Raw genomic sequence first — 144,179 nt, forward strand, 5'->3', positions numbered from 1 at the left:
AAGACAGAGGAGGACAACAGCGGCTCGAACGGGCGAATGGGGAGCGAGCGGCGACTGGGAGAATTTTATAGAGAGGCGAGCGTGATGCAGCACACGTGATTGATGGCCGGAGATCACGGCGATATTGGCTGGATTGGGCGGTGGTTCCGTAGGGATTGGTGGTGGCGACGGCGCGAGGAATTGCGGCGACGATCACGTGACGGACGGGCGCGGCGGCGGAGGAGTCTCGCCTGGCCACGGTGGTGGCGCGGGCTGGCTCGGGCCTAGGAAATCAGATTCGGCCATTGCACCGGTGCGGGCGGCGAGATTGCAGGAGGCGGCGCGCATGGTGCGGGCAAGCGGGCGGGACGCAGTGATGGCGTGGTGGCAATGCAGGCGTGGGCGAGCAGGGGCGCTGACGCGGCGGCACTATGCGACATGGGGACTCGACGACGTGGCGGGCGCGAGGCAGGGCGGCGCGGGTGCGACGTGGCAACATGAGGAGGTGGCCACGGCGTGGCTACGCGAGCACTGGCGCAGCGCGGTGCGGGCGACGCGGCGCAGCAGCATCGGCGGAGGAGGACGACGGGCACGCGGCGACGCACGCGCAGCCAAGAGGGGTTGGAGAGGTGACCGGTGCACGACAATGCACGGCCGTGGCGGCAAGGCAAGGCTCGGCGCGACAAGTGCTGCAGTCGGTTGGAGGTGGAGGACGGGCCCGATAGGTGGGCCCCACCTGTCGGTGTCTCGAGCGGGAGGAGAGAGGCAGGATAGACTCCAAGGTGAGAAAGAAGACCGACTGGGCCTCGGATGGGCCGGCCTAGCGCGGGAGGGGGAGAGAAAAAGGGGAGAGGGAATGAGGCAGGCCGGCGGGGAGGGAAGAGGAGGACTGGTGGGCTGCTGGCCTACTCGGCTGGGAAAAAGGGGAAAGAAAAGGAAGGGGAAAGAGAAAAAAAGAAAGGAATGGAAAAAGAAAGAGAAGGATGGAAAAGGGAAACTAAAGGAAAAAGGAAGGAGAAAAAGGGAAAAAAGAAATTACCTCCAATTTTGTGAATTTTTATTTAAGTTTATTTAGGTAAATTTTATTTAAATCCTGTTAATTATTTAAGATGCTTTCGGACATTTTAGAATATCCAAAAGCTTCCAATTAATTAAATTAATTTATACACTTGATTTCTCTTGGACTTTAATTAACAAATTATTTTTAATGTATTATTTTATTATTTTTAGTTTGGGATAAAACTCTGGTCATGACAGTAATCTAGGCCAGATATTTTATAGATCTCTGCCATCTATAGCCGATGATTTCTGCCGATCTACATGCTTATCATATTTACAATAATAGAATAGCTGATCGGCTTACTGTGTTATTTTTATACCAATCGGCCTGATTTAGTTAGATCGGTAGTTATTTATGTTGCATCGGCTCGTGAGAATTACACGCAAATTGGTTTTAGCCGATCGCAGCAAAGCATTCATTGTTTATTTAATTATTCCAAGTAATTCATCGGTTTATTTATTAGCCTTATCAATCTTCATGTTTTCCATAATTATATCATGTTCAATTGCATACTGTCTTGGTTAAGTCCGATCTATGTATGATTGGTTCGATCTGGTTATAGGAGCTCGTCCGATCGACCAAGATTAATAAGTAACTTGGCGGATTACGTTGGTCTCATATTTACTAAAGTCTATTTCTATCAAGTTTCTAGCCGATCCAAGTTTTTTAGAGTCGATCGTTCATAATATCAGCTAGACGTCATAGCAATAATATTCGATCGACTGGATATTTAGTTACCTATCGGCTCGATAGCCGATCGGCTTGTTTTATTTTTCATCTTGTCAGTTGTAGGATCAAACTGACTGGCACGCTCGCGCATTCTAAGAATTTAGGTCCTGCACTGGAGCATTATGAAAAACGACTCCTAGGCCTTCGTGTGTGACACATCATCGGATCACATTTTGATGTCAACAGAGTCCGTCCTAGGCGGTGTCCACTTTGTGACTGACTCCACATTGCTGGGGTCCACTGCTACTCCCTGAGCATTGATAACATGACCTAGCACTATTCGTAGATGCTGTTCATGCTCTTCTTCTGACTTAGAGTAGATCAGAATGTCATCAATAAAGACAACCACAAACTTATCTAGGTATTCCATGAACACCTTATTCATGAGATTCATGAAGAAAGCTGGGGCATTAGTAAGTACAAACGACATTACTGTACATTCATACAAGCCATAGCGAGTAGTGAATGCAGTCTTTGGGATACCTTCTTCCCGAATCCTCAACTGGTGAAAACCTGACCTCAAATCAATCTTGGAGAAAACTTTAGCATCCTTCAACTGATCAAACAGATCATCGATCCTTGGCAGAGGGTACTTATTCTTGATGGTGACATCGTTTAAAACACGATAGTCCACACACATCCTCTTGGTTTTATCCTTCTTCTCAACAAAGATAACCGGAGCTCCCCAAGGTGAAGTACTCGTTCGAATGTAACTCTTCTGTAGCTGTTCATCTATTTGCTTCTTCACTTCTGCCATCTCATTGGCTTCCATTCTGTAGGGTCTTTTATAGATCAGTGCAGTTCCAGGTACCAAGTCAATATGGACACTACTATAGATCCCTACTAATATGACGGCCCAACTGTGACGGAGCCCAAGAGCCCATCACAGGCAAAGCCATCTATGACGGGCCGTAACAGGGCCCATCATAGATGGCTGCGTATGGTTTGGCCCGTCACCGCTAATAAGTAATACGTGACTGGCGTAAATTTTGGCCCGTCACCAAAAGTTATTGACGGGCCAGAAGTGTAGCCCGTTACAGGGCACGCTATCCGTGACGGGCACTAAGCATAGGCCCGTCACGGACGTAGCATCCCTAACGGGCTTTAACATTTGGCCCATCAGAGAAACCTTTTTTGTGACGGGCTGTTGACAAGGTCCCGTGAGAGATGAGTTGTCGGTGACGGGCATTAAAATAGGGCCCGTCAAAGATGTTTGTTCCATGACGGGCTTCAGAATATTGCCCGTCACCGATGGTTTGACCCGTGAAGGTTAGATATTTACGACCTGTCAAAGAAGTGCTGGACTAGTAAGGTGGTTCACTATATATATGTATGAATGTCGAACGCATTCCCTATCCCACTATTCAAATTTCTGGTGGGAGGTGGGAGTGGGTGAGTTGTTGATCCGAATTTAATTAATTCGGGAAAAACTGTGGTAATATAGTTAACGAGACATTACAATAAATATTAAATAATTTAAAAACAACTAGTATGTCTAAATTTCTATTTTTCATGAATTGCAGTGATCCATGCTCGTTGTTTTAAAGTTGAAGTGTGGAGAAGTATATATTTCGCAAAGGAAAGAGAAAATAAAATATAAATAAATGATATGCACTAGTAAATATATATTTATAACATTTTTTTGCAGGTTTGACCATGGATAGAAATTAGATGTATGGAGTCGACCGGCTGAGCCAAGCGTACAGAAGTGGAGTCCAAGAGTTCTTAAACCTTGCTGAGGAACACATGAAAGGAAAGAATAAAAAATATATGACATGTCCATGTGTTGATTGCAAAAACAAGAAGATGTTTGCCGATCGAGTACAAGTACACTCACATCTGATTCGTCGAGGATTCATTAACGGTTACACGTGTTGGACAAGTCATGGAGAGGAGGAGTCACTTAGTACTGTCGGACATGCAGATACGAGTGAACAAATCAAAGAACAAGAAGAAGATGACATGTTTGTTCCATGTCCTTTAGGCGGTGAAATGATCGATATGGAGAATGATAGTCTTAATGCAATGTTGCGGGATGCGAGGATGTCGATTATAACCAAAAAGACTGAGAAATTCACAAGATTGGTGAGCGGTTCGGAGACACCGCTATATGATGGATGCAAAAGCAAGCATACAAAACTATCTGCAACCTTAGATCATGATTGTCACGTACTAATCACACAGTTGCTTCTGGTCGCTATTCGTAATATTCTCCCGGTTGATGTCCGCCACACGATAATGAGTTTTGCGCCTTCTTCGATTCCATTGGATAGAAGGTTATCAATCTAGAAAGGCTTAATGATCTTCAGGCAGACATTGTGAAAACTCTGTGCCACATGGAGATGCAATTTCCACCCTCTTTCTTTGATATCATGGTTCATCTTCCTGTCCATCTTGTCAAGAAAACCAAAGCATGTGGTCCGTGTTTTCTACGGGAGATGTATCCGTTCAAAAGGTACATGGGCATTTTGAAGGCATACGTCCGTAACCGAGCTAAACCTGAAGGGAGCATCATTGAAGGGTACACTACTGAAGAAGTAATTGAGTTTTGTGTTGACTACATGTCGGAGACAGATACAATTGGTGTTCCGAGATCTCGTCACGAGGGGCGACTAGTAGGTGTTGGAACCGTAGGTCGAAAAAGACTCATCCTGGATCAACTCACTTACGGTTAGGCTCACTTTACGGTCCTGCAACACATGGTCGAAGCAGCGCCATACTTCGATGAACACGTAGCGAAGCTTCGAGAAGACCACATCGGATGTTTTGAAGAGTGGATTATCAGAACTCATAATGCTTGTTTTAATGAATGGTTTAAGAACCGCATCGAGCTTCAACAGATAGCCATAGCGAAACATTGCAAAGGCTAGCAGCTGGTCCCTCATGGGACCTGGACACATGGCAAGGTTACGACATCAATGGTTACACCTTCTACACCGTTCAGTAGGACGACAAAATAGTGTTGTCCGTATAGAGGCAATTCAAGATCAAGTTGGGTCAAACTCATACTATGGGCGCATAGAACACATTTGGGACTTGGATTATGTTAAATTTAAAGTGCCTCTGTTTCGGTGCTGATGGGTCAATCTACGTGGAGGAGTGAAGGTCGATAAGCAAGGTTTCAAACTGTTGATTTTAGCAAGGTCGGGTATGCTAATGAACCATTTGTTCTTGCAAAACAAGTTTTTTAGATATTCTACAATAATGACCCGACAAATCATAGGTTGCATGTTGTAAGAGACGGAAAGAGAAGAATCATTGGGGTCAAGAACGTCGTCGACGAGGAGGATTATAACCAACACCTACATGTAGATCAACACGTCGAACTTGATGATCAAGTTGGTGATGGGGTTGGATATGTACGTTCCGATCACCTGGAGGGAGAATACATGTAAAACATCATGTATTTTTTTGTTGTCAGTCATGTAAGCAATTGCAAATTAATGTTCCATTTGACGAATGAAGAGTGGAATTATAGTTTTATAAAGTACGTAGTTTTATAAAATTGTTTCATAAATTAATTTATTAAAATTGTCTTATACAATTATTTTATAAACTAATTTATAACAATTGTCTCATTTACAAAATTGTTTTCTAACAATTTCTTTGTCAAATTGTTTTACAATGGAAAAATAAAATTAAATTGAAAAACTAACATTAAATTGTTAACTAAACTTAAATTGTGTAATGAATTGTACAAATTTCATTCTAAAAATATAGCCAACTTATGCTCCGACGGGGGTTCTATGTTCTGTGTTTCGTGACATATGCACAAGCGAAGGGCTTATAAATATACCCTGGAAGACTTTGTCAATGCTACATCCATGACAGGCCGTAAAGTAGAGCCTGTCATAGATAACTCATCCGTGACGGGCGCTAACTTTCAGCCCATCAAAGATACCTTATCTGGTAGCCGCCTTCGTGCGGTTTGACGGGCATGTCTCAGGCTGAAGTTGACTGGCATGCTAAGCCCGAGAAAAATGCTCCCTTGCTTACTATTAATTTTAGTTCTATGAATTGCATGTGATGAATGGTGAGCAAATGGGGTTTCTGAGGGTTCAGCAACATTTGTCTAGTCTCCTGAGATGTGTAACACATCTGGTCGCCGCCTTCCTGCGGTTTGACGGGCATGTCTCAGGCTGAAGTTGACTGGCACGCTAATTAAGCCCGAGCAAAGTTTCCTCATGAAGTCATCAGTAATTACGTTGTAATTACTACCTTTACCAGTACTTAGGTTACATTAGAGGTGCTCGTTACATGTGAAGGTGATGTGTAGGGATCGTATTTGTGCTGAGCCATGGTCCTGAGCTATTCCTGTCATCGCCCGCGTACTTCGTAGTGGGATTTGACGATTTAGGTGACCTTTTTCGACAATGGGCAATCGACACAGGGTTGTTGAACTGCTACTCCTTCTAAGTACGGATTAATTCTACGACTACAACGCACCGTACAATGCTAATTGTAGCTTCTTCACTTACAGATTGTGTTGGAAAGAGGCCCGACGGATAAGACCCCAAGTTGGCTTTCTAGACCCTCAGCAGATTAATGACACGCAGCTGAATAATGCTTTGGAAGTGGTTGTCGAATATTTTAAAAACTGCTTGTGGTCACACCAAGACAAAGACTTCATGGTGTATGCACACAACCAACAGTAAGTAATCCATCCATACTTAGAAACTATTTCAAAACATAGATTCTTGGCTTCTAACAAAAAAATATGTTACGAATGCAGATATTATTGGATTTTTGTGTGCATTGTCCCCAAATGGAGTAGGCTTTACTACCTCAACTCTCAAATACGTGACAAGTACAACTTCTCCCCTCTAACCTTTGCCTTGGACTCTGCATGGGACCAGTACGTCCTAAAGGGGGGCAAGCATCAAGCAGGAAAAGCAAACCTACACCACCACCTTGACTTCGCTATCAAACAACAGGTTAGCGACACGTGTGGTTTCCACGTGTGCCACCACATGCGAAATCTTATTATGCAGGTGAAGAATTCATATCTTGAGATTTGTGTATTGTTCCATTACTACGGGTTTACTTATAGCATTCTAACCATGTTATGCAACTTTCTAATGTTTCTTCTCTATCTCTCTTACAGGCAAATATAAATAATATTTCCCCGCACAAGTTCAGCAATATTAGAGAAGAATTAGCTTCCTTCTTCCTTTCGGAAGTTATATCACCAGAAGGGACTTTTCATGCCACTTCGAAGTAGTGCTACTTCATTAAAGATTGCGACTAGTTGTGTGTGGTGTAAAGTAGAACAATTTTCCTAGCTTGTGGTGTAAAGCTAAACAATTTTTCCGTACCTTTTAGCTAACTATGTGCTTCACAAATATTTGCAATTAACATGTTGTACATGTGTTCTTGTATATATTTATAGATGATTTGTGAATTTTTTATTTGTGACATTATATTGCTCACCAAATACATCAGTTGTGACATTATACATAGATATGTTCTATTTTCTCTTTTCTGCGCATGGCTAGAATTCAGAGGCTACTCGAAAAACAAATTTTATTTTTTCCTGTATTTTCTTATCGGTGACGGGCCGTAACAAAAGCCCGTCACGAGTGCATTATCAGTGACGGGCTTAGAACCTATCGGTGACGGGCTGTAATTTCAGCCCGTCAAAGATAAGTTTATGTCTGTCCTACTAAATCGCCTGGATGCCTATCTTTGACGGGCTGTAAATTATGCCCATCACAGATGACTATTATCTTTGACGGGCTCCATTTTACGCCCGTCACTGACATGGTATCCGTGACGGGCTATAACGCCTTCTGTGACGGGTCTACTTTGAGGCCCGTCAAAGATGTCTACGACCCGTGACGGGATTTAGCCCGTCAGTAATTTATCAGCCTCATCACTGACCACTCAACACTGACTAGGCCAGCGTCCGTCACCAAAAGGCCTTTAGGCCCGTCATAGATGCCTACAGAAAAACCTCAATTTCTCTTTCCAGTGGCATCGTCGTGAGATCCTCTGGAAAAACCTCCAGATACCCACAGACCACTGGTTTGTCTTCCAACTTCTTCGGATCTTTGACTGCTTTCAACGGTTGCTCTTCTGCTTCCATCTGATTCAAACTTGTTCTCAATTTTTTGAACTATGGTGACTGATAAGTCACAACTTCACCATTCTCACTGGTAAAAGTGATGGTGCGATTGGCACAATCAATCACTCCTTGGTGTTTGATATGCCAGTCAATTCCCAAGATGACATCTATGTCTTTAGATTCTAGAAGGATGAGATTGGCTATAAACTGTGATCTTTCAATTTCTATAGGCACGACTGGGCTATAGCTGACCGAATTCACACTATTTTTTGGGGTACTAACCCGCATCGGGTTCTTAAGTTCTTCCTTCCTTAACCCATGCAACCCCGCAAATTTCTTTGAAATAAAAGAATGCGTAGCACCAGAATCGAGTCGTACTGTAGCTGGTATTGAGTTAACAGGGAACGTACCCAGTACAACTTCCAGTGCAGCTTGAGCCTCTTCCGCAGAAGTATGGTTGACTCACGCTTGAATAAACTTCTGGCCACTGCGCTTCGGCTTTGGGCATTTATCTGCAAACTGTCCTGGTACACCACAGTTGTAGCAAACTCTTGGCTTTTCTCCAGTATCCTTCTTTGTTGGTGCAGACTATGAGGGCGGCGCTGATCGATTCTGCTGGCGAGGAGCTTCAGCTTGGCGCTGAGCTGGTGCACGCTAAGGCTGGCTCCCACTATTGTTGAAGTTACTAGGGTTGTAGGGACGGTGCTGGTGGACTATCAGAGTCGACTGCCCTTGAGGTGGACCTGCCGAGGTTTGGTCGGTATGGAACCGGTGCTTCTGGTTACTTCCATGAGTAGGCCTAAACTGTGAAGCCTTCCTCTTCTTTCCGTCAACAGATGCTGACCTTCCTGGCGAATGGCCTTATCCACTAGTTTCTCAAAGTCAGCGTAGTCACCTGAAAGCAACTACTTCTTGAGTTCATCATCCAAACCTACAAGAAACTTTTCCTGCCTCTCGGCATCAGTGCGGACATCCTCTAGAGCATATCGTGCTTGGCGATTAAACTCATGCAGGTACTAAAAGAATGCGTAGCACCAGAATCGAGTCGTACTGTAGCTGGTATTGAGTTAACAGGGAACGTACCCAGTACAACTTCCAGTGCAGCTTGAGCCTCTTCCGCAGAAGTATGGTTGACTCACGCTTGAATAAACTTCTGGCCACTGCGCTTCGGCTTTGGGCATTTATCTGCAAACTGTCCTGGTACACCACAGTTGTAGCAAACTCTTGGCTTTTCTCCAGTATCCTTCTTTGTTGGTGCAGACTATGAGGGCGGCGCTGATCGATTCTGCTGGCGAGGAGCTTCAGCTTGGCGCTGAGCTGGTGCACGCTAAGGCTGGCTCCCACTATTGTTGAAGTTACTAGGGTTGTAGGGACGGTGCTGGTGGACTATCAGAGTCGACTGCCCTTGAGGTGGACCTGCCGAGGTTTGGTCGGTATGGAACCGGTGCTTCTGGTTACTTCCATGAGTAGGCCTAAACTGTGAAGCCTTCCTCTTCTTTCCGTCAACAGATGCTGACCTTCCTGGCGAATGGCCTTATCCACTAGTTTCTCAAAGTCAGCGTAGTCACCTGAAAGCAACTACTTCTTGAGTTCATCATCCAAACCTACAAGAAACTTTTCCTACCTCTCGGCATCAGTGCGGACATCCTCTAGAGCATATCGTGCTTGGCGATTAAACTCATGCAGGTACTAAAAGAATGCGTAGCACCAGAATCGAGTCGTACTGTAGCTGGTATTGAGTTAACAGGGAACGTACCCAGTACAACTTCCAGTGCAGCTTGAGCCTCTTCCGCAGAAGTATGGTTGACTCACGCTTGAATAAACTTCTGGCCACTGCGCTTCGGCTTTGGGCATTTATCTGCAAACTGTCCTGGTACACCACAGTTGTAGCAAACTCTTGGCTTTTCTCCAGTATCCTTCTTTGTTGGTGCAGACTATGAGGGCGGCGCTGATCGATTCTGCTGGCGAGGAGCTTCAGCTTGGCGCTGAGCTGGTGCACGCTAAGGCTGGCTCCCACTATTGTTGAAGTTACTAGGGTTGTAGGGACGGTGCTGGTGGACTATCAGAGTCGACTGCCCTTGAGGTGGACCTGCCGAGGTTTGGTCGGTATGGAACCGGTGCTTCTGGTTACTTCCATGAGTAGGCCTAAACTGTGAAGCCTTCCTCTTCTTTCCGTCAACAGATGCTGACCTTCCTGGCGAATGGCCTTATCCACTAGTTTCTCAAAGTCAGCGTAGTCACCTGAAAGCAACTACTTCTTGAGTTCATCATCCAAACCTACAAGAAACTTTTCCTGCCTCTCGGCATCAGTGCGGACATCCTCTAGAGCATATCGTGCTTGGCGATTAAACTCATGCAGGTACTCTGGCACTGTCCTGTTGCCTTGCTGCAACGCACGAAACTCGCGCTTCTTCTGAGTAACTATCTCATCGGGGATATGAGCCTTGCGGAAGTTAATACAAAACTCTGCCCAAGTGACTTTAGTGGTAGCAGTGCGGGTAGCCAAGAAATTATCCCACCAAGCAGAGGCGGGACCCATTAGTTGGTGTGTAGCAAAAGCGACCTTCTCTTGGTTGGTGCACTGCAGTAGGTTGAGCTTCTTCTCAATGGCATGGAGCCAATCATTAGCTTCCATGGGATTTGTAGTACTTGCGAACGTCAGTGGCCTGACTCAGAGAAACTCCGGCAACTTGGACTACACAGGGGGTTGTCCATTCTGCTGGTTCTGCTGCTACTGCTGCTACTGGTTGGCCATATGTTGCATCATCTGATTGTGCTGCTGCATTTGCTGCTCCATCAGGTTGATCATCTGAGTTTGGTTGGCCACAACTTGAGCGAGAGTGGGCTTCTCCGGTGACGGCGGTGGCGGTGGTGGTGTTGCTCCATGGTGACCTCCTTGAGTAGTCTTGCTTCCATCAGTGTCACAGTTGGCTTTGCGAGTGTTCACCAGCTGTTGCGACAATGAGAGCAATGAGAGAACAAAGGAGAAAAAGAAACAACTAAGAAGAGGGCTTTATTGAATTAATTAACGACAATTGTCTTACTTAGAAACTCACTTAAAAAGCACACAACTCATGGTAGCACGACCATAACTCCACTACTAGTCATAGTGCACAACTAACCCCAAATAAAGCAAACCTAAGTCACAAAAACTAGCACCAACTTCTAAAACGACTTCTAAGGGGAAAACGTTCACTGCTCCGTCAAACTACGGCGACCACCCGAGTTGAACGCTGGCTCTCCTTCATCTCCATCTTTATAACGGCTTCAGGAATTTTCGAGCTTGACTTCCTTGAGAACTCCTGCCCTGGGCGACGAAGACAAGACGGTGACCCAGTCGGTAACTCCTGCTCCATTGGCGTTTCGTGCGGCGTGAGGGGACGAAGCAACTCCAAACTGCGGACTTTGGGTTGGCGAAGAGGGGTTGATCAACATTGGGGGCAGAGGGTTCAGTGGACTGCTGTACGCTTCTTGAACACGCGGCTGCACACGAGTCCTTTTTCTTGCAGTGAGGCGAAGCCTGGCACCTCCTGGTTCTGGTTGACCTCGTAGTCTTGCAATCTCCTTCTCCAAACGAGCAACTTTACTCTAGAGATGGTCTATCTTCATGATCTTGCCATCGTTCAAGTCCTTAGCTACTTCGTGGAGATCATGGTGCATTCGGTTCAGTCCTTGGAGAATGGTGCTCATTTTGCCGAAGGTGGTGTCTTGCTCCGTTTCAGCAGTTCGAAACGAGCTTACCATGTCATGGGGACCACGGCCGGGATGGTATGGATATGTTGTATGGCGGAGATCCAGATCATGTCTGTCTCTAACTGCTGCCATCATGCTGTAAGCGGCTTCCTAGCATGCATGCTCATGCGTGCCCCCCGGACGCGTCTACTTCCGAGTTAGGAAGATAGTTTGGGATTCTGTGGGGTTGCAAGCTAACCCTGTGTGGAAATTCCCCGCTTATACGGTGAACTTCCGTGTACTCAGGTTCATACGGATACCCTACTGTGAAGGCCATCCGGCTCAATTCTGCCATGAAATGTCCCATCCCCTGACCACGATGTGTCTTCGGAAGTTCGACCATCTAAAGAATAGCAAGGATTTAGAATCAAATGATGCAAAATTTTGTTTCAAGACAAATAAATCATAAAAGAAACAAACTAAATAAAGTTTTACCCGTAAATCATTTTACTCACGCTTTTCAACCAAAGAGCTTTGACTTTTAAACAACTCTCTTTTTATAATGCACTCACCCGTTTTCAAAACCACTCTAATGTTTAAAACCAGATGCACAAACATGAAAAGCAGAGGGCTCTTAGGGTTTCCATTGGGCTGATCCTACGGTCAAAGGTGGCTCTGATACCAACTTGTCATGCCTAGAAATTCCTCACACGAATTTCTAACCTTAACTGTGTATTAAAATTCTCTGTCCAGGAGCAGCCAGGGTACACAAAAAATGTTGATTACATAACCATCGTTCTTAGAAACAACTGAAAATAACACTTAAACTAACGACAATGCAACGGAAAGATAACGCAGACTAGCTCCAGCATAGCACGGCTCCAGTCCACAGGCAACAACTTCGACGGCGGATAGCTTACTCCTGAGAGTTACCTCCATCAGATTCAACCTCTAGCTCTGAAGGGGGAAATTACGCAAGGCTGAGTATAAACCACCGTACTCAACAAGTAGCAAGGAATAGGAGTAATAAATGATGCAAAGGATCACAAGGGATAGGGTAAGTCAGTTGCAATAAAGCAACATTTAAATAAATAACAGAGATTTAAACAGAAAGGTAGTAAATAAGTAAATAAATAAGTAAATAACATTTGTAAAGTACCAACATCACTGTCCAACGTTACACCACGTTGCAACAGGCCCAAGCACTACTCAACATTACACCACGCTGCAATAGTCCCAAGTGAAAGCCTATTTACTCAAGTCATTAAAGCTTCGACTAATCATAGTGAATCTGGCAGTTTGCCCCATAACCGTGGGCTGTCTATTCGAATAGGTTTACTTTGATTGAAACAATGCATGTTTGAATAAATAAAGCATAGATTTTGCAATAGTAGGCTCAATAAATAAATATGAATGCCACATGCCTTGTTCTGGTCCTTGAGGTACTTCGGCAACGATTTTGAAGTAAATCGGCGCATCGACGGGCTCCGAATCTAAGCAACAAAGAATAAAAATAAGTAAAACAAGCACAAACTCTACTGAAACAGTACAAGAAAGTATTTTTAGTGGATTCTTGGCAATTTTATGAATTTAATGGAATTTGAATGGACTTAAACGGAGACCGGACGAATTAGTTATGAATTTTAGAAGTTTTTCGGGTTTTTTAGCTAAACAGAAAGTCCAAAATAGCATTTATTATGCAATAAAGCAAGGCTGCTGACATCAGCAAGGAGAGAGAGGGGCCTGATAGGTGGGGACCACCTGTCAGTCAGAGAGGGAGAGAGAGCAGAGATTGACAAGTGGCCCCGAGGGGGAGGAGAGAGAGGAAGGGGGCGGTGGCTGGCATGTGAGCCTGGGGAAGGAGGGAGGGGAGTGGCCGACTGGCAGAGGGCCCGCCTGGGGAGAGAGAGGGACTAGCTAGCGGGTGGGCCCCACCGGCCGGTGAGAGAGAATAGGGGAGGAGGGAGAGGCAACTCTCCGGCGTTCGGCCGGAGAAGGGCGGCAGCGCACCGCGGCGGAGGGCGATGGGCGGCGGCGATGACCGACGTCCAACGGGTGGCGATGGGGACGGTGGTGCTCGGCAGTAGTGACAATGGCCCAGCAGCGAAGGGGAACTGTTGCGGCTCGGGAGGTCGGTGTCATCGGGGCGGGGAGGGCGGAGGCGCTCGGACGTCGACGGCAACGGGGAGAGGACAACGAGGAACGGGCGAAGGCACTCGGAGGGGTGACGGCAGCGACGCACGGTGTATGACGCACGGCGACAGCACAGGCAGCCCGTCGGTGGCATCGGAGGAGAGGGAGAGAGGGAGGTGGAGCCTCTCACCAGCGGCGACGAACGCAGGGACAAACCGGCGAGGCGATGGGACACGAGGTGACGGCCAGCGGTGAGGGCGGCGAGGCGCGACTTGCGAGATCGATGCGGCGGCGACAGTATTGGGCGCAGCGGCGGTGAGAGCAGATGTAGAAAGAGGTGGCGGCGTGGGTGCGAGGGATTTATAGTGGGGGTGTGACCTGCTAGGGCGGACGGGTGGTTACGGACTCCGTGGCGCACATGACAGCGGTGGTTGTGGACAAGGAGGCCTATTTGGCCACGGTGGCGGTGGTGCGCGGCTCGGGCCGGGAGGGAGGCGGAGGAGGGACAGAGAAAGGACTTCAGCACGCACACGGCTGGCTAGGTCGGCTAACTGTTTGGGCCGAGGAGGAGGGCACACGGGAGAAGGAGAGGAGATGGGCCGCTGAGGCAGCGGCCGGCCCAGGAGAAGGAAGAGAGGGGAAAAAGGAGAAAGGAAAAGGAAGGGAGGGAAAAACAAAAGAAAAGAGAAAAAGGGAGGGAAAAAGAGAGGAAAAAAAAGGAAAGCTTCACTTTTTGCTGAGTTTTAGATTAATTTTTTAGCGAAATTTTATACTCTGTATTTTGAAATTAAATCCAGCTAATGATTTGTGAACTTCGATTTAATTAAATTAATCCTTTTTGAGGGGTTTTTCTTGAGTTAATTAACCCAATTATTAGTTAACAATTTCTTTTACAAATTTAGGCTTAGGACAAACTTCAGGGCTTTATACTTAACGTTTTTACCAGATGATGAGGAGGGATTGTGAAAATAGTTGAAAATCTCTTGGCGCCAATCATCGACTTCTATGTCTGCTATTTCAGCCTCAACTTCTTCAACACCCGCGATCTCAGCCTCGATGCCTAGAACCATCGGCTTGTACCCTGAAGCTCCTTGGGCCAGTGAATTGACCTCGATGTTTTGTTCCCTCGGGATATGTGTCTATACAACTGATTTGAAACTTACCGCTAACTCCTTGCACGCTTCAAAGTATGTCTTGAGTATATCGTCTCTGCACTCATATTCTCCTGATAGTTGCTTGATGACTAATTGAGAATCTCCTATGACTTCAACGACTTCTGCACCTATCTCTTTTAACAATTGGAGTCCTTTAATCAATGCTTCATACTCCGCATGATGGTTGGTCCGATATGGCTTGATCATGTAAGCAAACTCGAAGCATGCCCCCAAGGCGAAATTATCATTAAACCGATTCCACACCCATGCTTGCATGCTGATCCATCGAAAAAGACTATCCAATGTACAACTTACACGTAATCAGGTTCTTTGTGGTGTTGAAATATAAAATCGGCATGTTTACTGCCTTGGCCGATTCATACTTCAAATCATATTCTGTCAATGCTAGAATCCATTTACCCATTCTTCCTTTCAGAACTGGAGTCAATAGCATGTATCTGATTACATCAGCTTTGCATACCGTTCATTCTACTGCCAATAGGTAGTGCCTAGTACACGAAAAATATAGGCAGATCTGTTGGCTGCTACTACCTCCACTTGATCTCCTTGCCATTGTATTAGTCTTTGATGCATTGTTGAGGGTATGCAGCAGTTGGCATGTATCCAATATCTCCCCAGCAGCAGACTGTAGTTGGCAGAGTTTTACTCCTGACCATGAGTTCCATGTTTAGTCAACCTTTAGCCTCCGATGAGTTATCTCCGAAGTCTTTTAGCACCATGTTGGTCTTGACTAGGTCTTCGGTGGTTTTTCCCGGCTTCCTGTACATGGAATATGGCATCAAGTTCACTGCAGCTCCTCCATCAACCAGGATCTTGGCCATCGGCTTGCCATCCACATTGCCTTGAATGTACAACGGCTTTAGCTGCCGATGGTCCTTTTCTTTAGGTTTCTCAAAGACCGCTTGCCGGGGTGGCAATACCAATTTGGTCGTGGCCTACTGTGCTTCGTCATCGAACCAATCGGTCGATACTCTGCCGGTAGAACGATTACCATGTTAACATTCGACGTGACTTTGTGCACTTGGGATTTCACTCTCTACTCCTGGCGTGTTTTCTTTGGGGCTGACTCCTCTTGTTCTTCCATCTTCTGTTGCTAGAGCTCACGGTTGCGAAGCCTTTGTAGCCTTCTTTTTCTGGTTCTTGGTGAACAAGCCACTGAGGCAACACTGTTGTTGTCTTATTTCGAACTGGTGCCGTTCTAGCTTCTCATAGTACTGTGCGATGTCTTCCTCATCATCTTCTTCACGATTCATTGGTCCCAGCCTGTCATGCACCGACACCTGATGTCAATACTTACGTTTGGCTCTTAATGACTACTCCATTCATTGGGATTGCACTCCAAGCAGTCTTTGATGTAAGGCAGTCGAATTCCTTGTTCCCAGCAATACTAGAAGAACGGGAAGTCCTAGTGCTCATCATACCATGGACGCTCTTCCTGTTCCTTGCCCTTTCCCATCGACATTGGTACTTGCCTATCATGGAAGTAGAAGTTATGTGGTGCCTTCACGCCACCTTGATCGAGTTGGCTCTTCATAGCCGATCCTAGCATGCACCATGTTCACTGGAAATGGGTGCCCATCGATCTTCATTGGCTTCTTCACCTCCACAGCTGATTGGACCTATTGCTTGAAAATATGTCACTCATTCATATGGTGCGACACGGAGTTATGCCACTTGCAGTACCTTTTCTTTTTCAGTTCTTCGACTAATGGGATGACATGTGCAGCAGGCATTTGTATGTGTTTCTCTTGGAGTAGTAGATCGAATATTTTATTGGCTTTATCAATATCATGGTCAAACTTTTCCTCTTTCTTGCCTCCTTTCACGCACGGACACGTGATTGGCTTTTTGTTCCTAGTCCATTTAGCTAGGCCGATCTCCGCCTCATATTGGTCCGAGTTCGATGAATCCTCGGTGACATAAGCTATCTTTCTTTGAAACTTTTCTTTCATGGCTTCATGGTATCAGATCTCATGGGTCAATACCTTCTGTACCAGGTAAGATAAGCTCTCAAACTCTTGGGCCATGAACTTCTCTCTTATCTGGCCAAGCAGCACTTGAAAGGCTAACTTGGCTAGCTGTGGATCATTGAGGTTCAGGCTGTAGGATCTGCTTCGAATGTCACAGAACCTCTACCGAACCTATTCATCGACCCTCTGTCGAACCTTACTGAGATCGGTCAAGCTCATCTCATGGACTCTAGTGAAGAAGTTTTTATGGAACTATTTTTCTAGATCGGCCCAGCTTCTCACCAAGTTTGGAGGTAATGACAAGAACCAGGTAAAGGCCGATCCAGATAATGAGAGTGGGAAGAACCGAATCTTAAGTGCATCTTCAGCCGATGCCTCTCCACATTGAGCTAGAAATCGACTAAGATGTTTGATGGTTGATATCCCATGTTGGCCGGAGAATTTTGAGAAATCTGGCACCCTACAACGATGTGGTAGTGGCACTATTTTAAACCACTCTAGATACGGGCGCTGATACATGACAATAAATTCTTTTGGCCGCAAACCAAACTGGTCTCTCATCACTTCGGCGATCCGATCGGTCCAGTCTACATCTCTGAATTACCCCCAGTGCGCTTGAGGAGGCTGGTTGTAGTGTATCGGTTGCACTGGCTCATCCCTAGCGTCTGGCCATACCGGTGGAGCCTGGTATAGACTGATGCTCTGATACTAGGGCGGCTGCTAATACCTTGAAGGTGTCACCTCCTGATAGTGCTATCTTTAATGTTCTAGAGGTGCTTCATAGGTGCTGACCGGAATCCTAGGTATCGGCTCTTCCTCCCTGATTATTCTTCTAGGTTCTTCATTCCTTACCTACCGATAGTTCATCCGATCAACACCTTTACGTAGATATACTGGTCTTCTGGGTGGCTCTTGGTTAGCAATACCATTGGCCACTGTCACACCCGCAGTTTAATCCCAAGCCTAATTCGTAAAAGAAATTCATAAACAATAATTGGCTTAATTAATTCAGGAAAAATCCCGCTAAAGGAGTTAATTAAATTAAATCGAAGTTCGCAAATTATTAACAGGATTTAAACTCAAATTGCAGAATATAAAATTTTGCTCCAAAAACTAATTTAAAATTCAGCAAAAGTGGGGCCTTTTCTTTTCCCTCCTTGTTCTTTCTTTTTCCCTTCCTTCTCAAATTGGGCCAAAGTCAAATTTTCCTCCCTTTCTTTTTCTTTCTTTCTTTCCTCTCCCTCCTCCTCCTCCTAGACCGGCCTAGCCGAGCCGGCCCACTTCCCTCTCCTCCTTCTCCCGCGCGCCCTCCTCTCTCCCCACCTAGGCCAGCCGCCCCCTCGGCCCGCTAGCCGGCCCAGCTCGCCTCTTCGCCCGCGCGCGAGCTCCATCGCCCCTCCCTCCCGGCCGAACCGTGCACCACCCCGGACCTGACTCCTCCGCGCACCGCCGCTGTGGTCGCAACGACCGCCGCCGAACCCGCTGTCGTGGCCGACTCGGTCTCCAACCACCGCCCGCCCTACCGGGCCACCCTCCCCACGCTATAAAATCCCCGCGCCTGCCCGCCGCCGCCACTTTTCCCCTCTCCACTCGAGTCGTCGCCGCCGCAGCCCGACGCGTCGCTGCCTCCTCCCCGCATCCAATCTCGCCGCCGGACGCCAGCCATCGCCGCCCACCCGTGTCACCACCTCCGCCTCGACCTCGCCGACCCTCCGCTGCCTTTGTCGTCGCCGGTGAGCGCCTCCGCCGCCATCACCTCCTCTCCCTTGCCTTCGCCGCCACCGTCGGGCAACCCGCACCGTCGCCGAGTGCCGAGCTCACTGCCCGTCGCAGCCACGCCGCCGCTGGACTCCGCCATCGTCACGCCGTCATCACGCCACCCCCGCCTTCCCGCGCGAGCGCTTCCCGCCGTCGGACGCCGTCGCCGTGCCGTTCACCATCGCCTCCATGCGCCACGCTCGGTCGCCACCCCTCGCGCCGCCGATGCTCCCGCTCCACAGGTCGTCGTCGCCGTGCACCGCGTCCCCATCGTCGTCGCCGTCGGGCGCTGTCGCCGCCGGGCGCTGTCGCCGCCATGCTGGTCGCCGGCTCCGCCGCCGCCCATCTCGTTGTCGGCTGAGCCACCCTCCCCCTTCTCTGCTCTGGGCCGCTGACGAGCGGGCCCCACTTGTCAGCCACCGGCTGCCCTCTCTTCCCTCTCCTCCCCACGGGACCCACCCGTCAGCCGATCTCCCCCTCCCTTCCTCTCTCTCCTCCCCCGGGCGCGCGTGTCATCCTCCCCTCACCCCTCTCTCACTGCCCCTGGTCCTCCCCTTGTCCAACCGACAGGTGGTCCCCACCTGTCGGCGCCACCTCACCCCTCCGCTGACGTTAGCAGCCCGCTTTATTGCGCAATAATTCATTTAGGACTTTTTTGTTTAGTTAAAAACCCAATTAAACTTCTAAAATTTATAACTAATTTGTCCGGTCTCTGTTTAAGTCCATTCAAATCTTAGTATATTCATAAAATTTTCAATAATCTATTAAAAATACTTTCTTTACTGTTTCAATAGAGTTTGTGCCTGTTTTATTTATTTTTGTGCTTTGTCGCTTAGATTCGGACCCTGCCGAAGCGCCGGTTTATTTCAAGATCGTCGCCGAAGTTCCCAGGGATCAGAGCAAGGCAAGTGCCACTCATCTTGATCATATTGAACCCATTATTGCAAATTCTCTGCTTTATTTATTCAAACATGCATTGTTTTACTTAAAGTATTTATTGTATTTATTTAATGGGTAACCTATTATTATGCCATTGTTTATCCAACTTTATTCATGTTATACAGGGGTAACTCGAGTAGAGTTAGGCCTAGGTTAATGCTTAGCCGTGCTTAGAACAAGTAGCTCATGGGATCACACTTTAAACATTACTAGTTCTGAATAGCTGTTAATTATGATTCATTACCCGGATCGGGTTAATGTCAACTAAAATATTGATAATGGTGGGCTGTGGGTGCATGGTTTTGAGAGTTGCTCCCATGGGAATTAAGGACTGGTTCACGAGAAACCCTGGAAGTAATTTAGTGCTAACCACATGCCAAAATGGGTAAGGTGGGATTTGAAGCACGGCTTCAAACTATTTGACGTACCAAGGCAAGGGTGGGCGTGATGAAGTATGGACGGGCAATCGTGGTGTAACGAAAGCCGCTGCTGCTTCCGGATCTACCAAGGCACAAGAAGGGACTGCCCAACTTGGTGTAAACGAGGGGGTGAAACCTGAAGTGCGGTGCGATTAAATAGGGAGGGTTGTGTGATGGGTCCTATCACGGTCTCCTTTTCGGTATACCATGGTGGTATGTCGACGCACGTTCAAGTACAGTGGAGTCGTGTCTTGTGGGTACAGTAGTACACCTTTGATCAGAGTATAATCTATTCGAATAGCCGTGCCTCGGTTACGAGCGGACTCCTAGCTTCATTGTGATTACTGAACCTTTAATGACCTGAGTAAACTGGCTTTCTCTTGGGACTACTGCAACGTGGTGTAACGTTGAGTAGTGGTTGGGCCTGTTGCAGCGTGGTGTAACGTTGGATAGTGATGTGTTATTTTATAACTGTTATTTATTTATTCTTTAATTTACTTAATTACCTTTATTCGGTTTAATCTCTGTTATTTATTTAAATGTTTTTTTTTGCAACTAACCATAGCATGTCCTTGTTCATCCTTATGCATCATTTATTACTCTCTTTTCCGTGCTGCTTGTTGAGTATGGTGGTTTGTACTCAGCCTTGCCTAATTTTCCCCCTTTAGAGTTAGATGTGGAATCCGATGGAGGTGACTGGAGCCGTACCCACTGGGGCTAGTCTACGTTATCTTTTCTGCAGCATTTCTCAATTAGATTAATTGTAATTTTCAGATGTTTCTAAGAACGATGGTTATGTAATCAACATTGTCTTTTTGTCTACCCTGGCTGGTCCTGGACAGGGGTTTTAATACATAATTAAGTTCAGAAATTCGTGTGAGGAATTTCTGGGCGTGACAAGTTGGTATTAGAGCCACCTTTGACCGTAGGATCAGCCCAATGAAAGCCCTAAGAGCCCTCTGCTTTTCATGTTTGTGCATCTGTTTTAAAAGTTAGGGTTGTTGTGAAAACCGGTGTGTGCCTTTCAAAAGCGTGTGTGGTTTAAAAGTCAAAGCTATTGGGTTGAAATGTGTGTGTAAATGAATTTACGGGTAAAACTTTATTTACTTTGTTTCTTTTATGATTTATTTGTCCTGAAACAAAATTTTGCATCCATTGATTCTTAATCCTTGTTATTCTTTAGATGGTCGGTCACCTCGTATTCCACCGTGGACAAGGAATGGATGGATTGGTGGCAGAGCTGATAAGGGTGTCCTTCATGGCGGGCTACCCTTATGAACCGGAGTACACCACGATATCGCTGCTCCGTCGCGCTAGCGCCCACTTCGCGACGTTGCCTCGCCGCCGCTCGTCCTCGCCGCCGCTCGTCCGTGTCCGTCGCGTCCCCACCCGCGATCGTCGACGCAATTCCCACGCCGCGTCCGTGCTGCATGCGCGCAATCGCCAGCCATTCCCGTGACCACCGCTACGGATCTTGCGAGCTGCGTCACCATCGCAAATCCCGACCACCCGGATTCCACAAATCCCGCCCCTTTTCCCCTATAAAATCTCCCCCACCGCCGCTCGGCCGATGTTTGCCCGTTCGAGCCGCCGTCGTCACCTGTGCGCCGCCAGACGCCGATCCCCGCCGAGCGCCGTACTCCGTCGCTCCGCCCCATCCTCCCCGCCAACGTTATTTCCGGCGATGAGCTCCCAGTCTCCTTACCCACCCTCCTTTTCCTCTCCCTCTCGGCCACTGCCGCGCGCCGCTGCAAGCGGGCGCGCGTGCCGTCACCATTCCACCGCCAACCGCTGCTTGCCGAAGCTGTGCCATCGGTCTTCGGTCGTTGAAGATGCGCCGTCGTCGTCGCCAACCGTCGCCTCTGCCTCCACACCCTGATCCCGTCCCCTTCCTCTCCTTGCCGCCGCAGCACCACTCTTGGGCCGACGTCACCTTGTGGCACCGCCTCTGCCGTGCATCCGTGCCGCCCGCACCATTGTCCTGCGTTGTCACGCCCAGAAATTCCTCACATGAATTTCTGAACTTAATTGTGTATTAAAAATCCCTGTCCAGGACCAGCCAGGGTATACAAGAAGACAATGTTGATTACATAACCATCGTTCTTAGAAACAACTGAAAATAACACTTATTCTAACATAAATGCAGCAGAAAGAGAAGTAAACTAGCTCCAGCGGGTACGGCTCCAGTCCACAGGCAAAGCTTCGACGGTAGACCAGCTCACTCCTGAGAGTCACCTCCATCGGATTCCACTTCTAACTTTGGAGGGGGAAATTGGGCAAGGCAGAGTACAAACCACTGTACTCAACAAGTAGCACGGAAAAGAGAGTAATAAATGATGCATAAGGGTCATCAAGGATAGGCTAGGGTTAGTTGCAAAAAAACAGCATTTAAATAAATAACAGAGATTAAAATGAAAACAGATAATTAAATAACTTAAAGAATAAGTAAATAACAGTTGTAAAATACCACAATACTGCTCAACGTTACACCACGTTGCAACAGGCCCAACCACTACTCAACATTACACCACGTTGCAGTAGTCCCAAGCGAAAGCCAGTTTACCCAAGTCATTAAAGGTTCACTAATCACAGTGAAGCTAGGAGTCCGGCCGTAACCGTGGGCTACTGTACCCACAAGACACGACTCCACTACACTTGAACGTCCGCCGACATACCACCATGGCATACCGGAAAGGAGACCGTGATAGGACATATCACATAACCCTCCCTATTTTATCGCACCGCACTTCAGGTTTCACCCCCTCCTTTACACCAAGTCGGGCAGATCCGGAAGCAGCAGAGGCTTTCGTTACTCCACGATTGCCCGTCCATACTCCATCACGCCTACCCTTGCCTTGGTACGTCAAATAGTTCGCAATTACACTCCAAATCCCACCGTTGCCCATTCTGACTTGTGGTTAGCACGGAAATAACTTCCAGGGTTTCCTGCGAACCGGTTCTTAATTGTCATGGGTGCAACTCTCAAAACCAAACACCCCCGACCCACCATTAGCAATATTTTAGTTGGCATTAACCCGAACTGGGTAATGAATCATTATTACAACTATTCAGAGCTAATCATGAATATTAAATGATCCCATGAGCTACTTAATCTAAGCACGGCTAAGCATTAACCTAGGCCTAACTCTAGTCAAGTTACCCCTAGTCTAGCATGAATAAAGTTGGATAAACATCGGCATAATAAAAAGGATTACCCGAAAAATAAATACAGTAAATACTTTAATTAAAACAATGCATATTTGAATAAATAAAGCAGGGAATTTGCAATAATAGGTTCAATATGATCAAAGATGAGTGCCACTTGCCTTGCTCTGGCCCTTGGGGAACTTCGGCAACGATATCGAACTAAAACGGCGCTTTGGCGGGGTCTGAGTCTAAGCAACAAAGCACAAAAATAAATAAAACAGGCACAAACTCTACCGAAACAGTAAAAGAAAGTATTTTTAATGGATTCTTGGCAATTTTATGAATTTAATGAAATTTGAATGGACCTAAACAGAGACTAGATGAATTAGATATGAATTTTAGAAGTTTTGTGGGTTTTTAACTAAACAAAAAAGTCCTAAATCAATTATTCCGCAATTAATAGGGCTGCTGACATCAGCGGAGGAGGGAGGTGGCGCCGACAGGTGGGGGTCACCTGTCGGTGGGAGAGAGGGGAGGCGGCGGCTGACAGGCAGGCCCCGCGGGAAGGAGAGAGGGGCCGGTGGCTGGGCCCGCAAGACAGGAGGAGAGAGGGGGTGGGATCGGCTGGCAGGCGGGCCCCATCGGCCGGTGACACAGAACAGAGAGGAGTGGGAGACCGCTTTGGCCGGGCGGAGGAAGGCGGTGACACTCGGGTGCAGGGGACGACGACCGACGACGAGCGGCGCGAACCGGCGGGCGACGGCGAACGGCGACGACCCGACGGACGGCGACGCGGGAGCCGGCGGCGACGCTAGGAGCGGCGGTGCCAAAGAGAGGATGGCGGCGGCTCGGGGAGGACGACGTCAGCGGCGCGGCAGGAGGGAGGCGGCGCTCCGGTGTCGATGGGGTTGCGTCGACGACGGTGAGGCGAGGGTGTCGGCGAGCGGAGGGACGACGGCGAGGACCTAGGCGCACACGCGCGTGGCGGCAACGACGACCTCGGCGACGGCCCTCGGAGAGGAAAAGGAGGGAGAGGGAAAGCGGCGACGGCTCACCGGCGACGGGGACAGCGGCGGCAAGTCGGCGAGACGACGGGACACAGGGTGACGGTCGGCGGCGAGGGTGGTGAGGCGCAGGCCTGCGAGATCGACTACGGCGGCGGAGGAGGGCGCGGCGGCGGTTCGGGCGGACAGGGAAAGGGCGGCGGCGGCGCTCATGCGAGGGGGTTTGATAGGGGAGGAGGCGCCGGCTAGGGTGGGAAGGCGTTTGGAGACCGAGTCGGGCGGGCGGGGACACGGCGGCGGCCATTGCGGGTGACCGTTGCGGTGGCGCGACGAACTCGGTGGCGGCTCGGACTCGGCCGGCGTGGTGGGGAGGCGATGCGGACTTGGCGTGGCGCGGGCGCGAGCGCGGACGAGCTGGGCCGGCGGCCCAGGAGGAGAGAGGAGGGCACATGGGAGGGGTGGCCGGCTCGGCTGGGTCGGCCTGGGGGAAGGGAAGATGGGCCGGCTCGGCTGGGCCGGCCTGGGAAGGAGGAGGGGAAAAGAAAAAGGAAAAAGGAGGGAAAAAAGAAAGCTCCACTTTTGCCGAATTTTAAATAAATTTGTTTGGCCAAATTTTATACTTCTTCAATTTGAGTTTAAATCCAGTTAATCGATTTGGAACCTCGATTTAATTAAATTAATTTCTTTAGGGAGATTTTTCCTGAGTTAATTAAGGCAATTATTATTTACGAATTTATTTTACGAATTTAGGCTTGGGATAAAACTCCGGGTGTGACACTTAGCTCAACTAGCTAATGGGGAATTCATTAACTAATGACTATTTCTATTAGTAATTTTGATCGAGATTAATTATCCCGTAAGGATTAATACAACTAAAATTTGCTTAATGGAGTGTTGTGGGTTCATGGTTTTGATAGTCGCACCTATGAAATTAAGGACTAGTTCGCGGGAAACCCTGGAAGAATTATCGTGCTAATCACAAGCCAAAGTGGGCAACAGTGGGATTTATGGTATAGCTTCGACCTGCTCATCAAACCCAGGCAAGGGTGAGCATGATGGACTATTGATCGGCTTTGTGATGGCTCATGCTGTTTTTAGATTCGCCTAGGTACAAGAAGGCTACCTACCTTGGTGTAAAGGTAGGGGCACAACCTGAAGTGTGGTACGATTGAATGAGAAGGATTATGCGATAGGTCCTATCACAATTTCCTTTTAGAGGTGTCACGGTGACACATCGGCACACTGTAACGTGTTTTGGGACTGTCTCGTGGATACAATGGTATACCTCTGATCAGAATAAAACTATTTGAATAGCCATGCCCTTGGTTATGGGTGATCGACCATATTCAAAATGATTAGTCCCACCATTAGTAGTATGATATAATTGGAACTTGTGTAGTTCAGATGACAGGTTGAGCCTGATGCAACGTGGTTTATCGTTGGACAACGGTGAATTTAATTGTTTACTCTACATCTACTTCTTTCTTTTCAATATTTCCTCTTTATGCAAAATAACCCTTAGCTCCTTTGGTATCAAATTGCATTCATACTTTTCCCCTCGGGTGTGACTTGCTCACTACCTTGATAGTACCCAGTCTTCCTCAAATTTTCCCCACCAGAGTTGGAGTGGAGTGCAAGTTAGATGAAGGTAATTCAAACGAGTAGGCTTCATCCTACCATCGAGACTGCATGTGGATGGGAGTCATTGCTTCGCGGAACAAGACCAATCTGGTCCTGAACGGGGATTTAATACACATTTAGTCTGGAAATTCCAGTTCAGAATCTCTAGGCGTGACAAACAGTGTCTCTGCATCCAGTACTAATCGAGTGAATTGTTCACAGCCCCTCTAATTGTACTCTTTCTGCTCTACATATTGCAACATTGCATCAAGTGTGTTATGATCTACATTGAATATTTCACCCACCAAAGGTGAAGAAACATACATATCTTCATTTCCTTCTTGATACTATTGCTCCTCTTCATTAACTTCTATGGCATCGATGTTTGTTTGTCCATCCTCACCATGATAGATCCAACTCTCACAACCTGGCACGAACCCCCTTGTCGTCAAGTGACTTCGTATTTTCACTCCACTTCCCCCTGAATTCTCATTCCTATAGTCCGTGCATGGGAAGCGCATATACTCAGTATTTTTCTCACGTTTGTCATCCTAAGTGATCTTTAGAATCACCCCAAGTCATGTTGTGTACTCTTTGCTCAATTGATTCGTGTTGTACATCTAACTTCAATCCATATATGATCAATTCAAAACATTAGCATAGCTAACAGTTACTTATAAAATAATAAAAATTATGTCTAGATTCACCAATATCCATATGAATCTAGCAAATGCTATATAGTTTGATATTATTAAGTGAAGGAACCTTTGACATCAAAATTTATTTGGCAAAAATTTGCCCCTACCTCCCCACCAGAAATGCGAACAATCAAATGGGCTTGGATACTCAAAAGTTGGCTTGTTATTGGTATATATAAAGCCACTATATTGGTCACTGTTTTTAGTGATAAACCGTTAGAGATATCGGTAAAAATCTCTAGCGGCCTACTTTTCTAGAACAGTTACCAATATTACAATATTTGTCACGGTTTTTAAAGTAGGACTGTGATGGATATTGTGTAATATCGGTAACAATTGTATATACATGCCCAGTTATAGACATTATAATATCAGTAATGGTTGTTTGTTTCCACTCGTTACCGATGTATTGTCACGGCTACCATTTGCTGCCCGTGACAAATGATCCCCTATCAGTCACTGACCGAAAGATTTGGCCATATCTATACGAGGTTATGTTAGCCATGACGGGTCGCATTGACCCGTTATGGGAATGCTGTGCCCGATAGGTTGTTCTATAATAGTGATTTGAACACACTTTAATACAATTGGCCTTACTTTAACAAAACCTAATTTAATGATTGTTTAAAATTTAAAGTCTTTATGAGAGAAATAAAGCGACAAAAAATAAATCAATGTGAAACGACAGAGAGCAATAACTATGACATGTCATACTTTTTTTAATCCTTCTTAAAGCCAAAATTTCGCATAAGAGTGCTGTTTAATTTTGACTTAGGCAATCTGCGGTTTTGCCACCCTTTTAGGCATAGAATTGCGGCAAAAAAAAATGATATATTTCCAACCAAACAAGCCCCGTCTAGACTGTAGTGACGATACTGAAATAGTGGCCGATGAGATGGTTCCATCCCTTAGGGCTGTTACAGTCGACCGACATGTTAAGTAGCATCAGCCTATCATATAGGAAAAACAGCCCCACACCTGCGGCGTGCCTCGCGTCCGGCAGAGGGGACAAGTTCTTCATCAGATGATGGCACATTCGAAGAGGCTCGATGGTGAGGGCACGACATTGGGTCAGTTGTGGCCTTCGCAGCTCGTGGCTTGGCGGCATTGGGTGGGCCCTTTTGAGGGCACTTCGCATTGTGGCTGTCGTAGCTCTAGATGTGCTTTTGGGGCAAAAATTGGCTAGAGCTATGGGCCCGGTAATCTGTACTGGGCATGCACAGTGTGAGGACGTGGCGAGTGGTTCTATGCCGCCACGTCAGATACGCTCATCCATCTCGGCCTGGTGCCTAGCTCTGCAGAACCACTCGCATCATCTGTAAGGTCCAAGAGCCTCATCAAAGAGCGAGGAGCTTCGAGTATGGTCCCCTCCTTCCTTCCGTAGAGTTTTTGGAGTAGATGATGGAGGAGCATCGAGATGACCCCGCCGCCACCGGCCGTCGCGTCGTCGATCCGTGCTCCCCCGACCATCGCTGGTCGTCGCCTCGTCGATCCACTTCGCCCCGACCGGATGGAAACCGCCGTCGCTAGGCTCCATCCACCGCCGCTACGCCCCACTAGAAGCGCCGCCATTGCGCTCCAGTAGAATTGCCGTCACCGCGCCCATCCACGTCCATCGTCGCCGCGCCCATCCGCCGCCGTCGCGGTGCCCCGTCCTTCGTCGGCGCGCCGTGTCTGCTGCTGCATGTGCTAGATCTAGGGAGAACGCTCGATTTAGGAAAGGGGGAAGATGGGCAATAGTGTTATAACATTTAACTTTTGCAGTCTTCTACTGTATATATGTTGGTATTGTCCTATTTACAATGAAAGAAATGGTGTATTTATAAATATGAGGGACTAAAATATAAAATGATGAGGGTCCCACCACCAAGTGGTCTGGACTGTGAGTCTTGTGTTTTCGTCCTACGTGACACCCGAAACCCCTCCTAATGAGTTACTTGCATTGTGAATGCCCTTAAAGTTACCTCCTACAAACCACGAAGGGATCATATCTATCAAGACTTAAAGAGAGGTGAGCCCGGTGTTGGCCAGCTAGTCCAACCGTAAAGCATTGACCGTTGCACGTGATAAATCGCTCTGGAAAAAGAAAGGCCAGGATCAGATGCTTCAACCATGACGAACGGAAAATGACGTACGTTGATGAAGCCAGTGATCATAAGGAAAAAGACACAACGCTCCAAAAGACCAAAGCATGCGACAAGTAGCCGCGTTTTTTTCGGCCGATGATTTTGCTTGATTATCCACAGACAAATGAGAAACGTGCTTAGCATATAATTAATTAAATACGAATTATTAAAATTTAAAATTAGATAATTTTTATATAAAACGCACCATTTAATAGGGTAAAAAACATACTTAGGGAAACCGAGGAGTAACTAAGTTCAATTAGCTCTTTAGAACAGGTGAACACAAGACTAAACTCATTTTCCACCTGATCGTTTCACTTATACATCTTACGAGCTAAACAATTTTTTAGCAATTAAAAAGATAGTTTATTAGTAAAATTTTTATATACGTATTCTTCATAATTTTAAAAAATACTAAAAATAAACTACGATAGAAAACAAAAATCAAAATTTAAAAGTCCATTTTTTGCCAACACTTGTAAGCTGAAGGGGAGACAACGGGGGCGACGGGGACAGTGACGTAGGGTGCTCGGTAGTGGTGGCGAGAGCCCAGAGGTGCATCCACTGTAGTCCCCTGGCTTGGGCTCGAAGCTGATGAGACACTCGTGTCAGGGATCAAGGGATGGAGTTGCTGGATCTGTTCGACAGCCGAGTGGCTTGAGGAGGGCATGAACAGTGCGCCTACGCGGCGAGTGGCTCTAGCTCGTGACATAGGCACAATGCTACCGTGGCAGAAGTAGAAGTGGGGAGGGTGGTTTCATCAGAATCCTTGTATCCTCTGCAAGCCATTGTCTCCTTGTGAGAAAAAGAAGTATAGCAACCTGAACCCACTTGTGGCAACAAGCCTTAATAGCAGCTGACTCTGCCCCCACGAGCTCCGTCCACTGTGGCCCTCACCACCGACCCTCGCTCCGTCTGCCGCGCTAGTTTAGGGGAGAGGAGCACGGCGCTGGTGTCGAAGGGGAAGAAGAGGTTGGCGTCGGCGGGGCAAAGGAAGAGCACGGTGAGGAAGGTCTGATCGGGTGAGATGAAGAGTGTTATTTTATACTTCCTTTTAGGATTCTAAGGTGTTTAGGGTAAAAAACCAGACTTTTGTATAAATTTAAAAAAGTACAAGGACTTTTATGAAAAATAATAGGGGCTGATATACAACATTGAGGCTACTTGCAAAGCCACTTTGCATTGTGAGAAATATCATATAGCCTCAGCCTACATGGTTGCCATGTTGTATCTAAGACCACTAGGTCCGCGTTCGGCACTTCACCTTCTAATCCTAGATTCTTTTGTTTTTCGCGCGCACGCTTTCTGAACTGTTTATTTTTTGCAAAAAAAAATTCTATAGGAAAGTTTCTTTAAAAAATCATATTAATCTATCTTATATTTTTTTTAATAATTAACTAATCATGTACTAATCTATTACTGTATGTTTTATGCACGGGCTAACTAACCTCTCCTTTCCCATGTCGAACGAGGCCTAGGTCAAGATCCTTACATGCCTGAAGCGGCATTTATTAGGATTAATCTTGTTTTTTTCATATATTTGTGTGAGTTGTGTATGTGTATCTCACGTGGCTTAGTGGCCGAGTGAGGCAGCCATGTTGTGAGTGCGTGTGTGGCCAGTTGTTTGGTCAATTGAGTGAGTCATGGCACATGTTTAGGAGCAGGAAGAGGTCACAATCTGTTTTGCATGGACGCATGCAAAGGCAGAACGTCCAAGAGTGGTGCTCTATATGCATGGAGGTGTGGCCTGCATGTAGGGAAGTGATTAGTGGTTAAATCATGGAGTGTTTGGCTGGGTTGTGCGGCCAATGCATGGCTCAACGTGTGCTATTTAAGCAGAGTATCAGCTTGTGTTTTGAGATGAGAAAAACAGGAGTTGGTGAGTGTTTGTGTGGTGCTGGCGTGCAGCACTAAAAAGTTCTCTAGTCCAGTGCGTTTGTGCTTCTTCTGTGTGTGTGCTTGTGTGAGAGAAGGTGAGCTGGGCCATCAGCATTGTTGGGAGCGGCCTGGTCAGCGTTTTCCGTCGTATTGTGTCCTCAGAGCACGTACGTCGCACTGGTAAAAGTCCATAGAATGCCAGTTTTCACATTTTTTTTTTCTGCTGCGGCAGTATATATGGCAGTAGATATCAATTCTTGCAGGTAATCCGAAATGAGGTTGGCTGTTTTTTCTGAAATGAGGCTGGCGTGTAATAGAAGTAAAAAGGATTCGCTTGACAATAATGCTGGTCTACTCCAGCCCGGCGTGTTGTTCATGCACGTACTACTCGGTATTCACATCTCTGGTATGTTTCTCTCTCTACAATAATGCAACTTTTTAGTACCGCAAGAGTGCTACATGGTCACTGTATAAAGAGCTCCATTATGTGAGCGAGTGCACCTTCTACTCTCACACTATCCCGCAGCTAGCTCAGTACTTCTCGTTTTGCTTCGATGGACGATGGAGGTTCGCACTCTAGCTCTTTGCCTTTTCTTATATCCGTATCTCTAGCGTTTTCTACGAAGTAATCATTTGGTGCTCTATTAATAAGGCGATCCTTCCAAGGAGAAGATCCAAGTGTCTCCCGCAGATGATCAAGGTGAAAGCATTTCGTTCATTCTCATGTACATCTTCTACATGCTGGCGGAGGTTATTAGTGATTATTAATGCATAAAAAAGGATGTTCAGGTCAAGAAAAACCTCAGGGCAACAACAACAACGATGATGAGGTAGACATTCGTGGTGTAACATCGAGCAAAGAAAACACGGGTACCATTTTCTGGTTATTAAGATATTACCATAAATATCCCCTTTCGTTTTTATCCGCATATTTCGGTACAGGTAACAAGCTCCATATGCTATAATATAGCACTTTTATCTATTCTTTTACAGACTTTGTGCAACATTAGTACTTCTTAAATTCATGTGTACGTAGGATAGATACACAACCACACAAAGCTATCGTCGACAGTACTTAGCTTGTTGTAGCAACGTGGAATCTAACAGGGAAGCATGGTTCTGCAGGCACACCAAAGAAAAATGTAAAGAAAAGAGGATGCTGTGATTTTTTTGATTCTTCAACTTCGATTGAATCTGATGAAGGTACTATCATCTATCTTTCCAAAATAAATTCCTATGATTTTCACAAAAATTTCAATATTTCACTCTGCATGTTATAAATTTAGGCTTGTTAATTACTAACTCCTAGCAGCTGAAAACTCCTCGGCACCCCTCTTGTTTTCCTTTTGTCATGTTATATGCAATTTCTCAGTGGCAGATTTAGCACAGACCATTTCTTATATAACTTGCTCTTTTTGAAAAAGATATTTATTTTGGACATCATATAGCTAAGCTAAATCATGCATGTATTATTTTGAGTAGACGACATTGAGTTAAGAATTGAAATTAACAGAAGTACACTTTTCCCGTTGTTGCATTTGTATTTATCGACGAAATACAACCATTGACTACAACACTGCTTCTTGCAGAAGACACGACACATGCACCAACCAGAAGGGAGGAAGACAACCAGCGAAATAAGAATGTGATGGTGGACGAGCCTCAGAGAGACAAGAATGTGACTGTGAACAAGCCTTACTCAGATTCAGAAGAAGATGCTGAAGGTAGTGATCTCTAAACTCTCGTGTGGCCTTATTGCAAATTCTAACTCTTGTAATGGTCAAGAATGTTATCTCTTCTTATTGCAGATATTGTCGGAAGCATTACACTTAACATAGAAGACTGGAGACCAGAGGTCACAGTATACCCAAGCTCTCCTGAAACTGATTCCCCGTAAGTATTCAGGACTGGAGGCCAGAAGAATGTACCAAAGTTTGGTCTGCTGATTCCCACTTGTCAGCTGGATAATTTCGCAGTAAACATTGAATAAGTTGACTGTTATTTGCTTGTAGCCTTTATTACCCCGCAATCCCCTGTTGAACCACAAGTTCAGACTTGCGTATTTCTGCAGTATCTAGCAGTAATATATATTTCAATATTTGTCTGGCGAATGAACGGGATCCAACTCCTATGTCAATCTCGGTAAGTGAAAAATGAATTCCAAAACATAAGTATTAGACTAATTGATTAGGGCCATCTTCGGCCTTGCTGCGCCTGTCTATGCTATCAGAATATTTTCCGCTCCACGTTTCCGCTAAATTGCCATGACCACCGGCATGGACGAGGAAGCTCGGCATTGACAAGCGACCAAGCTCACCCACCGCACTGTGGCCGATATGAGGCTGTTGAAAGTCTAATCAATTCCGATTAATTTTATCCAGAAATTAACAAGAAAATAAGACATCATGAACATCATGGATATATATGATCACCTAGAACAGAACATGGCAGAATATGTTAATTATGTATGTTAATCACGTACCCCAAACCACAAGAAGTCGATCAGTGTTATCGTTGTTCCCACTGCCACCCGCACCGCCATTGATGTTCCCTCCAGCGCTACCGGTGCTGTCGCCACCATTCACATGAGTGCCGTTGTTGCCGTTAGTCGTCATCCACGTGGTAGTCGAAGTCAATACTGAGAGGAGCAGAACTTGTGCACGCGAGTGCTTGGGACAGGAGATGCAAAAGATGTACTACAACAGCAGAGGGATCAACCAGAAAAAGGAGTTCTCCCACATGGATTGCATCAAGGAGAGGAGAGTTAATTTGATTAACTCAGCCATAACATCTCAAGCACTACAAAGTTAACACGGCGTCGATCACGTTCTGCCCCTATAACATCTCAAACCGTACGGAGTTTTTTTTCTTGTGTCAATGTATTAGAAGAAATAGAGTGTTGCTACACAATACAACAAAGCTAGACCGACCTCGTGCTGGGACCCCCAAAGGAGCAAGCTAGAACTACTTAGAATAGAGACCAAGAAACTAACTTGACACCAAAAAAAGGGGCAGACAAACGCTACACACGCTCCTCTCCCAAAAAGCTGCCAAAGGCCACTACTCCGTACTCGGGCGGAGGACCATAGCTAACCCTCCAAGCATATGGTCTCGAGCACTCCTTGGGGCGAGGACAGAGCATGGTCGAAGACCCTACAGTTACACTCCTTCCAGAGCTGTTAGGAGATGAGGAGGATGAGGGAGTCAAAGTTGGCTTTCAAATGCTCCGGGAGGAGGGCTCTTGACGAGGGACACCAGTCCTAAAGGTGGACATCCCTTGGGGGAGAAAGGGGCTCTCAACCCATGGGCGCCAACACAAGATGCTAGACTTGTCTAGCAAACACACGGCTATGGAGAATGTGGTCCGCTGTCTCGGGCTCTTGAGGCACTTGTGGAGCAAGTTGGCTGTCTAGCACCGTCGCTAGAAGGCGAACCAAAGAAAGAATTTGCACTTTGTTGGGCCTTTCGCGCGCCAGAGTAGCCTAGCGCAAGGGAAGAGAAGCTGGCTGAGGAAGAAAGCCTGATAGGCCAAGCCCGCTGAGTAGCATTGACACAATGTTGGCTACATTTTGCAAAAGAAATGGTTGCGAGATCAGGAACGGGCTTGCCCACGACCTCCTGCTCAGGCTGAGCCATGGCCAAGTCGGATGCACTCAAATTACACCCCTTTTAAGTTGCATCATGTTTTCATTAGTTTTCCATGTGGTATTATTATTTAGCACTATTGGAGGTCTTTGGAGTTTAAAAGATTAAATGGCTCTCCCCAATTAAATCTAACAATCCTCACCAAACTTCATGGCTCTCAGTTCGGCTATTGTTTGATATATCAAAGTTTTGGTCCAGATCATTAAGTTGAACTTTTACCTAGGAACAAGTGTCACAACTGAACAATAAACTAAGCCTTGAATTTTCTATTTCTTGCCGTCAAGATTTGCACAAATTTATAAATAATAGCATGCATCGAATCTCAGTCTACGACTAGCTTGAGATATACACAATGACGAATTAATACAGATCGACCATCTTAATTAATCAAATAAAATAACATAGTCTTCTTGACAAAGGAGTGGAAAAATAAAACTCTTACGTAGCAACATAGAACCAACAGTAAAGGTATACCCCATACGTAGCAGTTAAGCATAGCAACTCACCTAATCTTTTTGTCAGACGCAACTTTGTCTATGGTAAAAGGCCAAAAGTGGAAGACTAAATCCAATTACCATACTCAACTTACTCAACAAGCCACACTGAAGAAATGCAAAATAATAGACGCATAGCGGTGTACAAAGGAAATAAAGTGCATTTACAAAGCAATTACTTTAGTAAAAGAAAAGCATTGAATAATTAAATAATGACATTAAACTAACCATTGGCCAGTGTTAAATCACACCAAACTACACCCTACCAACATTAATATTGTTCTAAATCATAAAATTCCAGGGCCAGTAATACCGTGCTAAACAATATAGTACTAGCTTAACGCATCTACCTTAACAATTTTTAACCAAATTGATTTAATTATGAAAACAGTGAAACTAATCACAACATGGCTATTTAAATAGTTTTACTCTAATAAAAAATGTAAACGTTTACCCACAAGACATAGAACCACGTATGTACCCATACGCCGGCATGTCACCATAACATCATGGGTTGTCACACGACCATTCACATAACCTACTACTAACCATTTACACCACACTAAGTTTGCATTGTCCATACCTTCACTCCGGCTGGGCAGGCTACCCCATTGTGCCACGATTGATATGGGAGCCGAACAATCCATCCCCATATTGACCCATCTTCATTACACATACCCTCGCCTAGGTGACTAGGATAGGAGAAAGCTATATGTCAAGCCCAGCCATTGTCGACGCTGGCTTGCGGTACGCATAAATAAGTTTCCCATGAACCGGTCCTTAATTGCCATAAACACTTCAATTAAAACCATCATACTCACCACCAACTATTAGTCATATTTTAGTTGTTTAGTGAAAAACCCTTACCCACAACTAGTATCATTCAGAGACAAAGTCTTGACTTATTAATGAGAATAAATATAGTGTTCCAACCCAAATTAAGTGAGGTAGAGAACTAAGCGTGGCTAAGCATATTAGCTTAAATAAAACTAAAACCAAGGTAACAAGCTAAACATGATAGATACAACATAAGGGCTTAAATAGAGAAGCATAGGTAATTCCCATGAGCATATAATTATGAGAACATGCATGTTTATAATTTGAAAATATGAAAATAATTCTAAAAATAGGGATCAATAAGCACAAGGATTAGCAATGTGACTTTCCTTGCATCTCATGAATGGCTTGGCTACCACCTCATAGTAGACCAGAACTTGGGTTTCATCGATATGTAAAGCAATCAATTAAAAACACACAGAACTGTTCAAAAGGCTACTAAAACAGTAAAATGAACTATTTTTAACAGATTCTTGATAAAATTACTGATCCACTGTTGTGGAATATATGAATGAATGCATAAAATATGTTTAAATAATACATGAATATACTTAATGTGGGGATATATAGACGAATACATATTAAACAAGTTAAAATAATGGATGAATATACATTCAAGTATTATGAAAAAAATATTATAAAAATAGTAAAGAGGATGATGATTTGATATTGTTGCATATTAATCTAATAAATTATATATGATGTAGCATGATTACATAAATTTTAAATATAACAGTTGCTAATCATTTGCATGTTGAGCTTATATAGCATATTTGCATAAGCTTTAAATATAATAGTTGCTAGTAGGTGTTGATATGACATATATGTATGTTGAGTTTATATAGTATGCTTGCGTGAGCTTTAAATATAATAGTTGATAGTCGGTGATGATATGATATGTCTGCATGTTGAGTTTTATAGCTAGTGGGTAAAAACTATATAGAAAGTATAGATTGTGGACGGGAATTATAGCCATCCGCTCATACCGACATATTGCAAATAGTGTGTGTTGGAGCGTGAGCTTCTCAAGCGGGGATCCGTGGGACCCCCTTTGGGACCCCCTTGTGAGTTCGGCCTAGGGGTGTAGAGTTGGGGCCGAAAGCCTCGATGCGAATGCAGAAGTAAATGCAAGGATCGGCTCTTCACGACGGGGGAAGAGTAGGGGAGAGGCGCATGTCTACCCCACATCTAATGTAGCGCAGACGCACACCCGCCCCCATCATGAGCATGGCGCAACGCACTAGGCACCCTTCAGTCGCAATAAATGCGATCGTAAGGTGTTGAGGCCACGCCCGACACGGGGTGGGCCTGGCGGTCCGCAATCCACGCGCACGAGGGGGTCGGGGTGGCCCCGACCCCCCGTTCTTGCTCATGGCCTTCCTTTTGGGCCCGACCCTGGGGGTGCGCGACCTTTACGGGGTCCAACCCCTTTCCCCTCTTTTTTTAGGGGCTTGGGTGTGCCCCAACCACGTGCAAGGGATACCCCCGGACCCACATCTCCGACGTTGTGCATGCTTTACATCTTGATCTGCCCATTCTTTCATCATTAAACATTAGTTTCTCATGCAATTAAAATTAGTCAACTCAACAGTCTAATATACACTACTGTTGAACTCAGTATAAAATCTACTCCTTTTTAATATTATAAGATGTGTCTAGATTTATTATTATTCATATGAATCTATCCATAAAATGGAGGCAATATCAAATCTATGTGTTAGAAGGAAGGTCTAGATGTTGGTGTGCGTTGGGTTGGGCCAAGAGAAACATAAATTGTTGTTCAATGGTTCATATCCGGAAGCTTACCTTCGAAATTGACGCATTGATGAATATGATGAACCTAAATCTCATGAAAATGCCTTTTCATCTTCCAAACCTCTACCAAGTAATTTGTTGGCTCCTTGTTTGTATATTGATATTCCTTATGCACTTAATTGGTTACTAGTTATGTGTCCACTCTCACAATCACTTGTTTAATTCGACTGTACTCCTAGAAGATTTGAAGTCAAGTTGTATTGCATACTTGAGCTTTTCTCCTATCGGTGATGTTAGTAAGACACATGTCCTCACACTTCCCATGTTTTGAAAAGCATATCGTCAATCTTAGTTTCTGCCACATCGGTTCATTCAACAATGATGTTAGTTAGAACTCATAACTATCAACATATAGATAGAATTGGTTGAGCCTTATAACCAATTTGGTAACTTTTCTTGCAATACCCTTCTTGAAGAAAAGAGCACTACTATTACCTTATAAGCTTGGAATAGTGGCACAACTTTCTTGATGTTAAGATGACTACACAGAACAATTTTTAAATCTAAGGATACTTTTTCTTTGCATTGCGGAGTACTTCGCTGATGTAGAAGATTGGTTGTTCCATGCCATTGTACGATTTAGCTGTAATGTATAGAAATAATTCTTCCCAAGGTCAGTAAGCAACAAGGCAGGGAAGTTTTGAGAGCTGCCTCTTGAGTTAGAGAAAAGCCTTCTCGGTGTCATGAGTCAACTAAAATTTATCAAGCTTCTTCAAAAGATTGAAGAAAGGCAGTCCTTTTCCACCCATTCGTGCGGCAAATCTACTGAAAGTATCTGTGCTCCTTGTGAGCTTCTACACCTTCTTGAGTCATGTCCATGACTTCATGTGTCAATTTTTTCAATCTTTTTTAAATTTGCATTAATTCCCCTACCTAAAGCAAGGAAGCAGAGTAGCTTGCCTGATGGTACTCTGAACATGCACTTATATAGATTTAGCTTCCATCTATGTTTTTCGAGATTGTTAAATATTTACTCGAGGTCTTCAATAAGTCGATCTTGGGTCTTGGTCCTAAAAACGATGTCATCTAGATAGGCTTCAACATTTCGTTTGAGTTGATGTTGAAAAGTTCTTTGAACTTCTTGTCGATAAGTAGCTCCAGCATTCTTCAACCCAAAAGATATCTTGACATTATAGAATATGTTGTATGGGGTTACAAAAGATGTCTTCTCCTCATTCACCCTAGCCATGCTAATTTGATGATAACCTGAGTAGTCATCAATAAAACTTAATAACTCACACCTGGTCATCAAATCAATTAGTTGTTGGTCTATTCTAGAGAATGCAAAGTGATCTTTTGGACACACCTTGTTGAGATCAATGAAGTCCACATTCATATGCCACTTCCATTCACCTTTTGTACCATGACTAGATTTGCTAGACACCCAGGATGTGGAACATCATGGATGAAACGTACCTTATGTTTGTCGATCTCCTCCTGAATAACTACATTCCTATTTCATGCAAATCTTTGTCGTTTTTGTTTGATTGGCTTTACTCCGGCCAAACCATGAACACGTGCTCAAACACTTCCATTGGATCTCGGGCATCGGATGATTAAAGATGTATGTGTTTGCTCAGAGGAAAACGATGAGCTTGAGTTCCTATTTCCCTTGAAACCCTACATCCATCATGATTATCTTGTCAGTGTTAGATTTGAAGAGTTTTATCACCTTGACTGCACCGTTAAGCTTCGCAGACACCTTTGATTTACTTATGCTTCCAAGTAGGTTATTCTGTAGCAGGCAGGCATGAAGTTTGGTGGAACATATCAAGATTCTTTTTGTCTCATTGCAATGCAACTCTAGTGTTCATGGTAGTAGAAATAACTCCCTTAGGCACTTGTATCTTGAAAAGTTGACACATGCTATAAGATATTGCCATGAATTTGGCAATGCAGTCCGTCTAAGTATCACATTGTATGTCGTATCGAAGTTGGCATCATCAAATGTTATTTTTGTGGCATATCTATGATTGAAATAGGTGGTTAAGATGTGTTTTATCTAGGGACATGGTCGTCAATCTAGTGTTAGGATTAATGGCCCGTAATACTTTCTTGTACTGCTTTTGTTATAATAGTAGGAGTGTGTGTGTTTCTCTGTTTGCATCTTAGTTATACAAAAACTGGAAATAATTACCTAAGTACGATACAACTTTCATTATCTAAACAACTAATTTGAGAAGTTCCACCACATGAGTAACAAAGATCACTGAAATTTAGCCACAATACATAATCATCCTTGTTATATTAAGACATATAAGCCTACTCTATTTTACCATATACCCATCGGACTAGTTGATATTTTACACTTTAGCCCTTATTGAAAACATATTTCACAAATAAATCCTCAAAAAACTTATCTCGGAAATAGACCCTTTATCTCGGCGCCAACATCATTGGTGCCCACGTCCAACATCTCAGTGTCAATGTTGCTTGGGCCAACACCCTCACCCCATGACTGCTAGTATGAAGGGCTCGATGCCAATCTCTTATTACACCAATGAACTATTTGTAAATAACTTATTTTACAATAGATCCCCATCACCAATATTTTCGGTGCCGAGGACCAATGTGATAAGTTATTTACATTTCAACCTTTTGAGGGCATATGCGTAACCTCTGTAGTGCCAACTCCTTGCATCTTAGCGCTTCGCGGCCATGAGAGCTGAGGGCATCATAACTAGCATATTGGCACCATGATATTAAACCTCGGTGCCAATTACCCTAACATTGAGAAAAGTGTCCATTCATGGACTAAGATTTTCTAGGGGTCTATCTTATGACATAAGTTTCAAAAGGATCACAATGTAAAAAATATTGCATCGGACTGTACAATATATATTGAAGGAGGATTTATTGGTGGCTGAAGGTTTCATAAATTCGAGTAAGGAACAAGGCATGGAGCTATGGAAGAAATAATCGGGAACTATTTTGATGAACTTGTAAATAAAAAATGATCCAACCAATGAATGTCAACTATGATGATGAGATATTGTCCTTAGATCTTATTGCATATATGTCCACATAGGTCAGCTTCGTTACGATATTAGACAATCTCACTTCATTATGGTATTAAATAATTCATGAAGATGTTCGTTGATTTGTTACTTCATTTTCGCGCCACAAGACATGCAAAAGACACTATAAAACATGCATCATCTTGTTGTTGGAATTGGATTGTGGGCCTTAGCCCGTTGGAAAAATAATTCCGAAGAAAATCTCAAAAGCCCGCATCATAAAAGGTATGCGTATGAACTTTAGTCTCACCTTGCTTATTTCATGAGATAGAGACCTACTTATAAGGGAGAGTAGTATCCCAACCATTTAAGCAAATGTGTGAGAGAGAAGTAGAAAATCACACATAGTGGTCCACCAAAATGAGTTCCTCGTGGTTGCGTAGATGTTGTTTCTTTTGCAGTTCTATTTTGCTGCAAATTTTACTAGATTTATTTACATTTTGTTCTAAGAATCTTGTTTATCTACTTCATGTGGAGTTCGGAAAGGTCACCTTGACTTATCCGGTTCAATTATGAGTTATTGAGATAATACATAGGTCCTTATCACTCGTCCTGATCTCTCTATAACTACCAAGTCGACGCCTCTACGCAGCATATACAAAAAACATCTCGGGTTTGGTACCTTCTTTTTCCTGTGCCATCGCAAGTCGTCAATTCTATCCCACTCCCCGGCATGCACTGGTAGATCGGGAGAACATGTCTCTAAAACCACCGCCTTCAATGTCATGCATCGGGAGGGCGGATAAGGTTTTCGGAAGCGCTACGCCCGACTATTAGCTGTTCGTCCACCACGGTGTGTCTTCCTTCGTCAACAACTGTTGCGAAAGCTCTAGTTCATATCCCAATTCTGAATCGGTGAGATGTTTCAGTGATATTTCAATCTATTCATGTGTACTGCCATAATTTACATGTGTAGATCACATCAGATGTTTCTATTACTTTTGCTGTTCAATGTCATGATTTATGTATGAAATAAATTAAATCTACATCTGGTTATATTTTCAACACTTATCACAAGTTGCTCCTATAAAAAGAAGCTCTATCACTTGCCTTTTTTGGACTTTTTAATTGTTTGCCATTGATTACAGACTCAGGTTATTTCAGTGATATTCATTTATCTTTGTGCCGATAAGTGTGGCACAATTAAAATTTAAATTTTGGCTTATAAGAATAAATATAAGATAAGAGATAAAGAACGATTTCAGTGAGTGGTGTTGTAAATAGACACCATAAATGGAAGCGAGAACAACTTGTTTTCCATTAGATATAGTAAGTGCTAACATATATATATGTATATTTGATTTTATACTGACTTTGAGCAATATATTCGGTGAGCTGATGAGATTTACTTTAGGAAAGATTACAATTCAGTGAAAAAAAAGGGCACTTGGAGATGAAAAGAATGCACTCTCCCAACAGCCCAACTCTGACACGAAGAACACAACCCCACTACGATATCGGCACATTAGGACTTTTGTTTGTACCTGATCATTGAAGCAGGTCCTCTGCAGTACTGCAGTGCTGCTAATTAACACGTGGATCCCACAAGCGGCGTATGTTTATTTGATGTCGGTGACTGGTACATGCGGTGCATCATGCATATGATGCTTAATTGCAGCATAACATTTACTAATCCTGCATAATAATATATTTATTGATTGATGCCATCTGAATGTGCTCTGATCAGTGTTCAGATGGATCCAAACATGTTAGTTTACTAGCAAATTGCCCATGCGTTGCAATGCGATTTTTTCTATTTTTAAATTTTCATTAATCTTTAAAAAAAGTACAAATAAAAATAGAAGGCATTATAAACTTTAAAACTAATATGGTCCAGTAAAAATAAAAGTCCATGTGACTAAAAAGGCCCAAAAGCCCATTTAGAAAAACCTAACCCTAACCCACCTCTCTCGCTCTCTCTCCCCACACCCACTCCCTCCCCCTCTCACGATCTGCTGGCGGTGGCGACGCGGCAGGCATGGGCGCACGCCTGTGGAGCGGCGGGCATGGGCGCGAGGAGGGATGGCTGGTGGCAGCGGCACGGCGACGAGGAGGGGCAGCCGGTGGCGGGGCGGGCTGGCGGCATCGGGATGGCGCGGTGACGCAACGGGACGGAGGGACACCGCGACGGCCGGCGGTGTTTCTTCCTCTTCGGTGACGGTGAGTCGTCCACCTCCCTCTCTCTTGCGGGACGCCGGGGCCCCGACCGGGACGGCGCAGCAGCGCCATGGCGGACGGCAAGATTGCCGGGTAAAGTGGAGTTGGTGAAGCTGACAAAGGAGACCCACATGTCATTTGACTCTTTTGGTGGTGGCAGATTCACTATCACCACCAGTAGAGTCTAGTATATGATTAATTAATTATTAGCACCAAATGTTTAAAAATATATTAATATGATATTGTAAAGCAACCTTTATATAGAAAATATTTATAAAAATGCATAAAATTTTTTGTAAACATGCACAGTGAAAAACGAAACATTCTCCACTTGTAATGGTTACAAACTAACCTGGCCTTAAGTATATATATAGGTTAGTACGGTGTACCGTAAAGGAGCTGTAGTCAAAAGAGGTCCAAAGTAAGCGCATGAAGAAACTAACACAAATATATTAATTGCATTATTCTGACTAACAGCCCAAATCCACCACACAATTGCTCCTATTTTTCAGGAACAAGCACATTATTTTGTCCAAAAACACAACACTAAATATGCATGGTACGTATTTACCACATCGATCGCCAACATGAGTTGTTCGAGTTAATTAGCTGCTGCCTTCGCCGCAGCATCTGCGGCAGCCTCCCTCATCTTCATGTACTCGACCATCCCGTCGACGTCCGGCAGCACCTCGCCGGCGGCGTCGAGCTGACCGAAACGATCCGCCCACGCGGCCAGGAGCGGGGTTCTGGCGGCGTCGAAGATGGCGGCGCCCGTGAGCACCTCGGTCGCCCTCACCAGCGGGATGAGGCCGCCTAGGACGACGTCGACGAGCCCGGCGGCGCGGCCGCCGAAGAAGGGATTCCCCCCCAGGGCTCCCTCCAGTGCCTCCGCCGCCGTGAGGATTTGCTTCATCCCCTCTGCCCTCTCCTCCTCCGTCTTCCCCCTCAGCGCCGGCATCCATGACGCTACGAACTGCAGTACATGTGTGTCCAGATCATCGTTTGCATGAGAAAAAATTGACCCAGAACATGACATCAAATACATAAATGATGGTCTCTGTGTCGGTTCATCTAAATATATTCTCGGCCGGACCAGGTATTTAAATTCCCACCCAAAAAGGTAGAGCTAATATACTTCCTACAGTTTGATAGTTGTTGTTGTTTTAAAAAATAAATGAAACAATCTTGTAAATCTATCTCTAATCATAATTTTCTATTAATGAAATATATACAATAAATAAATAAACGGTTACTTCTATTAAAGTAAATTTCACGAACCATCTATACATGTTCTACTCCTGATCCTAAATATGCATTGAAATTTCTATTTTAAAACTTCAAAAACTAGAAGATAAAGGTAAAATTATATAAATTCAACTAATGAAGCCCTATATTTGAAAAAATTCTGACTCCGCCGCTGCATGTTCTTCGACTAATTTCAAACTACGTATCTCAAAACTATGAATGCAAGGAACACGAGAGAAGTCACCCTACCTTATCGTCGATGTAGGCGGCCCAGAAGCGAGCGACGGCGCACCGGTAAGGGTCGGCGGGGAGGAGGGCGTCGCCGGCGTCGGGGAAGGCCTCGTCGATGTACTCCAAGATGACCCGGGACTCACATACAGCGTTGCCATTGTGGATAAGAACGGGGACCATCTGGTGCACCGGGTTGGAGGCGAGCAGGAGGCCGCTCTTGCTGGCGAGGTCCTCCTTCACGTACTCGTAGGTCAGCCCCTTGAGGACGAGGGCGAGCTCCACCCTCGCCACGAATGGGCTCGGCCATGTGCCCAGCAGCTTGAGCTCCTCCTCTCCTGATGATCCGGCCATCGATCTCAGCCAGGTACGTGCTGTTCAAAACTGGTCGTTTTGGATTGCGTTTTGTTTGATTTGCTGGGTGTTTGGGTTGGTTGATCCGTCACAGCAGGGGTGGGGTTCCATATATATACGTGATTTGGGATGGATGGATGCATCACCGGTGATGCCAGCGTGCCGATCCCCATCATCCGTGATGTCACGAGAGTCGCGACACAGACGGTATTTATGTCATAGTTCAGAATTAAAGGATCTAACTATTATGGTGGCTAATTGATGCCTCATCCAAGGGAGATTTACGAAAAAATCATCTTCACACCACGGTGTAAATTAAGAGGAGTTTTGACTATTAACATCGAGCGATGTTGGTTTATGTCTCTGATACCATACGGAATATATTAGATAGATAGAAATCGAAATATATTGGATAGATAGAAATTCTATATTATGTTGTGCATTGCAATAACTTTAAATTTAGAGTTCACTTTCGAGTCTTTTCATCATAGTTTATTTTTCAGTCGTTCCTTTTATATCATTATGAACATGTATATAAAAACTAAATATGTCGTTTGATTTTTTTCTTAAAAAAATAAAAAGACGAACCCTGATTTAATAGAAATATAGTAAGTCTAATGATAGCACATTGCGAAACAAATTAAATTAAGGATATCATTTTTCTTCGACTAAGTGTTTGAAAAAACTCATTTAGCTCAAAACTCTAAAATGCTGATAAAATCTTATCGTAAACATGAAATATTTATGATCTTATTTCATGATCGGAGGAGGTATGCCTCCAGCATACGTTATACTGAAGAGTGCAAAGGCAATTCGAAGGATGTTGCATGTACTAGGAGTGCTGCCAACCTTAACATCAACTGTGGAAAATTTGACCTTATGTAAACATTGCTCGATATCGACATTTCACTTGATGAGCATATTTGTTATATATTTGCTTACGAGTGATCTGATCAATGACGCTCGCCGACCGGTTCGTCGTTGACCAGTGGCAAAATGAGTATAACTAGTCCATGACAACCATTTATTATATTCAGACTGATTAATCGATCATTTAATGCATTAGGACAACCGCTATGTGTATAAGAATGAGCCATAAGTCTTTATGACTAGCAACATATAGTGTGTGAATCACTGAATCTTGACAATAATTGCAAAATGAAGTCTTAAGCTTAGAGCTTAACCTTAAAAAAATAAAATAACGGAGTAAACATATGCATATAACACCTAATTTATTTGCTAGAGGTGAAAGTAGGGTTCCGTACCTAGACGTGACACATCTTAATATCTTTTTATGCTTTAACCGTTGTACCAATAATCGTAGGGCATTGTAGTATCTTTTCACCAAGTTCATAAGCATTGATGATGCTCTAAGAAGCACGCACTGGCCCATGCTTGAGATCAGCACCTGCAACGGATCGACAGGGCCGTCAGGCCGTGCGAATTGAATAATTTAACGTACCAGATTTTTTATACGACTCTTCGTCTTATTTAAAAAAAATTTACGATTAATATTTTTATCCTTACTAGATGATAAAACATGAATATTACTTTATGCGTGATTATTTTTTAAATTTTTTGTACAAATTTTTTAAATAAGACAAATGGTCAGACGTTGGACAAGGAAAAAATGAAAAATAAAGTTATTATGGGACGCAGGTAGTAGTTGAAAAGCTAGTGGGTGATAGTCGACGAATGTCATCGTCAATTGTTCACTGCTACATTTGTTTTATAATATAAGACTTTCTAGTCATATATATGCATGCTAATGATTATAAATATATATATATATAATAAATTGATATCGGTTTGATGCTAGTTACAAATCGGCAATAATGGGAATCCGTGTAATAGTGGTGAAATAGTTAAATTAATACATTTGCAATGGAATTCCAGCAATACCCAATGCATTTTTATGAGTAACTATTTTGGACTTACCAAGCTCTTCTGTATGGCTCAAGTCTTCACTATATAAAAATTGATATGCCACTTGCAATTCCATTTAGTTTTACCTTTTATATGTAAAAAAATAGCATCTAATAAGTTTAAGCATACGACTGAACAGGTTTAGTTACTAATTAACACCCGATTCAAAGCTGCAATAATATATCTTTGTTTCACAAGAACAGGGATTGTTTCTATTAATTTGTTCTGAAAGAGAATTTAATTTCAGAAAGCAATGAAAAGTAGCGTACTCTGATTACGATTAAAAACACAATCCAAAGTAACAACGGATAATTAGTTTGTTTACATGGATCGATAAAACTCGATCGGAACATCCCCTGAAAACCGACAGGAAACAGAAGGGAGTTTGGGTGTTTATAAGGTGGTGTTTGTTTCTTTAGTTATAGGACTAAAAATTAGTCTCTGGACTAAAATCTTTAGTCCCTACTGTTTGATGAGACTAAAAATACATCATATATACAAATTTTTGTTAGGGGTTGGTGTGAAAGGGAGTTTTAGTCCCAATAAGTACCTATGGAATGGACTAATAGACTAATACAATTTTAGTCTCTTTTAGTCCATCCTATTTAGGTTTTAGGGACTAAAGGAGACTAAAATAAAGGGACTAATGGATTAGTCACCTAAACCAAACGGGGCCTAATTCTTCTAAGTTAGCTGTATGAAATACAAATGAGCCCTAATTAAGGTACCGTTTGGAGTGGTAGAACATTTTTCTCCACGGTTCCTGTGAAAACCTAATGATAATTTGTAATTATTGCATTCCAAGCAGGCCTCAAGGGCCTCTTTAACACAAGAATTGTATGAACTAGATTTTGATGGAAAATTAATTTAATTCATGTGAATTTCCTTCATTTCAAAGGAGGTACTTTGAGATAGACATTTCCAAAAATATGCATGTCTGTGCACATATATAGGATGTAATCAATTTTTTGCCACTAATTTTTGGATTATAGAAGATTGTATGTAACTGTATACAGCCTCTCCATCTGAAGATTCCATGACCACACCAGCAAAATCATGAGATATAAAATGCTCTTCTTGTGGCCACTTGATTCGGGACTTATATAACCATTAATGGTCATATGACTAAGGATGGCCATATGACTATATGTCGATTCAGTGGGTGTAGAGACCGAAATTTATATTTTTCTTTGTCCAAAAGTATATTCGCTTATGACACGGTTCAATTTGTACACGCTTAGTAGCATCTTCTTCCCCTTCCTCCTTTGGCAAGGTAGTGAAAGCTCATGGATGGATATATAGTTATCCGGTGGTACCATGTCTAACGACATGCACCATGCCTCCAAGCTTGAGTACTTTTTGAGTGAATAGATGGACTAAGCTCGTTCGTTTGCCACCAACAAGATAACTTACCTTCTCGTTTTTCACGCGCACGTTTCCCGAACTGTTAAACAGCGTATTTTTTAAAAATATATATATAGGAAAGTTGTTTTAAAAAATCATATTAATCTATTTTATATTTTTTTAATAATTAATAATTAATTAATCATGTACTAATCTATTACTATGTTTACCGTACCAAGGTAAGTTAACTTATCATCTCACGAACGAACGCGGCCTAAGAGCATAATACTAACTTCGTTTCACGATGTAAGATTTTCTATCATATTTTTAGATTTATATAAATACTAATGAATCTAGACTTATATACAACTAATTTATATTTATCACTAAATGAATCTAACCATAGCTAAAATATTTTAAAATATGGAACGGAGAAAGTACTAAAGTGCGATGGTATAGCGGCATTATTGTAGCCACATAATGGTTAAAAGGTGAAGGTGTTCCCACACCAGTGCAATGCTGCCCCGTTTAGTTCCCAAATTCTTTTTCTAAAAATATCACATCGAATCTTTCTCAGTTCTCACATTTTCATTTCTCAGTATTTTCATTAATCCTCTTTCTTAGTATTTACCAATTAGATAGCAGATAGTCAATAAAATTTTGGTTTGATTCTGTAGATGATGAGGAGCAGATCAGTAAAGTCATTCTATCAAGTCCAATCCTCAAATGAATCCACCCCAACTCCAAATACGATAGGAAGTTCCAATGAATCCACTCCGACACTCCGACTCCATATACAGTAAGTACAAATAAGCACTTTGTACTTTGATGTATGAATTATAATGGGTATTTTTTGCCTTAAATTTGAGCCCTAGGCGTCCAAAGATCTTGGTTCCGCCACTGCACGTACGTGCATGCAGATCAAAGTGCATATAGAATGGTACAACGCGCGCGTCAGGATCTTTCGTGAGGATGTAAAATCCACATGAATTAATCTCCGTTGTTATGTATTTATATGTATAGAGTACAAAACGTGCAAGACACGCACACCATGCGTGATAATTTTGCGCTAATTGATGAAGTACTCGTAGATACTAGACTTTACACTAAAAGTTTCGATTATATTTAGATACTATACCTAATAAAGACTAAACGTATCAAATTTTTACATAAAAAAATAACTCTTGATATCATCTTAAAAACTATAAAAATACTCCATATATAGATATAAATCAATTAGGTGATTAATTAACATAGTAGTACTTTTGTATCATCTTTTGCTATAGCTTGCCTACGGTACTCTCTATGATTAGTATTCTACTACCAGTATCGAGAGAGAAGAATTTTGATTATTAATTTAGAGCACTACTACCGGTAGGAAAAATATGCTACTACTAACAGTTGATGTGATACTATAAATAGATCCAGTTTATTATATTAGAAAAATAAATAGTCTTAAATCAATTCTATTATTGCAGAACACCTAGTTTTGCTATAATAAATTGACTCATGGATATACTGATGCTATTAGTTTAACTGCTTTTAGTGAGGCAAGGAATGTGCGGCTATTTTAAGTGTGTTAAAGTATGTACGCACTCACGGCTACGATTTGTGTGCGTGTGGATCTTAAAATGTACTCCCTCCATTTTGAAATGAAGCATTTCTAGCGTTATCTAAATTCATATGAATGCTAATAAATCTAAACATATATATAAATTATATATTCATCCATAAATAAATTTAGATAAGACTATACAATATAAAATGGGGTAGGAGCCGATTCTATTCTGGTACATTTTTCCCCGGTTACTGCTCATCGTTCTGTCATTCTAAAAGTGGGCTTCAGGACAGTCAAAATCTATGGTAATTTGTTCCAACTTTCAGAGCACTTTTTTGTGACTTTGCCAATCTAATTATAAGTTGCCATCCAAACGTTGGGTCTATTTCATAACTAGAGCATCAGAGCAAGAACAAACATTATAGTGTGCACCGAAACTAGCGCAAAGCAAAGCCACGACACAAGCAATATTAGAGCAAGGTCAATAGTAAAGCCAGCTACTGGCTCCAAAAACTTTTCATATCGTCAAGAGCTATCTTATAGTTAAGAACATACAATAAGCTGGTTATAAGCTATCATTGATTAAGGCCATGTTTGTTTCTACTTAGGATTATTGTAAGCTGGCTTATTAAGCTAGATTGCTATAAGCTGGATTATGATAAACTGGCGGAGAATAAGCTGTAATCTATTTGTTTATCAGATTATTAGATAGGCTAGATTACCAGGTTTGCATAGCTAAAGTCTGGAATGGCCTCAACTATTTTGGATGCAATATCTATTCTTGTGTCTGTATAACACAAATAAAAAGTTGAATTTAGCTAGATAAAAAATTGAATTGGCTAAATAAAAATTGCTACATATTTGTAATTAAAACATTCAGGCCATCACAGAAAACAAAACAAAATCAATGCCAACTAACAGATACCTATCTGGTGGTTTGTCATCCTTCTTCAGGCACATAGCTAATGAGCATCATTGTATTGACGTTGATTCACTAAACGACATCGATAATTAATCAAGGTTGCACTGCTGTTAATGGATCGATTTATCAGATCGGTTTTTGCAGAGTATTTCTCTGTCCCGTAAAACGACGCAGCACCTAACGATGGATCGACACCACCGTCGCGAGGGCGTCGCTGGCCCAGTCCGCAGCCGCCGCTTTTCGCCGCTACCGATGCCGCCGCCGCACTGGAGTCGATATCGTGGGGAGTGGAGATTTCTGAGATGAGTTAGGAGGAGGAGTTGGGGGATAAGCAAAGGTGGGTAATTACTTTAAAATATTAAAGGTCAAAGGATCTTTAGCCAATCAATAATCTGAAAAAATCATATTATAGTAATCTAGCTTATAGATTATAATAAGTTTTCACAATAATTCATCTGTGTCTTTTAGATTATTGCTAATAAGTAAGCTTACAATAATTCTAAGTGGAAACATACAGGGCCTAAAGCACTTGAATATTTAATACTTGCACAAAGAAATCAGTTATTGGGATCAATACTGTCCTCCATCTTTGTGGCCACTTTGTTGCCTACGGATGCACAACATGAGTGATTACAACTTAGCTTACCGATGCATGACAATGGAAATCTTGATCGAGTGATCGAGTTATTTTTTTTACATGTAATCTGAGATTTAGCATCTGCTGTAGTTAGCACTAAAATTAACAAGTAGCAAACTAGTTCAATTTATTTAGCTATCACTGTAGTAGCGTACTGTCTACCAGAGCAGCCAACAGAGGTTTGACGTCCTATTACAACAGAAAGTAGACGAATTTAAATCTAACTCATATGCTTTAGAAAACCAACAGATGTTTGAGTTCACATTATATATGTATATATGTATACACACAGACACAAATGCTTGTGCGGCACCGGGTAAGTTATTTTTTATTATACAAATTAAAATAAATTTTAAAAATAAATTACATGTTCAGTTAGGAAAAGTAAAGTGTATCAAAATTATACTGGCAAGCAAAATAAATAAACTTATACATAGCACATTTAGGTACTAAAATTTTAATGTAAAATTTGGCATCTCCTAATTAATACCTGGTACCTTTGCAATAACTGTAAAATTAATATATATATATATATATATATACACCAGGCAAGGAAAAAAAGGAAAGCGCGAATAAAACAAAGCGCGCGGGAGACAGAAATCGCATGGAAAAAGGAAAATTACGCGGGAGAGGAGATCGAGCTCCTGGCAGGAACAGGGATCCCGCACGCGCAGCTGATGGGAAATAGGAGATGAGATCGCACGGGATCTGATAGGGTTGTTGTGAGGCCCACAAAATAACACCGGCTACAAGGTAGCTATAGCACCTGAATAACTATGTTATCGGCGGGCGCAAGATTAGTCGCCCATTCTATTCTGTGTCCTCGTATCTCTCTCTACCACGCACGAATCTAAATGACGTATTATTTTTTACAGTCCGCTGAATCAGCCTATTGTACCTGCTCTTACAGTATAAGATGGGAGTTGGTTACCAAATCATACAGCAACAACTCAAAGAGTTAGAGCAAGTTTAATAGTATAGCCAACTACTGTTCTAATTCATTTATAGCTAATCTAATAGTCAATTCATACAATAACAACCTATAAAATATATATTACCATGTCTCACTTGTCATACACATATTATGTCTTGGATTACGTGCTGCAGCTAGCTATAAATGTGTAGCCCACTTTCATTCTCTCTCATATCTTATATTCTTAAAATATGTTTATATCTATCTTATAGTTTACTATTGTACCTGCTCTTAGAAGTGCATGCATGTCGCATGCTCAAAATGTATATTTCCTCTGGTTGTCCGTTGTAAAGGGATTTGTTATTTGTCTTCTTCAAGCTGTACACATGGCAACAAACAGAGTGATCAGTGGTAATTTGTCGAGATGAACAGGTAATAAAGGAACGAACTCGAAAGTGAGATTAGATGCAAAACAAGTCTTGTAGGAAATAGCTGAACAATCAATATAAGACGCGCGAGTGATCAGTACAAGACATTTTAGTTTACCTTCTAGTTTACATTTCAAAAGGTTAGGTACCCGAGAGATTTAAAGAATGAACATTACTAATTTCAAAAACAATAACAACAGCCTTCAGCGTCGACCCAACAAAATCGCGGTAGACTAGAGATAAAACCTAATCGAGAAAACAGTAGGCAGCTCTATAGCAATTCCCAATTAAAAACAAACAAACAAAAAAATAGTTTACATGAAAAATATGATATCTAAACAGAAAAAACTAGATAAAATTTACAGTTTTAATATACAGTCAAAGAGAGAAAAAATAAAAGAAAAATATTGGGTTCTGCAAGTTCTCATGTTGACTCCATCATCTTGGAGCAAGAGCCAAATTACCTTCTTGCAAATTAGGTAATCAAATTCCACCAACGAGGAATCAGGTCATCTATATTTGGGAGCCATGTAACCATCAATTTTGTTTTCACAGATCACTCTCAAGATGTAGTTATGCAATCAGTTCAGTAATTACTCCACTCTCCATCTTGATTTCTTTAATGACGGCGTTTCCTCAGCTCATGAAAGTAACTGCCTTGCCCTTGCTAATCGTCAACGCATCGGCACAATCTAGCCAAATTCTATTTGTGAAGGGTGTTGCCTTCTTTCCTACACCATTAGATGTGTATGTAACTGCATCATTTTTTAATTCCCAGTGTCTCATTATCTTTTAGGAGGTTCTCAACAAACTCACTGCTTTGTTTTGAAGGGTTCGAGACATCGAATTGAATGGTTGGTTCCCCTGGTATCTTTCCGCAAAATATTTTCTCAATGGTGCAGCCTTTGCATGGCCTATATGGAGGAATCCACAGGGCTCTGGAGCAAATCAAGCACAAATTCACAAATTTTGCACCAGAGAGTTCAATTTCAGGAGCTGAAGGATCCTTCGAATCATGAACCTTTTTCCTTAAGGTATGGTGCAGGAGATTTCCCAAATCCACGTTTCCCAGCATAAGCAACTACAACTTCATTCAATGTAACAATTTGTCTCTGTAGTCTGTATCTATTCTATTGAACAAACAGACAAGATTTTGCTATGTCTTGGGACTTCCATAGACTTTTCCCATTGTTGGCCAATCCCTGAGGCAGATCAACTCTGAGTAAACATTATGAAGCCTAAGAAAAGCTTGAAAGAATAATGGCTCACCAACAAGATTTTGACCATACAGTAATTTCAGCACTCAGCAATCTTCAAACTATGACCAACCAGAAAGGTCTGAGATGCCAAGTATCCAACAATACAAATGGGCAGGAAACCTCAAATTCAGGTCCCGCAAGGAAAGTGGGCGTATTCAAGCCATTCAATAACCTGCCAGTTCATTGACAAAAGCAACTTAGAAAACTGAGACAACGCAGATTAGGAAATGTATTTTTAGGAAAACTTGGTCAAAGCATACATGTCCAAACTCAATAGCCTCTTCGCCAGAGGCTTGAAAAGGATGCGGCATGGGCAATGTAGTTGAGAATAGGGTTGACACCCTGTAGTGATTCTCTGTACGTAAGCAAAGATTCCCATAAGAGATTATAAGTTCCAGATGCAATTCAGAAGACAAAGGATAAGTAAAAGTAAAGGGATAGTTTGGAAACTTAAAATTAGCAAACGGGTGTTATACAGTCGCATGCATAAACAGGTGCAGCAGAGCCAAGTGAAAAATATAATCAAAATTCACAACACTAATCATAATAATATCCAGTTGAAAAACACTAGTTGCTGCAGCAACAAAATGCATTCGGTGATGATGCGTAATATTTTGGAACAATGAGTAAATTGCTGGAAATATAACAGCATCTTTGGTGTGTGTGAGTGTATGTTTGTAAAGGACTTACTGCTTCTTCTTCTTTAATTCAATGTTATGAAGCTCTCTGTGTATTCGATAAAAGGCCCAAAAAAATTGTTTTTGCCACTACTAGCATCTCCACCCACAACTAATCAACAGAAGATATTAAGCAAGTGCCTAGAATCACATGTAATCCTGGAAGAAGTATAAAAAAACAGTGCATATGGGAGAAGAGCAGCCACTTACCCATAACTGAAGCATAGAATGGATGTGAGCCCACAGCAAGACCAGAATCAATGGCGACCAGATAAGGAAATGCCTCCAAGCTTAGCAGCAGAAATGATGAAATTGGTGGGCTGTCCTGACAAAATGCTGCACATCCATTGACCCTATTGCAATACAAATAGGAACCTGAGATTAGCTGAAAGATACATGAAAAGTGAGCATCTGCATCTTATGAGCAAAATGCCATGCACCTAGTTTCTCTTCTTTACAAAAATCAAAGGTATGGATGGTGGGCCAAGATCTCAACAGTCAGCACTATTGGCCTAATTTTACACAACTTGAAATTTAAGGGGTTACCTTTTGTGTGTAAGTATAACTTGGAATTTGTCAGGAAGAATCTTGATTTTTGTACCAATCATCCACTAGACAACAGCCGCCATGGTAGAACAATGTCAACAATACGACAAATAAATTAAGGGTCAACAGGTGGAAACTACAAACTTTCAACAAGAGGAGAAATGCATACCAGGTCTTCAAAAATTATGAAATCTACTGCGAACACCATGATATGCTCATTTCATTTTTGATCTTTCCAACATCTGATGATACATCAACTTCAAAAGCTGCAACAACCATCAAATACACCATATAGAAGCAAATGTTTCTAGTACACTTCAACCTGATCAGCCAAAATGCTAAGTGACTTCCTGGCAAAATTTTGCACCATAATGCTCCATGTGCGCTCATTAGGTGCTATTCCACCACCTACTGCCCTGTTTAGAAGCATAGCAGCATCGTCAAGTAATCTAGCTTTGCAGTGCCAACTAATGAGAATATTGTATGTAATAATATCAGGATGCACATTTTCATTGTGAAGTTTCTCTAGGAGATTGAGAGCAGCATGCATCCATCCCATTTTGCACAAACCATTTATGAGCATATTGTAAGTGACAATGTCAGGAGTAAGCCCTTGGTTTAACATCTCCTTTGAGATCTGTAGAGCATCACGTACCCTTCTCGCCTTACAAAGCTCACTAATCAGAATGTTGTATGAAACATTATTTGGCTTAATACCCTTTTCTGCCATTTCTTCAAGCAGCACCAAGCTCCGATCAACATTCCCATCTTTGCACATGGCTTTTATCAGCCCATTGTAACTAGCAACATCAAGTGAGCAACCATGAAGTATCATTTCATTTGCAAGCCTCACAGCATCCTGCCACCTTCCGTCATGCAGCAGTGCATGAATGAGTGTATTGTAAGTAATTGCATTTGCAACAACACCCTCTTCAAGTAAGTTATCAAAAAGATGTTCTGCCTCCTCCATCTGTTCATTGTTGCACAAGTGATAAATTATTGTATTGTATGTGCAAATATCAGGCTTGCACCCTTGACTCCTCATCTCTGGAATGATCCTCATTGCCTCATCCATCCTACCATCTTTGCATAGCGCATATATCATTCCATTGTACCCGTGTGAATTAATAGTCAAGCCCTTTGCTGACATCTCCTCTAGCATTGCCCTTGTGTCATCCCACATCCCGTTCTTGCAAAAGGAATGGAGCAAGATTGTGTAGGTGACTACATTCGGAGCAAAGCCCTTCTTCTCCATTTCTCTGAGCAATCGCACAGCTGAACCAAGCCTTCCAAGCTTGCAAAGACCATGTATCAATATACTGTAGGTGTGTGCATCTGGTTGGCAGCCCTTCAAACCCATTGTCTCATACAGCTCCGTAGCCTCTGCTAGCTTCCCCTCTGCAAGACAGCCACCAATCACCGTGTTAAACAACACGTTATTCAGCTCCGGCACCCTCCCGAGCATTGCTCGTGCCTCATCCACCTGCTTCGCCCGGCACAGTCCCTTCAGGAGGAAACCATACGTCATCATGCCGGGCATGCAACCCTTCGTCATCATCCTGTCAACCAACCTCGCCGCCTCACGTACTCGCCCGAGCCCGCACAGCCCACGCACGACATCGTCGAACGTGTTGACGTCTGCGGCACACCCCATGAGAAGCATCTCGTTGAGGAGCGTGGCAGCCTCGTCGACCCCTCCCTGATCGCAGAGCGCGTGGATCACCGTCTGGTAGAGCACGGCGTCGGGAACGCACCCGTGTCGCGCCATCCCGCGGAGCAGCGCGAGCGCCTCGTCGGCGCGGCCGAGGCGGCAGAGCGCCCGCGCGGCGACGCCGAACGTGAAGGTGGTGGGCGGGACGCGGTCCTTGTGGACCATCCGGCGGTAGAGCGCGAGCGCGTCGGCGTGGCAGTCCGCCCCGGCGAGCACGGAGAGGACGACGTTGTAGGACCGGAACGACGGCTCGACGCCGAAGCGGCGGGGCAATTGGTCGAGCAGGTGGAGGGCGCGTCCGGGAGGCAGGGACCGGAGCAGCGGAAGGAGGAGGGACTCGCGGAGGGGCGGGGACCCGGGCGGGAGGGAGTCGAGGAGGGAGAGCGCGCGGTCCGGGTCGGCGCCGGCGCCGGCGAGGAGCGGGCGGAGCGGGAGGGAGGAGAGGGCCGGGTGGGAGGAGGCGTACCAGGTGAGGAGGAGGAGGGAGGTGGCCGGGGAGAGCGGGAGCGCAAGGAGGCGGCCGAGGCGGCGCGGCGTGAGCGGACGGGAGGCGAGTGTGGCGCGGAGGCGGGAGAGGTCGAATGGGGCGAGCAGCTCCGGCCAAGGCGTCGCGGCGGCGGTGGCGGCGGCGGCGGAGGGCGGGAGGCGAGGTGGGGGCTCCGCCATGCTGACGGATGGCGCTAGCCCGCGAGCGTCACCTGCTAAAGTTGAGTTTTAGCGCATGTGCCCGTTATCGTGCTGTGGGAGCCGTCAGATTGAACGGTAGGATAGCATCTCGATTGTGTTTTTTGATCGATTATCGGGGCATTCCCAACCTATAACAATAAATAAATATATATATATATATATTTTATAAACTCTCCATCATCAAGATATTACTCTTCTAATGTAAATACCACTATTCCCTACTTTAATTTGATGTTACTTATCCCACATGATATCTTGGATGCTGTGTAAAAACTATATCTTATGTAAGACATGATTTCATTCTCTTTTCTCATATATTCACTTGTTACATCATTTGGTAACTTATTTAATATTATGGACATTATCCTAGTTATTGGATTGGGAGTGCCCTTACAGTACTACACTATAGCATAGGCCCATGCTTCGCCACGGAGATAAAAAAATATTTTATATAAAATACCTAGCATGTATATGTGTCACGTGTACATTAGGCAAGCACGATATACAAATAATTTGTATTTAAATCAGCCTATAGGCAAGCACGATATACAAATAATTTGTATTTAAATCAGCCTAGAGAATTTTTCTAAGACAACCACAGATAAAACATATGGGAGGACGAACGTATCTTTTCTCTTATGCTAAATTTTCAAGCTTAAAATTTGGAGTTGATTTTATGGATTTTACATCGTAGTTTATAGCCGAGCCGGGTGGGCCGTCTTCGTGCGCACCCGCTGGACTGTGCCTCGGTGGGCCGTCCTCGGCCCCTTCCTAGCGCTTGGGCTGCGCCAGTAGCCCGCCTCGTTCATGGCCGGGCCGACGTACGAAGACAGAAATATCCATATTTTTTTAAGTAGTAAAGATAATGAAATTACTCTATTTGGTTCGTAAGACGGTAAGAGCTATTTTAAATTTATCTATATATGTGGTTATATAAGTTGTTTTATTCAAAAAATTTTATGTAGTTATATAAAGATGCAAGCTATGGTTAAAATATATCTAGTAATAAATTCTAAAAAAACATAATAGCGAGTAAATTTCAGGGAATTTGAGCGATAATTAAATCATCAAATATCTAAAAATTCCTGAGGTCACCCGGTACGGAAAGCAAAGTCGTACGGAGATTGTTGAGATGGTGTTGAATGGAGAGCCACGTCAGTCGGCTAAGTTATATTTTTGTTACTAATAGTGATGCCACGTCAGTCGGCTAAGTTATATTTTCAAAGAATTAATAAATTGGTTCTTATCAAACAGGAACAAACACATTGAAGTTCACGAAGGTGGTGTTTGGTTTTTAGTCCTATGACTAAAAATTAGTCTCTGGACTATCTTTAGTCTCTACTGTTTAGTTAGAGGGACTAAAAGAGACTAAAAGTGTATTATATATATAAATTTTTGTTAAGGGGTTGGTGTGAAAGGAAGTTCTAGTCCCAATAAGTATCTATAGAAGGGACTAATAGACTAATACAATTTTAGTCCCTTTTAGTCCCTCAGGGGTGAAAACGTGACGGATATTACCCGTCCGCCCGCCCAAATTAATTCGGGACAAATTCAGGTCACCAAATATCCGGAAGATAATATGGATTCAGAGCCGGGTTCGGGTATTTTTTTCTCAGATACAAATACGGGTTTAGGAATATAGTATCTGACGGATACAGGTTACCCGGCCAAAAAAAACGGATATTACCCGGTTAAATATCTGGATGTGACCCGGATTATTATAGCCCATCAAAAACTCATGTTGTATTCACATATTATTAAAGCCCAATAACAAGAAAATATCGTTCTAAGTGTTCCATATACATGTACATTAACTTTATTTATACTTCTTGTTCATATATACTAACATACTAATGATATAATTTAATGAATCAATTATGTTTCCTCACAAGTTTTGCTAACGCTAGTTGTTACTTTCATGATATAATTGTATTCATGATTTATGGAATAGTTGAATAGCTATTGTATATGTGGTATATATAGTTGTTGTTTTGATTTGATATCCGAATAAGTATTCGTAACCGGGATAATTCGTATCCGTCTTAGCATGTATCCGTTCCGTATTTGTGCCCGGTATTATCCGTCTTCGTATTCGTATTCGACAATATCCGTATTTGACCCGATCCCGAAAAGAAAATATGGGTCAGGATACGGAAAGGATGCTATCCGACCCGGTTTCATCTCTATAGTCCCTCCTGTTTGGGTTTTTAGGGATTAAAAGAGACTAAAGTGGAGGGACTAATAGATTAGTCAAATAAACCAAACCGGATCTAAAGTGTAACTAATATATTAGAGTTTGTAAAAATGATAAGAAAATAATGAAGAACATTGTAGTTTTTTTCTTTATATATTGGTACATCTGATCATGAGATGGGCAAAGAATAAGATCTTTTTGTGATAATTGAGGATTTTTTTATATTGATTTTCTTTTTAATATTTATAAAAATATATTTCCATTTCATATATTTACAAATCAATATCTGAACACCTTCCGGGAGTGTGTTTTTTAAGAAAACGTTCTCTCAAAGGACTTTTTCTGTGACATCATACACACCGGCTGTGAGAGCTATATATGGGACGTTAAATTTTGCAGACGCCATCTTGAAATTCTCACGTAGCCTATAAAAATGGCCGCACCAAAATTTAATTATAGAGAAAAATCTAACAAATACCATTGATAAAAACTTAACTATAAGAAATGCTGTTGACAAGTGCAAATACTAGGAAAGGTCATCGTACAAACAAATTTATCTAAAAGAATGCTATCGCCTTTAAGGTTTCGTCAGTTAAGTTCTACGATGTGAATAATGTATTTAACGATAGACAGAACATAACGACGATAGTACTTTTCAGACAAAATGAATTTGTACAGTACCATTTCTTTTAACTCGCCCTTATTACAAAACGTTACAAGAAGACCATATGTAAAATTCATGTCATACCATCCACCCCTATTAAATTAACCCAACGTTTTTCTGCCACATAAAGAAACCCCTATAAAAGAAAATGCATATATATATATATATATATATCAATATACGAAAAGTTCTTTCTTTAACCCTAAACATTAAAAAAGAAAATAAAAAAACAAGACAGGCTCACCGAAATTTATGGGCCTGGGCCCACATGGACCAAATAATAGTTCACTTCACCACCACAGACCGTCTATCTAGGGTTTCAGCCTCCATATAAGGACTTGTCCTCTCCCCACCTCCTCTCCTCCATCGAGCCGCCGTAGCATATCTCGCTTTCGCCATTGACGGCCAGAGCTGAGCTCTTCTTCGTTTTCCCCTCTGGGATTCTCTCGCCGTTCGCCACTGACGACCAAAGCTGAGTTCTTTGGTTGTTTTTTCTTCCTCCTCGTTTTTGGTTTCCTCTGTGTGTGTTTGTGTGTTCGGCGAGGCCGGGACGGTGATGAGAAACCGCGAGAAAAAAAAAACACCATCTTTCGGGGCTGATCGGCGCCGCCGCGCGCCATGCTGCCAACCTCTGCACTTGCTGGTGTTCTGGTGTTCTTGCTTCTCTCTCTCTGAACTTGTTCTTTCTTGTTTCTTTCTTGGATGGGATCTCGTTAGGGTTTGTGTTGGCCGGTGACGAAAAACACGATTAAAAACACCATCTTTCGGGACTGATTGGCCGCCCGCTAAGCGGCCATGCTGCCATTCGTTCTGCAATTCCGAGGCCAATCCAATCTGGAGATTTTCTCTCTGTTTTGCTTTTTTTGTTTGGTTTGATTTTTTTTGTGTGGATTTTGATGGGGCCTGTGATGATAAGTGGAACCAAAAATACCATCTTTCGGGACTGATTTTGGCTTTCAGCGGCCATGTTGTCACTTCCAAGATCCTGAGGTCTCTGATTTCGATATCTTAATTGAAAATACGACCTGCTCTGCTTTTAAATTGAAAAGATGACCTGCTTACTAATTTTAAATTTTTAACCGCCCAAATTAACAGAACTTTGGGACAACATAAACCCACTGTTTGTAGATGACGGAGTCATAAGTTTGTGACTTGAATGTTTGAAATGCTATCGAACGGCTTGTGGAAAATTGTAACTGAAAATGCATGATGAAATAAATCGAAAGCAAATGGTGTATCGGCAAAAAGACTGGGAAGAACTACCTATCCCGACCGGGGATACAGAACCGATTACAGAAGCAGAAGCTTGGTTTGATCAAACTGCTGAGTATTGGAAACAAGCTATAGCGCTTACTCTGGGAAATTATATTGAAGCACACAGCTGGTTAATTGCCTCATTTGTGTTTATTTGTTCATGGGTTGAGATTATTGTTTGGCTTTTCTTTAAAAATAATCAAATGGACAAAAAATAATTTATATATAATTTTTTTTATATTCATGTTGATCTAAAAATAAAGAAATAAAGGTTAGAAAATAATAGTTAAATTTAAATTTTAGCTTATAAACATAAGCAACAGCAAAGATTATCCGAAATTCTAATCTAGGAGCATGTAGCGACATGACATGTACGTAATCCGTAGTTCTCAAGTGTCGACATGTAACAGTTTAGGAAGCATATGCGTTAACATGTAATCGGTTAATCAGCTATAGCAATCGAAAAAACGAATGACTTCTAACAGGAAGGAAGCATATGTGTTTCACGTGTAATCAGTATAAACAACTATAGCTCAATCAAAAAGGCCTTATAATTGCGTAAGGCTCTTTTGGAAAAGACAGTTTCACAGGTACATTCAGATGAATTGAATTGCACAAACCTCGCTCATGCTCAGGAGGCCTTAAAGCAGGGGACATTTTATTTTCTAAAGAGCACAAAACTAAAGTAGGAATTTAATCGAATGAAATTGGCAAAAGTAGAATGGTGAAAGCCCGGGAGAATTGAACAAATGAACACTGATAATAGATTCAGCAAATAAATTCTGGAACTGAAAAAAAAACGGCATGTCAAGCATATGAGCCAAAAATATCCTCATCATCTCAGTTTCCCCAGCAAGGTATCAGATATTAGTCCTATTCAAAAAAAAAAAAATCAATGCTCATGCATAAGCCTGTCAGTATGACATTGCCCATCTAACACTTTGCCATCAATAAAAGGTTGGATCTTTTTAATAACTGAAGCATGGGAGCAAGAGCAACATTATACTGCGCACCAAAACTTAGTGCAAAACAAAAACCATGACACATCAATGACATTACAGTATGAAATGGCCGATTCAATGACTTGAGAAGCACATCAGTATCATGCCGCCTAATTCAAACTGGACTGCTGTCGACCATCAGGGATAGCGAACAAAACAACCGGCTTCGAGGATCTGACGGAAGGGGCATCGCACCTATAATAACCCTTCCTCTCAAGCTGTATAACCTCTCCACGCTGGAGGTTCCTCATGTTTGCGTCTCCTAGGGCGAGGGTTTCTTTTCGAGTGCAAGGGTTCAGGTTGTCAAGGAAGTTCTCATCCTCCTCAAGCTGTACACATGGTCATAAACAGAGAAATTCAATACTAACTCATTGATAAATGGATGAGTAATAAAAGAGCTAACTCTAACCAATATTGCATGGAAAACATTTTTTGTACGAGATAGTTGAACAGTACACAAGACATGCGAATGAAACTACAATAAAGTTTAAAAAAGAACAAGACACATGTTGCATGACAAAAGAGATAGTAGGTTTAGTTTCCTTTTCTATTTCAAAATTTTAGGTTCTTTGAGAATTAAATAATGTATGCTATTAATTTAAGAAAAAAAATCTTCAGTCCAAAGGAAGTCACAAACTCGTGGTAGACTAGATATACAACCTAAATCGAGGTACCATTTTTTTTTAAAAAAAGGTTAGTTTACATGAAAAATATGATATCTACAAAGAAAAACTAGTAAAACACATTTTAATATTGAGTAACAAATATGAGATGTTGATATCATGCTGACTCCATCTTGGAACAATAGCTAACTTACCTTCTTCTTGCTAATTAGATAATCAAATTCCACCAATGAGAGAGGAACCAAATCTTCTATGTCTGGGAGCCATGTAACCTTCAATTTTGTTGTCTTCACAGATCCCTCAAGATGTAGTTCTCCAATCAGTTCAGTAATTACTCCACTTTCCATCTTGATTTCTTTAATGATGGCATTTCCCCAGTCCATGAGAGTAACTTCCTCACCTTTGCTAATTGCAGATGCATCAGCATATTCCAGCCAAATTCTGTTTGTGAAGGTTGTTGCCTTCTTTCCTGCACCATCGAATTTCTTGTGCCTTGGTAAAATTCGAACAAATGATTTCTCTGGACCATTAGTAAGTGTGAAGATCACACACTGGTCTTTGAACACAGCAGTATGCCTTGCACACACTGGATCAATTATTTTCTTGTTGATTGTCCAGAGTTTATCCCACTCCATTAGATTCAAATTTTTCGAAGCACCCTTCAGCAAAGAAATTGACAAGAAATCAGAATTCATCATTTTCATATATAATAGCACAAAGCAAGAGCTAGTCAGTAGATAATAATACCTGTTGGAGTATAAATTGTATCAAAGCCTCAACTTTCAAGCCACGGCGTACTATGCCTTGAACAGTGGGGAAACGAGGGTCCGTCCAGTCTTCAACCTTCTTGTTCTGCACAAACCAAAGCAGCTTCCGCTTGCTAAGAAGAGTATAAACCATATTCAATCGGCTGAACTCATATATTTCTACTCTCCTCATCCCCATATCCTGAAGAATTCGATAGTATTGTGCATTCCTGTCATGATATTCACTAGAACGAAGAGCATGAGTCACTCCCTCCAGCGCATCAACAAATGGGCAAGCAAAGTCATATGTTGGATAGACCTTATACTTTGAACCAATACGATGGTGAGGATCAGTGTTGCAACGGTAGTAAACAGGGTCCCGGAGGGACTTGTTAGGGTCCTGCATGTCAAGTTTACCCCTCACACAGCACTGCATACCCCTTTCAGAACCATTTATCATCTCTTTCCATAGTGCCAGATTTTCCTCCACGGTATTATTTCTGCATTTTGACTCTACACCATCCATTCTCTCGCTTCTCATTTGCTCCTTGGGTGTGTCATCAACATATGCTTTTCCCTGCTTAATCAGACTTTCAGCCATCTCCATTAGCTTTGGAAAATAATCAGATGTGTATGTGACAGCATCATATTTGATTCCCAGGGTTTCAATATCTTTTAGGAGGTTTTCAACAAACTCATTGCTTTCTTTTGAAGGGTTAGTGTCATCAAATCGAACAATTAGACGCCCTTGATATCTTTCTGCAAAGTACTTGTTCAAGAGTGCAGCCTTTGCATGACCTATGTGGAGGTATCCACTGGGTTCTGGGGCAAAGCGAACACACACTTCTCCAAATTTTGCACCAGGGAGATCAACTTCTGGAGCTGAAGGATCCTTTGAATCATTAACCTTTTCCTTAAGGCTTAGTGCAGGAGATTTCCCAATTCCTCGTTTCCCAACATAGGCAACTACAACCTCATTTAATGTGTCTCTATAGTCTGAATCTATGCTATTGAACCAACGAGCAAGATTTTGGTACTTCTTTGATTTCCTTAGACTCTCCCATCGTTGACCAATCCCTGAAAGAGAAGAGATAAATCAATTACTAGTGAACAATAAGAAGCATAGGAGAAGCTTGACAGTCAAATGGTGAAAGAAGCCCATCACTCACCAGCAAGATTTGACCATACTGTAATATCAGCAATCGTCAAACTATGGCCAACCAGAAAAGTCCGAGACGTCAAGTATCCATCAACAAATGAGCAGGCAATCTCAAATTCAGATCCTGAAAGGAAGGTGGGGGCATATTCAAGCCATTCAAGAACCTGCCGGTTCATTAACAAAAGCAAGTTAGAACACTGAGACAACAAAGATTATGAAATATATTTTAGCAAGAACTCAGTCACAACATACATGTCCAGACTCAATAGTATCTCGGCCATAGAGGCTCAGAGAGGATGCAGCATGAGCAATGTAGTGAAGAATAGGGTTGACACCACGGAGTGATTCTCTGTACAAAAGCAAAGATTCCCATGAGAAACTATTAGTTCCAAACGATGAAGTAAACCCAAAAGATAAATAAAAGATAAGTAAAAGTAAAGTGATAATTGGAAACTTAAAATTGGCATGTAATTATAAGTTATAAGCAAATGACTATTATGTACTAGTTGCAGAAACAGGTACAGCACAGACGAGAGAAAAAAACAGTCAAAACAATTATCATAATAATAGGCAGTTGAAAAACAGCAATAAATTGCATTAAAAATTGATGCATAATGTTTCAAACATCATATTTTTCTGAAATACAATACATCATCTTAGTTTTTGCCATTGGTAGCACCTGCACTCAAAGCTAATCAACACAAGAGAGCCAAGCAAATGCCTAGAACAGCATGTCATAATCATAAAAGAATAAGTAAAAACAGCAGATATACAGAAGAGCAACAACCTACCCAGAACTGAAGCATAGTGTGGGTGCTGAGCCCACAGCAAGACTAGGATCGATGGATAGGGAAACACCGGCAACCTTAGCAGCAGAAATGATGGAAATTGGTGGGCTGTCCTGAGAAAACGATAACTTTGCCTCCATTGATCCTACTGCAATACAGACAGGAACCTGATATTGTGGGAAAAAAAACAGAAAGCTACAAGAAAATTATGGCTCTGTCATCTTGTGAAAAATCAGTCTGCAGTTGTTTATTCTTCCATTTTTACATGAATCCAAGGTAGGCAGATCTAAGGGGGGATATGGGGGTTCAGTTGAACCCCAAACTTCTTGGGAACAAAAAAAAAATTGTTATTAGTTTCCCTTAAGGTTATTAAGACAAATTAAGCCAGACCAGAAGAGAACCTATCTACGGTTTATGACGAAATTCCAGAAGAGAAAAAAAAAAGAAAAAGGATGTGGCTGCGTAATGGATGGATGGATGCTCACCGGTGAGGATGCAGGATGACAGCACCCCTGCTCACGGGAGGTCAGTGCAGGCGGCCGGCGAAGCCGGGAGGAGAAATCTGCTATTATACCACCACCCAGTGGCAATTCGACAGGAATTTTTCGTCAGTGGTTCTACTTGTCGCTCAAACTTTGGTACCGCCACAAACGGTACTATACATACGTATGATTTAGTTAAAAAAATCACATACAAATAGAAATTATATTTCATAGCATCACAAATCGCTTGAAATCATTTAAGTTTGAAGTCAGGAGAGTTGCAACATAAATAATTCAAATATCTCACAAAAACAAAGTTAGGTAGACATTAACTAAAGTAGCAAATTTACCATCAATCCACGTTCTACAAGACTACAATTTACATTAGTAACATTGGTAACATTACTAGCATTAACATTTCAGCAAATTTACCTTATTGGGGGCCGGCTGGATGGAGACCGGAGGAGAGCAGAGGATCGAGGACGGTCTGGACGGAGTCCCGGAGGGAGGCGCCGCCGCGGGACGGGCGGCCGGAGGGGGAGCCCGGGACGCGGAGCCGCCGAGGGGCAGGCGGTCACTGGGTGCTCGCCGTCGCCGGCTCGGGTGAGGGGCAGAGGCGGCGTGGGTGGCGACTACGGCGGCTGCTCCTCTGTTAACAGCCTCTTCTCTCTAAACCTAATGGGATATTGGGTCGGCTCCTCTGCTGGGCTTTAATTTTAGCCCATTTTATAGGGAGAAAAAACAAGGAATAAGTCTACTGGAGGTCTCTAAACTTGAAGGCTAGTTTGCTTTTCATCCCTTAGCCGCAATACCAGAAATGTATGCTCCTAAACTCACTAAATCCGTTCAAAAAAGGTCCCTCATCAACACTGACCTATTTTTTGACTGGTTTATTGACGTGGCGACCGGTGGGTCCCACATGTCAGATTTTTTAAATCTTTACTCTCTCTCCTCTCCCTTCTCTCCTCCTCTCTCCCTCACAGACCACATGCGGGGGAAGCTGGGGCGGCCCGGCGGCCGGGTGGCGCGTGGGAGACCGGTGGCGCGACGGCAGGGGTGGCTCGGTGGCCGAGCGGTGCGACGTGGCGGCGCGGCCGGGGCTCAACGGCGGCCTATGGCAGCGGCAGCGCGGGGCGGCGCAGCGGTGGCTCGGCAGCTGGGTGGCACACAGGAGTCCGGTGGCACGATGGCAGGAACGGCCGCGGGGCGGCGTGGCTGGGGCTCAACGATGCCCAGTGGCTGGCAGCGCGGGACAGGTGTTCAGCCGGTTGGCGCACGAGAGCCTGGCAGCACGACTCGGCGGCCGGTTGGGAGGAGCCAGGCGCGGGCGCGGGGCGAGGAGACGGCTGGTGGTGTCGTCGAGCGGGCAACGCCAGAGACGGTGACAGGCGCGTCGTTGCCGATTCCGGTGAGGAGGGAGAAGGCTGTTCAGGTGCCGCAACGGAGGCCGAGCTCGCCGCCGCCTCTGCCCCAAGCCTGTGCCCGCTACCGTCGCCGCCCCAAGTTCGTGTTCAGTGTGATCGCCTCCCTGCGCCCACACTCGAGCTCGCCGCTGCCTGGCCGCCGGCCTCGATGGAGAGGGGAGAGTGTGGGTCTTTTTTTTTCTTATTATGCTGACAGGTGGGCCCCATGAATTTTTAAACTATTTTTTGCTGACTGGGATGCCATGTCAGCGAAACCACCCTCCAATACTGCTCAGGGACCTGAATTGAATGGTTTTCGTAACTTCGAGGGCCAACATTTCTAGTATTGTGATTGAGAGATGATTTTGATACTTCGTGATAACTTGAGGGACCCAAAGTAAACTTATTTCAAAAAACAACGATATGCCACTCAGTTCGCATGGCTTCGATGAAAACCGGATAAAATGTCAGGTGATATGTTGCTAGCCAGTTGCTTTGCCACACTGTTTATCGTGTAAATCGTTGATTCACATCACACTGACGTACGGACACTCACTCGACTAGTGTCATGAAACAGGGAGAATGTTACGGAAGTTTTATCGTGGTTTGCTTAATTTTTTTAATCTCAAACTATCACATATTTGTGTTGTATCTGGAGTACCAACCCGAACAATATTTTGTTTTCAATATAATTTGGTCTTGAGTTTTAGACTATTGAATTTTTTCAAAGATCGAATTGAATTTTCACATCACGTAAAGGGAATAGGAATTTGTTGGGCACATTTTTTCAGAATTTTGGTCTGGCTGTTTGAATGTAGCCGTGCATAAATGTGTAAATTTCAATACTTTTATTCAAGAATTCCAAATGTAAAACAGTGCGAATAGGATGCATTCACAATAAAGGCTTTTATTTGTTGACAACGAGAATAATACAACAGGAGTTTACATTACTTGAGAAGATATCAATCAGTAAATATCAAAATTTTAATGTAAAATTTAGCACTTCTTTGACATCTTATATAATTTTGGTACCTGTTGATACCTAATAAAGAATTGTAAAATTGATCATACAGATGGTTCCGTCGACAACAAATAGTGTAGAGATCAGTGTGGGTGCGGGAGCGGGACGGCGAGCTTCTTGACGGTGTAATTCTTGGCGAACGCGGCGTACACCACAAAGTTTACCGCGCTGATCCCGGTCCAGAGCCAGAAGTAGTAGTCCAGATGGCCGTCGTTGAGATCGGCGGGGAGCCACCCCTTGGCGCCGCCCGCCGTGGTCACCGCGGCGACCATGGAGACGACGAACGAGTTGACGTAGTAGCCCAGCGAGAGCGCCAGGAAGGAGAAGGCCGAGCACAGGCTCCGCATCGACACGGGGGCCTCCGAGTAGAAGAACTCCAGCTGCGCGATGCCGCAGAACACGTCGGAGCAGGCCAGGACAACGAACTGCGGGAGCTGCCACGCGATGCTCAGGTTGCCGCCACCCCGCACGCTGCGCAGCCGCCACGTCTCCAGCATGGCCGCCACCGCCAACGCGGGTACCGCCAGTAGCCGCCCCACCCCCATCCTCTGCAGCTGCGTCAGCCCCGAGGGGTTCCCCGTGTAGCGCCTGGCGATCGGGATGACGACGCTGTCCTGGAACACGACCCACACCATCATGAAGATCACCTCGGCGGAGTTGAGAGACGCCGCCGGCACCGACAGGGGCCCGATCCTCGTGTTCATGGCGTTCCCCTGCTGCACGAAGGTGGTGGCCGTCTGCCCCAGCGACGCCGCGTACAGCACGCTGGTGACCCATATCGGCAGCATCCGCAGCACGATTTTCACTTCCTCCACCTGCGTTACCGAGCATACCATGCTACCATCCTCCTTCATCTCTTCTGCCTCCTCAAGAACCACTGCAGCCTTGTCTAAGCACCTGAATCAAATCCATATATCAGTCAATATTACAATAGTAACTGAAACCATTTTACACAAATTTACAGCTGCAGCTATATCAGCTTTTTTTTCCCCATTTTATAGATGAATAGGACTGACTCCAGTATATTTTACTGGTAGCAGAATTTAGTCCATATACCGTTAGTCTATTTTTATCAAACGGCTATGATTAAATTATACTACCAACAATATTAGGTGTAGTAGAAATTTAAAAGGGTAATATCGTCCTTTTTATTGTGATCTTTATTGCAAAAAGCAAAATTACAAAATACTGCTAATCAAGTAATTAATAAAGTATAAAAATACTTTTTTTCTACTGATAATATAATACGACCAGTAAAATGCACCGGAGAGTCGTCCAACCGAAAAAGGTTCTGCACTTCTTTCTAGTGTAAAGCTTCCATGCCTGCAAAAACTCCAGCATACACATATATTGGTTGGTTAAGTGACAGAAGTACCTGAAGCCATCAGTATGTGCTAGCTTGACCGACTGTCCATTGCTTAAATCAGCATCATCCCCTTCATACAAGAGTGCGCTATCGGCAGGAACCTCCACTTTTCTCTTCTTAAAAGAGGCTACAAAGACCATTACAACACTCTTGAGTGGGCTTCCAGTGGGGAGCTGGACCCTGTACAATGGCGTTCCTGCCACAAAGGCAACCGTGGCAACAATGAGGCATATCGAGGAGATGCCGAATCCAAGAGACCAGGCAACATTCTGTTGTATCCAGACGACGACGGTGCCCGAGATGAACACTCCAAGGTTGATAGCGATGAAGAACAAACTGAAGAAAGATTGCTTCTTTTTACTCTCCTCGAGGTCTGAATCGTCGTACTGGTCACCTCCGAAGGGGAGCAACGCCGATTTGACGCCCCCGGTCCCAACCGAGATAAGGTAGAGCGCGGTGAAGAACACGAAATACTGAAACCCTGTGGCAGGAGGACATGAACTCCCGTTGCATGGAGCAGGTTGCAGTGATGGGATGATAGCTGAGGCGGTGATGACAAGCAACCCCTGTTTGTGTTCATCGGCATATATAATTAGAGCAGACAGGCACATCGCATGAGCACAGATTTACATGCAAACGAAAGAAATTGGTAAGCAATGCACGGCTCTGCACTTACAGTAAGATAGAATACTATGGAGATAGCAATGGTCTTGTACTTTCCCCAGTATGTGTCAGCCAAAATGGCTCCAAGGAACGGTGTCAAGAACGTTGTTCCATTCCAGGTATCAACATTGGCTGCGTTTGAGGCGGTAGTTCCATGGAGTACGGTTCCAAGATACACGACCAGGTTAAGGGAGATGCCAGCGTAGGCAATGCTCTCCAAGAACTCAAAGGCTACATACATACAAGGTGGTTATTGGATTAAAAAAGAAGGTACAGCAGATGCTGACATGTGTGGTAATTAGGCAATACTTTGTGTGGATAAGATTATATCCACAAAATGAATTTAAACTTTGTGAAAATAAAAAAAAGAAAATGGTTGTGACATGTGTCGTTTCCCATATTTCTCTCTTTTGTTTTTTTGAAGAGTCCCATATTTCTCTTAGTTTAGTGTATAATAATTCTAGTCCAGCATGGTGTTGATCCATGGTCCATGGAACACGGAGGAAGGAAGGTAAGAAGTGGTGGGGTTACCCAAAATAAGAGCAGGAGCTTTCCAGTTGAAGGGCTTGCTGTGGTGTACACCGGATGCGGAGGAAGCCTGCAGGGAGGAAGACAGTCAGGAGGAATTGTTGATCTACTATGAGGAATTGAGAATTTTTGGATTAGAGTCCTAGATTAATTGGTGAGACCGATGGGAAGACTCAATCTGGGAATGATAGTATAGTATCCTAAATATACCAGTAGCGAAAGGGGAACGAAGAGTAGCAATTCACCTGGTGGTGGTGGTGGTGGATCAGGGGAAGCTGGGCATCTCCGCTCTCCATGCCCATCGTCTTCCTCCTCCGGCTCCTAGGAAATGGAGACCGCAGCGATTGCGGAACGAAGAAGACTAGTCGGAGCTCTATCACCGCTCCTCCCTCCCTACCTACCACCCAAGGCAGGAGGCCTGTCAGATCGAGTATTAATGCCAAAATTGATCCCTGTCTAGCTACTACTGTACCGGTTGCTTGATTGGCTTCTACTTTGACCTCGTGCTTTGGTGGTGGCCACGCACGAGAAAGCGACGTAGTCTCGTGGATGAGAGGTAGGAGTAGGTGTTAATATATAGTATGGGCGGGCTAGCTAGGTTGATGGCGCCGATCGAGGAACCAGCTGACTTCTTCTCCGGGCCCGGGGAGTGTCGTCGCGTGCTCGTACTGCTCTGCCCCGATTCCGATGGAGAGGTGAGGTAGAGCGCGCGCGAGGAAGAAGACGGAGAACTGGGTGGCGGTGGCGGTGGCCGGCACGGAGGCGGGCGCAGCTAGCGGCGGACACGATGAGGAGCACGTACGAGGCCCTGTGATTCATTTCATGGATGCATGAGACTTGACGGCGCATGGGCATGGAGAGATATAATTAAGAAGGAGGACTTACGGCGAGGGAGAAGAGGATGGCGCCGACGTGGACGGTGAAGGTGAGGTGGCGCCGACGTGGGCGGGAGAAGGAGATCGATGCTCTCCAGCAGCTCGAACCCCAATATCACGGTGCGGCGGGGGCCTAGCTTCCAGCTCCAGCTGAACCGCCGCCGCTCATCGCCGGACAACCCCATGCATGCCTCTATCCAATCCATCCCCCTCACACACGCACGCACACGTACGATCGATCAGGATTAATTTCTTGCAATCACGCCGCCGTACGAGATTAGATATGCGATCCTTCCAGCTGCTCACTTACATATACTAGTATGTGTGTATCTGATGTATGTATAATCATCGACTGGTTGGCAATGGGAGTAGATTTTAAATTCTCAAGTGGATATTCTCTCGTTTATTGCATGTCATTAAATTTTTTTAATTTTTTTAAAAAACCATATACAATAGACAAGCGGACGTCCTTTTGAGGGTTTAGAATACTTTCCCCCAATATAATAACACTGAGATTAAGTATGATTAGTGATGACAAAGTCAGAGTCAAAACAAGGTGGTACGCATAGTAGAGGGGATCGCTCGCTTATGTAATCTGATATACTCCACTATATAAATGGAGTCGATCACTTTTAACACAGATGGAGCAGACCAAACCTCCTCTTAACTTCGAAGAAAATCTACAAGGGTCTTTCTTGTTGGGGAGAAGTAAGTAAAGCTCCCATGAAAGTCCAATTGTTTGCTTGGCTGCCTTGTTACAAAGGAAAATTAAGCTAAACCTCCTCAAGAAAGGAATTCGTTCAATCAGCCACTTACGAACGACACACCCCTGCTGCTTCAATATACATTCTCCATCTCCTTCTGCCACATCATTGGCATTTATCTTTAACTTGCCATCGACCTATCTACGTGTCTAGATTCATTAACACATATATAAATCTAGACAAAGTCAGAAAGTCTTATATCGTGAAACGGAGGGAATATAATTTGCAATTGCAGTACATTAGTAGTATATTAAGTACTACAGTACTTCTCTTGTTAAGTCATGGAGTAAGACTGCCACCTTATGAATGAATACCAGTGTTATTAATTTAAGGATCAATTGTGTTAATTAGTCAGGCATGTTGGATTCGACCAGCAGCAGCTCCCCAAAGCACAACCAGGACAGCTCGCAGTTACTACTAGTGGTAGATTAATTATTAACATATCGATCTATTGATTAAGAGCAACTAAAATAGTAGCGGGCTAAGCCAGCTATAATAAGTCTATCACTTTTTTTTTCTTCTACTTATACTTATAAGCTAAAAATAAAAGATGGTGGTTCTTAGGAGGTATAAACAATACTGTGACAACAGTAGTCAATGCATCTATATTAGATTAATCATCGTAATGGTGTTCTTGACTTAAGAAAAACTTGACCACCGTCGATCTTTTCATTTATATACTGCTCGCGCACATGTTCCTAAGCTTCATGTAACAGGTTTTACAGAAATACCTTATGTATTGGTTGCATATAAAAAACAAAATATAAAAACAATGTATTAAATAGGGTAAAGATAACCAAATAGACTCGTTGTACAACTTATCTTGTTTACAGCAACCGTGATGAATACCCTTACACAACGCCCTTACATAAGAGCTAACTCTTCAAATACTCCAAGATAGATCAAAATTAAATATATACGTACGTGAGAAGAATATTAGAATCAAACTCATAGCTAACTTATTATACATGATAACTCAGTATAATTAAATTCATAACTAGTAATTAGGTATGCTATTAAACTTGCTCTAACAGGGTAGCACAGTTCGCTAGGATGGAGCGTTTAAAACTAAAACCGGGGAAACACCTCTCCAACGATCTACTCACCGCATCCCAAAAGTTTCGCACTGGCCGCTTAATTTTGCCAGTAGTTATAAATAAATTGCTTCTCTGGAACTACTCCAGTTCAATCATCAGGAGGAAGGGAAGGAGGGACACCATGTGAGCCACACGACGGCCAAACGTACCATGATAATCACCTGGCCAGTTGCCTACCAAAATATCTCTCATGGTCAACTGGACTGGTTGAACTGAAGAAAGACCCCAAAAAAAAAAAAACACGTCACGTGTACTAGTTGTCATTTACTAGTACACTCTTCCAAATTTTATTAGGAAAATTTTTATTTTCCCTATTTAACTTCATTGCTAATTTGTTAAAACTTAATATAAATTTTAAAAACAATCATCTTCCCTGATTTGAAAATCAGGTGTGACAGTACTCCCTTCGTACGTGTCTTTGCTTTCGGTAAAATCAATATTGAAAATCTTAAGTATTAACTAAACATATACATATATTTAATATTGTAAATGATTATATTTGCATTTAATATTTTTGATAATTTCAATTTTTTAGATGTTAATAATATATTACGAAATGAATTACCAGTGAAAGGATAGGCGTTCGAGACCATATAAAATCTAACATGCCTTATATTTTATAGCAGAAAGAGTATCATTAAGACTCACAAGTGCTTCTGACCCTTTTGCATCGACAGATGTGCACAATAATCAAGTGAGTATTGACCAAATTAAACAAAAAAAAAAGTGATAATTTGAATTTTTTTGGGTTCCAGGGAAGTGAGGGAGGAGTTTTTTTTTTTTTGCACAAAAGCATATCATTTTAGTAGATAAATCGGTTGGTTTGAATATAAATTAATCAAAAATATTAGGCCTTTTTCAAATATGCCATTGGGAGTCAATAAATTTGTTGTTTTGCATGGAAAATGATTGATTTTTCAAGATATTTGTAAAATTATAGAGAAAATATTACAAATATAGAACAATGCTAGAAAATTGATGGGAAAATGTGGAAATCAGAGGAATTTTGGTGTGACCTATGCTCTAATTTAAATATTCTCAATGTAAACACAGAACTATTCACAATGATTTAACATACAGATTTCATAAATCATAACAATGCAACATATATATGTTTATGGCCTGGACTCACAACAATGCAGGAACATTAACAAGTTAGTTTAGAGAGTCACTTGCAATGTAGTGGCAGAGTCATAGGTGTATGAATTAATTTCTTTTAGATAACGAGAGCGCATGACTTAAATAATGATAGGTTTTTTTTTCATCCTTAAGAAAATACCTAGAGACTACATATTTATATGTACTGGTTGCCATTCTACTACTAGATACTATCTTAAGAATAATAAAAAAAATCTTTTAAATCATTGTAGTCACCAATATTACACACACAATACATTTTTTAATAAGATTTTAGTAAGGCCTACATGTTATCATTGGCCTCTGTCTCTTTGTGAATATGCTAGGGGGCATACATAGTGGCATGTGCTTGTGTTTCTTCTGTGTAACAAAAAAAAAATTTTATAGTTTACGATATCAAAGATAGAATGGTGTATATCATTCGTTACTTCAAAAGTATCGGGTCGTTATGAATAGCGTATTTTCTCCAATGGACTATGTGGGTTGGGCTGCGGAGAAATAATGGGCATTTGGCCCATATTCTAATTTCGTCTTGTTCTTTCGGGTTGCTAAAAGACACTTAAATGGCACCATTTTACCCAATTTTGTATTAGATAGTGTTATAATCGTCACAATGGGGTGGTCGTTGATATTTTTATGAAAAAAGCCAAGTGACATATGTGTAAAAGGTTGTGTAACATGTAGGTTTAGTATGCTACTCCCTCTCTAATTCAATTTCGTGTGGGTTCTAAGTGTTTGAGTTGGCAAAATGAATAAACAGTGCCATTGTACTAACTATAATAAGTTGGCCGCAATTCTAAGCCATTTCTTTTTGGTTTTTTTTTTTGGCTATGTATGTGTTAAATACTAGATTACTGATGAGTCAGGAAGCCGGTGTGTCTTAATGGTTGAACAAAGAATTCAAAACGACCGAATAGTTGTTTATTTTGTTGCTACACCCATTTGTTGAAATGTATCTTTGGTTCCTGTGTTAAATCATTGATATTCTCACAGAAATATTGTCCACTATTTTTGTTTATCTTAATGCTCTGAACTCAATTTCAGAATTTTTTTTGTGGGATAATTTTTTTGCTCGCAAATAATTCAGAAGTAAATAAAAATTGTACTTCTTTATACAACAGAGGGAGGTAACAGAAGTTTCAGTGTGACTGCCACTACAAAATATTAATCAAGTTCTTCAGGTTTGGCACTAGAACTATTGTTGTTGTTCTCATGTTTTACTGAATGTTTCTCTTGGATGTCAAACAGAAGGAGAGTTGATAGATGAAATGGGAAACAAAAATCTATAAGCTAGCAACCTTTTTTTTTTTGGGAAATTGGTACATATTCGTTTGGTAAGACACATGACTCTAGGACAAAGATGCTTTGTATGTCCACACATAATCGACGATGACTTTGTGGTAAGTCATTTCTTTGCTCATACAATACAACCAACTCTTGTACCTTTTTGGAGCGATCAATTCTAAAAATTCGTAATCCCAAGAAGATGAAAGGAAATGTATGTGGCTTTGAACAATGGATCGATACAGTGCGAGTACGTCTCCTCGGTGAGAGGGTTACGCAACCGAAGTCAACAGCCCAGTTCATTCAGGCATGGATGGAGTATGAACATCGTGTACAAACTGCTAGCTTCGATTGGAGGAACAATCCTTTAGCTTTGATTGAAAGAGCATGTAGCCTAGTAGCTACAGTGACCTGAATAGCACCCAAGGTGCTGGGTTCAAATCTCCATATGAGCATGAATTTTAAATTGGGTATTTGAGTGACTAAGTCTCCTAATTGGGCTAAGTTTCCAAAATAAAGAAAATGGTTGCATATATCCTAGTGGATATAGAGGTCAGGTAAAAATACCATTCTCAGGTCAGGTAAAAATACTCTTCCCTAAAAAAATCCTTTAGGTATACCGAAATGGTCCAAGCATCCAAGATGCAGTTGCTTGACTTGATGTCAGGTGTGTCACATTCGAATAGGAGACGTTCGGAAGAAGATATTCAAAAGTTAAAAATAAACAAGATTCATATAAATAAACAGGGCTTGTCCCGTAGATTGTACGAACCCCCTTGCCCAACTGGAGCTAGTGCTCTTGCCTTCAATTTCAATTAGTTGCTTGATGGAATGCAATAGGCAATCGGCTAGATAGCACATCCAACCTGTTCACAGTTTTATGCTTTGTTCAGAAACCAGAGTTGGTAGCGGTTCCACTTCTCAAGTTTGTCGCATGTTACATACCTTTCATATTTTCCTATCCATTCTGGATTGGACAATCTTAATAATCGCCTGATAATTTTCCTTAGGATAATTCAAGATTGTACGGATTCACAATGTGGATCGACGATGTATTTTCAACATTAAATTTAGAATTGATTTTGAGAATTTTTTCATCAAAATTTACTTTTTAGGATTTGCTTTTAATCATTAAGAACATGTATATAAAAGTTTTATTCATAAATTATCTTTTATTTGCAAATATGTGGCCATAGTTTCATGTGAGCCAGGAGGGGAGGAGGGGGGTGTAATTTTGGACCAAAATAACGAACACTCGCCCTCTCATCACTTGGTTTTAGGTTATGGTTTTAACATTTTGAATTTTTACCTTAAATTCGAAAATGATTTTGAGGTTTTTTCACCGAAATTTATTTTTTAGCTTTGACTTTTAGATCACTATGAACATGTATATAAAAGTTTTATTCATAGGTTATTTTATATTTATAAATATATCGTTTAACTTTTTCCTTTTACAACCCTAAAGATAACCCCACTGATCGCAACCATAATAAAGAAATACACCTTTGTGAGATAACCCCACTGATCGCGATCATAATAGAGAAATACAACTTCGCGATTCATACCGAGAAATATCCATGACCATGAGACCATGATAGAGAAACATGCACCTTCACAACTTAGGCCTCATTTAGTTAGTAAATTTTTTTGCCTAAAAACATCACATCAAATCGTTAGACATATAAATGAAGCACTAAACATAGATGAAAAAACTAATTCCACACTTAGGGGTAAAACCGTGAGACCAATCTTTTGAGCCTATGTAATAATGTAGTCCATAATTAGCCATAAGTACTATAGTAACCCATATGTGCTAATGATAGATTAATTAGACTCAAATGATTTGTCTCACGGGTTTCCAGACGAGCTATGAAATTCGTTTTTTATTAGTGTCCGAAAACCCCTTCCGACATTCAGTCGAACATCTAACATGACATAAAAAAAAAGTTTTCGCAAACTAAATGAGATCTTATAAGGAGGGATATCTGTTCTAACTGCATGATACAACACAGGGTAACAAAATACAGATAATAGCATCACCGAAATTTACAAGTAACAACACAGGGTACACAACAGAGAGAGAACTAGCAGCCAGCTCTTGGGCCTGTCTAGCTTGATAACTTTACATTACACCATGTCAAACCTAAGAGCAAGATTAATATACCAGATTCCTACCAACATTCAGCATGGATAGAACACGGTTACAACTTCTATGCTACAACGTCGCACCAGCTTATGGCAAGTATCTCATTGAATTAGATGGATGGGGAGCACGAGGAGATCGAGTTGAGGACTAGATATCAAAGGTTATATTTTGCATCATTCTACACCGCTGCAAACCCAAGCATGCGTTACATCTGCTAGCTGGAGATAGAGACGCGATGGTACATATACCTGCAAAGTGATCTGTGATGAGCAAATAGAGATTAAGCATATGGCTTTGGATCTAGGAGCATGTGAAGTAATTGAGTACAGATCACTGGAGGATGAAAGATCAGATATGAAAACGATGTACGTACCTGAGCTTCTTTCAAAGACATGTCAACACCATGCAGAAGACACAACCAATACCCTATTTTTCCACCCAAGGTAAAGGACACCATCTCGCTCCTCAAGCCTGTAGAAGCTATTGTAAGTGTGCAGCAGTGTTTTGATGGTATTGTTCACCACTGAGCTCAGCGGGTATGGCCGAAACCCTGCCATTGTAAATCTTGCCTTCCATTTTCCAAACATCTCATGCCTCTCTACCCTCTCAGCACCCTCGCACGCGATTAAATTGACAATGTCCCTTGCAACACACTGTTGCTCTGCGTTCATCCGCCTCTTATCATCCCTTGGTAGAGCAACATCTATGGACTCGAACATGGCCGTGTAGTAGTCAAGGGTCTCTAAGTATCTTGGAAAGAACGGCCGTGTGTTTGTATTTAACTCCTGCTCAACAAGAGTCACCACCCTAGGGGAGAGGCTCTTGATCATTCTTATAATCCTATCCCGATGATTTTCCGTGCTTACACTTTCATCTGGAGTATGATGCAGCTGATACGCAAAATTTACAACAATGACTTCACCGACCCTTATATCAATATGCTCGAGATGAACCTCATGGCTAGCAGCTGGAACAGCACTGAACTCAAAGGGCAGACCACATGATTGAGCAACTTTATACAATCTCATACCAACTATATCCAGTCCACCACCTCGGGCATAAGCAGAATTTGAATCATCTATACCAGTGATTCGTAGATATGGTGGTCCCCCAGGTCTTGCTGCAAGGGCCTGGATTAACGTGATCCATTGGCTCCCCTGTGCAATTTGGAAATCAATTATGTGAACAAAGTTCTCTCCCTTAATAGCTTCAGCGATGGCACCATTAGCTGACATGTAACCAAATTTGTAGAATGGGCATATCTCGTAAAGAAGATGCATGTATGACATGAGCTCAGAGCTTGTGGGCTCTTTACACTTCAAGGATTTATATAGCATACTACCAGAGGAAGAAAGTCTGGCAACAAGCCCTTCCAACATATAAGCCCCTAGTCTTTGCAATGGATCACCAGAGACAGACACCATCTGACCTAACTCAGATATCAGTAGTTCTGTTAGCCTGGCATCATTCTCGGCAACAGCCTTACCGCATGCAATGATTACTTGCTTCAAATCTCCTGTATTAATTCCCAGAAGCTGTCTCCAGTTTTCTGGTGTTGCCATTGTGTTTGGTTGCAAAGAGCTCTCGGGGCTGTCATAAGCTATGTCTAACTCAGGCCCAAGAATTGCATTCTCCAGCTCCTTCAATTTAATCTGGAGATCTGTAATCTCTGTGAGACAGGAGGCACTTGGGGGTGAACTGTATGTGTGGTCTGAGTGGCTATCATGATGAGACAGGGGGCTCCCGCTTATAGGAGAGATGCTGTGAGAAGATGCAGAGCTATGGGCAGGATGGGCACCATTTGCTGAGGATGATTCAAGTGTGCAGTACTGTGGTTCAAATGTCTGAGGGCTTGAGCCAATCCTCTGTGATCCATCATCAGAAGAAGCATAGTGAACATCCTGATGATTTTGTGTTACATAGAACCTACCATTTTCCCCTGAAGACACTGAGTTATTATAGTATGGCATTTGAGAATCATCAGAACATATATATGCATGGTTTGAAGCCCTAGCTGACATACTGGTGAAATCTTGTGGAATGATACTTAACAGGGAGTTGATTCTGCCGTCCTTATCACAGACATGTTCAGTATGTTGATACCATCAACTGCAACATAAACAAGATTGATCTGAGTAAGTTTCAAAACAAGATTGATCAGCTGCAATACATAATGACTTCGAACTCGGTTTTTCATTTAACAACTAAACTACACGTCGACTTTCACTTTACCATAGCTATATAGTGTTCAACTAAATTATATTTTGGAAAGTATAATTAAAGCACAGTGTCAAGGTCATATGTTCAGTGGATTAGCTTTCAGCACAAATTAAGTCTGAAATCAAGCATTCTTGCTAATCCAATAAATTAGTTGGGACCCACAGTCATAATAGATATGTTGAACATATTATATGCTGATTGATCATCAATATATTAGCTATAATAAGAATCCGAAGACCAGACATAGCTCCCCAACATAATAAATGCAGCTGATACAAAGGAGAAGCATTTCACATTATAAGTTTTTAATAACTTGCAACTTCTTGCTTGAAAAAACAAAATAAAGAACCATATAAGAAAGTATTAACTATGTTATCTAACAAGTCTATTGGTTCAAGGAAGAGATCAAATTGAGCAAGAGATCAAAAATTCATAATTACGAATTCGTATAAGTACAAAATAACCATACTATGCTAATACCAAATTGAAAAAAAAAATTGAATCATATGATACACAAGAAGGCAAACAAAGCTCCTATTCCCAAACCAAAATGACCAGTCATGTTCTGAATTAATGGAAAGCCAGCCAAAAAGTTGGAAGTATGGAACCACAAACACAGCACTAAATGCCCCAAAAAGTTCAGTTCTACTGGGCCATCTACTAACTAACTTCTGTCCCAACGGATCCGGCAGGATGCGAAGAAACTGGCAGTGCATCGATCCATTAGGCTGGCATTATGACAGCTTTTCACTAGCAATTGAGGAAACAAAAATTGACAAAATGTGTAAATCAGGAAAAGAGCACACAGGTCACTACTAGGTGAGAAGCACAACCCATGTATGGAAAAAAAAGCAAACCTAGGATTGAAATCATTTAGGCTTAACTCCTGTGTATCAAACAGCAAACATAATATAAATATTTACCACATAAAAAATCATTAAATAAAAACGGATACACCTACGACGACTTGGGTCAAAGCAACTAACCAACCTCGTTGTTTGGTCTCTCTCTCATCATCATCATCATCATCATCATCATCATAGGGTTTGGACACAAGATAAAAGAAAGCCAAGAATCCATGGCAAATTGATTAAAGAAACGATTGCAATTACAAGCTCATACAGGCAGCCATGAGCAGCACATACACCGCACCACCTTGACCCACCCAAATTGGTTTACCAGGGCGGCGTCGGAGCTACACCCCAATCGCATAACGCGAAATCCCCCAGATCAAGAACACCAAGAATCGCAAGAAAGAAAGGAAAAAAATGAGCGAGCTTGACATACCATCTCAAGAAACCCAATCTCCCTCCCTCACTCCCGCCGGCCTGATCCTCCACTCCACCGGGCGCAGCAGCCGCAGCAGCAACAGCAGAAGAGGAGGAGGAGAAAGGGGAGTCGGGGAAGTAAAGCGAAGGCGTGGGGTGGGGGTGGGGTTGGGGGTGGGGTGGAGAAGAAGACGACGACGACCGCGGTGCCGCTGCTGCTGTGCTCGGTGACGGAACGCGGATGGGTGGTCTCGTCTCCGAGTAAAAAGAAAAAAAAAATTTCTGTTGAAAAGAAAAGGGGAAAAAGAAAAGCGAGACGGAGAATTATCGAGCTTGACTGCCGGACAGTTCGCCGCCGAGGAAATTTTTCTCCTTTTTAAATTTTTTTCTTTTCAATTCTGTGCTTTTTTTTTGTGTTGCTCTGCCCTCTACGGTGGGTAGACTGGTACTAGGAGCGCGTTATGTTGTTTAGATATTTTTTTATTTTTTCAAATTTAATACCATTTTTTTGGCGTGGAAACGGGTGATTTTTTTTTTTGAAAAAAAGTAAAAAAATATTTTAAAAAAATAATTAGTAACCTAAAATCGAAAGCTAAAAAAAATAAAAAACTCTAAAATCAACTTCAAATTTAAAATTTTAATTTTAATTATAAACATAAACAGAAAAAAAAATGACGTTGTTATTTGATCGTGATAGGCCGGTGGCATGAAATAGGTTCGGTAATTTAGTTTAGTTTTACGATTATGGTGTCATCATGTTGCCCTAGTTGCGTTTGGGATAGTGATGATGTCTGACAAGGACGAGATGTGCGATAAGCTTTGGCTTCAAGCATTCCTGTACCGGCCAGATTAATGGTCGTGCCATCACCTGAAACGGTGCTGTGACGAAACAGGTTTTCTTTTTTTTTTCTAATTTTTCTTTTTAAATGATGACGAATGGTTTCTTAAATATTGAGTGCTGGATATAAGGACATTTAAATGTTGAGTGCTAAAAAGCGAGGCGATGGATATAAGGACATTTATGGTATAGATCACTTGTCTCATACGTGTCACGGTTGAAACTAACACTAGTGATACTTTTTTCCTGGTACTAGCCATTCTTAATGGACCCATCTAAATTTATATTTCAGCCTCCACCACTGACTCTCTCTCACTTTGTTCGCGTGCTCTCTCTCACCCTCTCTTCTCACCCTGTTCACCGTGCCGATTCCTCTCCCACCCCTCCATCGGCGGGCAACGGCATCCCTGACGGAGGTGGTGTAGCTTGGGGCCACCGGTGGAGCTCGAGCAGCGGAGGTGGGTGCTGCAGGCAGAGATCTGGGAGGTAGAGAAGGGGGCGGCCAGTGGCGGTTGAGGCTGCACGGATCGACGCCATGGCGGCCGACGGTACTCAGGGATGGCAAAAGGGGATAGGGCTAGGGAGACCGCACACGGGTGTTGCTTGAGCCGCGAGCGACTTCACAAGGACGCTGTCCTGTCTGATCTGGCATGGAGGGCTAGAGCCACTCATCGACTACTGCACTGTTAATAGCCGAAGTGGATTAGAGATAAATTCTTAATACAGAAACCATCAAAGGAGAGAGGACTGAGGACGTAATGTTCCAAACATTAGAATTATAATACTTAAAGATGACAAGAATTTGAGCACTCCTGCGTGATTGTGCTGGCGTGACCACGTCCGCGTGCCGACGCGTCACCCCCACAGGCAGCCCACTAGATTTCACGATTTGCATAAAAGCCCTCGTGTTTATTTTGTATTTTGTTATAGGTCCTAAATAGTATGTGTGGGATACCTATACCAGGGTATCTGTAGACTACAAAAATACCTACGGTCAATAGGGTACCGAATAAGAATACCTACGGTCAATAGGGTACCGAATAGGAAGAAGGTTATATCTGTATGGTGTTGGCTAGGAGTTCGGTATGTACCGAATTGCATGCCGTGTACTTCGGACCCAAGCTGTAACCGAATCAGGATAGATTTTAGTCTTGTTACACGAGGACTCTATCGTATCTATAGCCCCTCCCCCACTATATAAGGGGGTACGGGGCGTCCCCTTGAGGGTACCGAGAATCATCTACGCAATACGATCGCCAAGCAGGAGTAATGTATTATCTCGCCACATCGAGAGCCTAAACCTAGGTAAATCATCTCTCTCTTCATCTTAATCATCGAATTCCGAGCCTAATAGCCATTCTATAAGTTTATTGCCGATATCAATCGTCGACAGTATGTTTTATGGTTTTGTGTTCTTATGTTTAGGTCCTCAATATCCTAGAATATTCTATATGAAGAAGACAAAATTCGTAAAATATGACCACAATCTGAAACACGAGAACGTAAGGTTTCTTTTGAAATATATTGCAAAACGTAACCAATTATTAGAAGACAAATTTTCAAGTAATGATTAATACAAAAAATCATTATAACTAGAAACAAATGTTGTTTTGTTGGCCTAATTGCAGATATGTTGGTAGGGCGCGCAACATGCGTGTCCACTCTAGTGTCGTAAAAGGTTCGCCCTTTCTGCTTTTTCATGGAAAATACCAAACGACATGTTTATAATTAGAAAATAATTTATGAATAAAACTTTTATATACGTATTTAGAGCGATATAAAAAATCAAGACTAAAAAATAAACTATGATAAAAAACCTTAAAATTAACACTAAATTTAAGATTGAACATTTAAATTTGAATTTATAAGCATGAGCAAAAGCTAAAAGATTATGACGAAACTACAACAGTAATCTGCCAAGTGCATCAGCGCACAAAATGGGAAGGTGCAATACCCGGCCTACAAATAACCTTGTGGGTTCATGTGTTCGAATTTTGGTTTTGACTCTTGGATTATAACTAGTATTAGTTCGGTGGGAAGTCTTACACGAGGCTTAGATACTTCCGGTCTACTTTATATACCCATTTACTGTAAATCATATTCTTTTATACGAATTAAGCATGAAAGTTATACTGAATATAGAGGAGTTGTTTATTTTTGTATTATAAACAGAGGGATTACTATTTTTTTCTTCTTGAAATCATCTCTGGTTCCTGTGGTTCTTTATTTTTGTATAGTATCTCCTTTTTTTTTTGGGAAAATTCATTCACTAATAGTTGCGCAATTATATTCCCGATAGTTGGATATCATGAAACTGTCAACGGAAGTGAAGAAAAGTTCAGAGGCAAGCAGCTTCGTGTCATTTACCTTGGACAAGAAGGCCGGGGAAGGTTCTCAGTTCTTGCCTACAAACATGTAAAAGGCACTAACACACTATGCAAGTTTAAATTCAGCGCCTATAAGTTATAGAAAAAAAACAAAACTCAAACTAAGCATACGCATATTCACAATTATTTTGTTATTTTTGCTATAACTTGTAAAAGTTAAATTTAAACTTGTATGTTGGTAGAGTGATATAACTCATAGCAAACTATCTTGTCAATTTTTTTCATATTTTTTGATGACATACAATCAACAGGTGTATATACACCCGTGTGTTAAAAAACTTCTTCCATTAAGAGGGAAACAGTTTTTAGCACACGTGTTTTGTACACCCGTGTGCTTACATGCCATGTAAATAGTCATCAAAAAAAATATGAAAAAAATTGACAAGATAAATTAATATGAGTTATATCACTTCATAAATATGTAAGTTTAAATTCAATTTCTATAAGTTGTAGCAAAAAAAAACAAAACTGAAACTAAGTATACGCATATTCATAATTGTTTTGTTATTTTTGCTATAACTTGTAAAAGTTAAATTTAAACTTGCATGTTGGTGGAATGATATAACTCATATCAAACTATCTTATTAATTTTTTATTTTTATGACTATTTATATAACATGCAAGTAACATATATATATATATATATATATATATATATATATATATATATATATATATATATATATATATATATATATATATATATATACACCCGTGTGCTTAAAAAACTTTGAACCTGCGTTAAGAGGCATCACCGTCACAGCTCAACCCAAGATTTTATGCACGCCGGCCAGGTGTCCTGCGAAATAGAGTGTGAATACCCAAATGAGGAGCATTATTCTTTAAGAATCGCATCATTTTTTTTTTCCCAAGAGGTGATCGACGTGGATGCACGATTGCACGGAGAGCATCAAGCGAGCCCATTAGCTTGCTAATTAGTGACTCACACTTTTCTGTATTAGGAGACTTTCTGTTATTACATATATTTATATAAATAATAAATTATATATATACTAATTGAATGTCCGTGCTTTATAAAAAATAAGAACATATTAGGTTATTTCTAGACTAAATAGAGAAATATCTTTCATGAAACGTGTGACCATCTTTTTTTCATGGGAAATATCCAAATCAATTTGATTTTTTATGGATATTCATCTAGATTTGATTGATTTTTAATATTACGAAGTTAGGGGTAAATTGAGAAAAATGCAATGAAAGTAACTAGATGCTTTTATATGTTTTTATAGTAATAAAGATAAAGATAACACCCATAAATAAATAAATCTAAACAATACATGAAAAATTATAATATTGAACGACAGGAATATATGTTTTGCTTCAACACCAGCCACTTAATGATCTGCTTATTCCTAGGGGAAACTTAAATAATTTCCGACACATACAACCAGTAGTACTCCTCTGATTAGCATCTCAGACAAGGATAAAATCATCAATGGCATTTCAAGGGAAAAGGACAATGGCCGTGTAACATCATCCTTACCACGCAGATTCGAACCCAGAACTTGGCATCCATATTGTTTCAACTAATGCTATAGATATTAGTCTGTTTACAAATTAAGACTCCAACATTTCGCTTGCACGTATGTTTATAAGATAAAATTTAAATTTTAAAACTTTAATTTAAAGTTGATTTTAGAGCTTTCTCATTTTTTTATTTTTCAAACTCTACTTTTACATTACAAAAAATACACATATAAAAATTTTATCCACAAATTAGTTTAATCATTAATAAGTGTTTTGCTTTTTTTAATTTCAACAAAACAATGAAGGTGTGTGAGTAGTTAGAGGAAATTGCTACGTGCATAACTCAACCATTTGACTTATACACGATAAAATTGATCAACGGTTATAATTCATTGCCTTTGATCGATCTATGGTTATAGTCATACGTGTGTCATATAACTTGAACATATATCAAGTATAGGAATGACAACAGGTTGGGTTTGATGTGGGTAGAGCAATTACCCGCCTACCAACTCGAAGGTTACGGGTAGAATTTTCTACCCGTACCCGTACCCGCGGGTAAAATAAGATACATGTACCCATACCCATCGGGTACCGGGTGAGTATTGGGTACCCGTCGGGTATCATTTCATGTCAAAAACACATCAAAATAACCATTTTAACATATACCACAAACTAAATATACCATCTTATAATACAATATTACATCACACATAAAAAGTTTAACAAATATAACATATTGCTCATAATAAAATATTGCAACAAATACAACAAACTAATCATAGGAATAATAATAGCACATAACACATTATCTGATGTTCAGATTCAACCATTCAATACTCTATCACATATCAAAAGTTCAAGACATAGGTCCCATCAAAATTTTTAGCTAAAGAGGAGTACATCACAAATATTATTACATGACTAACATAATAAAGTTTTAGCCACAATTAAATACATGGGCTACGTTCGGGTACCCGACGGGTTACCCGCGGGTGAAAAAATATCCGTGTCCGTACCCGTGTTGATTCGGATCGGTTATGGGTACTACCCGTGGATAAAAAATTATACCCGCATCTGTCCCCGTCAGGTCGGGTACCCGGCGGTTCTTGGTGCCCGTACCCAAATTGCCATCCCTGGTCAAGTAGAGATATGAGTTGGTGATGTGTAGCCTATTAGTGTTGGAAGCCTAGCGTTTTTTCATCCAGATAACTAACCAGATTATTTTATTGTTCATGTGCATGTTTCTTAAATTATTAGACGGTGTGTTTTTATTAAAATTTTATATAAGAAAATTGATTAAAAAATCATAACAATTTATTTTTAAAAATTTAATATATCTTAATAATTAATTAATGACATCGGAGAAACGTTGGACGGCGTCGAGGTGGTGCATACACCGGGTCTACGGAGTGCGCGGTGAGGCCCGCAAGCGACGGAGCTGTGTGGGCCCCGGAGCTCCCCCCGTGAGCGGTGGGCTGGCTGGCTCCTGTAGACCGCCCAAGAATTGGTCTACGGACAAAGCGGTGATCCCCTCGCTCTCTGCGGCACGGGAGTCCCCTTTTTCCACATTACCCCCTCTAACTTACACGAAAAATCTGTGTTCTGTCCATCATACGATCTCACTTAAGGTTGAGCAAGTATAATGATCTAAGCGAGCTCTCTAAAAAGTATCACGACATATTTATGTTTACGTGAAGGAGAGAGAAGAAAGTAGGAAGAAGAAAAACGATTTACAGGTTTATAGCCAGCTAACTCAAGCTCTAAGACTATATATATATATATATATGAGAGGTCAATCGTGGATTAATGATATACTCGTATTATATATTTATGTGTATCTGCTATACAAATTGGGTTTAAAGCCAAAAGTTAGCTCTTCTATGGATCTCTCTGACATTGCTCTAACGGAGAAAGTAGAGGGACCAATCCGAAAAAACACGCCTCTTCCCCACTGGGATCGCGCCACGTGGACGTCCCGGGGTGCTATTTAAGCGCGCGCTCCTCTTCCTCCTCCGCGACCGGATCGATCCAAAGAATCTCCCACTCCGCCGTCCGCCGCGCCGCTCCGGCCACCCGCCGTACGCACGACTCGCTAGGATCGAAGATGTTCGTGGAGGGGTTCAGGGTGGAGAGCCCGCGGGTGCGGTACGGCGACGGGGAGATCGAGTCGGAGTACCGGTACGACACGACGGAGGTGGTGGCGCCGCCGGCGGCGGACGGGAAGGCGAGGACGGGGTGGGTCGTCCGCCCCAAGTCCGTCACCTACCACTTCAAGACCTCCACCAACGTCCCCAAGCTCGGGTAAACTACATTTACATGTACATCGATCGATCGATCGGTCGATCTTGTGTTCTTCTCATCTTCTAGCTTATTGATCTCGAGATGGAAGAGAAATGGGGGGTGAATCGATGGATTTAGATCTGCCGTGATGAATTGTTGGTTGGATTGGTCCCTGATTTGGGATTGCATTTTGCATGGATGCATTGCAGGGTGATGCTGGTTGGATGGGGAGGCAACAACGGCACCACGCTCACGGCCGGGGTTATCGCCAACAGAGAGTAATTAATCTACATGATAATCTTTAGTACTTATCTTACTGAATTCGCATTTATCCAAAATGATCACGCAATAATTTATGGTTTATCAGAAAAATGCATGCATATACTGCTCTCAGTGCTCACACAGTGAGTGTATCAGTGTGCAATTAATGCAGGATTATATGAGTTTCTAATTCATCCAAAAATGCGTGTATCTATCCTACTATATTTGACTGCCAGCAGTGGTATAGTATGAATTTGTGCAATATTGCAACCAATGCAAAAGTTTATGAATTAATTCATCAGTTATCCAAAACGCATGCATGCATTCCTGCTGTATCTGATGATGACTGGCATGCAAAATGAAGTGAGAAATGAAATTCCTCGTTTACCTCTGCTGATTAATTAACTGTTCTGTTGTTTCTTTTGGTGAAAAAAAATCAGGGGAGTTTCCTGGGCAACCAAGGAGAAGGTGCACAAGGCCAACTATTTCGGCTCCCTGACCCAGGCCTCCACCATCAGGGTTGGGAGCTACAATGGGGAGGAGATCTATGCACCCTTCAAGAGCCTTGTACCCATGGTGATGATCATCTCATATTCTCAGATTTAGTTAACCTCCTACCACTCATATTTTTCTGTCATGAAAAGATAAATGTGGAATAGGGTTGCTTTCTTTTTTGACAATCTAAGCACTATAATTGTTGGTTTATTGGCTTACCAGGCGCAACAAAAATTTAAATGTTCAAACTTGATTTTGAGTTTTTTATCATAGTTTATTTTTTTAGCATTGACGTTTAAATGCTGAGAATACATATATCAAACGTATATCCATAAATTATTTTTGTTTGATTTCATTTCTCCACGGCTTATCAGTCATAGAGCAAATGATGACGGGGATAATTGCAGTTTATGTGTTGAAGTATATTCTATTTCTGTAGAAACAATCCTGTGGTGTCATATTTCTCTGAATATATTATATGTTCGATTCTGACCATACTCACCCTTTTCGTCAGGTTAAAATTTCTATGATTTCTTTGTATTTCTCATACAGTAATACATGAGAATAGATCGAACAAATACTGACCACTATATGGCGTACCACAATTAACTGTATGGTGTCTAGCCCTTAGCTGATCCAGAAATTTGATATTGCCTGGACAAAAATATGCGCCAAAAATAAAACATCCACAAATTTTTTAGAGGCTGGGAAAACATATATATATGATAAAATGTCATGGATAAATAACCATAATTTTTGGATTCGTACTATTTCAGACATTATTTTGACGGCAGTTTGATTGGTTTGTGAAGGTGAACCCGAACGACATCGTGTTCGGAGGGTGGGACATCAGCGGCATGAACCTGGCCGACGCCATGGCTAGGGCTCGGGTGCTGGACATTGACCTGCAGAAGCAGCTCCGGCACCACATGGCGTCCATGGTGCCCCTCCCCGGCATCTACAACCCTGACTTCATCGCCGCCAACCAGGGCTCCCGTGCCGACAATGTCATCAAGGGCTCCAAGAAGGAGCAGGTCGAACAGATCAAGAAGGACATCAGGTAACTAGTCAGAGTCGATGCACATTTCCAGAAGAAATTCAGACATGAACCATCGATGAATTCAGTGTAAAAGTTTGTTTGAATTTTGTGCATTTGGTTGGGTTTTGATTGGGACATGGATGGGCAGGGAGTTCAAGGAGAAGAACAAGGTGGACAAGGTGGTGGTGCTGTGGACGGCCAACACGGAGCGGTACAGCAACGTTGTCGCCGGGATGAACGACACCGTGGACAACCTGCTGGCGTCGGTGGACAAGGACGAGCCGGAGATCTCGCCGTCGACGCTCTACGCCATCGCCTGCGTCACGGAGGGCGTCCCGTTCATCAACGGCAGCCCCCAGAACACCTTCGTGCCCGGTGCGCCGCCGTCTGCTCCTCCTCCTCCTGATCTGAATCCGTGCTTAGGTTGACGATGATCTTGCTCTGCATGGATGGACAGGGCTGATCGAGCTCGCCATCAAGAAGAACTCGGTGATCGGCGGCGACGACTTCAAGAGCGGGCAGACCAAGATGAAGTCCGTGCTCGTCGACTTCCTCGTCGGCGCCGGCATCAAGGTAGCACGCAACACACCGTCGGCCTGTCAAACTCCATGATCGATCGATCGACATACGTGCCCAAATGAATGAATGCATGGTTTTTCTCGCATGGCAGCCGACGTCGATCGCGAGCTACAACCACCTGGGCAACAACGACGGCATGAATCTGTCGGCGCCGCAGACGTTCCGATCCAAGGAGATCTCCAAGAGCGGCGTCGTCGACGACATGGTCGGCAGCAACGCCATCCTCTACGAGCCCGGCGAGCACCCCGACCACGTCATCGTCATCAAGGTCGTCCGCCATCACAAGCTCCTTCTTGCATGCAGCTGCAGGGCCACTAGATCTCTGAAGATTTCATTTTTGCAGTGGCGATTCATGGCTGAGCACAATTCTGATCGTTGTGTGTGTCGTTGCAGTATATTCCGTATGTTGGGGACAGCAAGAGGGCCATGGACGAGTACACCTCGGAGATCTTCATGGGAGGGAAAAACACCATCGTGTTGCACAACACCTGCGAGGACTCGCTCCTCGCCGCGCCGATCATCCTCGATCTCGTGCTCCTCGGCGAGCTCAGCACCAGGATCCATCTCAAAGCTGAAGGCCAGGTAATTAACAAACCACAAGCATATTTTGCAATGCATGGATTCATGAGTTCATCTGTGCCAACAATTGTTTCTGCTCATTGGATGTATGCAGGACAAGTACCATTCTTTCCATCCGGTTGCTACCATCCTGAGCTACCTCAGCAAGGCTCCTCTTGTGAGTTGTTGAATTCACTGAACCAGAAAAAAAATGTTCTTTGTTTTTTCCTGATGGAATGCAATCTGCTGGAAAACCAATCATTTGGAGCTGATGAATAGTTTGGTTACTGAAACTGCAGGTTCCACCAGGAACACCAGTGGTGAATGCACTGGCCAAGCAGAGGGCCATGCTGGAGAACATCCTGAGGGCCTGTGTTGGCCTGGCCCCTGAGAACAACATGATGCTTGAGTACAAATGATAAGCCTTGACAGGTCCTCATCAGGATGGAGAGAGGCAAGGAGATGATGAAGAGCAAGTGGAGGAAGGTGACAATTTTCTTCAACAAAAAAAAAGAACAAAAAGAGTGAGGAACACCTGAAGAAATAACAAGAGGCCAAGCAAATGATGAAGTGAGATTCATTCAGGCAAATGGGTGTCAGTGACTTGGATCCTCTTAATTGGGGGCACCTGTTGACACTCTGCTCCCTGATTTTTTCTATTTCTTTGTTTGGTCCTTTTGATGAGACGATGAAGACTTTTTTTTTTTGGCTCTGCTGGTAGTATGCTGTGTGCTGCATGGAGCCTTGATTAATTTTGTGTATGATGATAGATGGGAAGCAAGGAACTAGTCCTCTTCTATGCTTATAGTACAAGTTGTCAGTGTTACTGTTCAGCCTTATATCTGGAACACTTTTAAATCAAAGAGCAGCTTTGCTCCTTAGTGACCAAAAAAAAAAAAATCAATTCTTCGGTTTTCGTGTCCAATGTTTGACCATCCGTCGTATTTGAAAATTTTTAGGAAATTAGAAAAAAATTAGTCACACATAAAGTACTATTCATGATTTATCATCTAATAAAAATAAAAATATCAATCGCAAAAAAATTTGAATAAAACGAAGAGTCAAAATTATAGGTAAAAAATAAAAAATTGGTTTATTTTAGGACGGAGGGAGTATTTATTTTCCCGGATGATGGCCCATGTTCTGCTTATAAAAAATGCAGAAATTTCCTGTCACTATCATGTTTTTATGCAGTGGGTATGGTAACCACCTTCATCAGAGAGTAAAAAAGCAGTTTTTTTTTCTCCAAAAACTATGTACTACTACTTAAACAGATGAACTTTCTTACCATCCTATCATCCTTGAAAAAGTACCTTAAGGGTATAACTATCACCCTTAAAAAAGTACCTCAAGGGTATAATGTACTTTGAGATACCAAAAATTTATACTAAAATTCTTAGTATCTCGTGGTACTTTTCAAGTATGATAAAAAAACCTAAAGAGATTGTTCCAAGTACCGATGTGTCAATGGGCTTCCTGCTTACTAGGAAGTAAGCAGCTAGTAGGCATCTTGACCATCGATGGGTAAACATCAGCTTAATGTGAAATGAGGTTGGCGATGGTTACATTTGCCAGTGCCAGGAGTTTTTTTGCGGCAATTTCCAGTTCATGTCACATAGTTGCAATCAATGGTACTCATGTAACATGAGTAACAATTCATGTATATGTTCCTTTCCTACGCACGGTTGTCTCGCGCACACGGCAGATTTCTTCCACCGGTTTTACAACTCGAGCTAAGGATCATAATATTACTTTCCAATGCTAAATTAGCCCAAAAACAGCGAGCAATTTGGCTCACAGATACTTACACCGGTCAATGGCCTCTTGCTCATCAGGCATGGTGTCATATATAGCCTTTTGGGGGGAAGCACCATTCTCATCAACTGCACTTTTGGTGGTACAATATATTGATGGGTGTGGTTCACCTTGTTAGTAGTGCAGCTTCAACCAAACTTGAGAGGGGATCATCATGGATCGTGGATGCCTTTAGATTTCGGATTTCCTGACGATGGATACGACGACGGCTATGTCATCCAGTTTGCCCCCACTGAAACCCAGGTAACCCACTGCGAGAGCAGCATCTGAGAATGGGGTGCTTCCTGCTGCAGATCTCCCCACTTCCTGTGCCTTGGCAGCCAGGTGCTCAGCGATCTCCTACAAGTAGAATAGCATGCGATGATTCAGTCTTCGTCTTCACCCGGGTACATTTGTTTATGGAGATAATTGATTCTGATTCTGATTCTGATTCTTACCATTGGTTTCAGATCAGCTTGTAAAGATTTTGAGACGAGGGTGGCTACTTCTTGCTCGTAAATGTTGTCAAAAAGGCCATCGCTTGCTGTTACAATGACATCACCTTCCTCAAGATCAATTGTATAATTCTGAAGGCATAATATAAACAATAAAATTAGTTTTCAATTACTTATACGGTTGAACATGACTTAAAAGTACAAAGTCAGGTCATCCTTTGCACCTGTACAAGTTTTAAGGGGTCATCGCCTTTCTCAATTTGCAGTGGAAAATTGAAACCATAAACCATTGGTTTTGATTTTTGGTACACTTCTCCATTTCTTATCACCAGAAATCCAGAGTCTCCAATATTTGATGCATTAAGGATCTGCAATATTGACAAATGAAATAAATACAGTGGAATTGGTCCAAATGAAATGAATACAGTGGAATTGGTCCAAACAGGAAGAGTCTAGGTCAAAAGAACAGACCTGGCCATCAAAGTGAGCAACCAAAACAGTGGAAGAACCAGGAGAGCGTGCTTCATCTGCAGCCTTCGAAAGAATTTGTTCAGGTTTAAGATCTGGAGCTCCTTGGTTCTCCATAATGAACTTTTTACAACCGTCCATTAGCTCCCTTGCATAAAGCCCAGCATTGATACCTGTTTACAAAAATTACAGAACAAATTATCACTTTGGCATTCCTATGAATAACTATGATACATACAATAGTTCAATTAGGACTTTGATGCTAATAAATATACGAGTGAATGTTTCCATTGGCCCAAGAATACTAGCAATGAACACAATTTGCCCTCTCACTTGAAGACCTGGTCCAAAGCAGGCTGTCTGCCATGTATTTTATATCCATATATAGAGCCCGTGGTAGACCTGTGGCCTGTGTGGGTTGACATTTCAAAAGAATATTCTTCTAAAGAAGGATGTTCCTACTTCTTGTACTATAGTAATAAATTTATTTTACAATCTCCACTTGACCATTTCCACATTCATTCCATACTGCTATAATTCCATTTCTTCCATGCAAGCCAATTTTTGGTGAAGAGTAGGTACAATATATAGAACGAATAAACTCATATTCAGTTCCAGATGTCCAACGCTGATGGTCTTTGAATTACCATCATCCTGCTACCAGGTCCACAGCCAGGGCACCATTTCCCACTCCTATGTAGTTTCTTGATAGTAGTAAATATATGCTAGCACTTGATATCTTATTGAACTGGACGTGAAGAAGCTAAAGTCAATTCGTATTTTCTCGCTAAACTGTCAAACTCATAAAATATTCGAGAAGCCAAAAAAAAAAGAATTACAAAATAGTATTCTTAAATACAAAAAAGTTGCTTTTGACTATATAACAACATCATCAGTTAATTAATTTTCACTGCATTAAAATAGTAAAATATCCTTATTTTCCCTATCCAACATTCATTGATGATATATTCACTAATAGTCAATAAAATCTGACTAGATCCACGTGTTTTTTTAATGAACAAACATTTGTTGAAGATTCTGATGGATAAGGATTGGCTACTTGGTTTGGAAAACACATTGTCCTCTAATGTGAGCAAGCACCAGGGTTTGCAAAACCACAAAAACCGCCGCAATTATCGCTGGAGCCGTCGGGCACCTCCAGTAAGCCGGTACGGTTCGGAAAATTTCTCGAGATTTCAAAGTTTTTGAAAAAAATTAGTAAAGAATCCAAAAAAATAAGTTGTGATGTATCATGATATATCGTTGCAAAAAACGCCGTGATTATCGATATTGTGAAATCCACAATGATAATCGTGACATATCACACAATTTTGCCTTCAAAACCGCAGCAGCTTGATTCAAATTTGCGTGGTTTTTGCACGATAATCGGTGGTTTTCATCAAACCAACAAGGCACGGTTTCAGCATGTAAAACGGTTTCGTGAACCATGGCAAGTACTAAGATTTAAAACTAGAAATGGGATGCGGAAAACTGGCACATGGAATGGAAAGCATAGTTTATACTGTTGCACTACAGAACCAAATGCAAGGAAATATTCATATGGTTTACCTTCAAATGACCACTGGCCAACTCCATCGGCCACACCAAACCAGCCATTACACGCAATAAAATAGGCATCTTCTCCACCTGTTGCTACCTGGAAATATTATTCAAACCATAACTAAAGATCAGGGGAACCATGAGAGTTGCTGACTTCCTAAAGATGTTTTATGACAGAGATCTAAACATATATTCAGGGTACTGATGTGCTCAAATGGTGTACCAAAGAGAAGCATGTAGAATGCGGAAACAATAATTAACTGCTTATTTCAGGAATAGACAAAATCTACGTGAATTTGCTTCTGTCAAAGGGTCACTGAAAGAGAACATGTAGCGCAGTTGTTAGTACCTTAGAAGGATGAGGCAAGATCGCAGCACCTGATGCCAACACAAGCGTTGATGCAGCTAGTGGAACCATCCTTTATATGAATTACAACAGGACAAATGATTAAAGCTATTTTTGGAAGTTCAGGTTTAAAAGCATAAAAGACAGAAAAATCCATAAAATATGTTGGCATGAAAAAGATGCCTAACTAAATGAAGACAAAATAATGGTCACAACCAGATTTGGAAGCATCATATGTGCTCAATGCAAACTTCTATGGAAATGAGCAATTACTAATTAATTGAACCTTAATGAGCAATTACTAATTAATTGAACATTTATGATTTGAAATACTTGAAACCAAAGTAATACCTATCAATATTCTTAACCTCCGAAGTGTGCTTTTCCCAATCATCCTTGTTACAGCCTTCATCCTACATGTATAAAAGAGAGAACATTAGGCCCCCACCTAAAAAAATCAAATCGAATTCCACCAAGGGGTATCACTATGATAGCACAAGATCAATGGCCAAAGTACATATCATATTGACAAGAAGATTACCATAGTGCAACTAAATTTCCAGGGGTATCTCAGGTCTGTTGGTTTGAAACAATGTCTTTTAGTATAAGGTGTGGTCCTTACAAGGTATTGTCATAAATGTGAGGAGCAGACAGACAAAACAAAAATATCGTGACAACAACAGATGATATAAAACATAATCCAGAGTATGAGTGGACGGGAAAGCGACCATACAACAACTGGCCTCAATCCAAACAAAATTGTTACAGACGTCAGTGAGCTGTGTTACATCGAAGAGGAAACCAAAGAAGTGTGCACAAAATTGTCCAAGTTTCTGACTTTGCACCCATGAGCTTAGTAATTGTACTAGCTCCCGCACAAATCTACAGCTACCTTCAAGGGATATAGAGACCGCGATGCAAATCACAATAAATCAATCGAAGGCTTAATCAAGTAACTCAATCTCATCAGAAAGCTAGTATGATATCTCGCAGTTGACAGCATCTTTCATCAGAAAGTTACCATCTTTCACAATTTTCAAGGCACCTATTTCAGAGATTTAGTATGCTGCGTAGTTCTATTTGTTTCAGCGACGATTTGCTCCGGGAGTATGGGTGAGGGTAGGTGAGGCATCCATCCATGGCTGAGTGGCACGAAAGCGGGGAGTATGAAAAGGAGGGAGTGAATTAGGGAGGTGAGGAAGACGCGTACCGCGGGTGGGATGTGGCTGGGGACCGCGAACTCCGGCGCCTGGTCGTCGGCGCTGGAGGCGCTCGACTCGCTGTCGACGTCGGTGTCGAAATCCTGCGCGGTGGAGCCATCGGAGGCCTCCTCTGCATCCTCCAGACCGGAGGTCCCCGTCGCCTCCGCTCCTCCACTCGCCGCCTCCTCCGTGCCCAAACCCGTCGCGGTCGCCGTCGCCTCCTCTCCACCACCAGTAGCAGCACCCTGGGCCGCAGTCGCAGCGGCGCCGTCAGCGTCGACGACCCCGACACCGGCTTCCGCCGCGGCAGCAGCCCCGGCAGCGTCCGCGCCGCTGCCCTCCTCCTCCTCGCGGGGATGGGCGAAGCGGAACACGACGCTCCCGTCCGCCAGCTCTGCAGGAAAAAAAAAAGCACACCGGCGGAGGAGGGAGTGAGACGCGGGCGAAGCAACAGAGATACGGACGGCTGGACGAACGGATAGCCGCTACTCCCCCCCGCCCCCTAACAGGTCCTACTGCTCACCGGTGGAGGAGTGGATGTCCGGGACGGCGGCGCGGCAGGCGGCCGAGTGTGGCGGGCGGCGGCGCGGGAAGGCGGGCAGCGGCGGGGGCGGCGGCGGAGGGGCGAGCTTGCAGGCCCTCAGCTCCAGCATCCCCGCCGCCAGCGGCAGCTCCGCCATGTCGCGTCGCTCGAGATTTGAAATGGAGGTGGAGCAGCTGAGCTCGAAGAGAAGAAGACGAGGAGGAGGAGTGGTGGAAGGAGATTTTGGAGCTCAAGTCGCGTTGGTTTCAAGGCGAGGAGGAAGGGGGACTGGGTGGTGGGCCCAGAAGTGGGGGTGGGCCCGGGGGTGTAATTAATGGTGGTCTCACTCTCACTCAGCCTCACCGGTGGGGTGGTGGGGTTAAAGTTAAAGTTAATTAAAATGGACGGTGCTAATTGTGGTGGTTATTTTTTGCATCGACGGACCGGCGAGTCCGTCGCACCGGTATCCCACCCAACCTTCTTGTGAATATTCTCCCCGGCGGGTAGAACGTTGATTTATCTGCTAACCCGTGTAAACAATATGTAAAAGTTTTTATGTGTAATTCTTTTAGTTTGTGTTTGTATGTATAAAATTTTATCTTTATACTATTTTTTTGTATAGATAATTTATGCATACAAACATATTTATAGATAAAAAATACCAATTAAAAATATCATCTTAAAATAATATATTTATAAGATTATACACTAAATGTGTGTATACGAAAAATTTACATAAAAAGTTTATATATGCAAAATTTATATATTTAAATTGTTGTAAAATTTATATATCAAAGTGTTCGCGCGGGCACACTAGTTTTTTTAAAAGTCATTTGTTCTAACGATTAATATTAAAATCGGGAGGATGTATTTGATTTGATGTTTAGTTTCCATGACAAAGCTACATATATTGGTCAATTTTTATGAGCTTAGCATTTAATAAATTATTTATTATTAACCAAATATTATCCTAAAATTTAAATATTTATGACTTAGATGAGTACCATTTTCATACTTTTTAAAAATGTCAGATACATTTTTTTTGGAAAATTAACAATAAGTAAAATTGGTTCGTGTGTTTCTTCCTGGAAGAGGTGGGCTGATTAGACTTGATAAACCTATTAATTGGTTTACTAGTTAAATTCCAGTGCGATAGAACAGATTATTGAAAATAACAAAATTAAGGCTCTGTTTGTTTTATCTATAGATTATTATAATTTTTTACTATTGAGTCATATTACTGTAAGCTAAATTATTATAAGCTAAAATACAATAAAGATGGATAAGTATTTTAAAGTCCTAGGCTAGTGGTCTAGAACCATCCAATAATATAAAAAACACCTTTGAATGAACTTATCAGATTATATTAATTCGGACTCAAGATTATAATAATCTATTACAATAATCCATTTGTTTATTTTAGCTTACTCCTAATAAGTCATATTATAATAATTCCAAGCTGAATCAAATAGAGCCTAAGTCTTGTTGAAAAATTTCGTTAGTTGAAACAATATTGAAAAAAAATACCATCCTTATAAAAGTCAAGTTGTATAACCATAAAGCGTAAGTAGAATACTACAAATATTGTTCTGATTAATAATCTACATGCCAATAGTTGTGGTGATGATAGACTCCTCAGCATCACTATTGTCTTTTAATAATAGTATAAATAATTTAGGGGATAGTAATTGCATTTTGATTTCCTTTTCTCTCCTTATTCAACTTTATCTCTTATCTTTTATTTCTTTCTAGCGAATGACACAATGGAATTATCTTGGGACTTTTAACTTTTTGCCACTCTTACGGATTTTCATAATAGATTTGTCACTGGACCTACCTGTCATAGACTCATGAGGACCTACATATCATAGACAGCGAGTGGCAAATCTGTTTTGACCGCTTCTAAGAGTGGCAAAAAGTTAAATTTCTCAATTATCTCTCCCTAACTCTATCTCTATCTGTGTCTAACTTACAAAATCAACCAACAACCTTTGGTATCTAGCCGACTACCATCTCGTCAGAACCCCCAATGAAACTAAGGAATAGGCCAGTCTAACTTAAGTTTTACACATCTTTGTAATCATTTATTAATAAAAACAACATCCGGTCGATATGATTAGAGCTATTACTTATTACTTCCAGGAGAGTGGGGGTATACGACTATTTCCTAAACCTAACACCTATCTCACCGGATATAGATACATACATCATCATATAAACATGATCCTACACATACAAGTTTATATTATAAGCTGACGCAAAAATAATGCATCCTCTTGCCTGCTATGGTAGTCGGTCCTCTCTCTATGTAAAAAATGCTAGAATGGTGTGAAAGACGCGATAAAGTTCGACGATAGCATAGAAAGAGGATCGAATATTTTAGTGGCACGGAGGCCGGCACTATCTTTGTTTAATGACACACGGGTAAAAACCTCTCGGAAGCCACCCTGGCCGGTGTTGGCCGGCATCGATCGAGCCGGTGTCTCGATGTGGTGTTGATGGGTACTGGATACCTTAATCTCCTTGCTTCAGTGAGTGCCTGTGCCGAGAAAAGAATGGTGTACACTGGGCTGGGGAGGAGGGCGCCCATGTCATTAATACCCCAAATCGTCATAATGTAGAGTCACTATATGTTAATTAATCTGACGAAAATGATGTATGTAATGATTTCTTAGTTTCGTGTGTGAGATAATGACCGATTTTAAAGTACCCTTTATACCAGGTTATTGTTTTGATAGGATATTTCATCCTTATGCTTAGAGGACAAAATCTAAATTTTAAATTTTAAATTTGAAGTTGATTTTAGGGATTTTTTTACCTTAGTTTATATTCAGCATTAGTTTTGATTGCCAAGAAAACGTATATAAAAGTTTTATTTATAAATTATTTTTCGTTTGCGGATATGTATTTTGGATTTTTTTCCGTGAAAAAGTCAAACGATCACCCCTTTATCACTCCCTCCATCTCAAAAGAAATTATAATTCTAGCATTCAAAATTTATCATTCAAAAAAAATCCAATTTTAGCTTACGTAGAGTGCTAATACTTGCACTCCCTGTGTCACATGAATATTTAATTTCTAGTATTTAAAATTTATCTTATAAAGACTTTATTTTTAGTGGTTATAGCTGGGCAAACTAAGTCATATGTACGTATTTAATTGGAGAATACAAAATTCCGTTTCACTAGTAGTTTGTCTAAGAATTGTCAAAGTGCCATGTTCAGATCACTGGTAACAGAGGGGCCCAACTAATTTTTCACAGGGCCACTGCTAAAATTCCACTTTTTGAACGTAGGGAGTATACTGCAAAATGACACTACGGCCATATCTGAATGATACTACATACAACCCTGTTAATTTTGTATTATAGATGAGAATTTTCATTTACCATTGTTGTAATCAGCTAATAGAAAATCATGTCGATAACGTCCCTCGAACTAATCATAAGAGTGCATCTAATATCTGCATTTTCGACAGACAAATTGCAAACGATATGGATTCACATAAAGGATATGCAATCGTATGTAAGCGAATAAGGATATATTTATGCTCCGTGTTGATGAAAAAGATAACAATTAATATTAGATCTAATCTATAATAAAGTATGAAAACCACACTCTCCGTTCAAATATGCTGAAATAGTGCATATTTTCCTTAGCTTTTGCGCGCGTATTTTCGAATGATTAAATGGTGTGTTTTTAAAGTTTTTATAGAAAAGTTACTTTTAGAAATTAAATTAATGTTTCCCAAACCTAAAATAATTAATTTTTAATTAATCATGCCCTAATAGTATCTCTCTTTTGTTGTGCCGAACACAATCTCCATCATCGAGCCATGTCGAGCCCAGGAGCCTGATGCTGCGATTAAGAATAGAGTTGACACAATCCTTATCCATTTGATATTCACTAACCATTCAAGCAAGAACAAAATATATTCCACGCAGCAATCAATTTGTTCCAAGGACCATGGTGATTTTGATTTGGGAGTTCTGATCATTGCTAATTAAAATATTGCATCTGATGCAGTTTCGATTCGGTTTTAGTCGGGTCACTGCCGTCTCACAGTATGCAAAAGAAGAGGAAAAAAAATGCTCACTATCTTTTTCTGCTGGTCCGCTAATTAAGTTTGTTGAAAGCGGACACTATTTGAAACAAACACGAACGAAACTGATATCCTCGTCTTTTCGATTATGTTTATACTTATACTTATAAGCCAAAATTTAAATTTTCAATCTTAAATTTAGAGCTAATTTTAAATTTTTTTTTACCAAAGTTTTATTTTCCAGTTTTGGTTTTTAGATCACTAAGAATATACATATATAAAATTCTTATTTACCAAATATTTTTCGTTAGTAAATATATCGTTTGACTTTCTATATGAAAACCCAAACAATGGCACCATCGAAATTTTGGAGCAAAATGAGCAGATTTTATTGTCGGTGCTAATTAATGACGTATTGATGGTGTATGTGGCGATGTAGGAATTAAAACCACATTAATTGAAATAGGACAATCAAGATGGAGAGCCTGTATATATAGATGCTCTTAATTGAGGTCTTGGTAGCTGGTTGCTGGTAGTAGATTAGGGTTGATAGAGGCAGGGAAAAATTCGATATATCGATCTGGAGGTTGTCATCTCAAGATCAATGATAAGTTAGTTTGAATATCCTTTGCACAGTGATACTCTGAAAGTGTCTTGCCAATAATTGCTGGGCAAAGACATGCTAACGCTTAATTAAATATTTTATAATATCTTGTCTTCCTGTTGATGTACTTATGATGTTAGGGAAAAGCTCGTCGAACCTAGCGAGACCGCGTAAGCATGCTAGTTGTGTAAATTGTGATTTAGCCAATTTTGTTTTTTTTAAAACCAGTGGTTGTTTCCCTGGTCAGAACAACAACGATAATGATAAAGCGAAAAATCGTTCCTTTAGCTTTTAGTGGCTCGCTAGGATGTTCTTTTCTGTTGGCAGTAGAAATAAATCAGAACCATTGATCTAGTTTTAGAAAATGGTTTAGATCTATTTCTACTGCCAGCTTACTTACCTTACCTGGACGGTAGTAGAAACAAAAGGAGAGATAATAATAAAGAAAAATATAGGATAGATTGGTAAAATATTATATTTCTCTCTTTGAGAAGATGTGTTGCCAAGCATGTGCTGGTAAGCGATATGACATGATAAATGAAAAAAAACCTCTTATGAAGAATTAATAAAATCCTAAATACAAACATTACCCCTAATCACTAAGGTATTAAAGTATTGATATACCTTTATAAATCAATGGTCTAGATTTATTCACCTGATAGTATTATATTACCAGTAGAGAGCACCATAGTGTTTCTCTACCTTTTATTTCACCATAGATAAGTCACTTTAAGTGTTTTTAGTACACCAAACTCCAAGTAAACACAGTAACACACTACAACATATATGAAGCCTTTTTTATACTCCTTAAGAAAAGAGCAGTGGTGATGTAGAGCAATGAATCTATCATCACACCGTCACAAATACCGTAAAATTATGACATGTTGGACCACTTTCTTCTGTTTTTGTTAATATACGGATCAATGGTGCATTTTTTATGGATAAAATAATTATGCAATAACAGCAAGGTAATTGAGTCCACTTTAACCTTTTATGGCTAAAATTCCTAAGTAATCTCTAAATCTATATTTCTTTAAAAGAAAGAAGTGGTGAATATGTCACGACCCACCATCAATACCGTCCTAAGGGCATGTTTAGAGAGGTTCTCCTAGCTGCAGCTTTTCCTATAAGTTGTTTCTCCCAGCTGCAGCTGCTTCTCAGAATCTAAAGCTCCCCCAAACAGGCCCTAAAACTATATGCGTGACCATTATCTTCTGCTTCATTCGTTACATATTACAAGTTTTTTTTAGTTTTGTTTAAATTCATCCATCGATCAATATATATAATTTGTATATGTATAAGATTCACTTAGTATTTATTTGAATTTAACTAATACTAGAAATTAAACTATAGAACATGGGGAGTATTTTGTTGAGATATGGATCGATGATGCAACCTTTTTAAGGGAGGGAACGATTATGCAATAAAGACACGATAGTTGAGTCTGCTAGGATTTTCTACAGCCAAAATTCTAAACATAGCCTCTAAAATTTAAATAGATTTCTTATGTGCAGTAATCCTATGTTATCTTTTAAATTTTTTAACAACGTATGAATATTTTGCTATTTTATTGAATAAGTACTAATCTAGTATATGTCATATTTTACTTTAGAAAATATGGTACCTTTCGCATTACAAAATGGACTTACCTCTCAGTACTTCCCTTCCAACATTCTAATATTAGCACTCTAATTTCAATATAACCTTTGGTTATATACCTCTAGATTTAATGGAAATGAATGTTATGATACTGTGACATATAAGTGGCCTTAATTACTCACTCGCACCGATAAAAAGGAATATCACTTGCAAGTTTAGTACACTGTTTTGTTTTGATCCATCTAGATCTGAATTATGAACAGGTCCTTGGAAAGTTACAACTCACCTTAGTGAAGTTACAGGTCACCTTCACAAGTCTCCCAGAGCAATAAGTTGTTAATAATTATTATTGCAATTGCCCTTGCCATGGTCCATGTGTGTAAGAGTACCTAACCATTAATCCCTGAAAGCTTATGCGTTGTACACTTCTAAATTAATAATTCCTGGATCTATATCTTAACAAATTAAATCGCACATCACGATCACATCATCTACTCTGCTTATAGTTAACCATTGTTTACCCTTGAATGAATGCTGGTGAGATTTTTAACACTTTATATAACTTTTTTCTCATTGTAATTATCGGGTTGCATATACCCATTAGGGCCACGTTCGTTCGGCGAAGTAAGTAAGCCAGATTCTTTTTTTTCCTGTGCGCACGCTTTCCGAACTGCTAAACGCTGTGTTTTTTTATAAAAAATTTTTTATTAGAAAGTTACATTAAAAAGTCAAATTAATTTTTTTATTTTCTATAATTAATAATTAATTAATCATATACTAATTTATTACTACGTTACCACACGGGTTACTTTCCCGCTACCGAACATGGCCTAGTTCAGTCCAAGTGCAAATCAAGCGGCTCAAAAGGGTACACAACGCAAGCTGTAATCCTTTTCCTTTTTCTTAAAAGACTTTGTGGTGTAATGGAGTACCACCCATGTGCAAATTAATCGCCGTGGTTTAAGCACCGGGTTTCACGTTAATGGAGGTGGTGCACCCCAATTAGTTGGCATAATCATATCATAATCAAATAATTAACCTGCGAGTGTTGTGAGATGCAAAGACACGAGGAGGAATACAATAGACATCTGATAGGCAGAATATATAAACTATGTGATCAGTGGGGCTTACACTCTGGAAGCACTACTAAGTGTGTATATGATTGTATTTATTAATATGTATAGTTCCATATATTGTTTGGATATGTAGTTAGCTAGTCAAGGAACAATGCAAGCATATTCTTACCAATCCACTTCCATTTGCCACCCCTTAAGCAACATGCCACTTCTGTTCTTTTCTTTTCTTCTCTTGTCTCAATGTGTGTCTGAATGCATCATTGATCATTCTTCTCTTGTCTCATTGTATTTCTGAATGCTATCAAGATAATGTTGTGAGGCCGCCTTCGACAGTAGCACTACTCACCCAGATTCTACTCTTTTTCCATGCAGACGTTTACTAGACGGCTAAACGGTGTATTTTTTGTAAAACTTTTCTATAGGGAAATTGCTTTAAACAATCATATTAATCTACTTTATATTTTTTCATAACTAATGATTAATTAATTATGTACTAATTTATTGCTATATTTTTCGTGCGGGTTATCTAACCCTATGCTGAACACGGCCTGGATGTTCTCTCTAAACTCCACCGATTTTCCAGTGTTAGGTGGATTTGTGATTTTTTACCATTCTCATAAAATATCCCACCTTTTAGACTAGGGTATCTCTCGGTATCTTACGCCCATGTTACCTTCCTACAGTATGTAAAACACCTCCGCAGGGTTTATGAAACCATTATTGGAGCTGTTACTGTCGCTTGCCGGTAGTGTGGTTATCATGGAAACCGTGAAAACTACAACAAATTCATCTTAAAAACTGTTGAATTCGATCTCCATGGTATTGGCAGCTTTTCCGTGGTTTTCCTGACAAAAACATTGCGATTTTAAGCAATCATCGCACGGTTTTGGCTCAAAACGATGACATGTTTGGTCCGAGAAAAATATAAAGCTAAAAATATATAGAAAATAGAAAATAAATACTATGATATATTTGGCACATGTAGGACATATTAGTTGATAAATAGGAAAATTTGGCATGAGCTTTGCTAATTGTTATTCAAATAATTATAAATGATAATTTCCAATTGGGCAATGAATATACAACACAATTGAAATTTAAAATTTATGCATTTAACATTATAAATTGCTTTGATGCATTGGCCATAAAATGTAGCTTCATGAAAGAGGTTTTGAGCTCGATTCGAATTAACAAAGTATTTTCCATTTTTTTATCATATATTCTCTTGCATGTGTAAGCTGTAAGCATGTTTCATTCTCTTATCTATAGATTATATATCTGGTGTTTTTATAGCAAATGGTTTTGATATAATCAATATGATTTTCTGACTTTGGGCCTGAATGAACGGTGTCATTTCTGGAACTTCTATTTATTTATACCATATTTAATCAGCTTTATCTTAGATTTTGATTGTAGAAACATCATTTTAACAAAAATTTCACCATCAAACTACTCTACAACTCCATATGTATTACCAAAAAATTTTACGATTTTTCATAATTTTTTAATATCATGAATCTGAATGGAAGACATGGAATCGAGAGGTCTGTGATGATATGAAGTATCTTTTTAATAATTTGGAGTGCTAGGTGCCACAATTTCACGCGTATCAGTAAGATTGATCAGGTGGCTTATGCTTATCTGGTACGAAAAGTGAAAACGAAAAGGAGGCTGAAAAATTTCTCGTACAGACAAAATTAATCCATGAGCACAGTGGAGATCGAGCATGTGAGCGAGCATTTACAAGTGCACTTTTTGTTCGTTGTGGAGGACCTGATGTTGCTTGGAAAGCTGGATAAAGATGTTGGATCTCAGATCTTGGATATTTGCTGTCTCATGTGGCTTCATCATCTGTCCTGCTCCTCCTACACATGGCGATTCTCAAGAAAAAAAAATACCCATCACATGTGTTGACTTCAGGAGTTCCGATTTACATTTTGCAAAATTTTGAATAATTCTAAATGATAAAGTCAAATTGATGGCAAAATGCGGATCCTGCCCCCTCATCTTTTCGCCTTTACTTATGCTTATAAGCTAAAATCTATATTTTTAACCTTAAATTTAGATTTGATTTTGGTCTTTTTTCTTAAAATTTATTTTTTGGACTTTGCTTTTAGATCGCTAATAGCAGGTACATAAAATTTTTATTCACAAATTAATTTTTATTTGCAATATGCCGCTTGGGATTTTTAAAGAAAAAAATTAGCCAAACAATGGGGGCCTGAACTTTTGCCATCTTACGCGTCGGTGTTAGTAATGTGTTAATGTATGTAACCAATCAAACTTGAATTTGACATTTATTCGTATAACCAATTATTTCTCCAGCTTTGCCTTCCAGAAAGAACAACGTACCGAAAGTAAGATTAACTGCTGCAGCTTGTTCGGTTGTTCGTTTCTAGTCACTGTTTGTTAATTTGGCTGTTTCCTTCCATGCTAGTGGAAGCATGAACACATGATGCAGGCCTAACTATTTTCCAATAAATTAAGCCTCTTTTGATCAAAGCTGGCCGGCCAGGGACGGCAGACTACAAAAAAGTTTATGTTTGAATAGGATCCAAAGTACAATCATGATTGCTCATTTCTCCACAAGATTTTGTAACCAAAAGGTTAACATCAATCAAACTCAACTCCATAAAGTAGCACTAAGGATAACACCAAGGAGATATATATATTACTAGCATATATAGTATGGATGGCACATCAATTTGTGCGTTGAATATGCTCTGATGTTGACAAAAGGATGAGTTAGAAGCCAGTACATCCGTTTCATAATGCAAGATGTTTGATTTTTTTAATTATAACATTTGACCATTCGTCTTATTCAAAAACTTAGTATAAATATAAAAAATGATAAGTCAGCTTAAAGCTCTTTTGATAATAAAGTAAGTCACAAGCAAAATAAATGATATTTTTATAATTTTTTAAATAAGACAAATGATCAAATATTACAAGAAAAAAGTCAAACATATTACATTATCAAACGTAGGGAGTAACCTTTTTCTATGCATGAATGGGGCATCTTCATATTGGTTGGAAATTTTGGCTCTAGTGACACAAAGTATGGTTCACAGTGACTTTAATTGTTCCATTGGGGGCGTGAGAAAAGGCCCAGTGGATAAAAAGGTTCTCTCCCCACTCACAATAAGTAGTAGAATATTGGTTTATTGGAAGAGAAATCACAATTTTCATATGGTGTAAAATATCATAATAGTATTTCCATGTGATGGCTTATTTAGCATTTGGAAAAGGCAAGTTGAAAGAGGCGGCGAAAAGAATTTTGTTGACCATTCAAGTGAGATAGCCTATCATCTCAACTCTCTCTTAGATGATGACATTATCTAATACCATGTGCTTTTATTTGTAAAAAAGAGCTTCTTATTGTTTTGTGATGATCTGTATGTAGTATGTACAGGTAGCTTGCAACAATCTTTTTTTCCAGTTGAACATGGCAAATATTCAGACTTCAGAATGTGGAACGATTAACAGGCAAGGATTACTAGTCATTCAACCTTTACTTATCCAAACATATATTGTTTGGATAAAAGTATAACTCAAAAATTATATGCAAGTTTAGATGCAAAGCTTCGCCTGGGAGAAACGAAAACACATCGAAAGCGAAACGTCTGAACAGATATCATACTCTTCAGATAAAATGGAAACAGAAAAACTGCATAACAAAACCAAATCATGTCAGTTCAGTTGATAAAAAGTAAAATATATGCTGTTCTTCTGCAGAAACGTTCACTCTCAAGTTAAGTTGCCTCTTTATGATCTGCCCATGACGGTGTGTCGGCAAACAAGAGAAACATACCAAACTCTTTTGTTTTCTGTAATGTTTTGGTTGTTTCAGAACAGTATACAAAAGCTATTCTTGGCTTGATCTTTAAGACAAAAGATTCCATTCCTGAATTTTGTTAACAAACAAACTAATCAGGACTTTGATTTTTATGCCATTCCTTACTCTATCTGATCAATGTGAGAATAGTACTGTACTGATCTCCTTTTCATGAGAAGAAAGGAGACAAGAACTGTAGGCAAGCAAATCTCCAATCTGTGCCTGACACGTCACTCCTTCCTCATGGAGTCAATGGAGGGGAGCATCAGCAAGTCATGTGTGCTGCATGTTGCAGGTAGGCATCTCTCACTAACCCTTGAAGTGAAAAGCAGTTGGATTGGATATCATTTTTAGTTTAGGGCAGCAAGGCATAAGCCTATCTGTAATATCATTAGTTAAGTTTATAATGGAAATATCTTGATATGCGAATCTATCAGTGATTCGAAACCTTTTTACGCACTATCTGGAAAAAAGGATCATAATCTACAAATTTTTAGTCCTCATCAGGGTTCGACTTACCGCACAAATCGCCAAAACCACGGCACCGCGCTCCCACGGATCCCGCACGGTAACCGCATGAATTTGAATCCAAAAAAATTGAATTTAAACACACGCGGTTTTCGTGGCTTGCCGCGGTAACTACTTGCTAGAACAACGCATGAGAACGACGGTTACCGCGGTTTCCTGCGCGGCTTTTGTCGCCGAAACCACGATTACCGCGGTTACCGTGAGGAGACCGCGGGTGTGATGTCAAATACAAAAAAAAATCTAAAAAAATACATGAAAAATAGAAAAATATTTTGTGACTATATTTATGACATAGAAAAAATAGGACATGCTATAGGGAAAACAAGAAAATTTTTACATGACATTTTCTAAATTCTTAATATTACAACATACAAACATACACTATCATATCACCCTTCATCAAATAATTCATACCAATAACAAGTAACAACAACTTTATTTTGATTGTTGCGTCACAACTATACATACTACCCATTACTACGAATAAAACTATTATGTATGTACTAACATGCACGTATAATTTTTCTCCATACATATTTTTCATATATTCATTGTTGTATATTTATATTTCAACATTATGTACCCTAGTGTCTAGTGTAAATTAATAATGACTCAACGTAAAATATTCTTAACCATCTTCCTATAAAATATTTCTTGCAATAGGCTATTTTAAATTTTGTTTCCTGAAATTCTCGTTTATGATTTTTAATTACGCCAGAAATACATTTTTCATGAATTTCTTTGACAAAACTACACTATATATCAACATATACAACATATATTTTTTCATTAAATTTTCTCAAATTTTTTAAATTCTCCTCAAATTTAAACTCGGTTACCGCGGCTTACCGAAGCCGTGCCTCCGCGGAGGGCGCGGTTACCGCGGTTAACGCGGGGGTAACCGCCCGCAAACCCCGGTCCTCGTCATATCTTGATGAAAGAAAAAAACATAAAGTTTGTTGCCTAAGTTTTGATCATATATTTTGCCACTCGATGGTTTATGGTTAAGAGAAGTAGTAGCAAGCATGAGCAGAAAAAATGTAACATCAAAGATAGAAGTTTTCTTGCAGTGATAATTTAATTGGAGAATCAAAGACAGAACAATTGTAAGATCGAAGCTAAACTTTAGGGGAACTCAATCCCTGCATGGATCATGATCTTGCCCAACTCTGCTGGAGAAAAAAAAAGATCATCTTTGTCATCTCTTCGATCCTTTTGATGCATGATGCAGGCGTTGCTTGCAAGCAAGAAGAACAGCTGATCTCTTGTCAATGGTGTCCAGATCTTGTCACATTTGTCAGTCCCTTGTTGCAGCTGGATATCTGAGGCGTATGAGTGACCACTTGGCAGTGGGCACCACTGGATTTTCAACCCATCATCTTTTTCGCTTCCTTATGTTTGTAAGTTAAAATTTTAATTTTAATTTTAAAGTTAGAGTTGATTTTGGGTTCTTCCATCGTACTTTGTTTTTTAGCCTTAGCTTTTAGATCACTAAGAACATATATATAAAAGTTTTATTCACAAAATATTTTTTGTTTATAAATATGTTGTTTTGCTTTTTTCAAAAGAAACCAAACAATCACCCCCTTCATGTATGAGCATGACTACCTAAGCATGACTGTTTTCTTAATAAACAAACGGAATTTGAAATGAGTACGTGGTAAGTTTTGGGGATCAAACCTCATGAGACCAGGAAAGTTTTCGCAATATTTACAATTGAAATCATATGTTGGAGTCCTGAGGTATAGTCAATTAGCGCATGTGGCTTCTGAAGAGCACAAAAAGACTTGTAAATTAATGAAATTAGTGTTATATGAATTAGTAAAACTATGGCTGTAATCATACTTCCATGCAAGCATAATCCAATACAACAAACTCAGTAGAATAGCTTATATTAACTACAGCTGTAGCTTTCATACCATGTATCATTTTGTTTTGAAATGAACAGCATTATACAGTGCAATGTTTCATATTGATATAGCAGAAAAAGGAAAACAAACAAATGTACAGCACTGGAAGGCTATAACCAGGAAAAAGGAAACAAAACAGCCATCAGATAGTGTTAACATTACAGTAGGATGTTTGAAGCAATTTGTAATTTGCACATGACTTATTCATAGTCCATAAAACTCTAGTGACCCCAATTCAGACGATGACTATTAGTTCTGCGGCACTGAAATTAATACTGTTTCCGATCATAGCCTTCATGCTCTAGTTAGGCTGCATTCGGCTGGGTAAAACGGTGTGTTAGTTATTTGGTGCGGAAAACGTAATAATATATTGGTACATAATTAATTAATTATTAATTATAAAAAATATAAAATAGATTAATATGATTTTAAAACCAACTTTCCTATAGAAAATTTTATATAAAAAATACACAGTTTAACCGTTTGAAAAGCATGGACGCGAAAATCAAAAAAATCTGAACAAATAAACCGGGGTGCCGAAACGTGGCGTAGTTTGTTTAGTTTTTGCAGGTCAAGAAAGCCAACCAAATGAGGCCTGACCATAGACTTGCATATCCACATCTGCAAAACTCTTGTGGCCCTCATCTTTTGTACCTTGGCCCCACATTCCCCTGCACCAATACAAAATGTAAAACCACATACAGAAAAGAGCATTTGTCTATCAGGTGGGTTCAAGTAGAAAATGTCGAGCTTTTGAATAGCAGAAACCTGAGGTTGGGGTAAATAGTTGGAAGCATACAAAAATGATTTTTTTTTTTTGTGTGTTATAATCACATGGAAGTTTATATGAAAACTGTTGTGTTGGGCTATGTGTGTGTTATACTATGTGGCCCATGGCCCATGCCAATGGCCCATGTATGTATATATATGAAACCAAAGAGAATTGAAGAATCTAGAGCACTCCAGAAAAATCTTCATGGTATCTTGGCAATGGCGGTGGTAAGCTGGTGGAGGACTGGCTGAGATTTAGAGATACAATCATATATGTTTGGCATATTATTGTTTATATTATAAATATTATTAGTTGCTCTCTCTACTATGACATGCAATTTGTAACTCTTATACATACTTTTTTTTTTATTGTCATCATTTAGAGAATTTATATTTATAGTCAACAAATACCCATTTATTTAATATATTTTGGTTACGAAATTATATATGCAGCTATACCAAAAATATTAGCCGCCCCCTCATTTTGCTCTAGCTCTGCTGTTGTATTTACTCATTTATAACGGTTCATAACTATCACCTGTTATAGTTGACTCCACTTCTATTATGAGTCGTAGCTATCAGACATTATAAACGAGCACACTCATTTGTCCTTATAGGAGGTAGTTCATGCCACTACACCGGATCACTGTGGTAAACTGATAACCCATCACAGATTGTGCATGAGACTATGATAGTTCATAACCATGACAACAAATGACCTTAATTCTGTAACTAATCGTCCTCACAAAAAACCATATCTTTCGGGTCAGGTTTACTTATCTTAGATGACTTGTTATGTGTGGCAATATGGCATCGATCACCAGGAAAGAGCAGGAAGACCCAGCTATGTGTCGTCGTCATTTGTAAAGTTGATGTAGTCGACCGCACAATCATACTGCCAAACAACGACCTGTTCAAAGATATACTACATTTGTCTTAAAATATAAATATTTTTAGGATTAGCATATATTAATGAGATGTCAAAAGATTTTATTATAGTCACTTCAGTTGTGAATTTTTGAATTTTGAATTGATAAGAGTAATGATCGGCTCTAGAATCATTAGAATGATTAAAATAATAGAAATTAATGCAAAAATGGTTGTATTATTTAAATTTTAGAAATGCTTGTATTTTAGGACAGTGGGTGTGATTATTTGTTTTTTCATGAAAAAAATTAAACGACATATTTGCGAGCAACACATAATTTGTGAATAAAAATTATATGTACGTATTCCCAATGATTTAAAAGCCAAGGCTGAAAAATAAATTAGGATAAAACTCTCCAAATTAACTCCCAGTTTAAGATTGAAAATTTAAATTTTGTCAAATAAATATAAGTGGAAGTGAAAAGATGAGATTGAGGAGTAAGTTCATTAATTCCGGACCCTACGTTACACGGCAACAACAGGTATGGTTGCCGGAAGAATGGGGAATCATGGTCCTCTGATCGGTCGCATCCCATGCATGATGCATGTGTGGATGTGGGCTGTGGCCTCGTGAGTTTGCTTGTCACAACAGGCCATATACAAGATCAATTATTTCATGGAGATGAATTATTGCATGGCCACGTCCTTACATGTTTCTTAATAACTAATTAAAGTGGTAAGTATGTTTTCCAAACAGTAATTTGGATGTATTTTATTGTAGCACCCTTCAGAGTTCAAGCAAGTCATGGTTACCTACCATAGGCTTATGTTGTTCCACAACAACTATACGTAGGGGTGGTAATATGTCCAATCTTTTTTCCTATTGTCGGTGATATGGGTCCGGAGTATGCTGTGTAAGGGAAGGAAGCACCTTTGGGCCACGTGGTGCACCCTAAGAGGGGTTGGACCCAGGACCAGAGAGGCACCCACCTTCCCACACCAGGGGTCGGGCTGCCCAACCCCCCAAGTCTTTCACCCTATGCGCCAGAGGACGCGTGGCACATGAGGTGTCAAGCGCAGGCACGCACGACACCCTACCGTCGCATTTAATGACGCTCTACCACTCACAGGGCGCCACATTGAATGCAGTGTGCCTGTGGCACGGTAAGTCGTCTGATAGATCGGAGACACCAGACACGTCAGAGCCCCGCATGCCCCTACCCCTGGCAGGAGACATGACCCTTGTTAGCCCCGTCTTGTCGACCATTAATGGAAGATCTTTTTGCCTCTCCCTCATGAGTGAGCCTTTTCCTCCTCAAGAGTGAGCCTTTTCATCTTCACCAGGCTCATCATCGTTGCCACCGACCGGCATTAAATGAAGAATGATGTGGGCCTTTTCCGCCTACGTTGCAACTGGACGTGGCCCAGGCCATGGTAAGGCATGCGTCATCACCGCACGTCCTTAGATTTGATAGGTATTAATTGCTTGTTAAGGAATGTCTTCTTTTCCTTAGAGGATAGGTCCAAGCACCTGTAGGAGCCACTTGCAGTACAAAAGGAGGCCCTTGCCTAGAGAAAAAGAGAGGAGTTTCTCTGATAGACGACCAATAGGCACTTAGCGCGCCTCTTGTGCCGAGCTAAGGTGTAATTCCTTACACTCTAAACAACCGCACATACACACGAGTAGGGTATTGCCCTTGCTAGCGGCTCGAACTTGTATAACTCGACCGTGCCATATCGCTCCCGAGGGGCCGACCCCTCCATCTTCCACTCACTCCACTCTCGATCCTCACGCTCTCACCTGCACCCTCAGTCCGAACGCAAAGGGGGGCCGCGGCTTTCCGCTAGAGGAGTTTACCCTCCAACACTTATAAAATCTAAGGGTTAGGTTCAAAATAAGTTAAAAATAAGATTTTATAGAGTTTTGAACTAAAATTTTTTAAGAATTAAATAGGATTGTGAAAGAACTCAAAGATCTTTGCCCATTACCACTCCTACCTATACGGAGTATTAATCATGAACAGAGGTAACTGCCTATTAGAGAGACAAATTCAACCAAATTTAATTAGCTCATCTGATCCCTATATGTATAGTTCACACTTTGCGTTTTACATATAATAGCATTACAATTATATGTAAATAAGTAAATTACTATCTTGGAATTCATCATATATAGGGAACAGCAAAAAAAGGTAAAAAAAATGTCAAATTTATAATCTCAAAACTGTCGGACTTATTTACTAGACTATAATGTACACAAAGTTATGATTTTACATACATGTTTAATACTATTAGGAGTACATGTACAATTTCTTTTAGTGAATTTTGTTAGTTGGTGTGCGCGGTGACTGTAGTTAAAGATTGTATGCTCGAGATGTGTTACCGGAATCAACACATATGTCTCTCATAGTAGCTTCTGTGATTTTAATGTTCTAAGAATAAATTATTTCTAAATTATGTCTCTAATAGTAGCTTGTGTTCGAAATAATTTGTATTTATTTCTATATTCAATTTATTCTTATTTGTCACCATATCCAATTGAAAATTTGAAAATGATTATGCTACATGTATTATTCACCTTTACCCTTCCATCTTCAACCCTACTGATGACACCACCTTGATGGGTCCAATTCTATTATTAAGATTTAATAGGGCCGTCTTCCAAAAAAAAAAATTTAATAGGGGCACAAATGGATCCCTAGAGCTTGTACTCCCTCGTTGACTTTTAGGTTCACGTTTGACCATTCGTCTTATTAAAAAAAATTATATAATTATTAATTATTTTGTTATAATATGATTTATTATTATAAAAACTTTAATTATGCATTATAATTTTGCATATTTAGATATAAATTTTGAATAAGACGAATGGTCCAACGTGATTCTAAAAGTCAACGATATCATATATAAAAATATGGAGGGAGTACAAGTCTTTCTCGATTCCCAGGAGGTCCAAACACAAAATCTTGACCTACAGGGTATACCGGTATAGCAAGAGTCACAGATTAGCATAAGCTTATTTTGAAGGCCGAAAATACTTCAGACTTATTCATGTGGATGGGCTGGTAATATGAAATATAGTCGCATACCACTGTATGGTGTTTGAGAAAGCTGAGATTATATGATTGAAGTATTATCTGATTTTTATTTAAGGATGTGAATGACTCAATTAACTCTTACAAGGTTAAAATCCTACTTTTAAAGAAAATCAAACAACAAGCTTTATTTTTTCTCTTTTATTTCAGCTTGAGCTTTTGCTACTCTTATTCACTAATTATTAGTTGTGTACATACGTATGCGAAGTACATGCTCCCAGCATCGATCTACTGATCACTGATGATTGGCCTTGCTTATAGGCCTATTTATGTGCTCTAATACGTTTAGAAAAAAAGACTAGAAACAGATATATTAGTTGTTGTTGAGAGAGATGATCCCATTGTTGATCATCCACTCCATGCTCCAGTGGTTGTTGACGTTCTTGAAGGTCCAGTAGGCCCATCCGAAGGTAGCTTTCCCGTACACATCTATCTGGGCCTGTGCAAACCTCTGGTAATCCTGGTCAGATGCTCCCTGTACTTTCCACTCTGCCACCCACTCTCCTGCACACATAATTACACGACATACATATCACATTAAAAACACGCAAATTAATCTTCAAGTAAAAGGAATACCATCATGAAGAAAATTCTTGGCAAACACATTTTTTTTGTTGATCCAATCCAACCAGTAAGAGGAAGGTGCAAAATACTGGATTACTTTTTATCTCTCCTTTCTCTTAACCGGTGAGTGCACGAGCGTTCGGTGGTAGATCTTACTATAGGGGTCTGAACAAATTAGATAATTAGATATAGCTCCAACCTCTTTCAATTCATTTTGACGTAAAATTCTGGAAGAGTCATTTCGTGAGGCTCCCATGGTTTTAACAGGGGTAATGGAAACTCGATTAATTTCTCACTACCCTCATACTAAATCCGTCCTACATGCATTATGAGCCCTCACCGCCCGCCCCTGCGCGTGTTACGGGCGCTACTGCGTTTTGAAGACAAATAAATATTCATCGAAATTCGCAGAACAAAAAATAACTTGGCAACTCACCCACAAATGTCAGTGGCCGGCCGTTCTGCCTGGTGACGGTGGCGAGCTCGGCCGAGCGGCTGTTCCTGACGAAGTCGATGTTCTGCTGCACGGTGAGGCCGTCGAAGTCGCTGGTGAAGAGGTTGTAGTAGTGCACGTCGACGACGGCGCCCGGCAGGCCGCCGGCGAAGTCGAGGAGCTCCGTGTTGCTCGCCGACAGCCGGTTGGACATGATCACGTACGCCGTCGACGTGTACTTGCGCACGGCGTCGTAGCCGTCCTTGTAGTATTTCATCAGAGCCGGGAGAGACGCGCCCGGTGCCAGCGGCTCGTTCAGGAGCTCCACTGCCAGGAGGCTTGGGCTTCTCTTATATCTGTGTGTAGAATAATTTAGGACATGAAAAAGGGATAAATTATCCGCCGTAACTGATAAATCAGGCGTTTTTATGTGAGAAAAAAAATATGGACAACATATTTACAAAGAAAAATAATTTATAAATAAAATTTGAATATAGGTGCTCTTTAGTGATCTAAAAGAAAAAAAATCTAAAAATTAGAATACGATAAAAGAACTCCAAAATCGACTCTATGTTTAAAGTTAAAATTTAAATTCTAATATATAAGCATTAGCAAAAGGCGTAGTGAATTGAGACGTGGAATAATCGAAATGTGAAATGCGACCTGTTTGTGAGGAAATCGATGACTTTGACGGTTTGTGCTATGTTGGCATCCGTGGCGCCCCACTCCTGTGAGCCGTCTTTGGAGGCACTGTGCTCGTATGGGTTCTGTGACCCAGGTGCAGCGTGCAAGTCCACGATCACTCCCAAGTTATACTTCCTGCAATGTACACATACAGAGGACACATGCATATAATTCTCTGTCATTTGTAAAGTACAACCATCGAGACTGTTCATCTTTTTTGTCAGAAATCATGCTTTGGAATTGTTCTTTTTCTTTGAAATGAAAACTTATGTAACATCACTTGACTTCCTAGCCAGATCAGAAACTAAGGTCACGTTTAGTTCCCAAAAACTTTTTCCAAAAACATCACATTGAATCTTTGGACATCTAAATAAAACATTAAATATACATGAACATTAAAACTAATTACACAATTATGGAGGAAATCGTGAGACGAATCTTTTGAGTCTAATTAATGCATGAATAGTCATAAGTGCTATAGTAACTAACATGTGCTAGTGACGGATTAATTAGACTCACAAAATTCCTCTCGCGGTTTCCAGGCGGAATCTAAAATTTGTTTTGTAATTAGACTACGTTTAATACTTCAAATGTGATGTTTTACGTGTCGATGTGACCTTCCTTCTAAAATTTTTTGCGAACTAAACACAACCTAAGATCAATTGCGGTGGTTCTGAAACAATGAATAATTTCCAGGTTAAATTGTGAAGATGCTATACTTACTCTGCCCATTTGAATGCATTATCCAAGGTTTGGAGAGATCCTGCCACGAAAGGAGCAGGAGGATTGGGGTCGCTAGCAATCCACCATCCAACTGGGATTCTCACTGCGTTTAGACCACTTGTTGATATGAACTTGAAGTCATTCTCCACTATGTATGTGCGCCAGTGTTGCTGAGAAAAAGACAGCAAAATAAAGACACCAAAAATCATCTCACTTTGTCCATATAATTTGCTGATCGATTAGTCACAAATTGGCAGCAGAGGCTTGCAGCTGCCTGTTCTATTAAAAAGACCAGGAGACATATATGTAATTGATTCCATTCCTGAAGAAATGCAAGGATATGATGGCTTTGTGCTTATCCACAGAAAATAGTCATCTGTTATTTTGTTGATTAGTGCCAGCCTCTAGCCCTCTAGTTCTCTTATGGAATTAATTGGACTGGAGAAAATGCCTTGAATCAGTCAAAACTTGATGGTCCTGATAGAAATTTAAGGTTTTCATCAATTTTGTCAAAGTACTTGCTGGGAACATCTGGTCATAGCCCAGCCATTCTTATCTGAGTAATACCAGTTCTCGCCACTATTATTCAAAGATAGCTGTCTATAATTTTGTTAACGAACAAGAATAGGCGATAGTATCCATCAACTCAAAACCAAACCTGGAAGCAAGCTATGGTATCTAGATGCATTGACCACTTTCAAGAGATCAAGAGGTTACAGTCATTTGCCCTTGAGCTATGGAAACGGATATGTAAATATCACTTTCTGGTAATTTAAGAGCCGAAAGGTTGTTCCGGTCTATATTAAACTAGTTTACTTAGTCTTTGTTATGTTCAATATTTCTCCGAGTACTCTGTTCAGTTCTATAATTCTTGTTATTTTAAATAACAATATGGTCAAACTTTTAAAACTTGGACTAATTAACAACTTTAAAATATTTAGTTCGAGACTACTAACACAACATGTATTAATTTATTAGATATATTTTAATAGAAAATCACGGTATCTAGAAGACCATATCATTATTGAAAAAATATTAAACTGGAGGAATCAAAATTGCAATACCGTCATTATAATTTTGCTAAATTGGAGATATGTCATCCTAATCCACGTATCATTGACTCATGTGTGTCTTATATGTCAGTGAAATACCAATAATATATCTCTAACTTTAAAAAATCATAATAACATGGTTGCAAATTTTCATATTTGAAATGTTTAGCTATTTACCCCCATCCAACTAAAAAAGTGGAGCTGAAATAAATTAATGAGCTTGAGATGTGTTACCCTGAGCACTTGTGTGGCCTTTGCTTTACCATAGCCATTGCAGATTTGGTACTCCCCTTGTAGACCGCCGACCCTGGTGACCACAAACACCGAGGGGTCATCGTCGCCCCAATTTGTGCTGCTTCCATCATAATCTGCCGTAACCAAGTCCCTTGTCCTCGCCTAGCGTCATAACAAAAAGAAAACAAGCCATACTTTATTTACATCAAGCTAACCATAAGAAATATGGTAAAGACTGAAATTAGGAAACTTAATTTGTGGAAGGATGTAGAAAGTTCTTGTACAATAAGTTTAACCGTATAAGAAGTGTCCTAACGGAAAACAAGAAAACATGCATGTATGATGTATCCTGTTCGATCCGAACGGTGCCTAATTTCTCTTCCATATTTCTGAGCCAACTTAGGAACCCATCTATCCTAGAAAGTCAATAGTTTAGGCTAAATGTAAGGTGTAAGAGTCAATTTTGAAACAATACGATCGTAGTCGTATAAATTTGACTGCCAGAGAAACGTTGAATCCCTTTGACCCATGCAAAAAATAATCCAAACAAATGGTATAGTTGTTGCCATAATCCCTTTTTACCACAGTATAAGCAATTATGCACTAATTCTCATGATTTCGATCATACGTATGGTTTAAGACGTACCCAATCCAATTATCTCAAAAATTTTAAAATTAATCATTGAAGTGACTAAAAAGGAACATTTTAATAATCTAATAGAATACCAACAATGCTTTTAGCAATGCACAAACTGGCTGATCTCTAGCTCGATCATAACCTGCATGAATGCGCTGGCCATATATTTGTCGTTGCCACCACTGTTCAGAGAGCGATACAACACGCCATGCATGGACCAATATGCAGCTCGCAAGTTTGGCAGCAATCCAGCACATGCATGCCTGCCTGCCTATCTATCCATCTATCCTGACCTCCAGGAAATCCACTACTACTAAGGTCACCTCCAATGAAAATCTATAAGCTATATATAAGATATACTATACAATTTTTTAATAGAAAAGAGATAAAAGCTATCTCTTAATCAAGAGATAGTCTCTTGCACATATTTAATTATGAAGTGAGAATGAATTGTAGGGCCATTTGTATTATGAGCTATTTGCTAAGAGTTAGACCATTGAACAAGTTGTATTTTAGGATGCTTAGAGATAGCATGCTATCTGTATTGTTAGAGGTGGCCTAACTAGCTGTTGCCATTGGAAACATGCAAAACCACCGTAGCTTTCAAGGTGTGTGATGGTGACCGATGTGTGGCGTCTTTCTTACCTGCAGAAACCTCCCATTGGGGGCCCTTATGCGAGCACGGGTCTGGTCGTCGTTGCGCACGAGGTGGAACGCCTCCCCCGCCCCCGGCGAGGCCACCGTTGCGACAACGGTGGCGCCATCGCTGGCGACAGTCACGAAGTGGTTGTCGAACACCCTGAGGTTGAAGGTGTTCTCGTCGATCCTCCATAGCTTGAAGGTCTCCCACCCCGAGGCGCTCGTCCGATTGGCGACGAGGATGGTGCCGCCGCCTTGCTCGGCGCACAGGTACATGTTTTGGGTCACCGACTTGAACTGGAGCTGGGTTCCGTCCTACGATGCAAATGGCGTTCGACGTTTAGGATAAGATTCAGTCAAACTTTTTAAATCTTAAAAAACCGATGTACATGTGTATGTACCAGAAGGTCTTTGTTAAGAATGCCATCGAAGAGGGATGGGAGTATCCATCCCTCGGTGACGAGCCACCCTCCGAGGTTCACCGCTCGAATGGGAGGCGACACCCCTTGGTTCGCCGGCCGCCGCGCCACCGTCCTCCCATCAGAGACGGAGAAGATGGAGGGCGAGAAGAGGAGGAAGAGGAGAAGCAGCTCGAGCTTGGGCATGGTGAAGAGGATCAGATTATTCAGCTCGATCGCTGATCAGCGTGGATGGTTATCTTAGCTCACCTTGGCAATGCATTTATAGAGGCACGATGGATGCAGCATGTGCGTACGAACTGCCTACTTGATAATTATAAATGCAAGAATAGAATAAAATGTGGACACCCAGAGTTGAACAGTTGATGCCTAGCTATAGTAACTATGCCCCCCATTGTTTCGGAAATAAGCGAAAACATGTTTTTGCAAATAAAAAATAATTTACAGGTAAAACTTTTATATACATGTCCATATTGACTCAAAAGCGAAATGTGTAAAATAAACTATGATGAAAAAACTACAAAATTAAGTCTAAAATTAAGTTCTAAAATTTAAATTTTGGCTTATAAGCAGTTGTAACTGCGAAACAAACAATGGGAGCTTATATTCTTTTGTTGCTAAAAGATTATCCAACATCTTGATATTTATTTAATAATATATATGATAAAATTATTTTGCTTCAAAAATATGAAACAATAAATTTTTACGTAGAAATTTTTTTAAAAAAACATATGGTTCAACCGTTCAAAAGATACGGGCATAAAAACTTTCAATAATCAGGGCGCACAGTCCACTAGCGGCAACGTTGGCTTCATAATGAGCAGCGTTCTTTGACTTTTGACTGCAGCCGTCCGATCGATAGATGGTGCGGCTGGCCGGATGCCTTTGCTTTGACCGGTCAAACCCTGCGCCGTGGCCGTCCGATGAGATGATCGAACGGATGGCATAGATTTTTCTAGATAATCATCAGATGGGATAATTCTTGGATCAGCTTCGACAGCGTTGATTGGTCCATTAATGGACGGATGGATTCAGCGGCTGGCGTATAATTCTATTGGCTGCATGACAGCATGAACTTGCGTAGCACAAACATTTGTATATTTTTCAAAGTAATATCTTGGGAGATTTAAGCATATTTACATGTGCATTTCGGAAATGGGCGTAGTATATACTATTATAAGCAGGGGACATTTATTGGTCAGTCGTTTGAAAAAACTAAATTCATCAATCGATTTTGTTAGAGGCTGGATGGAAATCAAATAATAATTGATTTTGTTAGATGTTAGATGGAAATCAAATAATAATAGAGGAAATCAAACAAAGCAGCATGTGAAAAGGCACAAATCTTAAAGCAATCTAATGGATAAAATAGATTAAAAAAATTTAAGCTATTGACAAATAGTAATGTTTAGGTTGATAAGATTGGTTTTTGGAGCACCCCTTGAGGAGCTTCAGAAAAAAAATAAAGAGTTGGCCTCTAACTTCAGGATTTTTTCGGATTTGGAGTTTCTGAAGCTGAACACGTTTGGCAGGAAAAAATTAGAATAGAGTTAAAAATATTGGAGTGGAGATATACCAAACAGGCCCTAAACCTGTTATAAGTACGTACACACTGGCAGGAGCAGACACACCATAAGTTTCAGTTTCATGTATTCACTGGCATACCCAATTGTTTTTGAAATATAAATATATAAGTGAATATATACACTATGTTAGGCCTAATAAATAGGATAATGAAATCATTTGTTGCATCCAAAGCATACTAGTCAGAAAGTTAAGTCGTAATTTCCTTTAGTTGTTTCATAATGTGCTCAGACAGATTATTGAGATTTTTTAAAATATGAACAAGGATATTTCTACTAGATTATGTTACCGTTGCAATTTAGGGTGCGTTTAGTTGGTGGTCAAGGTGAGATGAGATATGATCATCCATATTTTTAGGGATATGGTGATCCAGTTTTATGTTTGGTTAGATGGATGAGATGATCTAATTTTTTGTTTGGTTGGATGGATGATGATGGATAGGATGGACATATTGAATTACTAATAAATAATAATATAAATTAATCATCATAGATTTTATCGTAATTAATATAAATTATCAATTAAATATATCTATCATCATTAATTAATACTAATTTAAACTTGATAATTACTAATTAATATGTAAACAAGCTAATTATCACTAAACAATCACTAATGATCATGGTTCGCAGAGGTGGATGAGCTAATCTGGCCAATTTGGCCGGATACACCCATCTAAATATTCTCTTTCTGGGCCACCATATCCGGTTTCGCCCACGAACCAAATGCATCGAAAACCTGGACGACTATCTCACATCTAGGCATATCTCACCAACCAAACACACCCTTAATCTGTACTTTTCTTAACTTTTGTGTTTCGTATGGAGTGATTTTGTTCATAACTGTGAATAACCAGAGTTAAATGCCCCGCGTCTCCCGCTGCATCCTGGCACTGGCATGCCAATAGAGGTGATTGTGGCTGCCTTGGTCAGGGTGTGATTTATTGGCGTGAAAAACGTAGCAATCGATTAATATTAGTATATGATTAATTAATTATTAGTTCATAAAAATAAAAATAGATTAATATTATTTTTTAAAGAAATTTTATATAGAAAATTTTCGTATAGCATACACTGTTTAACAGTTCGGGAAATATGCATAAGAAAAACGAGAAAATTTAGTTAACACGTGTAAAGAACACGGCCTGATAAGCCAAATAACATATTTATAATGAAAAATATTTTTTAATAAAATTTTATATATTTGTTCTTAACGATTTAAAAACCAAGACTTAAAAAAATAATTAAACTATAATCGAAAAATCCTAAAAATCTAGCTTATAAGTATAAGCCGAAGCGAAAAAATAGAACCGATAATCTCAGGTAGAAAACAGCATTAGAACATGTATGGGGCCAGCAGCGGATTTACTACCAGAGCTAGGGGGCTTTAGTCTATCCTACCCGGTCGGCGCATTGAAGCCCCCTTACCCTTTATAAATTTTTTGGTATTAGCAAAGAGAGTAAAGGTGGAAAGTAGACATAACTTTCACAGATCTTTACTCTTTTTTATAGTCCTTTCTAATATTTTTTCTGTAGGGGCTGTGAGATCGTCGCCGCCGCGATCGATTCGTGCTGTTGAGACGTGCGTGCACGCTTTCCTTTTTATGCTGGACCCGTGAGACGTGCATGATCCCGCGCGATCTGTCGCCCGCGTAGCACGGCACACCCTGAATCCGGCCGGTGGAGACAAGCCAGGAAAGGCTGGCCGGAAATTGACGTTTTGATCATTTGTGACATGTTTGGTTATTGATATGGTCATGGATAAGATCGGATGTACGTGGTCATTTATATTTTTGTTATATATCGGCTAGGTTCTTTTGCCACAGATTATTACTCGGCTTTTACACACATACTCCCTGGTGTTTTTTTTTGCAAAAAACTTATATATACAAGGTTATCATTTTATTTTAATGTTTTATGTAGACTTTCAATTTTACATCAGTTTATTTTATTGTTTATATTATTAATAGCTATAAAAATAGATAATATTTTATTATTCATTAAGCAAAAGAACACAACCATGGTCATTCAACTTGTTTTGTTTGGTTTGTATGGACAGTCGCGAGGTGAACCTATTTCTTCGTTTGGTTTCAGGGATATAATCTGGATGCAATACACTAAAAAAATAATTATAGGATCAGCTTGTCGTGTATATTTTTTAATCAGAATATACCCCTCCAAGATCTTGTTTTAAAGATAATTGTAACAAATATAATGGTGTAACCGGATCACAACTTAGATGAAAAGATCATTTCAAGCTTGCGCGCGAGCAAGGGATTATACGAGGACAAGAGATTTGCAGACGAAAGACATATGGACCGAACATCACAAATACTAAAGAGCCATTTTGTACAAAGGTTGCGCTTTTTTCCCTGATTATTCTCATTTTTTCCCTGAACTACTAAAGTGTGAATTTTTTTTACAAAAAGTTCTATATTGAAGTTCATCATCTTAACTTTCTAAAATACACTTTTAACTTTATAGTAACTACTTTCTTCAATTACGCCACTAAATATTTATCAAAAAAATCATATAATATCTTATCTTCAGCGGGAAAAGAACATAGCCAAAATGCCACACTTTTTCTCCTTGGAAAAGTCAGGATCAGGCTCAAGCCATTCTTAGGGATGGCAATTTCCCCTATGGGGACGGGGGTGGAGAGCATTTTGGCCCCACTAGGACTTGGGTCGGGGGACGGGAGATAGTCTGTACTAGTGGAGATCCGAGAAGGCATTATAAACTTCAAAAACTGGTATATCGTCCAATAAAAATAAAAGCCCATTTAACAATAATATAAGGAAAAAGTTCACCGGAGATCCCTCCACTAAACGTTAAGTCTATCTGACGCCTATTAATCGCAAAAAGAGAAATATATACCCCTAAACTCGTATAAACCATTCAAAAAAGTCTCTCGCCAGTATCGATTCATGCTTTGCCTAGTTTTGCTGACGTGACATGTAATGGACCCCACATGTCAAGTTTTTCTTTTTTTCTCTCTCTCTCTTTCATCTTTTCTTGCTTTCTCTTCTTTTCGATCCTTTTATGGCCTTCCTCCGGTGACAGCGACGACGGCTGGCTGGCTGGACTCAAGCGACGGCGTTGTCCAGACAGGGCATGGGTAGCGTGTTGATGAGGCACGGTGTGATGGTGTTGAAGGCGAGCTACATCGTGGCGATGAGCGAGAACGTAGACACCAATAGGTTAATGATGACCGTGAGGCCGACGCAGATGGCAACCATCTCGGACAATGCCGGTCGGGGCTCCCTGATGGCAGCCCGCGGCATGAGGGTGGGGTGGGTAGGGTCGTCAGATTTGACATCCTAGTTCATAACAGTAGTGGAGAGGAGCAGGGAGGGGGGGGTGGGGTTGGGGGCCAGAGATGGAGAGGGTAAGGGCAGGTAGAGGGGAGGTCATGGCAACAAAGAAGAGGAGCAAGGTAGTAGAGAGGAGTGCATGAGGGAGTATGAGGTGGAGAGGAAGGTGGGGGTTAAAAAGAATCCCCACCCTGGCCTGGGTTTTAAAAACAACGGGTGCTGTGCCAATTAAAAATTAACATATATAACTTATGATATATGGGCTACGTTCGACCATACCATAAGTTAACTAAGTCTACCTCGTTTTCCACGCGCACGCTTCCCAAACTGCTAAACGGTGTATTTCTTTTAAAAAAATTTATAGAAAAAGTTGTTTTAAAAAATCATATTAATCTATTTTATATTTTATAATAATTAATAATTAATTAATCATATACTACTCTATTGCTATATTTTTCGTGCTGGTGTATAAGTTAACTTATGCCCCCCTTCCAAAAGGGCCATGATGCTTCATAAAAAATCTGATAGGTGTACTATATGTGTTAGTTTTTCCCGTAGAATCAGCATCTAGATTATACTGTAGGTGTCGAGGCGGTGAAAATTTCTCATAGTTGCCCGTTTTAGATTAACCGATACCTATTAGGCATCTCTTATTAGGGATTTTACACTAGTGCGAGGGAAACGCACTCACATCTACAAACATTTATTACTAAAACATCTAGCAAGAAGATGTTTTATTTCATCTATCCACCTTCAATTAAAACCAACACTTGCGGTCAACACAGGGCTCCGTGCTTCTGTGACTCATTTATTCATAATTATTCTGTGACTCATTTATTAATTAAGAACACTGACACATATATACTCAAACTCTCATTGGCTTTAGTCGGGCTTATATATATGTATTTTAGTAATTCATGGTAACTGGGGAAGAAAAGAACATATTCATTTCTAGTTTTTGAGTGAGATGATTCCATTCTTGATCATCCACTCCATGCTCCAGTGGTGGTTCACGTTCTTGAACGTCCAATAGGCCCATCCGAAGCTAGCTCGACCATACACGTCTTGCTGGATTTGTGCAAACCTCTGATAGTTCCCATCAGTTGTGTTCACGTTCCACTCTGCCACCCACTCTCCTGTGTAGCAATGGCAACGCATCACACCAAACATGTAATTCTCATTAATAAGTAGTATTTGTTCTAGTCATAAATATTTAACATTTAGAATAAATATCAGTCGAACTTTTAAAATTTGCACCATCAATATATATTTCTCAAATAGTTATCAGTTAAAAACCAAATAAATAGATAGGTTGATTTACCTTATAAGATTATTTTAGTAGAAATATTGATGGTTGGAATTTCACAAACCGACTTATAAAAAGAAGTCAAATATTTATTAGTAGAAAAAGTATAGGTGCTTTACGGTGCACTCTAATGTTAATAGGACTAATAAATATATTTATTTTTTTAATCTCACAGATCATATTTATTTGTACTAGCTACCACATAAACTAATAGTAGTAGAATATTTTTTGTAACTGTATTAGAATCTTAAATCAACAATCAAGATTCCCGTACGGACTATAATAAAAATACTACTAGCAGATAGCATGTGGCTAAGTCGGAAAGGTAATTAAAAATGTTCGTAACACATACTTTATTCTTCCAATGGGAACAAGGTCTAGAACAAACTAAGCTTTTTTTGTTAAATCTATGTTTAATGCTCTATTTAAATGTCAAAAAATCGATATATGTTTTTGTGAAAATTTTTTGGGAACCAAAGTACTAAACAGGGCCTTACCCACAAATGACAATGGCCGGCCATTCTGCCTGGTGACAGTGGCGAGCTCATCCGCACGTTTGGTCCTCACGTACTCGATGTTCTGCTCCACGGTCAGGCCGTTGAACTCGCCGGTGTAGAGGTTGTAGTAGTGCACGTCGACGACGGCGCCGGGCAGGCCGCCGGCGAAGTCGAGCAGCTCCGTGTTTTTCTCCGCCGACAGCCGGTTGGACATGATCACGTACGCCGTCGCCGTGTGCTTGCGCACGGCGTCGTAGCCGTCCTTGTAGTATTTCGTCAGAGCTTCCAGAGAGACGCCGGGTCCCTGTGGCTCGTTCAGCAGCTCAATGGCTAGCAGGCTTGGGCTGCTCGTATATCTATGATTAATTTAGGACAAGAGGAAATGAAAAAAAATTAGTTACTCCCTCCGTTTCGTAACGTAAGATGTTTGATTTTTTTTATAATGTTGGACCATTTGTCTTATTCAAAAGATTATAGAAATATCATTTATTTTGTGGGTAATTCTCCGGTGCATTTTAATTACTTGATTAGCAGTATTTAGTAGATGGTATTTTTTACTTTGTTAATTACTTGATTAGCAATATTTTGTAATTTTGTTTCCTTTAGAAATAAAGATCACAATAAAAATGACGATATTACCCCTTCAAATTTCTACTGCATCTAATATTGTTAGTAGTATAATTTAATCACAGCTATCCGATAAAAATAGATCAACGATATGGATAAAATTCTACTACCAGTAAAACGCACTGGAGTCGGCTCCTTATTTTGCTTGTGAATTACTTTATTATTAAAAGAAGTTTAAGCATGACTTGCCATTTTTTATGTTTATACTAAATTTTTGAATAAGACGAATGGTCAAATGTTGCAATTAAAAAAGACAAACATCTTACATCATGAAATGAAGGTAGTATAATATATTTTAGTGTATGTTAATTGTATTGTGAATTAAGTCTTCTCTTCTTTTTTTTTTTGAGAAGGAATTGTGAATTGAATTGAAATCTTCATGGATGTAATGGAGTGTGACCTGGATGCAAGGAAATCGATGACTTGGACGGTTTGGGCTATGTTTGCATCTGTGGTGCCCCACTCCCGGGAACCATCTTTGGAGGCGCTGTGTTCAAACGGGTTCTGAGAACCAGGTGCAGCATGCAAGTCCACAATGACTCCCAAGTTATACTTCCTGTAGTGTGCATATATAATGTACACATTAAACTGTAGAGCATGTATATATCAAGGCAGCGACCGGATCGAGATTAGCTCTAATTTAACTGAATGAGCTAAGGGTCTCTTTTGAATCACACAAAAGAAAAAAACGGAGCAATATAAAAAAAAACATATGATTCTGACGGGAATGTAAGCATAAAACAGAAGATTGCAAAACACAAGAAAAACATAGAAATAGCCGTTTGATTAACCACATAAAAAACAAAGGAATTTGAGGAGAGATAAAAACTCAAAGGATTTTTTTCATGAGGTTCTACCTCTTGTTAAATTTTTTCCAAAACTTATATGGGAAGAGGCATTCCATAGGAATTTCATAGGGCTCATTCTTTGATTCAAATGGTTTTGTACGAAAATTTTCTATAGGAATAAAATCCTCTAAAATTCTTATGAATTTCTTTTGAATCGAAGGGGCCTAAGTTTTATATTTGAGATCTTAACGATAAAACTTAGTCAATTAATTTAGTTGAACTAGAGCGAGTCACGGATTGCCCGTACATCAAGGCTACTTTTTTTCACTCTGTTGAGCCTTTTGGATAAAAAAAATCATGTATACTTACTCTGCCCATTGAAATGCGTTATCCAAGGCTTCGAGGGATCCACCGACGAAAGGAGCTGGAGGACTGGGATCGCTGGCTATCCACCAACCAACTGGAATTCTAACTGCATTTAGCCCACTTGTTGAGATGAATTGGAAATCACTCTCAACTATGTACGTGCTCCAATGTTCCTAGGGAATTAATATGAAAATCAAAGTTGAAAATTTAAATATTAGCTTATATACATAGGCAAAAATGAAAAGATGGGGTGTAAATTTCTGGCATATGCACTATAGATGCACGTGGCCTAATTATTCCAGTGAAGCTAAAAAAAATACAATAGTTTAAAACATAACAAGAATGGAATAAACCCCAGCTTACATAAAGCTAAAGGAAAGAAGCAACTAATGCGCCACCCCAAGAAGGAAGTATCGATTCTGTAATTTGCATATTCCTTTATTTTTAGAATTTTCAGCTATATATTGCCCTTAAAAGTGATCTTGATAGGAAGAAAACAACAAGTTCTACACAGGATATTTCCATGTGAAGGTAAAAACGGAGGCAAAATGAGCTGCTCCCAATAAGTTTAATCAAAGTTTATAGAAAAATATAACAGTGTTTTTAAAATAAAATAAGTATACCGTAAAATTATATTCAATAGTTGGTTAATGAAACTGATTTAGTGTTGTCGATATTAGTACATTTTTCACAAATTCGACCAAAACTTCAATAGTTTTGGGTTATAAAAAAATATCAAAAGTGACTTATAATATGAAACAAAAAAAAAGTAATTAATTAAAGGTCTTACCCTGAGCACTTGTGTGGCTTTTGTTCTACCATAGCCATTGCAGAGTTGGTACTCCCCTCGAAGACCATACACGTTTGTGACTGCAAACACCGATGGGTCATTGTCGCGCCAGCTCGTGCTTTCACCATCATAATCTGCTGTAACTGAGCCCTTTGTCTTGGCCTAGCATCATCACAAGAGAAAACAAAATCATATTTTACGACATATATAAGGCAAATTTTCGTTAGCTCTTTTTAATTAGCTTGTGGTTTGTGGATTATGATGATTATCTGTGCCTCGAAAAGTGTGATTTGATGCTAATCAAATTGGTCGATGAACAAAAGAAGGTAATGCTTTTTGCTAGCCTAGATGGGGTCAACCGGTCAAGGTTAGGACAGAACAATACAGTTTTGGTCCTCTACATTTGACCGGAGAACAACTTCAGTTTTTTGTGATGCAGACAGAACAGGAAAAATAATGCAGACAGACAGTCTAACTTGTTAACCTTCAACAAATTAAACACATTGTCAAGAACACATTTTTGTTGACTTATTCACCGTAGAAAAAGTAAAAGAGGACCAATTTATGTTCATGGGCCTAGCCAGCTCTTGATTTATCCACAGATTTCACACAAATTGCTAAACTACTACTTTCGATGGTTAAATTGGAAAGATGGTTAGCAGTGCTCCCTCCACACATAATTAAATGACATTTCAGACAAGCAATTAGCAAACAAAATAGGCAAAATGTTTATTTGAATCGACAAATAAAGATGACCGGAGGTAGAAACATATTAGTCATACCTGCAGGAACCTTCCATTTGGTGCCCTGATGCGCAGATGGGTCAGAACGTTATTGCTGTTACGCAACATCTGAAACTGGAACGCCTCCCCTGGCCCCGGTGAACCCACGGTCGCGGTGACGGTGACACCGTCGCCGGCGATGGTGACGAAGTGGTTGTCGAACACCTTGAGATTGAATGTGTCGTCGTTGATCCTCCATAGCTTGAAGGTCTCCCACCCCGAGGCACTCGCCCGGTTGGCGACGATGCTGGCGCCTCCGCCCTGTTCAGCTGAGAGGTACATCCCCTGGGTCACCGACTTGAACTGGAGCTGAGTGCCATCCTAATGGGCACAACATAAGATGTGTTATGAAAGATAGTGGCTAACTAATTGATCAATACTTTTGTCTTAAAAATAGCTTCTTGTGTAGTGATATGAAATTTTTCTTACAGCATTTGAAATTTCATATTTTCTAATATAAAATTTGGTACATTCTGAGGACGCTACAAAATATAGTGTCTTTCGCTATTTTTTCATGAACCGCGAAATCAATTTAGATACGAACCAGAAGATCTTTGTTGACAATGTTATCGAAGAGGGATGGCAGGATCCAGCCCTCGGTGACAAGCCACCCTCCGAGGTTCACCGCGCGAATGGGAGACGACGGCTGCAAGTCATTCGTCTGCGCCGTCATCCTCCTCCCATCGGAGACAGAGAAGAGACACGGCGAGCAGAGGAGGAGGAGGAGGAAGAGAAGCTCAAAGCGGCGCATGATGAGCAAGAGCTTCCAAGGCAGCTATACAAGTGTGGCTACCTCAGCTCAAATTTGGTCATGGATATATAGGCAACGATGCATGTGGATGAGAGTGTTAATTTGGTAAGTTAATATGCGCCTAATACGTACAAGAAAACGCGTGTGGTTTCGTACAGTTGATGGCTGCGTGAGGAATCTGTTTTGTGCATGCTTAGCGAGTGGTTTTTAAGCCTTGACCGTTGACCGGAATCGCCTTATGCTATTTGACTCGTAGTCAAACTTGGCCCAGTGACCGTCCGATGCTGACCAATGGTCTTATCGTTTCGTTTTTTTTTTGAGGAAAATAAATAAACGAGGTATTTATAAATAAAAATAATTTATAAATAATTTTTATATATGTATTACTAGTGATTTAAAGGTTAAGGTTAGAACAAAATACAACAAAAAATTTAAAATTAACTTTAAATTTAAGATTAAAAATTTAAATTTTAACTTATAAGCATAAGCAACAGGAGATGGGTGCAAATGGATCAATTATAGGGTCTCTTGATTAGTTTCAGCCTGATGGGCGGATTCAGCGGCGGGCATATATCATTCTATTGGCAGGAATGAGGTTAGTGGGGTAGTAGGAACACAGTGACCTCGAGAGAACTATGTTGTAGCCGTGGGCTTGCGCGGACACTATTTAATTGGGCTATGTATTACTATCTCTGGCTATTATTAATAAATATATTTATTTTTAGTTATACATCTAATCAACCGTAGAGCCAGGCTGAGCATAAACGAATCTCTCTAGCTCGTTTCAAAGCCAGGCTCTGATTGTCATTTTGCATGCCCAGGACTGTGCTCACATGCCTATTCAAAGAAACCAAACAAGTGACACATGTATCCACTGAGCCAGGATGAGTCAGATGCTAGGAACAGTGGGGAACCTACGTCGGGATCTAAATTATTTAATTCTTACTAAATTATATAATATTAATTAGTGTATAAATATAAAAATTAAAAAATTAGGACGTATTGGACCCTCAATAATTTCTGTTAATTCACCACTGGCTCCGAATCAAACACATCTAAGTGATTGACATGTGAACTTCTCTTTCCAGTTAGGATTGTAATTAGTAACTAAAAGTTGATTATAAAGTTCTTGTATGGCAGTTATTCCATGAGTCGATGCCTTTTTTTAAGCCTATGAGTCGTTCTCTTGAGATGGTTGTATAGCTTCGAAGCAATGAACCCAGTGATTGGATTTGACCAAAGGCGAGAAACTGGAGGTAGCAGATTTGAAGGTCTTGTAGTTCTTCGCATGATAGACATTATAAACAGATTTACTAGTTTTCGGCATAGGAGAACTGTTCCAGGAAAGTTTAAAGTCAGTAAACTGTTAGTGTAAAATAAGTCATAACAAGGTTATAAAATAGTACCTTTTTCCAAAATATAATTATTTTTAGTTATTGATCAGGGATTAACGTTCAGAAGAAAAAGACTATGATGCTCTTTAATAAATAAGAAATTGATAAAGGCAAAAAAGTAGGTCAAGACAAAATGGAATTTGGGATGGAGGCAGTAGCTATTAGCTGCATATATCAAATTCATTCGAAAGTGCCAATTAGCTTGAGGATATACCTCTCACAGAAAGAAACTCTTTTTAAATGCACTGCCTCTGTTTCAAAATATAGCTATCTTAATAAATAGTGTCAAATTAAACATTTTAAACTTTAATAATTTAATAAAAAAATCCATCACACCGGGAGGATGTTACTGGATTTGTCACTAATCATTAAACAAAGTATAATAATATGTAAAATAACATATTTTTTTTATAAATATTAATGGTTAAACTATCACTTTAATGACCGTGTCAAGATCTAAAGATAGATATACTTTAAGAAAGAGGCAATTTCGTTTCTGCCCCTTTTTCAGGTTCTAATACTGATTTTGTCCTTTCTTTTTAGGGTTTTCGTTTTTGCCTTTACTTTTTTAACTGAACGAACCGGTTGCCCCTCGTTTGGATGAAAGGACTAACAATGTTAAATGACATGTTAAATGACTATTTTACCCCTGCACGAGAATATCATTTTGATCCGTTTTTAGTCATTTGTGTTGTTACCATCCATTCTAAATCATAGAAATATACAAAAGCAATATATTATTAATTCAAATGACATGTTTAAAAACTTATAATTTTTAAAAAATATTTGACAGTTTCAAAACTATGTCAATTTTTTAAAAAATTATAAGTTTCATAGAAATATACAAAAGCAATATATTATTAATTCAAATGTTTAAAAACTTATAATTTTTAAATAGAGGTAATTTCGTCATTAATTATTTCAGAAATTAAATCTTTAAAAACTAAATATATTGGTCAACTAACCGTTAACATAACTTCCATCCAAAATAGGGGCAAACGGTTCATTCGTTCAAAAAAAAGAGGGACAAAAATGAAAACCTGAAAAAAGAGGGGTAAAAACAATATTAGAGTTGATAATCAGGGCATGAATGAAATTGTCCCTTTAAGAAATAAGAAAGGGGTAACTCGGGTTTGATGACCCAACAGAGTAACAATATGATCTCGTAAAAAACAGAGTGACCTGATGACAATAACAACATAAATTAGCATGTTCATAAAATTTGTGTGGATATTTTCAAGCCAGCACTATAATCTAAGGTTGAAGCCTCATGTTTTTTTTTTTGTTTTGGTCTGCAGGTTAGTTACCATGCGACTAAGAGACCCAAAAGACAGTATCATCTATATTTGTTAATTTGTGGGATAACTCTTACTGCTAGTTTGAGGGTGTACATGTAACAATGTTAGCAAAGAAGATAGGACCAAATCCAAATTAAACACGCTCAGTTTATGGCCTGAAAAATAAGAAAACGGAGTACTCAACTAATCCTCCAACTCTTGCAGGCTGCAGCTAGTGGCAAGAATACCGAGGTCAGATCAATAGGGCTTATTTGGTTCATAGGATTTCTAAATCAATAGGAAAAATATAGGAATATGACAGGAATACATATGTAAATCTATAGGATTGAGAAATATAGAAATTTTTCCTCCAACAATGGAAAATGAGGTTAGAGTGGATTATTTTTTTCCTATGTTTTGCCTCCAATAGTGGAGAGATAGGAAATTTTCATATAGTTTTCCCTAGATGTATTCCTTTGAAACGAACGCTGCTACAATATGTATTTCATAGGATTTCACATTCCTACACTTTTTCTTTGCAAATCCTTTAAAACAAATAGACCCTCAAAGGGAAGGAATCTTGGCTTCCTTTTTTTAATCAAGATTGATTGGTATAATTGATGATTACTGAAAATTCGTAGTTTTACTTTTAAACAAGTAGATTAGCGAACGGTGTGCAGCAGGGCTCGATCCAGAAAACTCTATCTACACAGGGTTGATAGCCCTAAAGTCTGGTTACAAGTTCAATATTATTGCTAACTATTAGTTCCAATTCATCTATAGTCAATCTAATAGTCAATTTATACAATAGTTAGCTACAAAACATCAATACATAGTCCCACATGTCATACACACATTTTATCTTAGAGTTCGTGTGCATCTAGCTATAAATTATAAATTAGTAGCTCACTTCTCTTCTCTCTACTCTTATCTCTTTAAAATATGTTTATAGTTGGCTTATAGTCTGCTATTGTACATGCTCTTATTACCATATTTGATCCTATGGTTGAAATTTGTAATTGGATTCTTACCCCTAAATTAATAATATCAATTAATAATATTGATATTAATACTATTTAATGTTAATTTAGTCCTACGGAATTCAGCTCTTATATATTTTTAGCGTAAAGATTTATAAATTTTAATCTCATTATTTTTGGACACAACCTCTAGTTTGTTAGGCAAAAAAAAAGTTAAAGTTCATCCCAGACCCACAAGACGACTAGTATCCCCCCCCCCCCTACCCCAGTTTTCTTCTTTTTCTTTTTAAACTATAAATCCAAAAAAATTACCTCCTTTCTTTTGCATGTTTTTTTCTGATCAGGAAACTAAAAATTATTTTAGTTAATTTGAAGTTATTCTAATCATGTACACACAAAAAATTGCAATTTATTCATCTACTACTGGAATTTAGATTTATTTTATTGATGCAAATTGGATTTTAATAGAATGGTACATTCTTATCTTCTATCTAAAATAAAATAATTCTGCTTATTTATTTATTGCTATATCCAATTTACGCAAAAGACCCCCACCTGATATATAATGCCGTTCTTTGGCTCCTCATGTTGATCAAATCTATTACCAGTGGTTTGCTCGCTGGCTTGCATATCAAATTCCAGCTACAAGGCACAAACATGAGATAAACTAGAGAGCCTCGTGCGTTGCCACGGAAAATTTTTATAGCATATGTAAACATGAGGTGCGAATAGGGGTGGATAACGAGCCTGGCTCGGCTTGGTCTAGCTCGTTAAAATAACGAGCTGGTTCGGCTCGGCTCGTTATCGTAACGAGCTAAAAACCAGCTCAGCTCGGCTCATTACAAAGCCCAAGCTGGGTTAACTTAAACAATTTTTCAATATATTCTACAAGTAAATTTTCAATTCAAACATGCATATCATATGAAATTGTATCTAAGTATTTAAGTTTGAACCAACAAATCACATGATTAACCAACACATGCATTCTGGGGTAGAATTAATGAACGCTGACGAATCATGTATCTTTGGTCTAGCTCGTTAGGCTCGCGAGCAGCTCACGAGCCAACTCGTTATCTCTAACAAGCTAAAATGTTAGCTCGGCTCGTTAGAAAAATAAAACGAGCCAAGCCGAGCCGAGTTTGTCACGAGTCGAGCGAGCTAACGAGCCACGAGCTTTCTGTCCATCCCTAGGTGTGAATTGGATTTGCTTTATTATTAAACGATTTGATAATTTAAACCATCCATATGTCACCCAATTATAAAAATGCTAACATAACGTATTTTAATAAGATCAAAGGGTACAAATAATTGAAACAATGTGCTAAAAATGCTAGAATAAATAGGATGTTATGCATACATAAAGAGTAAGGACAATTTACACCATAGGTGAATGATCCAAAAGCTATAAACAATTAGGGTGATATGCCTCTATGATAAAAGAGAGAATTAGCACCAACTACACATAGTAGAGTATATAAGATTTGATGCCACGATTAGCGAAAGGTAGGATAGTTCATGGACAAACTGAACATTTTGTGTTCAAATATGCACTTTCATAGTGAGTAAATCACATGAGAGGATCATTATGTTCAGATGTGTACATCTTAAAATACCACCATGCATCTGGATGCATGCTTCGACCAGGCCAACAGAACTAAGTCTGCTTGCCATCATTAAATAGATCTACGAACTTATTCTAATTCAAGTTAACCAGATGGAAACTTATTTTTAGAAAAGCATTCTTACACTTCTTGCCTCTACATTAGGTGTGCATAGCCCACTGGACAGAAATATGGCATTATTTCTATTTTTTCAGTGAGATATATCTGTTATTTATCATCCATTCCATGCTCCAATGGTTCTGAACGGCCCTCATAGTCCAGTAAGCCCATCCGAAGGTGGCTCCTCCATATACATCAAGCTGTGCTTGCACAAACCTTTGATAGTCCTCCTTGGATGCACTGTGTGCCTTCCACACTGCTGCCCATTCCCCTGCAACAAAACAGTAACATTCAGTGATATTCTTCTATAATTTCAAATTTCTTGATCAATTATGGAATTCAGAAACTTTTGGTGTCTAATACTGATAACGTTGAAAGGCTACTTCCAACTTTGCAAAGATGCACACATTTGAATATAATGATCTTTGCCTCCCAATGCTAGAAGAGTAAGAAACTCTTCAAACAAGAAACTTGGAAGATGAAATCAACCATAAATGTTAAGAGCCACTTATCTACTTACCAACAAACGAGAGAGGGCTATTTTTCCTCGTGATGCTACTAAGCTCAGACTTGAGGTTCTTCTTCACAAACTCGATGTTTTGCTCTACATTAAACGTTCTGAAAGTGTCATTGAACAGGTTGTAGTAGTGCACATCGATGACCGTACCCGGCAACCTGCTGGCGAAATCAAGAAGCTCAGTGGACTCCCCTGCTGCCCGATTTGACATGATCACATAGGCCTTTGCAGTGTACTTCCTAACAGCGTTGTACGCATCCTCATAATATTTCATTAGCGTTTTTAGGGGTATATCTGGCCCCCATGGCTCGTTGAGTAGCTCCACTGCCAGCAAGCTCGGGCTATTAGCATATCTGTAGAATAGTTAAGGTGAAAAAGAACATTACAAGAATATTATAGGTTTGTGTGGTGTGTCTAACAACGATAAGGGATTCTGTTAAGAGACCTGGACGTGAGGAAATCAATGATTTTCACAGTTTGGGTGACGGTTGCATCAGTGGTGCCCCATTCTACTGATCCATCTCTTGTGGCGCTATGTGCCCAATAGTTCTGTGACCCAGGTGCAGCATGCAAGTCCACAATGACACCAATATTGTACTTCCTGTGCATGAACATGACATGAGTAATGTCAACCCACATGTGGCCGCAGTTCACCAAAATGTTTTAAGTTGATGAAAAAGATGGGCAATGATGTTGCGGTTTTACAAATAAGTCTGTCATTTAAATGTGAGCTCGCAATGCATAAAGATTGAAACAATCTATGGTATATTTCTTCACTCAACATGTCAATTTGAGTGCAGCATGGAAATACTTACTCTGCCCATTTGAATGCGTTATCCAAGGCTTGGAGGGAACCTCCAACAAATGGAGCAGGAGGATTGGGGTCACTGGCGATCCACCATCCAACTGGGATTCTCACTGCATTTAGCCCACTTGATGAGATGAATTTGAAATCACTCTCAACTATGTATGTGCTCCAGTGTTCCTACAAATCATGCAATTTTTCCGCAAGAGAAATTACTATCTTGTCTAAAGGGAAAACAATGTACTAGTTAGTAGAGACGGGTTCATGGTAATAGTATTGAAAAGAAATGCAACTGTTACTTCTTGTAATCATTCAGGTGTATGTGTATTTAGACTCCTGCAGTCATCTGTTGACTAATAGCAATTTAGCAAGGAACTGCTCTGCACAGTGAGTCTGGTCACTAGTTTTAGGATATATTGCATCTATTCAAAAAATAAATGCAAATAAGCAAAGCTTTAGGAACATGGCAGAAATGAGAAGCAAATTATCTGAACCACTGAGACTAACGTATGTGATACTACTTTATTGTTTTTGTCAAAGCCAATGAGAACCCTCTAAATTACAGTGTTTACACACAAACACTTGGGTTTTAAGGGCAACACAAATTATTGCACAACATTAAAGTAGTGTAATTGCCAATTTCTTCATGCAGTTCTCTGAGAAAAAACTGATCTATTTCAATATGCTTTGTAACTAGTATGTCAAAGAAATTTTCACTAGATATACTCCAATAAATTACAATAGAGAAATTATGCAAGAACCGAACTAATCAGCTTTTTTTTTTCTGCTAATAACAACTATAGTATAACGGTTCCAAAATTGAAACTTGCAGAATCGTATACAGTAAGTGGAAACCAGAGTCAAACTTAATTTTACAGATGCCATGAATGTATAACCATGGGAAGTAGACTGAAATTTTTATTATCAGCATTGTCTTACAGATTAAAACGAATTTTTTGCTATTCTTCATGCAGTTAAATGGAAAAATACATAGGATCAAAAGCAGCCAACATGTCTTACCCTAAGCACCTGTGAGGCCTTCTCTGCACCATAGCCATTACAAATCTGGTACTCCCCTTGTAGACGACTTATGTTATCTATGATAAACACTGAGGGGTCATCATTGCCCCAGTTTGTGCTTTCACCGTAATCTGCTGTAACAGAATCGATTGTCTTTGCCTGATATCAAGAAAAGAGAGAAAAGACTAATCATTTTGACCTAAGCACAGGGATAACTAGATAGAACTATAGCTTCAAATCAAATTAGTTAGTAATGATACATAATGCAGGCATGCCAAGTGAAGCATTTTTCATCCTAGAAATGTTTTCTATTCATAACTTTGATTCAAGTACAAGCTGTCTGTTCAAGAGCACAAGTGATTCTGCAAAGTATTCCCTCTAATTTTTTTATTTGAGGCCGTTGACTTTTGGATCTACGTTTCACCATTTATTTTATTCAAAAAATTGTATAATTAATTATTTTGTTATGATTTTATTTATTACTAAAGGAACTTTAAGAATGACTTATAATTTTGCATATTTACACATAAGTTTTGAATAAGACAAACAGTCAAACGCAGATCCAAAAGACAACAGCGTCAAATAAAAAAATGGAGGGACTAGTCCTTTCAGAATACAAGCTTCTCAGTGAACTCTACTTGATTTGAGGTTGAAAGCATCAAAACTTTGTAACCCACCAAAAACTTCAGAACAGCAGAGTTAAGTTAGTCAGTCAAAAGCATTTCATGTACTTGAATTAGGATTAAGCTAATCCAGAGAAGATATATAATGAATCAACCTGGTAAACGAACTAACCATGCATCTTTTGCACAGCGAAGTATAAAATGTTTTATGGTAACTAGAATGTTTAGTTAGTAAACAGAAAAACTAGCATAACCTTCATTTTTTTTGAGAGGAATCAAGCGTAATCTAATCCACCATATTACAAAGCATATACAGGTAGCTCTAGTCCACCATCTGTTTGATAGAGATTATTTGAATGTACTATTAATTTTCGCAATTTCATCCAGCAAAATCCAAAGTTGTTTTTATCATCTAGTGCATGCCAGTTTAAATCACAGAAATCAAATCTTTTAAGTTGTTGGCCCTGCACATGCCATTGCTAGGAGTGTCCATCGTTGAGCTTTACCTGAAGGAAGCACCCATTTGATGCCCTAATGCGCACCCTATTCTTGTCGATGTCACTGCGCACAATGTGGAATGCCTCTGATCGGCCTGGTGCAGTCGCCATTGCCTTGACTATACCGTTGCTGTTAATGCCCACAAAGTACTTTTTGAACACCCTTAGATTGAATGTTGTCTCATTTATCCTCCACAGTGTGAAGCTCTCCCAATCAGAGGCCACTGCTCGGTTGGCAACAATGGTGCTGCCCCCACCCTCTTCGGCTGCGATGAACTTGTCCTGGATCACCGACTTAAAATGGAGAACGGTGCCATCCTATGAAGTTACACATGTTTGAAGAAGCATGAGAGCAGTGTCAAACACAACAGGGAAACCATTAGAGGGCTAATGTGCTACATTATTAGGTGCTAGGAATGTTTGATGTTCTAACTAAAGATGGCATGCAATTGAATTGAGGATACACATACCAGGAGGTCATTGTTGGGTATGCCGTCAAATAGCGACGGTAGCATCCAGCCCTCCGTGACAAGCCACCCACCAAGGTTCACTGACCGGATGGGTGGTGTCGATGGAGGCAACTTCTCGAGGGAGATGAATCCATTCTTGATCATCCACTCCATGCTCCAGTGGTTCTCAACATGCTTGAAGGACCAGTATGACCATCCAAAGCTAGCTCCCCCATACAGGTCTAGCTGCACTTGCGCAAACCGTTGGTAGTCTTCCTTAGATGCATTATCCACGTACCACTCAGCCACCCATTCTCCTATTGCAAAGAAGAGTGCATAGCCATACAATCAATGGGACCACTCCTGAAATTTCAATAGATTTGACTAACTGTATTTTTTATCAGTCACTTGTATTATATAAATGAAATAATTTTTTGAGCTTCTACCTTATGAGTATAATCCGAAAAAGAAGAGTAGAAACTAGAGAAAAATGTCAGTGCCACATATTATTACTACCCACCGACAAATGTAAGAGGGCCATTCTGCTTTGTTACAGTGCTCAATTCTGATGAACGGTTATTCCTTACAAAGTTGATGTTCTGCTCCACAGTGAAGTTGTCAAAGATGCTGTCGTACAGGTTGTAGTAATGCACGTCAATAACCGCACCAAAGAGACTGTTGGCGAATGAGAGAATCTCCATTGAATCCCCATACGCTCGATTTTGTAGGATGACATAGGCTTGCAAAGTGTATTTCCGTACAACATTGTAGGCCTCTTGATAGTATTTTGTTAATGTAGCCAAGGATACTTTTGGGGCCAGTGGTTCATTGAGTAATTCTATAGCTAGAAGGCTGGCACGCTTGGCATATCTGCATTGAGGCTAAAAGGAAGTTAGAAAAATTTCAGAAGCATTGTGAGTTTGATTGAATATTACGGAAGTCAGTTGATTTGCAAAGTATTTATTATTGACCTGGATGCAAGGAAATCTATGACTTCCACTGTTTGGGTTATGTTTGCAGCAGTGGTGCCCCACTCCAATGAGCCATCCCTGGTGGCACCGTGCTCCCACCCATTTTGAGACCCTGGTGCCGCATGCAAGCCCACAATGATACCTATGTTGTACTTCCTACACACACAGAACAACATATAGCAATATCATGTCATTTGTAGTAAAACACAATAATCATGATATCTTGTTAAAGCCTGTATTGTGCTTTGTATCCTTCCATGAACGATTCATGTCCAATATCCATCAATGGCTATGATTATCCATTGTTGCACAAGGTATTCGTTCTCATTATTTTGTTTAACGGAGACATGTATATGCTTACTCTGCCCATTTAAATGCATTATCCAAGGCTTGAAGAGATCCACCAACAAAAGGAGCAGGTGGGTCAGGGTCGCTGGCAATCCACCATCCAACTGGGATTCTCACTGCATTTAGCCCGTTTGATGAGATGAACCTGAAGTCATTCTCAACAATAAATGTGCTCCAGTGCTCCTGCAAACAAAGGACGACTTTAGATATACATTAAACTTTAAATATGCATTTTTATGCAAAAATTGATGCCCTACAATAGCTATTTATTTTAGATAAGAATATGAATATTTATCTTGTTTGTCTTGTTCAATAAACAACAAGTAACATAAATATACTATGCAAGTGAGTTCCTCTTTCTTTCGAAGATATCCTTGTAAGAAAGATTAGAATTGTGTTGATTGGGAGTTTAACCATTTTTTTACTAATACAAAAGTGGAAGGAACTAAGCATATATTAATTGTTCGGGATTTCTATCACATAGAAACAAAAAAAGAATTGTCAAACCAATAACATCATCAGCATAAATGTAGCGCTTTGGCTTTTAGGGGCAGAAAAGGAGGTATTGGTGATACATATATTACATTCCTACTGTTTGGTGTCTCCAAAAAAACTGAAACAACGAAGTGTTAAGCTATCCTTTACAAAAGGATTTTTCATCAAACAAAGTTGGTCAGCTGAAACAAGCTAGTGTCTTATCTTACCCTGAGAACCTGTGTGGCCTTGGCTGCACCATAGCCATTGCAAATCTGATATTCCCCTTGCAAGCCATAAATATTATTTACAAGAAAGACTGATGGGTCATCATTTCCCCAATTTGTGCTATCACCATGGTCTGCTATCACTGAATCCATGGCCTTCACCTAACATCACAAAGGAGAAATGTCTTTATAACCCATGATGTAGTTAATGCAATAAAAGTACGAATGAAATAACCCTTAAATGTGACTTGCATAACATATACAGTTATTCAACTAACACAGCTTGACACTTTATGCAGATGTAGCTTTAGAATAAGTGAATAACCAGATTGTGTTGCCTGATACAAAAATAAAACTATGGCAGTCTAAGAAAGCTAGGTTTATCAAGCCAGATGTAGTTTTATGTTTGGTAATTGGCTACGGGGAATCAAGAAAGAGTTGAAGTCACTTATCATGTTAGAAGCGGTCGTTAGTTGTTGGTCATTATGGCTTGGCAGGAATGATGTGGTGTTTAACGAAAGAAAAATCTATTCTCCTTTAAAGGTTGGTTTTTTAACTATCCAATGGCTCCGTACCTGGGTTATCCTTCAGAAGCATGGTACACAGGGTTTGGTTGCAGCCCTGTATCAGA

At 40.7% G+C, this 144,179-nt stretch overlaps 10 protein-coding genes and 2 non-coding genes across 15 annotated transcripts in view; 4 read left to right on the forward strand and 8 right to left on the reverse strand.

Moving 5' to 3' along the window:
* The first annotated feature begins 30,884 nt into the window (after positions 1-30,884).
* On the forward strand, positions 30,885-32,406 carry LOC107305161. Its single transcript, XM_015841824.1, has 6 exons — positions 30,885-30,938; positions 31,024-31,071; positions 31,161-31,241; positions 31,497-31,574; positions 31,961-32,095; positions 32,180-32,406. The coding sequence occupies exons 1-6, from the start codon at positions 30,926-30,928 to the stop codon at positions 32,266-32,268; spliced, it is 444 nt and encodes a 147-aa protein (XP_015697310.1). The 5' UTR covers positions 30,885-30,925; the 3' UTR covers positions 32,269-32,406.
* A 10,291-nt stretch (positions 32,407-42,697) lies between these two features.
* On the reverse strand, positions 42,698-44,225 carry LOC102700271 (probable glutathione S-transferase GSTU6). The gene is made up of 2 exons (XM_006661656.2): positions 43,831-44,225; positions 42,698-43,309 (listed from the first exon to the last, which is right to left on the reverse strand). The coding sequence occupies exons 1-2, from the start codon at positions 44,161-44,163 to the stop codon at positions 42,938-42,940; spliced, it is 705 nt and encodes a 234-aa protein (XP_006661719.1). The 5' UTR covers positions 44,164-44,225; the 3' UTR covers positions 42,698-42,937.
* Positions 44,226-51,982: 7,757 nt separating this feature from the next.
* LOC102716815 (pentatricopeptide repeat-containing protein At5g64320, mitochondrial-like) lies at positions 51,983-56,458 on the reverse strand. Its single transcript, XM_006662235.3, has 5 exons — positions 54,543-56,458; positions 54,374-54,438; positions 54,038-54,180; positions 53,411-53,505; positions 51,983-53,322 (listed from the first exon to the last, which is right to left on the reverse strand). The coding sequence occupies exon 1, from the start codon at positions 56,247-56,249 to the stop codon at positions 54,681-54,683; it is 1,569 nt and encodes a 522-aa protein (XP_006662298.2). The 5' UTR covers positions 56,250-56,458; the 3' UTR covers positions 51,983-53,322; positions 53,411-53,505; positions 54,038-54,180; positions 54,374-54,438; positions 54,543-54,680.
* Positions 56,459-60,355: 3,897 nt separating this feature from the next.
* LOC121055649 lies at positions 60,356-60,456 on the forward strand. The gene has a single exon (XR_005812683.1). It is a non-coding gene; the product is annotated as a small nucleolar RNA SNORD96 family (small nucleolar RNA).
* Positions 60,457-60,528: 72 nt separating this feature from the next.
* LOC121055642 lies at positions 60,529-60,623 on the forward strand. Its single transcript, XR_005812676.1, has one exon. It is a non-coding gene; the product is annotated as a small nucleolar RNA SNORD96 family (small nucleolar RNA).
* A 997-nt stretch (positions 60,624-61,620) lies between these two features.
* On the reverse strand, positions 61,621-65,933 carry LOC102700557 (glutamate--tRNA ligase, cytoplasmic-like). The gene is made up of 7 exons (XM_006661657.3): positions 65,686-65,933; positions 65,204-65,348; positions 64,665-64,761; positions 64,423-64,576; positions 63,255-64,330; positions 62,702-63,166; positions 61,621-62,213 (listed from the first exon to the last, which is right to left on the reverse strand). The coding sequence occupies exons 2-7, from the start codon at positions 65,338-65,340 to the stop codon at positions 61,995-61,997; spliced, it is 2,148 nt and encodes a 715-aa protein (XP_006661720.1). The 5' UTR covers positions 65,341-65,348; positions 65,686-65,933; the 3' UTR covers positions 61,621-61,994.
* Positions 65,934-67,974: 2,041 nt separating this feature from the next.
* LOC102700831 (protein NRT1/ PTR FAMILY 8.3-like) lies at positions 67,975-71,231 on the reverse strand. 2 transcript variants are annotated; one of them, XM_040528452.1, is made up of 6 exons: positions 71,136-71,231; positions 70,909-71,060; positions 70,667-70,733; positions 70,149-70,366; positions 69,482-70,038; positions 67,975-69,003 (listed from the first exon to the last, which is right to left on the reverse strand). In XM_040528452.1, the coding sequence occupies exons 2-6, from the start codon at positions 70,963-70,965 to the stop codon at positions 68,190-68,192; spliced, it is 1,713 nt and encodes a 570-aa protein (XP_040384386.1). In that variant the 5' UTR covers positions 70,966-71,060; positions 71,136-71,231; the 3' UTR covers positions 67,975-68,189. The 2 variants fall into 2 exon arrangements, with proteins under 2 accessions (XP_040384386.1, XP_006661721.2); XM_006661658.3 differs by lacking the exon at positions 71,136-71,231 and having other exon boundaries at positions 70,909-71,090.
* A 6,512-nt stretch (positions 71,232-77,743) lies between these two features.
* LOC102701108 (scarecrow-like protein 21) lies at positions 77,744-81,679 on the reverse strand. Of its 2 annotated transcripts, none has more exons than XM_015841976.2 (3): positions 81,474-81,679; positions 78,340-80,075; positions 77,744-78,226 (listed from the first exon to the last, which is right to left on the reverse strand). In XM_015841976.2, the coding sequence occupies exon 2, from the start codon at positions 79,985-79,987 to the stop codon at positions 78,362-78,364; it is 1,626 nt and encodes a 541-aa protein (XP_015697462.1). In that variant the 5' UTR covers positions 79,988-80,075; positions 81,474-81,679; the 3' UTR covers positions 77,744-78,226; positions 78,340-78,361. The 2 variants fall into 2 exon arrangements, with proteins under 2 accessions (XP_015697462.1, XP_006661722.1); XM_006661659.3 differs by having other exon boundaries at positions 77,744-78,214; positions 81,474-81,677.
* Positions 81,680-88,200: 6,521 nt separating this feature from the next.
* On the forward strand, positions 88,201-92,225 carry LOC102701381 (inositol-3-phosphate synthase 1). Its single transcript, XM_006661660.3, has 10 exons — positions 88,201-88,471; positions 88,660-88,728; positions 89,152-89,287; positions 90,019-90,266; positions 90,394-90,620; positions 90,703-90,818; positions 90,916-91,092; positions 91,218-91,406; positions 91,498-91,560; positions 91,682-92,225. The coding sequence occupies exons 1-10, from the start codon at positions 88,275-88,277 to the stop codon at positions 91,799-91,801; spliced, it is 1,542 nt and encodes a 513-aa protein (XP_006661723.2). The 5' UTR covers positions 88,201-88,274; the 3' UTR covers positions 91,802-92,225.
* A 755-nt stretch (positions 92,226-92,980) lies between these two features.
* LOC102717100 (probable protein phosphatase 2C 71) lies at positions 92,981-97,952 on the reverse strand. The gene is made up of 9 exons (XM_040528479.1): positions 97,731-97,952; positions 97,216-97,601; positions 96,357-96,418; positions 96,009-96,078; positions 95,669-95,756; positions 94,103-94,272; positions 93,856-93,999; positions 93,635-93,763; positions 92,981-93,536 (listed from the first exon to the last, which is right to left on the reverse strand). Exons 1-9 carry the CDS (start codon positions 97,885-97,887, stop codon positions 93,369-93,371), a joined length of 1,374 nt encoding a protein of 457 aa, XP_040384413.1. The 5' UTR covers positions 97,888-97,952; the 3' UTR covers positions 92,981-93,368.
* An 18,122-nt stretch (positions 97,953-116,074) lies between these two features.
* Positions 116,075-132,261, reverse strand: LOC102717378. Its single transcript, XM_015841941.2, is given in 14 exon segments — positions 116,075-116,560; positions 117,057-117,409; positions 117,717-117,872; positions 118,461-118,630; positions 119,747-119,908; positions 121,029-121,337; positions 121,424-121,527; positions 127,280-127,474; positions 128,142-128,497; positions 129,169-129,324; positions 129,926-130,095; positions 130,713-130,874; positions 131,495-131,815; positions 132,039-132,261. Coding segments are annotated over 14 exon segments (3,012 nt in total). The 5' UTR covers positions 132,246-132,261; the 3' UTR covers positions 116,075-116,369.
* A 5,024-nt stretch (positions 132,262-137,285) lies between these two features.
* LOC102701660 overlaps positions 137,286-144,179 on the reverse strand; it is a 14,169-nt gene continuing 7,275 nt past the window's right edge. Inside the window, exons 9-19 of one of the 2 annotated variants that reach the window (XM_006661661.3) lie at positions 143,552-143,710; positions 142,861-143,030; positions 142,500-142,655; positions 142,049-142,398; positions 141,550-141,845; positions 141,089-141,397; positions 139,960-140,118; positions 138,950-139,119; positions 138,580-138,735; positions 138,138-138,487; positions 137,286-137,888 (exon numbers count right to left, since the gene is read on the reverse strand). In XM_006661661.3, coding sequence (XP_006661724.2) covers positions 137,701-137,888; positions 138,138-138,487; positions 138,580-138,735; positions 138,950-139,119; positions 139,960-140,118; positions 141,089-141,397; positions 141,550-141,845; positions 142,049-142,398; positions 142,500-142,655; positions 142,861-143,030; positions 143,552-143,710 — 2,463 coding nt within the window. In that variant the 3' untranslated portion in view covers positions 137,286-137,700. The remainder of the gene's footprint in view (positions 137,889-138,137; positions 138,488-138,579; positions 138,736-138,949; positions 139,120-139,959; positions 140,119-141,088; positions 141,398-141,549; positions 141,846-142,048; positions 142,399-142,499; positions 142,656-142,860; positions 143,031-143,551; positions 143,711-144,179) is intronic. The other variant, XM_015841930.2, reaches the window with a different exon arrangement.

The sequence above is a fragment of the Oryza brachyantha genome, chromosome 10 (assembly GCF_000231095.2).
Source record: "Oryza brachyantha chromosome 10, ObraRS2, whole genome shotgun sequence".
NCBI lineage: Eukaryota > Viridiplantae > Streptophyta > Magnoliopsida > Poales > Poaceae > Oryza > Oryza brachyantha.

Excerpts from the sequence above, each read along its gene's own strand:
- LOC102700557 (XM_006661657.3), bottom strand. The coding sequence starts at position 65,340 with ATGGAGGCAAAGTTATCGTTTTCTCAGGACAGCCCACCAATTTCCATC. Across the intron at positions 63,167-63,254 it reads TACAATTTATACTCCAACAG|GGTGCTTCGAAAAATTTGAA; the intron begins GTATTATTATCT and ends TCTTTGCTGAAG. Across the intron at positions 62,214-62,701 it reads ATCTAATTAGCAAGAAGAAG|CTTGAGGAGGATGAGAACTT; the intron begins GTAAGTTAGCTA and ends CCATGTGTACAG.
- LOC102700271 (XM_006661656.2), bottom strand. The coding sequence starts at position 44,163 with ATGGCCGGATCATCAGGAGAGGAGGAGCTCAAGCTGCTGGGCACATGG. Across the intron at positions 43,310-43,830 it reads CCGCCTACATCGACGATAAG|TTCGTAGCGTCATGGATGCC; the intron begins GTAGGGTGACTT and ends CATGTACTGCAG.
- LOC102701108 (XM_015841976.2), bottom strand. The coding sequence starts at position 79,987 with ATGTCAGCTAGGGCTTCAAACCATGCATATATATGTTCTGATGATTCT.
- LOC102700831 (XM_040528452.1), bottom strand. The coding sequence starts at position 70,965 with ATGGGCATGGAGAGCGGAGATGCCCAGCTTCCCCTGATCCACCACCAC. Across the intron at positions 70,734-70,908 it reads TCCACCACCACCACCACCAG|GCTTCCTCCGCATCCGGTGT; the intron begins GTGAATTGCTAC and ends TCCTCCCTGCAG. Across the intron at positions 69,004-69,481 it reads GCACATACTGATGGCTTCAG|GTGCTTAGACAAGGCTGCAG; the intron begins GTACTTCTGTCA and ends GATTTGATTCAG.
- LOC102717100 (XM_040528479.1), bottom strand. The coding sequence starts at position 97,887 with ATGGCGGAGCTGCCGCTGGCGGCGGGGATGCTGGAGCTGAGGGCCTGC. Across the intron at positions 96,419-97,215 it reads CCAGCCACATCCCACCCGCG|GATGAAGGCTGTAACAAGGA; the intron begins GTACGCGTCTTC and ends TTATACATGTAG. Across the intron at positions 93,537-93,634 it reads AAGCTGATCTGAAACCAATG|GAGATCGCTGAGCACCTGGC; the intron begins GTAAGAATCAGA and ends TTCTACTTGTAG.
- LOC102716815 (XM_006662235.3), bottom strand. The coding sequence starts at position 56,249 with ATGGTCCACAAGGACCGCGTCCCGCCCACCACCTTCACGTTCGGCGTC.
- LOC107305161 (XM_015841824.1), top strand. Across the intron at positions 31,242-31,496 it reads ATCGAGCAAAGAAAACACGG|GCACACCAAAGAAAAATGTA; the intron begins GTACCATTTTCT and ends ATGGTTCTGCAG. Across the intron at positions 31,575-31,960 it reads TTCGATTGAATCTGATGAAG|AAGACACGACACATGCACCA; the intron begins GTACTATCATCT and ends TGCTTCTTGCAG.
- LOC102701381 (XM_006661660.3), top strand. The coding sequence starts at position 88,275 with ATGTTCGTGGAGGGGTTCAGGGTGGAGAGCCCGCGGGTGCGGTACGGC. Across the intron at positions 90,819-90,915 it reads TCGTCGGCGCCGGCATCAAG|CCGACGTCGATCGCGAGCTA; the intron begins GTAGCACGCAAC and ends CTCGCATGGCAG. Across the intron at positions 91,407-91,497 it reads ATCTCAAAGCTGAAGGCCAG|GACAAGTACCATTCTTTCCA; the intron begins GTAATTAACAAA and ends GGATGTATGCAG.